Here is a 144179-nt window from a genome sequence, read left to right as displayed (position 1 = left end):
CATTCTTTCTCTCACTCTCCTTTTTCTCCCTCTGTCCCTCTGAATATACCTCTTGCCCATCCTCTAGGTCACCCCCCCCGTCTTTCTTCCCGGACCTCCTGTCCCATGATCCTCTCGTATCCCCTTTTGCCTATCACCTGTCCAGCTCTCGGCTCTATCCGTCCCCCTCCTGTCTTCTCCTATCATTTTGCATCTCTCCCTCCCCCTCCAGCTTTCAAATCCCTTACTCACTCTTCCTTCAGTTAGTCCTGACGAAGGGTCTCGGCCTGAAACGTCGACTGCACCTCTTCCTATAGATGCTGCTTGGCCTGCTGCATTCACCAGCAACTTTGATGTATGTTGCTTGAAAAAGAGTTATGGTTTACCAAGGAAATTAGTGATTTATCAATCACTGTGTATAAAATACAAAAAAAAATCCTGCTTCTGAATTCCCATGAATACATTTCTCCAACCACCTTAAAATTATGCCCTCGTATTAGCCATTTCTGCCCTGTGGAAAAAAGCACTGGCTGTCTATTTTATTTATGTCTCTTACTATCTTATACACCTCTATCAAGAGCTGACCTCCAGGCAGAACATGCTCCACTTAATACCACCTTTCGCCTTCTCTGGGCAAGCTGGTTCTGAATCCACACAGCTAAGTTGCCCTGGATCCAATGTCTCATAAGATTCAAAATGAACATACTGTAGCGGTGTGCTACACACAGCGCTAGAATAACCACACGAGTTGGTGAGTTGGAGGTGCGATGAAAGAGATTTATTCAAACTTCGCGGCCTGCTTTAAAGCCTTCCCGTTCCTGCCCTCCCTGGGCGGGACTACCGTGGGGAATGCCTATTCCCAGACCCTTTCCGCGCGCGGGATTTTCCCCCTGCTGGTGAAGATGGCCTGGCGCCCTTTTTGGGGCCGGCCCTCTGCCTGCACGCGCTGTTGTGAGCCGGTTCGTGTGTGCTAGAAAGTGGGTCGCCACAATACCATTCGTCAAGGTTCCTCTTACTGGTGTATACTAAAGTAAAGTATTTATTAAGGAACCCCTTACTCCTCCAACTCCAGGCACATATTTCCTCTTCTATCCCTGATTGCTCTTACTTTAGTCATTCTCCTGTTCTTCACGTACTTGTTGAACACCTTGGGGTTTTCCTTAATCCCGCTCGCCAAGTCCTTCTCATGGCCCTTCCAGCTCTCCTAAGTCCCTTCTCAAGCTACCTTATAGCTCTCAAGAGCCCTGTTTGATTCTTGCTTTCTGAATCTTAAACGTCTTTTTGTCCTCTTGACTAGATGTTCCACATCTCTTGTCAACCTTGGTTCCTTCACCTTACCATCCTTTCCTTGTCTCAGTGGGAAAAACCTACCCAGAACGCCATGCAAATACTCCTTGAACTATCTCTACATTTCCATTGTGCATTTACCTGAATACATCTGTTCCTAATTTGCACTCCCAAGTTCTTGCCCAATAGCATCATAATTAACCATTTTCCCCAATTAACCATTTTCCATACCGTCTGCTCCTATCCCTGTCCAAGGGCTATAGTCAAGGTCAGAGAGATGTGGTCACTGTCTCCAAAATGCTCACCTGAGAGATCTGTCACCTGATCAGGTTCATTGCCTAGTACTGGATCCAGCATGGTTTTCCTCTAGTCGGCCAGTCACTTTGGCCATCAGAACATGGGGGAGCCATCATGAACCCCCGCATGATCCTTTGATCTCAGTATCTGAGGCTGACCTGTAGGCTGCCTTCAGGAAGGTGAATCCAATGAAAGCATCCAGACCGGACAGGGTACCTGGCCATGTACTAAAAACCTGTGCTGATCAACTGGCTGGTGTGTTCTCTGAGATCTTTAACCTCTTGCCTTGGCAGTGTGTGGTACCCACCTGCTTCTAGCAGGCTTCAATTATACCGGTGCTCAAGAAGAGTGTGTTGTCCTGCCTCAGTGACTATCACACAGTTGCACTTATAGCCACAGTGGTTTGTGATGAAACATGTCTGAGAGGCATCTTGGATCCGCTCTAATTTGAGCAACAGGTCCACGGATGGCTCTTCACTCAACCCTGGAACATCTGGACAGCAAAGATGCATACATCAGGATGCTCTTTATTGATTACAGCTCAGCATTTAATACCATCATTCACTTAAAACTAATCAATAAGCTCCAAGACCTTAGCCTCAATATACAGCATGTAAGTGTAATTGTGAAGAAATCACAGTAGCACCTCTACTTCCTTAGACGTCTGAGGAGATTCAGCATGACATCAAAAGTTTGACTAACTTCAAAAGATGAGTAGAGGATAGTGTATTGACTGACTGCATTATAGCCTGGTACAGAAACACCAATGCTTTGAGCGGGAAATCCTACAAAAGGTAGCGGATTTGGCCTAGTACATCACAGGTAAAGCCCTCCCAACAATTGAGCACATCTGCATGAAACTCTGCCATAGGAAAGCAGCATCCATTATCAGAGATCCTCAACTCTCAGGCCATGCACTTTTCTCACTGCTGCCATCAGGTAGAAGGTGCAGGAGTCTCAGGATTCACAACATCAGGTTCAAGAACAGTTACTACCCCTCAATCATCAGGCTCTTAAACAAAGGGGTTAACTACACTCTCTTGCCCATCCATTGAGATGCTCACACAACCAATGATCTCACTTTACGGACTCTTTATCTTGTTATTTCATGTTCTCATTATTTGTTACTATTTGTTTATACTTGCATTTGCACAGTTTGTTGTCTTCTGAGCTCTAGTTGATCGTTCATTGATCCTGTTATAGTTACTATTTAATAGATTTGGTGAATAAGCCTGTAAGAAAAATTAATCTCAGGGTTGAACATGGTGACATATATGTACTCCGATAATAAATTTCCTTTGACCTTTGTCCACATATTCTGTCAGGAATCCTTTTTGGACAGAGCTAACAAATTTTGTCCCAACTAAACCCTTGAAGTTGAAGTCATCCATGACAACAATCCTGTAATTTTGCACTTTTCCACAATCTGCCTCCCAATCTGCTTCTTAGTGCTCTTGGTATCTCAGTGTCCAGTATTATATAGGAAGGGTGCTGAGGCTTTGGAGAGGGTGCAGAAGAGGTTTACCAGGATGCTGGCTGGTTTAGAGGGCATGTGCTATCACGAGAGGCTCCATAAACTTGGGGTTGTTTCTCTGGAGCACAAGAGGCTGAGGGGAGATCTGATGGAGAATATAAAATTATGAGAAGATTAGATAGAGTGGTCAGAGAGTACCTGTATCCCCGGGTTGAATTGTCTAATACCAGAGGGTATGCATTAAAGGTGAGAAGGCATAAGTTCAAGGGGGATGTGTGGGGTAATATTTTTACTCAGAGAGTCTTGGATGCCTGATATGTGCTACCTGGTATGGCAAACATATTAGAGGCTTTTAAGACACGTTTGATTAGGCAAATGAATATAAGAAAGATAGGAGGATACAGACGTGACGTAGGTAGAAGGGATTAATGCTTGGGTGCTTCTGGTTTGCTTTTTAGCTGGTTCAGCACAACATTGAGGGCTGAATGGCCTGTTTCTGTGCTGTACTGTTCTTTGTTTATTAACCGAACCGCATGAAGTCAGCACAAGTTAATGAAACTTAATTTTATTGAGGATGTAACTGTAGGGTCAGGTAATAGGTGATAGATGACACATATTGTTCATAATAGAAACTGGCCTACGTAATTCACAAACACCATTACTGAGTTGTTGCGTCCACTTTAAGAGACTGTGTCTGACATAATGACTTCAGTGTAAAGCAACTACTTCTGGTTTGTTCGTAATGGAAGTAAAGGGCTGCAGCTTTTGTTAAGCACATAAAATGACTCACATGTTTTATTCGCAAAAATCCTACACTGGTGACCCCGACGCTCTCGGGCGACTCCAGAGTTATTCAACGATATGTCAACAAAGACAGTCGCTTTAGAGCTGATGGAGACTTCGAAGCAGCACACTGCCACGTGGTTTGCATAAGAGTAAGTCCAGTTCCCACTGCGAAAGATCAACATGGACAGTACCAAGATTTTCTACCTTGTAGCATCGTTAAGTAGTTCCACTGCAGCCAGAGTGGTGTATCTACTCGAAGACCAGCCTCCATGTGATAAATATGTCATTTTGAAAACATACCTATTACAGACGTCTGAGCACGTGAAACAGTTGCTTTCCTTGCCCAGCCTAATGGACCACATGCTATCTCTTCCTGGCAACCACCATATTTGTTTTATTTTTAAAAAACTCCATGCAACAAATGCCTGATCAAGTTTGCACTCTCACTAATATACCCGTGAAGGACTATAGGAAGCTTGCTAAAATGGCTGGCAGTCTACACTCAGCCAGGGAGTGGTGCATCATTCCTTCTCCTTTTCATCTCAATAAACCCTGTCGGGAGAGCCTCCAGCAGAGTCATGCTGCTTCTCCGAACCAGACAACGCCAGGTCTATGCTGTTACCACACACGCTTTGGCAGAATGCCAAAAAGTGCTCACTGCCTTGCAGTTTCAATGGTGCCAGTGCATCGGGACATCGGAGCTCTGTGAATACTGTGGGTTCCAGCTGCCAGGGTCTTCTATTGTTAATCATAGTCAATTTCCTGTGTGACATGGGCACTGAAGTGAGTATGCTGCCAGTACCACCCATTGATTATAAGGCAGAAAACGACAGACCCTTGGTGGAGGCTGCCAAAGGCAGGATTTATGGGACACGACCGGTGACACTCTGCTTCGGTGGACTTTGTCATGGAACTTTGTCTCGGCTAGAGTTGCTAGACCTCTGCTCGTTGCAGATTTCTGGTGTGCCAAAGGACTGTTAGTAGATCTTAAGAACTGTCAGCTTGTGGACGCAAAGGACTTTGGGTTGTTACCCTGTAGCCCCAGTAGGTTCCCTTCAAGGATTCTGTCTAGCACATGTACCACCACATTTGCATTTGCATTCACTCACCTGCCGGGCAAATTCCCAAACCTCACCACGCCCATATTTTCCACAACAGTCACAAAGCATGGGGTCCAACACCAACTGGATATGCCATTGCCAGATCTGACTCAGTATTTGGACTGAAATACCCAGTAAGATTTTTCTTCTTAGCCATTTAATTGCTAACTCGCTCCAGCACTTCTGGTCAGTTATTAATCAACCACACTGCTGTGGCTTAGGAGTCATACATAGATTTGACTGGGTGAAGATGGGAGATTTTCTCGCCCAAATGTCAGAAGTGGGTTTTTACAACTATCTGCTACTTCATAGTCACAACTATTAATATTAGCTTTTAAATTTTAATGAACTTTGAGTTGGGATGAGTCAGCACACAAGAGCTAGATAAGACAGCTGATTGAGTGATGCCACAGCAAATCTCTTGCTGAATTCTGATTGTTGACTTCAGGTTGAGAAGGAGAGTGGACGTGCACCAGGCTACATTGGTAGATCAGTGTGGAGAGGACCAGCAGCTTTAAATTCCTTTGTGTTAACATACTGGATGACCTGTTTTGGGCCCTACACATAAATGCAATCGCAAGGAAGGCTCATCTTTATGTTATTAGAAGGTTAAAGAGGTTTGGCACATCACTGAATACTAACAAATGTTGGATTGGGGTACAGAATTGTTATTTTTCTTGTAGACCAATCCAACATTTGTTAGTGTTCGGTGATGTGGTAAACCTCCTTAACCTTCTAACGAAGTAAAGATGTGCCTTCCTTCTGATAGCATTTATGTGTTGGACCCCAAATGGGTCATCCAATATATTATCATGCAGGAATTTAAATCACCTACAGTATATATAGGTAATTGTTCAGTTAAATTTCCAGTAGTTATGATACAGTTACTTCTGTTTTTTTCTATAAACTCCTTAGTTTTCCAAAGCAGATATCACACTGATTGGATTTGTCTATTTCATGGGTTAACTGTTCACACTGAAATTTTCGTTATCGCTAATCTGAGCACAAGATGATCATGACTGTTTTCTCTTTGTCTTTTCCCTTTCTTCTTTCAGTTTCTCTTATTATTTTTCCACTCTTGTAACGTTTAATAAACAGCTGTAAGCAATGATTTACAGAGACAAGTAGACTCAGCCTAAAATATTATGGGTTCATCCCACCACAAGATCAAAGGTATCTACAGGACGCACTGCCTCAACATCAGAGATGCCACCTTGAAGCTACCATTGAGCAGAAGGACAAAAGCCTGAAGTCCCACACTACCAGGGTCAAGAATAGTTACTTCCCTTCAGTTCTTGCACCAATCTGCACAGTGACGTACTTACCTAGATGCTTTTTAAATGCAGTTGTAGCTAATCACTTCCTCTGTCGGCTCATTGCAGACAATTATTGCCCTCTAAAGAATTTGCTTCTCAGATCTTAAAGCTCTCCTCTCTTGTATCTATGCTCTCTAGTTTTGGACTCCTCAACCCTATGAAGATGGCTATGATCATCCTCCTTATCCATATCCCTTATGATAATGAACTTCTGAGGTCACTCCTTGCCTTATAACTCAAGCACACTAATTCAGACACCACTCTCAGATCTCTTCTGCACCCTTCAGCTTGACAATATCTTTCCTATAACATGCTAACCAAAATTACACAATACTCCAAGTGTTGCATCACCAGTAACTTATATAACAGAATAATGTCCCAACACTTAAACTCAGTACCCTGACTGATGATAGCCAGCATGCTAAATGACTTTTTGCCATCCTGTCTACTTGTATGGCCATTTTCAGGAAACGGTCCACTTGTATTCCCAATTCCTCTGTTCCACAATGTTTGCCATGCTCTGACATTCACTGTATAGTCCTCTGCCAAATAGTGTGGCCTTGTGGCATCCACTAGTTACAGGCCTCCATCATCTTCTGCTGCATATCATTGAGCCAATTCTAAATTCACTCACTAGCTCTCCTAAATCCTAAGTGACCTAACCTTCCAGATTAGCCTGTCATGCAGGACTTTGTTATCTTTAGTAAGAAAGTCCATACAGACAAAATCCATCTTTATTAATCCCAGGTTACCTCTTAAAAAAAATTGGATTTGTCAGACAGTATCTCTCACACACAAATCCATTCTATTAGTCTGGTTTTGACTATCCAGTAATGTTAGATCTCTTCATTTACTTGCATACAACTGGTGATCCTGACTTCAATCTGTAAATCCCTGGCCTGTCCTTGCTACCTTTCTTGAATGATGGAAGAACATTAGCCAATGTCCAGTCCCCTGAATTTCACCAGTGGACAAGGATCACCACAATTTCTTCCCAGGCCTCCCATGAGATCCAGGTCTGCGCTTGGTCAGACCCTAAGGATCTGCCAACCTTAATATCCTTCAAGACTGCAAATACCTCCTTCCTTATGATATACATATGATCCAATACCACACTAGTTACATACTACTGTCACAGTCCGGTCCGTGAAATGTTCCGCTTCACGGTCCGGTCCATGGCTCCTTGTTCCGGGGTTTTTGGTTTTCCCCAGTTTCTGTTGTGGGCACATGTTTCTCGTTTTGAGGCTGAGACATAAATACCTCGCCTAACCAGCAATTTCCTGCTGGACTGTCCTGTTCCCCTCCCTGCCTTTTCCCCCCTTGCTTGACTTGCTGCCTGCTCACCTAGCCTGGATACCCTGCCTGTATCGCTGGAGCTAGACTAGAGTCTTGTTAGGTCAAGATAAGGAACTGTCTTTTGTTGTGTGGAATTGTCTCTCTGTGTCCACACCTTTACTAGGTAGGTCTGGCTGTTTGCTGCCATGTTGTGTTGGGATCTGTCTCTTCATGTTCCGTGTTCTGTGTATGAGTCCCGGCCCTATGTCCTGTTCCCAAGGAGGGGTCCCAGCTTTGTGTTCTGTGCTCCTATCTCTTCTAGTCCAAGGTTCCGTGCTCCTGAAGGCCCTTGTCCAGTCCGTGCCTAGTCCAGTCCTATCCGGGTCCTGTCCATGTGCCTTTACCTGTCCTTGGGTCTCGCCCTACCCAGGAGTTCCACACCCAAGCCACATCCAGTCCTGTAGCCCTGTCTTGTCCTCACCTAGTTCTGGAGTCCGAGCCTGAGTCAAGTCCCAGGTTCTGGAATCCTTGCCCAGTCTCTGGCTCGGAGTCCCCTAGGACCAAGACCCCAGACCCCAGACTGCAGGCCTCCAGGCCAAGACCCCCAGCCCGTCTCCAAGCTCAAGCCTCCAGGCCAAGACCCCCAGCCCGTCTCCAAGCTCAAGCCTCCAGGCCAAGACCCCCAGCCCGTCTCCAAGCTCAAGCCTCCAGGCCAAGACCCCCAGCCCGTCTCCAAGCTCAAGCCTCCAGGCCAAGACCCCCAGCCCGTCTCCAAGCTCAAGCCTCCAGGCCAAGACCCCCAGCCCGTCTCTAAAGCTCAAGCCTCCAGGCCAAGACCCCCAGCCTGTCTACTAGCCTCATGACCCCAACCAGTCCTGCAGTCATGTCATGTCCATGCCTGATTCTGGGGCCTGGGCCCGAGGCAAGACCCAGGTTCTGGGTCCTTGTCCAGTCTCTGGCTCGGGGTCCAAGCCCTACTCTGCGTTCTTGTCCCTGCTCCTTGTTTTATCCTGTCATGTCCCTACTCTAGTCAAGTCCTGTTCTTTGCACTTCGGTGTCTGTGTCTTGCATTTGGGTCCATTCCCAGCACCGCTACTGTGACAACTACCCTCATTTCTTTGGCAGTCATTATCTCCTCCTTTGTAAACAGAGAAGAGAGAGACATTAAAGTATCAGCCATCTCCTGCAGCTCCTCTTGTAGGCAACCCTCGTGGTCATGAAAATGACCTAATCTCCCCTGAGTCATTTTTACTGTTAATATAGCTGAAGGGCTTATCTTTAACTCTGCTTGTCAAATCCATCTTGTGCACTATATTTGCCTTCTGAATTTTTCTCTTAAGCCTGCTTTTTGACTTTCTGTATACAAGGGATTTATTTTATGCACAACTGCCTAAAACAATATACACTTCCTCCTTTTTTCTGACTAAAGTCTTGATATCTCTCATCACCCAGGGTTTCCTATCTTGGTATGCCTACCCTTCACCCTACCAGAAAGGTACTGCCCCTGGACACTTGATGTGACCTTTTTAAAAATTTCCCTCTTGCCACTTTGCCTTTAGTCACCCATTTGACCCCAACGATATTAATGATCTGGATGATGCAGTGGTAAATTGGTTTTGGAAGTATGCAGATGATACTAAGATAGGTGGAGTTATGGATAATGAAGTAGGTTTTCATAGCTTGAAGAGAGATTTAGGCCAGTTAGAAGAGTGGGCTGAAAGATGGCAGATGGATTTTAATGCTGATAAATGTGAGGTGCTACATTTTGGTAGGACTAATCAAAATAGGACATACATGGAAAATGGTAGGGCATTGAAGAATGCAGTAGAACAGAGGGATCTAGGAATAATAGTGCATAGTTCCCTGAAGGTAGAATCTCATGTGGATAGGGTGGTGAAGAAGGCTTTTGGTATGCTGGCCTTTATAAATCAGAGCATTGAGTATAGGAGTTGGGATGTAATGTTGAAATTGTATAAGGCATTAGTAAGGCCAAATTTGGAGTACTGTGTACAGTTCTGGTCACTGAATTATAGGAAAGATATTCATAAAATTGAGAGAGTACAGAGAAGATTTACTGGAATGTTGCCTGGGTTTCATCTAAGTTACAGAGAAAGGTTGAACAAGTTGGGTCTTTATTCTTTGGAGTGTAGAAGGTTGAGGGGGGACTTGATAGAGGTATTTAAAATTGAGGGGAATAGATAGAGTTGACGTGGATAGGCATTTTCCATTGACAGTGGGGGAGATTCAAACAAGAAGACATCAGTTGAGAGTTAAAGGGCAAAAGTTTAGGGGTAACTGAGGGGGAGCTTCTTTACTCAGAGAGTGGTAGCTGTATGGGACGAGCTTCCAGCAGAAGTGGTTGAGGCAGGTTTGATGTTGTCATTTAAAGTTAAATTGGATAGATATATGGACAGGAAAGGAATGGAGGGTTATGGGCCGAGCGCAGGTCGGTGGGACTACATGAGAGTATGAGTTTAGCACGGACTAGAAGGGCCGAGGTGGCCTGTTTCCATGCTGTAATTGTTATATGGTTATTACATCCTGCATAATCCCCTTAACATTAGCTCTACTCTAATTCAGGACTTTAACCTGTGAACCTGTTCTATCTTTTTTCTATATCCATTTAAAATCTAATAGAATTTGTGGTGACAGGACCCAAAGTGCTCCCCATATGTCACTTCAGTTACTTGGCCACCCTATTCCTTAAGATAATGTCCACTACTAGAATATTAGAGTTTTTTGGCAGAAGAAATCGTGCCAAATTCCTGTTCACATGATGTGTTGAAATAACTGTCGAGTTTAGATTTGAAAGTCCCTAAGTTGGTACTCTCTACTACACGGCTAGGTGGTTTCTTCCATGTGTCCACAACTTGCTGTGTAAAGGAATGCTTCCTGATGTTAGTCTGAAATCTCCCCTGAACCAGTCTTCAGGTATGGCCCCATGTCCTTAACGATGGATTTATTTTGAAGTAGTAGCTGGCATGCACTTATACTGTTAATGATTTTAAACACTTCTATCATGTCTCCTCTTATTCTATGTCTACTTAGGCTAAAAAGATTTAATTCTTTCAACCTTTCTTCATAGCTCATACCCTGCAGACCTGGAATGAGTCTAGTTGCCCATCCACTGCCTTCACACCCCCCACACAATATGGAGACCAAACTTGTACACAGTATTCGAGGTGTGGCCTCACGTGCATTGCACAGCTTTAGGAGAAGGTCACTTGACTTGGACTCCACCTGGTGCATTATACAGCCCAACATTCAATTAGCCTTCCTAACGGCTTCCGTGCATTGTCTAGATGTTGATAGTGACAAGTCTCACAGGATGCTCAATCTTTCTCATAGTGCACTTCTTAACTCAAAACTCTCCTTCACCATTGTATATTTGTATCTAATATTTCTACTTCCTATATGTAATACTTTACACTTATTTACATTAAATTTTATCTGCCCACATCTGGATTTTGTTTAGATCTAATTGTATTGATTCTGCTGCCTGAATGTTATGGCCCACTCCACTTAATTTTGTGTCATCGGCAAACTTTCTTTTTTAATCTTTTTATTAATATCAAATTCTTAAACATTACAAAGAATTGATAAAGCTATTGGGATTACATTGTTAATAATTAGTATATATAAACAGTTAATACACAGATATTAACCTCCCAAAATCTTAGTGTACAAATATAATAGTATATATTAAAAAAATACAAAAATATTATGGAAAAAGAAAAAGAAAAAAAAATATGCCTTAACAAGAAAGAGGAAAAAACCCTAATCTAAATCAAACTAATCAACCAAACCAAAAAAAAGAAATGGGCTGTTATGTTACATCAGATAAAACCAGAGCCATTAAATTGAATATCAGAAAGATAGTTTGTGCAGATGCGGCAAAGACTTCAGAAGGTAAACTGGAAGGAACTGCTTAGTGGGGTTGGTTTAAAAAGGTAGTACATGCAGTGCAGGAAATATTCATTCCCAAGATCGAGAGAAGCAATAAAATGATAGATTAACTACATGGATGAATAAAGATGTACATTAAAAAGTTACCGAAGAAAAGACAGCTAAATAAGGAATACAAAAAGATAGTAATGATGTTGACCGTAGGGCATATGAAACTGAGAGTTAAGAGGGAAATTCAGATTGCCAAAACACAGGATGAGAGGATATTGTTGATAATGCCCTAGGAAATTTTTTTAATTCTTTAGTAGTAAAAGAAAAGTCATGGAAGAAGTTAAGTGTATTAGGAACAACAGTGCAGTGTTAAATTATGCAGAGAAGAACATAGCCGATACCCTTAACTCATATTTTGCTAAAGTATTCCTCTGTGAAGATGTTAGCAATATGCCAGTAAGTGTAGAGAACAATAAGGTTGTTTTAAGTGACTTGGAGATCTTAGAAAGTGAGGTCCTGCTTCACTATAGACCAGAAAGCTTAATGTATATCACAGGCAAGATAATGGAAATAATAATAAAGAATGAGATGGCAAAGCAGTTGATGAGAACAGGCATGTTGACGCACAGTCAGCATGGGTTCAGAAAGGAGAAATCATATTTTACTAATATGCATTCAACTGGCCTATCTTTCTACTCCTGGAATCACTAACACATCGCACTGGGATTAACTACTCTCAGGCCCCTGCATTTTCTTTCTTACCCAGCTCCTGCAGGATCTCACTCCTGTTCTGCCTACATCATTTGTGCCAATGTGTAAAATGGCCTCTGCACTTCGCCCTCCTCCTCGAGAATTTTCTGCACCCACTCAGGGACATCCTTGATCGTGGCACCTGAGAGGCAAAGTCTCCTGGTGTCTTTTCTGAAGTTATACAATCTCCTGCCTGTCTCCTAACAGTTAAATTTCCTATCATTAGTGCTCTGCTTGCCAGAGTGCCCCTGACCTGGCTGCTGTTTTGCCCTGATAGGGTATTCTCCCTTACCCCCACTCCACCCACAAGCTGTATCTAAAAGGTATACTTATGCTGAAGGGAATGATACCAGGAGAACTTATGTTGACTGCCTACTAACTTTACATAACCCATTTATCTGTACCTTGAGTGTGACCCCTTCAGTAAAATTCAATGAAGCCCTCAACCACCTAGATGATCTTGAGTACATCAAACTGCACCTCCATTTCCTTAACCCGGTCTCTCAGGAACTGAGTTGTTACACTTCCCACAGATGCAATCATCAGGGAGACCATGAGGTCCCTGACTTCCCACGTCTTGCAGGAAGGTTCCACTACCTTACCTACCATCCTGCCTACACCAATTCAAGGACTAAGGATATAGAGACAACAAAATAAAATTTTACTTGCTCTTCTGTCTTTTCTTTTAAAGGGCTGCTAGTACTCTCCACACCCAAGTCACTAACTCTGCCTTTCCACCATGAAGCCTTGGCTTTCCATTCTAACACTGACCACTTCAACAATTAGCCTCTCCATTTGAGGCTAACTGTTAGCAAATCCCATGACTTACCTCTTTTAAACATTCATACCGCTTACTCTAAGTCCCATTGCTTGATGAGTGAAAAGTTGTTTGTTTCCTTTGAATTGGTCAAGTGTATTTTATTTCATTGACTACTATCAATGGCAGATTTCGATACTCACTCCTGATGCAATGATATGGATTATAGCTGCATTAAGCCAGATGTTTTCAAGTTATTTCTTTCTCAGCACATGAGCATTTTGAAAACATTGGCAAAAAAAGATGTAAGTTAAGTAAACAATCCATTTGTGACTGTGTAAATTGGTATATTGAAAAATAGCTAACAGGCTCAGTACTATAATTACATACTTGCTGTTCACACTGCAAGGGCTAGTTCTGTAAAATTTTGTTGTTCTTAAAATTATGGATTACAAGGTTTGTTTGAAATGGAAAACTCCAGCTAGAATCTCCCAAAACTCTAATCAAAATTCAACCCACCTGTCAAAATTATGTTGATAACAATAAATAATGATGTTCAAAAGCAAAAACAGATCTGATACTTTAGATGCACAAATATGTGATAAGCATTTGGCTTTATGTTAAATAAAAGCATCTTGGCTGCAATATTAAAAAATAATTTGTTTTACTCTATGGAGTCCTTCTGTAGCACATATGCACTATGTAAACATATTGCCAAGATTAATCCTAAGAAGTGTAATTGCATGGCATGGAGTGATTTGGTTGACAATCTATCCTTCTACCCTGTAGTTTTTGTTCAGCAACATTCAAGAGGACTGAAGATAGACAAAACTGATTTGTTTGAAAACTATTGCTGCTGAGTCCTGATGCCTTGGGATTAAATTGTTTCAATGCAAACTCATCATACTGACCATGACATCTCTTTTGTTTCGTTTCAGCTTAAAAAGACGTTCTGTTTGAAGAGAAGAATTGTAATGGATGTTCAGAACATAACCAGCAGGGGGTTTATTAGGAGGCATTGCAAAAAAAAAAAATCTAATATAAAGCCAAGTATTGCAGCATGGATAGAAAATTTGCTGTAGGCAAGCAACTACATATTAAACCTAATTGACAGCTGTGTACGTTGAAACAGTACTACAAGAGATGCACTTCAAGGTTTAATACTGGAACCTTTGGTGCACTATGTACGAAATGCCACCTTAGGTATGGAAACTGTTCAAAACTTTGAAATCTTTTCTATGCATGAAATAGTAATTTGTCACATAGAAAAAATGATGCACATAATAATAGAGTGGATAGAAACACTGGGGAAACCTCTTCAGATGTCTTAGAAGAGAAAGACTGGCAAACAAATGATGTCAACTGTGCTCATTTCAGAAAGCAGAATGATAAATAGGTCAAGATCATTAGATGTTTAAAATCAGGGCATAGATAAACAGAAGTGGATAAATATATGATACAGCTTTAATATTACACCTTTTTAGAAAATGATACAAAGTATACTAAAATATATAATACAATAGGATATATATTATTGCAGGATTGGCCAATGTTATCCCATCATTCCCCAGGCATGGACTAACAATAATACAACGTCTTTACTGGAATATTTTGTTTGGACAAGCAAGTCTAAGCTAGAGGAATATGCAAAGATAGTGTAACATGCTCCCTAAGTCCTACAAGAACCAAATAAATTACAGATGAATTCTACAAGATGATTGGCACCAAGTTTGCATCCTGAATGTCTATTTCTGTCGTACACAGATTACAATGGCTGCATTGCATCCCTTCTGCAAAATACACCACAGTTGTCAATCCTGGCCACACCAACAGCTCATTCCAGACATGTAACTTCTACCACCAAGAAGTGTTAATGCAGAGAGGAAGTTGCTAGTGAACACCATAAGACCATAAGTCGTTGGAGCAGAATTAGATCATCTGTCCCATCAAGTCAGCTCCACCATTTCTTCATGGCTGATGCATTTTTCCCCTCATTCCCAACCTCCTGCCTTCTCCCTGTATCACTTCATTCCCTGACCAATCAAGAATCTATCAACCTCTGCATTAAATATACATAAAGACTTGGTCTCCACAGCTGTCTGTGGCAACGAATTCCACAGATTCGCTATTCTCTGGCTAAAGAATATTCCTCCTGATCTCCATTCTAAAAGGACGCCTCGATTCTGAGGCTGTGTTCTCTGGTCCTAGACTGTCCCAACAGAGGAAACATCCTCTCCACATCCACTCTATCAAGACCTTTCGCCACTCGATAGGTTTCAATCAGATCATCCTTCATTCTTCTGAATTCTAGTGAGTACAGGTTGAGAGCCATCAAATACTTCATATGCAAGTCATTCAATCCTGAAATCATTTTTGTGAACCTCCTTTAACCCTTTCCAGTGTCAGCACATCCTTTCTAAGAGGCACAAAAATGCTCACAATACCTCACGTGAGTTTTCACCAGTGCTTTATAAAGCCTCAACATTAAATCCTTGCTTTTACATTCAAGTCCTCTTGAAATGAGTGCTAATATTGCATTTGCCTTCCTCACCCAGATTCAACCTGCGAATTAACCTTTAGGGAGTCCTGCACAAGAACTGCCTTTTCTTTGCCCATCCTCGTAGTCTGTCTAAGTCCATTTGTAGCTGCTCTACTTCCTCAAGACTACCGGACCCTCCACCTATCTTTGTGTTGTCCACAAACTTTGCAACAAAGCCATCAATTCCATTATCCAAGTTGTTGACATATACAATGTAAAGTGAAGCAGTCCCAACATAGACCCCTATGGAATACCACTAGTTTCCGGCAGCCAACCAGTAAAGTCTCTTTACTCCCACTCTTTGCCTCTTGTCAATTAGCCACTGTTTTAATCATGCTAGCATGTTCCTGTAGTACTGTGGGCTCTTAAATGTTAAGCAGCCTTATGGGCAGCACCTTATCAAAGACCTTCTTAAAATCCAAGAACACAACATCAACCAATTCTCCTTTGTCTATTTTGCTTATTATGTCTTCAAAGAATTCCAACAGATTTGTCAGGCAAGATTTTCCCTTGAGGAAACGATGCTGACTACAGCCTATTTATAGAACATAGAACACAGAATAGTACAGCACAGTACAGGCCCTTTGGCCCACAATGTTGTGCCGACCCTCAAACCCTGCCTCCCATATAAGCCCCCACCTTAAATTCCTCCATATACCTGTCTAGTAGTCTCTTAAACTTCACTAGTGTATCTGCCTCCACCACTGACTCAGGCAGTGCATTCCATGCACCAACCACTCTCTGAGTAAAAAACCTTCCTCTAATATCCCCCTTGAACTTCCCACCCCTTACCTTAAAGCCATGTCCTCTTGTATTGAGCAGTGGTGCCCTGGGGAAGAGGTGCTGGCTATCCACTCTATCTATTCCTCTTATTATCTTGCACACCTCTATCATGTCTCCTCTCATCCTCCTTCTCTCCAAAGAGTAAAGCCCTAGCTCCTTTAATCTCTGATCATAATGCGTACATTCTAAACCAGGCAGCATCCTGGTAAATCTTCTCTGTACCCTTTCCAGTGCTTCCACATCCTTCCTATAGTGAGGTGACCAGAACGGGACACAATACTCCAAGTGTGGCCTAACCAGAGTTTTATAGAGCTGCATCATTACATCGCGACTCTTAAACTCTATCCCTCGACTTATGAAAGCTAACACCCCATAAGCTTTCTTAACTACCCTATCCACCTGTGAGGCAACTTTCAGGGATCTGTGGACATGTACCCCGAGATCCCTCTGCTCCTCCACACTACCAAGTATCCTGCCATTTACTTTGTACTCTGCCTTGGAATTTGTCCTTCCAAAGTGTAGCACCTCACACTTCTCCGGGTTGAACTCCATCTGCCACTTCTCAGCCCACTTCTGCATCCTATCAATGTCTCTCTGCAATCTTTGACAATCCTCTACACTATCTACAACACCACCAACCTTTGTGTCGTCTGCAAACTTGCCAACCCACCCTTCTACCCCCACATCCAGGTCGTTAATAAAAATCACGAAAAGTAAAGGTCCCAGAACAGATCCTTGTGGGACACCACTAGTCTCAATCCTCCAATCGGAATGTACTCCCTCCACCACCACCCTCTGCCTTCTGCAGGCAAGCCAATTCTGAATCCACCTGGCCAAACTTCCCTGGATCCCATGCCTTCTAACTTTCTGAATAAGCCTACCATGTGGAACCTTGTCAAATGCCTTACTAAAATCCATATAGATCACATCCACTGCACTACCCTCATCTATATTCCTGGTCACCTCCTCAAAGAACTCTATCAGGCTTGTTAGACACGATCTGCCCTTCACAAAGCCATGTGCCGTCAAGTATCCCAAAACCAAATTCTTAAAAATTGACTCCAACATCTTCACGACCACTGAGGTCAGACAAACTGGCCTATAATTTCCTTTGTTCCTCCTCTCCTCCCTTCTTGAAGAGTGGAGTGACACTTGCAATTTTCCAGTCTTTTGGAACCATTTCAGAATCTAGAGATTCTTGAAAGATCATTACTAATACCTCCACAATCTCTTTCGCCACTTCTTTCGGAACACTGGGGTGTACACTATCTGGTACTGGTGATTTATCTACCTTCAGAATTTTTAATTTCCCAAGAACTTTCTCCCTAGTAATGGCAACTTTGCACACCCCTGATCCCTGACACTCTGGAACTCCCAACATACTGTTAGTGTCTTCCACAGTGAAGACTAATGCAAAATACTTATTCAGTTTGTCCACCATTTCCTTGCTCCCCATTACTACCATTCCAGTAGTCCGATATCCATTCTCACCTCTCTTTTACACTTCGTGTATCTGAAGAAACTTTTGGTATTCTCTTTAATATTATTGGCTAGCTTACTTTTGTATTCTATCTTTTCCTTCTAAATGACTTTTTCAGTTGCCTTCTATTGGTTTTTAAAAATTTTCCAATTTTCTAACTTCCCACTATTTTTTGTTCTATGATATGCCCTCTCTTTGGCTTTTATGTTGGCTTTGTCTTCTCTTGCTAACCACAGTTAGCCACACCTTCACCATGAACTTCCCTTCATATTCTCGCCTGACTTAGGAAGAACATCATTCCTTTCTTGTCATTGGAGTACATCCTGGAACTCCCTGCTCCCTATTCCCTAAGTAATATTTCAGGACACTGCCACCTCTTCAATGGTACTTAGGGATGAACAATAAACACTGGTTTTGCTTGTTAACACACAAAATGCTGGAGGAAGTCAGCAGGTCAGACAGTAACTATGGAAAAGAGTAGTAAGCAGTTGGTGTTTCGGCCCAAGACATTTCTTCAGGACTGAGAAGGAACAGGGAAGGTGCCAAAATTAAAAGGTAGGTGGTGGGCCAAGTGGACAATCTGATGGCATGAATATCAATATTTCCTTCTGGTGAACAAATCCCACCCCCTTTCTCTATTCTCCACTCTGATCTATCACTTCTTCTCACCTGCCTATTACTTCTTCCTGGCTCACCTTCTTTCCTTTCTCCTATTGTCCACTCTCCTTTGCTATCTATCAGATTCTTTCCTCTCTAGCCCTTGACCTTTCCCACCCATCTGGCTTCACCTATCATCTTCCAGCTAGCCTCTTTCCCCTGCTCCACCTTTATTCTGGCATCTTCCCTCTTCCAACTCAGTGCTGAAGAAGCAACTTAGCCCAAAACGTCGACTGTTTACCCTTCTCCATAGTGCTGCCTGAGCTGCTGAGTTCCTCCAGTGCTTTATGTGTGTTGCTTTGGATTTCCAGCACCTATGGACTTTCTCGTGTTTTTGCTGTGGTGCACAAATTAAAAAAGTGAATTAAAAAAGTATGTTTCAGGCAAGATACAAAACATACAATATCGGATTAGCTATATGTTAAAATTAGGGCCTGATATTTCATTCTCTTGTATATGATGGTAGTAAATATCAGACATTGCATTTAACAGACTGTTTACACGGTAAATTTCTGTGCTCAATTGTCTCCATCAGCACACTTAACCATTAAAAGTCCATGACTTTTCTCTTTATATACAATCTTACCATATAAAATTAGTTACTTTATCTGGTATTTTTTCAACTTTTTCATGATTAATCCTTTCACAAATGACACGCGAAAGAGTACGTTAGATAATGTCTCCATAACTGCCAATAATTATTTTCTTCTGTTACCATACTAATGCTCTATTTACTGACAGTTTGTTGTAACTATGGAATAGAGAACTGCAGTGCATCAAAAGTAAGATTGATCAGAGTATAAAAATAAGGTGGATTATCCACTGACAGATGTGTAACAATAATATCATGAATAAAGTAACAATCAGGATTTATCAATGACTAGTTTGAACTGCTATTTTTGATGTCTGTATCATGAGATTTCTCAGATCATACAATAATACTCTAATTGTATTCTGGGCAGAACTGGGTCACTTTGTGCTCCAGCATAAAACAAGATTTAATTTATCTACAAGTTCACTTAGGATAATATTAATTGAGAAACCAAGTTTGATCTCTGGAAAATCATCTTGAAATATCTTGTAACCATCTGAACTGACCTCCTTAATATTTCTTCTGGAACTTCCAACAATACACCAATATTTGTTCTACTTTCAGACATAAAAGTGCAACCAACTAGGGCCTTAAGATAAAACAAGATAACAGTGAGTATTTTTAGAGAAAGAAAGGGATTTGATTACTGACAAATTAAAAAGTGTTAGAAGTGGTCATGTTGAAAAGAAGCTAAATGCGACCCAACACTGATGGGAGGGAGGGATGCAGCTTTGTCAAGCACCATTGCTCTGTCCATTGCAAAAGGCAGGATCTCCCACTAGCTACCCAATTCAATTCAACTTCCCATTCCCATTCTGGCATGATTGTCTATGGCCTCCTCTTCTACCAGGTTGAAGCTAAACTCAGGTTGGAGGAGCAGCACCTCATATTCTGTCTGCTTAGTCTCCAATCTGACAGCATGAACAGGAATTCCTCTCACTTCTGGTAATTTCTCCCACCTCCTTCCTTCTTCCCTTTTCCATTCCCCATTCCCCCTCCTCCTCGCCTGGCCATCACATCCCTCTGGTTGCCTTCCACTTCCCCTTTCTTCCATGATCCACTGTCTTCTATTAGTTTCTTTCTTCTTCAGCCTTTTATCTCTTTCACCTATCCCCTCCCAGCCTCCTACTTCATCCTCCTCTCCTACCCACCTACCTTCCTCTTCACCTGGTCTCACGTATCACCCGCCATGTTGTACTCCTTCCCCTCTCCCCACTTTCTTATTCTGACTTCTGCCTTCTTCCTCTCCTCTGCAGTCCTGATGAAGGAAGGGTCTTAGCCCAAAACGTCAACTGTTTACTTCCATCCATAGATGCTGCCTGACTTAAAGAGTTCCTCCAGCATTTAGGGTACATTGCTCAAGATCTCCAGCATCTTCAGAATCTCTTGTGCATTTGAAAATGCAATGGTAATTTTGAAAAACCTTCCTATTAGAATGATTGGATAGAAGGTGCTGAAATAACGCAAAATGTTATTGAATACCGAGCGAGGCATGCACAGGCAAGAAATAGAATCAGATTTATTATCGCTGGCATGTTTTGTGACAGCAGTACAGTGCAAGATATAAAAATAACTAAATTATAATCAATCAATAAATAATGCAAACATGGAATAGTGAGTTTATGTTAATGAGTTCATGGACTATACAGAAAGCTGATAGCAGAGCAGAAGAAGATATCCCTAAAACTGAGTGCTGGTCTTCAGAATCCTGTATCTCCTCCCTGATGGGGGTAATGAGAAAAGGGCATGTGCTACGTTGCAAGGGTCTTCGATGATGATGTCACCTTGAGGCATGGCCTTGATGGTGGGGAGGCTCGCCGCCATGATGGAGCCGATTGAGTCCACAACCTTCTGCAACCCATTTCCATCCTGCATATTGGAGCCTTCATACCAGGCAGAGATAAAACCAATAAGAATGCTCTCCACTATACCTCTGTAGAAACTTGTTAGGGTCATTGGTGACTTTCTAAATCTCCTCAAGTGTGTGAAGGAGTAGAGTCACTGGCATGCCACCTTCACGATTCATCAATCTCGAGGGCCCAGGATAGATCCTGTGGGTTGTTGACACCCTGGAACTTGGAAGTTCTCACCCTTTCCACCGTTAACCCCTTAGTGAAGACTGATGTGTGTTCTCCTAGCTACCCTTTCCTGAAGTCCACAATCAGTTCACTGGTCTTTCTGATATTGAGTGAAAAGGCGTTGTGGCACTACTCAACCAGCTGATCTATCTCACTCCTGTACACCTTGTGATTACCATCTGATACAGTACTCTTGTCAACAGTCATGGGCAACATTACTTCATGGTAAGTTTTTGCTTCTCAGAATTACTTCTGTCCTGACGTGCCAACAAATGTTATCTTCATTTCCAGTGGCTGCAATTTTTTAAACTTGTTGTTTAGAGTAGAAATGACTATTGCCAAAATTGATAGACCAATACAGTTGTCTAGCAATAAATGACTGACTGTTCCTATTGTGTACCATTTTGTGATTATTTGTATCTTACTTGGAAAGATAATGGATCAAATATGGGCAAATAGTAATTTGGGTGGGCATTTTGGTTGGCAGGGATGTGTTGGGCTGAAGGGCCTGATTCTCTGCTGTATTACTGCAAGACAAGAATTGCTTACATGCAGTGAACAGAATAGAAATGATTTTGATATCCGTTAACATAACAGCATACTATAAATGTTCACATCACAAAGAAAACAAAAATCTAATTTATCCTTAAGCATTTATTTTAAGAACGAGAAGTATTACTTTCATTAAAATATAGATATGTTTAGAATTGACGTTTTTGTGTTAGAAACGCGTTCTTGTAAAGTTACTGATTTCTTGACAGTCGGGTTGGTTTGGGGAATCTACTTTTGCTGTATTTTTCTTTGAAAATCATGAAAAGGAAACGCAAACCTTTAATTAAGGACCGTTTCCCCATTGGTGAGCGGTTGTAACTTTACCACGAAACCTGATTTGGGGAGATTTATTTGTGATATCAATGAAACTTAGAAACAGATATTTATGAACTTTTTCTAAGAAAATGTGGTAGATTCTCCTGCGTACTACTCGTTGGAGTGCGGCTTTGAAAACTCCGACCCACTTGGCATTTTAGACACACTGTGGACATCTGCACCCCTGCCTTCTCCCCGCCTCCTTCACGAAACTCCGCGGAGTTTTCCTGTGTTTCCCTGAAATAGGATGAGGAAAATGGAACGAAATTAAGGATGACACCAAGTCATTTTGATGACAGAGACACCACAACAAGTAGCGAAATGAGATCAAAGAGAAGATCAGTAGAAACAAAATTAAGATAAAGAGAAAGCGAAAAACGATGCATAGAACGAAATGTAAAAGTAAACAAGGTATGAAGCGCCTTCAAGGAATTTTTGCTGTGTTCACATTCCATGATCAATCCACGAATCCATATTGAAAATGACGGGATTGGGTGGGAGGGGGAAAATCCCCTCACTGCCTATAAAGTGTGTAGAGCGTGCTGAGTATAAAGCAGGGTCTGTGAACGCAAGCAGAGTGCAGTTGAACTTTAACGCAAGTTTTCTCTGGCCGGCCGACACAATGATGATGTTTCTAGAAGCCATCGGTTAGTCTGAATATTGCGCGAATTATATCATTGTTGTATCTAGCATGAAAGATACTCGATATCATTGAAGGAATATACGTTGAAAGTGTGAAAGGTCTGATTTAAACAGATTCGGCAATTACCACGACAGATCTTTGTATTCTTCTTAATTTCAGGTTTAACTCCCAGAGTACGAAAAGCTGCGATCCTGATGATTTACATTCAGCTTTCCTGCTTCTCCTTTGGGAGTCCGATTGAAAAATATCATAAAATAGATGTTGGGGTATGCCTGAATATTTCAAAAATGTTACTCGAAGAAGTTAAGGAGAGTCTAATGCACGTGAGTACTACATAATTCCACGGTGCGCGGTTCAAGCTGGGAGTCCGGCGAAATGCAGAGAATCGATCTTTCATAAATCTTTGCGGAGAAGCGCAGGCAGGGCTGGGTCATAAGTGATTCGTCTTTTATCAGAGTTCTGAAATGAGTTCTGTTTTACTTGTGGCTCGTTAGCTTCAATCAAGGGAGAAAGATGCGTAATTTTCTGTTCAATGGCTTCTGTTGTACTTTTGGAAATGTAAACCTGTTGTTCTCTATCAGCCCGATGTGACTGAAGGGTTTAACTGCAGCGACACTGAGATTGTACTGGAAGACATCACAGCGAATCATACCAGCACTCTGTGGGCTTGTACCCCGGAGCAGGTGAGCGAGTACTGTACTGCATAATCTGGCCACGAGATCGTTTAATGGTCAAACCATCCCAAACTCATGTTGTCTCTGTAAATCTGCAGGAGTCCAGTAGATGCAAGGAAAGTGGAAATCGCCTGAACTGCCTCCGATCCAGCCAGGTATAGGAATGCAAATTTTAACTTTCATCTCAGTCGCTGATTTAAATTGCGTCCAATGTAATGCCGCGTACATTTTTACCCACAGTGCTACCAAAACATCTCCGCGGACCTGCGGATTTACCAGGCTAAACTACAGAACTTCACCCATGTCACCAATAACGTGTGCAAGAAGATAGCTGCACTCTTAAAGGTAAACTTAAAAATCCACAAATTTAAGTTTATTTCTTTACAAGAATTGTATGAACTCCGAAACTCCAAGAAAATCCCTGCAAATATTGGAAAGTCGACAACATGCCAAAAAAAATCCAGTCTTTCGTTTAGTAGATTTCTTAAAGTACAGAGAGGGTTCCATTTTCGAATGAAGCTAAAATGAAAGTATGTTGCGAGACGTTGGTATGTTTCAAGACACAGCCCGTCACTACTGAGTCCAGCCCACTTGCAACGCCACCCGGTTATCAATCTAAAAGACGCAGTAAATAATCCCTTTGCTTTAGTTAGTCTGTTTTTCCAGTCTTAACAAGAAAATCAAATCCTCAGCATCTGAACTCATCTAAAGACCACCGCTTCTCCGGCTTCACTCTACAAGACTAATAATAGAATCGTTGTCTTCAAAAGTATGCGCCCGACACTACCACTTCCCCGTGTGTTCTAATTGTGATTGTGCCTTATCTCTCGTAATAAGCTTCTCCAACATACTGTTTTTCTACTTTTTTCTCTGCTTTGACTCAATGAACTATTGTTGGCATATCGCTTGCAATGGTTTCCTTTCCATCCCAAACAATCCTGTACAGAATTGCTTTAGGAATTACCATTGTCCACGTTTTCTGTTAATTTGGTATCACATTCAGTGAATGGCTTCCACGCATACAGTCTTGACACCAGCTCCATCTAGGCATCACATCTCCTCACAACAACATATTCTACCCTCAGTCCTACCAACCATTGTTAGGAATTTAGGCTTGGAATGGTTGCACTATTTTCCACCTAAATTATGACCAACACCATCATCTTCATCCATCACAAAGTTTGTACCTTCACTAAAATACTGGACGGGATGATAATAGTAAGTGAAAACACTGGATGGGATCGACATGATAAAGTTGAAAGTAGGAAGTGTAGCATCTCTGAAAGTAGAAATTATCAGCAGGTCCATTTGAGTTATTTTTCCGCCAGACTGTTAAAAGAAGCATGAAAAACTATTGCTGAGGTTCTGACAGCAATTTTCTAGAACTCCTTAGCTACAGGAGAGATTCCAAATGGTTGGAAAACATTGGTTAGTAACATTGTACTCTAACATTTAATGTTGTTTAAACAGAGAGAAAGGTATAAATAAGCCAGTTAGTTGAATAGTGAGGAAAATTATTACAGCCTATTCTAAGAAATAGTATGTCTTAATTTTCAATGGAAATATGTACTAACATGATTTTATAGGAAGATATTATCTGACATATATGATTGATTCTTTTTTGAGGTAAGCTTGGGGTCAGTAGGGTTGTGCATTCAGTGTCATCTGCATGGTGTTTAGTTTTTGATATGGTCCCACATGGCTGACTAGTTCAAAAAGTCAAAAAAGGGAGTTAAACTGAAAAATAAAATTCATTGTTGGTAGAAAGTAAAGGATAATTTATGTGACTAGAGATCTGTTATCAGTTGGATTCCATAGTCCTCAATCCTGAGTGTCATCTAACATATTCCAATGATTAAGCTTGAAAGGTACGAGACAGGATCAAATTTTGCTAATTGTACAAAATTGGCTGTGGTTGACAATGAGGAGGAAAGCTTTTGATTGCAGTGGGACTTTCATGGTTTGATCAAAGGGAAAGGGAATTTAATCCAGAAAAGTATAAAGTAATGAGAAAGTACCATAGAAAAATGAATATAAATAGATGTAGGAATATTGAATGTTGAAAATAAAGAAGCCCTGGAGTTTTTGTACATTAATCATTAAAGATAATACATCATACCATTAATATGGTTAAAAAGCTATATGATCCACTTTTAGTCAAGGCATTAAACACAATATCAGACTACTAGAACTATAGTCAATACTAGTTATGTCACAGTGTGTGCTGACAGATGAGTGAACTCAGTGCAGAGGAATGGCAGTCTCCCATGTAGAGACAACAACAAAAGTTCATTCATAGAAATTCCAGCAGAACATTGGTGGCTTGACTAGGTGATACTGTGAGATGTATCATTCTCAAACAAGGACCCTACAATAAGTGCGAATCAGGAGCCCACTTTAAGTAATCACTGTAGGTGGGGAAACCCGTGCTAGTCAAAATAATCCTGAAAAGATTAAACAGCACAGGATTTAAAGATTCTGGATAAGACACCAATTAACAAATACAGGTCCACACCCCAAAGGCTCATGATAAGTTAAGCTACAACTTAAACATTAAGTATAGAGTATTAGCGACCATATTACAGGAAAAAAAGATTGCATTATAAGAGGCATAGGGATGATTTATGGAAACCATGCCAAATCTAGAAAATATTGGTTATAAGGAAAAATGACATTATTCAGGCTTGATTTTGTTGGGAAAGTGGAGGCCAAGGAGAGACAATTGAGATGTATAAAATTATGAGGGGCCTGGAAAGAATAAATAAAAAGGATCTATTTCATTGAAAAGAATCAGGGAGCATAGATTTAAAATAATTGGCTGAATGATTATAGGAGAGACAAGAACTTTTTTTTAAATCTGGCGCTGATGTGAGTTCTAAATACTCTGCCTGTACTTGAAGTGTTGTGACCTGACGGGCCTCAGATGAAGGAGGATATATGATATCTGCTACTTTTCAGTCTGACGAGACCATTTGCAAGCTCTACGTTCTGTTTAATTCTGATTTAAGCTTCCGTTCTCTCCAATGCACAGACCACATGGTTTTGTCTCAATAACATGAGTTGTCTCAGCTATCTCTCTGCTGTATGTCTAAGTTATGCTTTTTCTTATATTTTTATCTAATGCTTCATAGTCATATATTGAGCAGATTTGCACTCTCCATTTCCCTTAAACATCAACTTAGACAGTATCATACAGTCCATATTGTGTTCTGAAACTAATTTAGTTTACCCATTTTACTGATCTGCATTATTTAGTTTGCCAATTTCTTTAAATATAAATCTTAAATTAATTTAAATCCCTCATCAAGTTCACTCCTTGCAACATCTGTAACCTCTCCCAGATCCATATCTTCTCCCCCGCAATCTACCATCCCTTTCGATTCAATCTTCCTTGTGCTTCTCATTAAAATTGTTGGGCTTTCCATCAGCCATCTAAGGTTCTGCCTTCTGGAATAATTTCAGTCACCACTCTATAAGTAATTTTACAACCCTTACACGAGTCTGAACATGAACACAAGGTGTCACAGAGCTGAATAATATCAAGACTCAAGCTGCATAAGCTTGTACACATAAAAATGTATTTTTCTACAAAGTTCAATATGCATGAATTATTACTGCTATTACCTTTCTTTGTTTCACATTTGTCTGTGCATTTGCTGATGTCATCGTCTGTCCAGGGAGGCCGCAAGAACTTCCAAAGACTAATAAGTTTAGCCAAGCAGATGAATGCTATAGTTCCATTGCATATACAAGGACATGCCAAATGTAGGTTTTTAAAACAATTATAATAATTTGGACATGAGTTTGGCAGGGTTCAGGAAAGATTATGAAAGTTATAAAAAATCTGCAGATACTAGAAATCTGAAGCAAAAACAAAATGCTGAAAATATTCAATAGGTCAAGCAACATCTGTGGAAAGAGCAACAGAGTTAGCATTTCAGGCCAAATACCCTTTGTTTGAACTGGAAAAGAGAGAAAATCTGTTTCCCAGTTCAAATATAGGGTCTTTTACTTGAAATACCAGCTCTGTTTTTCTTTCCACAGATCTAGGTGTTCCTAGGGTTGTCCTGAGGAAGGATCTTGGCCTGAAATGGTGACTTTTTATTCATTTCTGTAACATAAGTTTCATTCATTCTACCTGACCTGCAGTTCCTCCTGCAGTTTGTGTGTGTTGCTCTGGATTTCCAGCACCTGTAGAATCTCTTGTGTTCAGAATTATTTTTTAATCAGTAAAGTTTGAAAGTTTTTCGTATGTGGAGTTCATATAACTTCTAAAATATTGTTTGCTTCATTCCTTTGATCTATTACAGTTCACATCTTTTCAGACTTCTGACCAACCTCATTCTCCTCTTTAATCCTGTATCTATTTTCTATTTTATTTTATATGAGTTTAGTCGTTTAATTTCCTAATACACCTGAATTTGCCAATCATTGGGTTTTGGCAAGTTCAGTTTAATTAAAGATATAAATATGAATTTATTATTATGTACAGTACAACTTGAATTTTGTTGATTTCTGACTATTGGATTTGCTAAAAGCAAAACACTCAGCTAATTTTCTTTTCAGATTTACTTTGTTTACTTAAATATGCTGATCTACTCCTAATCAATTAACTATTTATGATACAAAATCAGTTTCCCAATTGTAGTATATTTTTCCATAGGCTCTTAATTCAGATTCCACCTACGAAGATGTTTATCTTGAAGGTGGTTCAACAACAGATGAAGAAGAAAAAGATGTCATTGATTTTCCCCAGAGGATGGCTTTGTGCAAAGTCCTACAGGCCTTCAAATTGCGTACTATCACATTCAACAGAGTGATGAACTATCTACACCAAACTGAAGAGTAGCTGCGAAAAAATATATAAATTTTCCATCCAGTAGAACCATTGTGTTCCCTTAACTTTTCTTTTGTACTATTTATATCAGATATTTACTGAATGCTCCACGGAGCAATTTATTTATTTAAATATTTATTTATTATTTATATTTTTGAGGAATAATTGTTATAATATATTAAGCAATCTCCATGTCTGCTTACATAGAAAGGAGATTCACATTTTAAAATATGTTTTTTCTGATAATTTATAGCTATTAAATAAATTTATCATTGGATTATTTTACATTTGTCATGATCACTTATCTCTGATGCATTTTAAAAGAAACATGCAACCCCTTTTTATTAGACATCATTTTGAGGATTTTTTTCAAATTTCTGTCCGATTTCTGCCTTTCATAATTTTGCATTACTGTCAGGTCCTCCTTGGCCTTCTCCACTCCAAGAAAAACAAATCGCACAAACTGAACTCACTGTGCCAGTCAACATCCTGACAAGTCTCCTTTGAACTCTCCACAGTGCAATTACATCTTCCCTATCAGTGTGGCAACCAAAACTGCACACAATGTTACTACTGTGACCTGACTAATATTTTATAAATGTGCACCATAACCTTCCTGCTCTTATGTTTGCTATTTAGTTAATGAGAACATATATCTGAAATGTTCTCTTTGCTATCTTATCTACCTGTGCTGCTACCTTCAGCAACATTTAGATCTACATACCAAGGATTCTCTGTTACTCAATATTCCCTAGGGGACCTCCCATTTATCATATACATATATATCTTACCCTTATCAGTCCTTTAAAATGTGTTGTGCTGCATTTCATTGCACTGCCATTGTACTGCTAATTAATATGATCCTGTGACATAAGATTATTCACTTCTTTATTGTAAAAACCACAAATATTTGAGTCATCTTTGAACTTTTGCCCTACATTCATACTAGCACATAAATACAAGTACCAGTACCAGTCACTGTAGCATACCACCAGCCACAGGCTTCAAATCATTGGAACATCTCTCTACTATCACAATTCACCTCCTATTCCCACGTCATTTTTGGATCCAATTTGCCAAATTGCCTAGGACTTCAGTCCTCCGGAACAGTACAGTTCTAATCTAAACAAGATGCTCCATACTAAACTGAAAAATCAACCAACTACAGACATTGGAAATCCCTAAATAAAACAGAAAATTCTGGAAACATTCAGCAGATCAGCCAGTGTTTGTAGAAAGAGACCTTTCATTCCAAAAATACCGTCTGACCTGCTTATTGCTTCCAGCGCTTTGTTGTTTTGTCTCTTACCTAAATTTTAAGCATTTTGTTAGTATACAGTCATAGCAAAGCATTATTTAATAAAGAGAAGCGATACATGTAGCAATGTGAAGAGGCTGGGTTCTTTCAAGCTCAGGAGAAAGAAACTGCATCAGAAGCCACTGGAGGTATTTTCCCTCTCTTCAATACTCACATACTGACTACTGAAAGGTTATCCATTGCCTTCTGTTAGCCCAGGGGTCCCCAACCTCTTTTGTGCCACGGACCGGTTTATTACTGACAATATTCTTGCGGACCGGCCGACCGGGGGTGGGGGATCGGGGGTAGGGTTGCCAACAGACAAGAGTAGCAGTCAAATACGTTGCATTTACCCCGAGAAAGACTACCATGACCATGAAGCCTTGCGCGGGCACGAGTGCGCATGCGTGTACCTGCTGATTTTTTTCTACAAATCGTTTTGGCGATTCTGTTCGGGGGGGGGTGTTAATCACAACCGGAATATAGGTGATAAGTGGCTAATACACTCAATTTCGTTTCTAAAAGGGTTTATCTAACAAATTTAATATTAAACACACATTTTCCTCGCATGAATATAGTGATAAGTCAATTATAAGTCACTTATAAGTCCATAGCATCATAATATTTTAAGTAATGTTTGGATATTAACACACAGCACATATTTTCCCCATATGAACATATAAAATCATTGCAACACACCAATATCGCCAAATCAGTGGGAGTCCTGGGCTTGTTTTCCTGCAACAAGATGGTCCTATCGAAGGGTGATGGGAGACAGCGGTACTCGAAGGGGGTTCCTTATGTCCAGTCTATTCCGCAATTTAGTTTTCGTTGCATTCATTGCAGAGATATGTTGGAAATGGAAGCAACATTTTTGGTGCTTTCATGGGTATCTCAGGATATTTAGCCTTGACTTTGATCCAGACTGCCGGCAGAGATGTTATGTCAAACATACTTTTCAGCCCGCCATCATTTGCAAGCTGGAGTTGATATTCTTCCCGCGCTGACATGGATGACGTGTGCGTAATGACCTCGCGTGCGTTCAAGCTCAACAGTGGGCGTGACAGGGAATGAGGAAAGGTGCAGCTGACTCATATCGTTTCCTCACGGCCCAGTAGCACATGCTTTGCGGCTCGGTACTGGTCTGTGGCCCAGTGGTTGGAGACCGCTGTGTTTGCCGTTATGGAAGATTGTTGGCTAAAACAAACAGCTGAAGGAACTCAGAAGAACAGACAGGCATCTGTGGAGGCAAAGAGATGGTTGCTATTTTGGCCTCAAGAATCTACATCAGGAGTATTCAATATTTTGGGTCAATGTGTTGTATTAAACTTTGTAAAAAGTTGGATGAATATCTGAACAGTTCATAGCGACAATTTAACTCTTTGTGAGCTCACAGAATGCAGCATGTCTGTACAAGGTAAATACTGTAGGTTTGTTAATGTATAATATTTCTTTTTAGCACATGGTTTCTTTCTTAGTCTCAGGCACCATTAACACAAGGATGTCTATTAGTCACTTTGAGAGCTAGGTTGATGGATTCTTTCTTAGTGTCTGTCAAATCAGCTTGATGGATTATTTTTTGGATTTGGGCTTATCACTTATATGTAATACTAATGTTCTCTTACAGCTAAAGGAATGTTATGTCCAAAACACTGGTGGACTGATGGATAAGGAGAGACTGTTAAAGTGTCTAATTGATTTATAAGGGTATGTTGAACAGTGTTAAAGGACAGGAATTGTTTGAAAGGAAAAAACCAAGCTAAGTTAATAGCATGAGAACAAAAAGATCAAACTGTCTGCCTGTCTTTGTCTCTCTATGCTTGTGGAAGTCATATTCACTGGTGTGCCTTTCTCTCGGTTCTTTGTACTTTGCCTAAGCTGGGAATCACTGTTGGTGCCTAGGACCCAGGGGTGGCTTCACTGGTGAGTCGGAATACAGAGTTCCTCGGACAGTAGGAATAATCAAGTGGTGATTAAGAACCATGAGCCCGGAAACCTTTGTGACTTACTACGCAGTGTTTTGTGTGGATTATTTGTGCTTTCCAGCTTTATGATAATAAATTAGGTTTAAGTTTCATCTCCTGGACTCTTGAATAGTTTGGGTCTGATCAACCCAGCCCATTATAGTCAAGAATATCTCCCTGTCTCTACAGATGCTGCCTGACCTGTTAACTTCCCCTAGCAGTTTGCTCTTTTGCTCCAGATCTCAGCAGTCTGGTGTCTCCTAAAAATTGTTATGCCCAGTTTGAAATAATGTCTTGGAATTTGTGAACGCTCAGTACTGACCTTGATTAAAACCTACAAATATATATTTTTTAAACAAACTTTCCAGTGAAAACCTGGACAAAATGCCAAGAGGATTGTTTTCTGGAAGCATGGCTTTTGACAACGTGTCATGCAGGTGCGAAAGTGGGGCAGTCGACTAACTCTTGGGCTGTCAACTAACTCCATCCAGAAGGACAGTGGGGAAACACTAGAAACATAGAAACATAGAAAGCCTACCGCACAATACAGGCCCTTCAGCCCACAAAGCTGTGCCAAACATGTCCTTACCTTAGAACTACGTAGGCTTACCCATAGCCCTCTATTTCTCTAAGATCCATATACCTATCCAGGAGTCTCGTAAAAGACCCTATCGTTTCCACCTCCTCCACCGCCGCCGGCAGCCCATTCCACACACTCACCACTCTCTGCGTAAAAAATTTACCCCTGACATCTCCTCTGTATCTACTTCCAAGCACCTTAAAACTATACCCTCTTGTGCTAGCCATTTTGGCCCTGGGAAAAAGCCTCTGTCTATCTACATGATCAATGCCTCTCATTATCTTGTACACCTCTATCAGGTCACCTCTCATCCTCTGTCGCTCCAAGGAGAAAAGGCCAAATTCACTGAACCTATTTTCATAAGGCATGCACCCCAATCCGGGCAACATCCTTGTAAATCTCCTCTGCACACTTTCTATGGCTTTCACATCCTTCCTGTAGTGAGGCGACCAGAACTGCGCACAGTACTCCAAGTGGGGTCTGACCAGGGTCCTATAAAGCTGCAACATTACCTCTTGGCTCTTAAACTCAATCCCACGGTTCATGAAGGCCAATGCGCCGTATGCCTTCTTAACCACAGAGTCAACCTGCGTAGCGGCTTTGAGTGTCCTATGGACTCTGATCTTCCACACTGCAAAGAGTCTTACCGTTAATGTTATATTCTGCCATCATATTTAACCAACCAAAATGAACCACCTCACACTTAACTGAGTTGAACTCCATCTACCACTTCTCAGCCCAGTTTTGCATCCTTTTGATGTCCCGCTGTAACCTCTGACAGCCCTCCACACTATCCACAACATCCCAACCTTTGTGTCATCAGCAGATTTACTAACCCATCATTGCATTTCCTCATCCAGGTCCTTTATAAAAATCATGAACAGTAGGTGTCCCAGAACAGATCCCTGAGGCACACCACTAGTCACTGACCTCCATGCAGAATATGACCCATCTACAACCACTCTTTGCCTTCTGTGGGCAAGCCAATTCTGGATCCACAAAGCAATGTCCCCTTGGATCCCATGCCTCCTTACTTCCTCAATAAGCCTGGCATGGGGTACCTTATCAAATGCTTTGCCGAAATTCATATACATTACATCTACTGCTCTACCTTCATCAATGTGTTTAGTCACATCCTCAAAAAATTCAATCAGGCTCGTAAGGCATGACCTACCTTTGACAAAGCCATGCTGACTATTCCTAATCACATCATGCCTCTCCAAATGTTCATAAATCCTGTCTCTCAGGATCTTCTCCATCAGCTTACCAACCACTGAAGTAAGACTCACTGGTCTATAATTTCCTGGGCTATCTCTCCTCCTTTTCTTAAATAAGGGAACAACATCTGCAATGCTCCAATCCTCTGGAACCTCTCCTGTCCTCATTGATAACACAAAGATCATCGCTAGAGGCTCAGCAATCTCCTCCCTCGCTTCCCACCATAGCCTGAGGTACATCCCATCTGGTTCCGGTGACTTTTCCAACTTAATGCTTTCCAAATCTCCAGCACATCCTCTTCCTTAATATCTACATGCTCCAGCTTTTCAGTCTGCTGCAAATCATCCCTACAATTGCCAAGATCCTTTTCCATAGTGAATACTTAAGTAAAGTATTCATTAAGTACCTTAGCTATCTCCTCCGGTTCCATACACACTTTTCCACTGTCACACTTAATTGGTCCTATTCTCTCATGTCCTATCCTCTTGCTTTCCACATACTTGTAGAATGCCTTGGGGTTTTCCTTAATCCTTTCTGCCAAGGCCTTCTCATGGCCCCTTCTGGCTCTCCTAATTTCATTCTTAAGCTCCTTCCTGCTAGCTTTATAATCTTCTAGATCTCTATCATTCCCTGGTTTTTGGAACCATTCGTAAGCTCTTCTTTTCTTCTTGACTAAATTTACAACAGCCTTTGTACACCACAGTTCCTGTACCCTACCATCCTTTCCCTGTCTCATTGGAAAGTACCTATGCAGAACCCCACACAAATATCCCCTGAACACTTGCCACATTTCTTCCATACATTTCCCTGAGAACACCTGTTTCTAATTTATGCTTCCGAGTTCCTGCCTGATAGCCTCATATTTCCCCTTACTCCAATTAAACATTTCTCTGACTTGTCTGTTCCTATCCCTCTCCAATGCTATGGTAAAGGAGATAGAATTATGATCACTATCTCCAAAATGCTCTCCTACTGAGAGACCTGACACCTGACCAGGTTCATTTCCCAATATCAGATCAAGTACAGCCTCTCCTCTTGTAGGCTTTTCTACATATTGTGTCAAGAAGCCTTCCTGAACACACCTAACAAACTCCACCCCATCTAAACCCCTCATTCTAAGGAGATGCCAATCTATATTTGGGAAATTAAAATCTCCCACTACAACAACCCTATTATTGTTACACCTTTGCAGAATCTGTCTCCCTATCTTTTCCTCAATGTCCCTGTTACTATTGGGTGGTCTATAAAAAACACCCAGTAGAGTTATTGACCCCTTGCTATTCCTAACTTCCACCCACAGAGACTCCGTAGACAACCTGTCCATGACTTCCTTCTTTTCTGCAGCTGTGACACTATCTCTGATCAATAGTGCCACACCTCCACCTCTTTTGCCTCCCTCCATGTCCCTTCTGAAATATCTAAAGCCTGGCACTTGAAGTAGCCATTCCTGCCCCTACACCATTCAAGTCTCTGTAATGACTACAGCATCATAGCTCCAAGTGCTGATTCACGCTCTAAGCTCATCCACTTTGTTCATAATAGATGTTTAAAATAGACACATTGTCACTGGAGACCTGCTCCAAAATGTCAGGCACAATTGTTCTGGGAGGAACAAATTACTTGTGCAGCAACTCTCTTTCATCATTTCAACATCAATCATGACCAGTTCTTGAAAAGAACTTCAGGAATTCTAATTTGACCATGTCTGCTTGGTAATATTGTATTCACTGTCAAGAACAGCATTTATAATTGATCCCTGCCTACATTGCAGTGGTGATTATAGGTTGCCTTTGTGAATCACTGTAATACTTCTGATATCCCAAGATTGCTACTAGATTCACAAAGGAATGATGGCAAATACCATTAGTTTCACTGAAATTTCTTCTTCAAAATCAAGGGCAACAGTTTCATTTACACATCATTCTGTCAGCTCAAGTTGCATCACCGTTGAGTAAGTTTACTATGAAAAACCTGTAGAATTACAGCATTATGTAATGATGCAGCACTGAAGGTGGATTTATCCACTATCTTTGAAAGAGCCGTTTAGTTATCCCACAGGCTGTCCCTATCACCATAGACCTATAAAAAGAATCCTTCAACCCTTACCCAATTCTTTTTTGAAAGGTACTACAGAATCTTCCTTTTCATCCGCCCCCCCCAAGCAGAGCTTTCCACATCAACACAACTCACTGATTTCAGAAGTCATGTTCCCTTTCCCCCTTTTGCAATCAACTTGTTAATTGTTTTCTGTTTACTAATACATTTGTCACCAAAAACAGTTTGTTCTTATTTAGCCCATTAAAGACATTCAAGATTATCTTTAAACATATCAATACAGTTAACACCCTAAGCAGATTGTTTTATTTCATTTGATTGAACAGTCTTAGGTCACAGTTAAAAAAAGTTTGTCTAATCTAGAACATTAGTGCCATTCTATTTACAGTATGTACCATTAGATGAATTAAATTTTCCCATTTGATTGATTGCGATGCTCCAGAATTAAATTAAGTCTCCTTAAAGATAGATATTTTTAGTGCAGATTCCAGTACAGAAGAGAGACTAATTATAAGTTGGTCATAACCTACATTGCAAAGGATTGAAATTTAAAATGTTGCTTTCTTTTTATTTCTTAAAAGGTAACACAGGAAAGCAAGCAGCTTTAAGAGCTGCAATAGTATTGTCAAATAGTTACGTATAGTTCTATATATATATATATATATATATATACACACACTGTATATACTAATTTTTATTTGCATATAAAATTACAATAACTAATAATGCAGCAAAATACCAAAATGCTAACTTTCATATTTAAATTATCAGAATTATTTGCTATTCCAGTAACAGCTTGCTGAGAAACTCCCCAGTGCAAGAAGAGTACTTCCGTAATATTTAGAAACAACTGATTAACAAAGGATTGAAGACTAGAAATCCACTGAAGTTAAAAAAAGGCATCGATTCCTTTGCAAGTTATAATGTATGATTTTTGATATTGTGGATGCAGTGGAAACTAAAAATAGTTTAGCCTAAACACTCGACAGCTCTCAGCACAACTGTGTGGTAGGCAAAACCGAGATGAGAAAACAGCATCATAAGTCCAATCTAAATATTCATTTTAGAGCTATTTCAATAAAATTGAAAGTTTTCATAATCATGATCAAAAACTGTCATTTGCATTGCTGATAATTGCAAGCAAGAAATTAAAAGTCCTATGAGAAACAAGAACTATTTCATCAACATATAACAATGTACAGAGAAGCAAGATTTATTTACTTTGTTAAATCTAGAATGTCTAGTGTTTATATGATGTTCAGTAAAATATAGATTTACTCCATATTAATTTACTCTGGAATCTAGAGCATAAAAGTATAAACTCTGTCACAGATTTACTTTCACGGACTTAACGAAGGAGCTGTCCTTTTTACATAATCATGCAAAAGTTTAAAAATGTACCATCTATTTCTGAACTTCAAAGATTTCTTTAAGTTGATTCTATTTTCATTCTATCATTCTACCTACAGCCTCTCAAAACCCTTGCAGGGCATGACTACCCATCACTTGCCAAAATTCAGCTTCTGAACCAAATGTCAATCTTCTTCTGATTTAAACCCCTGTGCGTGCTACAAATTTGTAATAAGAGCAGAGAACACTGGAAACATTTAGCAGCTCAGGCACCCACCAGGTGACTGTAAAAAAACAGTGATCATTTCAGAGCTCTGACCTCTCATTCAAATTGCATATCATTAGAGATAGTTTTATTGTTGGTTGGAAAGAAAGAGCAAAAAGTGCAAAAGACCAGTTGATGATATGTAAATAATGTATGATGTTAATATGAATATTTAAATTTGGATGCTAAAAGCAATGAAATATAACCTAAGAGAAATGAAACATTTAAGAGAAGTTTGCATAGGTGCATGGATGGTAGGGATATGGAGGACTATGGTCAATGGGAGTATGCAGTTTTAATGGTGCAGCATGGACCACATGGGCTCTGGGGCCTGTTTCTGTGCTGTACTTTTTCTGTGAGTATGACTATCTGAACTCTATCGAATGTGGAAAGGACTCGATAGAGCGGAAGTGGAGAGGATATTTCCTGTGGTGGGGGAGTCTAGGATGAGAGGGCACAGCCTCAAAATAGAGGGACATTCATTTAGAATGGTGATGGGGAGGCATTTCTTTAGCCAGAGAGTGATGAGTCTGTGGAATACATTGCCACAAGTGCCTGTGAAGGTCCAGTCATTGGTCATATTTAAGGTGGAGGGTGATAGGGTCTTGATTAGACAGGGCATGAAGGGTTATGAGGAGAAAGGAGAAGAACAGGGCTGAGGGGGAAATGGATCAGTCATGATGAAATGGTGGAGAAGACATGTTAGGGCAAATGGCCTAATTCTGCTCCTATATCTTATGCTCTTATGGTCTTGAAATGCAAAAGATACAAGGCAGGCCTGGAGTGCAACAACGGTGCAAAAAATATATTGGATTATCTGTAAGGCCGGGAACAATGTAACATCTAATAGCAGATTTCATAACTTTATTGCAGAAATAGAAGGGTGATTTTTATTTAGGAACAAGTATATTTGATGTGTATATATGGCAAGGCTAAAAAGTCACCTAGGCCTGAGTTACGTCTATTTGAAAGCAGAATACACAGGGAATTGGGCAAAAAAGAACATAGAGTCATGAGCAACTTCTCTCCCCTCTCCCCAATCCCTAATAATAAATAAACACATTCAAAATGTCCATTTTGGAGTGAATATGGATAATGTGCAACCATATAAAATATCTCTTCAAAGTAAAATCAAATTTAAACTCCTTTGCTTTCACTGCATTGGGGGAAAAAAGCCTTTTGTTTAGATAACTAAATTAAGGAATGGGAAAAAATGTCCAAAATGCCAGCTTTTGCCCTTGCAGAGCTAGCAATCGGATCATCTGGTGAAGATTAAGAGAGTACTAGACAGGTATATGGAGGAATTTAAGGTGGGGGCTTATATGGGAGGCAGGGTTTGAGGGTTGGCACAACATTGTGGGCCGAAGGGCCTGTACTGTGCTGTACTATTCCATATTCTATGTTCTATCAATATGGATCAGTTGGTAACTTTAGGAGACAGCTAAGAGAAAGAAACAGAATTAAAGTTTCTCTCAATGCAGATATTATTAGACTTACAATTTTCCAAGCGTTGACACAATTAACTCAAGAAATGATAATAGAATGACAAGCATGACTAAGCATATTGTAGTTTAACTTAGGTCAAATGATTTCATTCACTCCATGGCCACAAGGGAGAGGAACAGCAGAAAATTCTTGAAAATCCTTCACACTTGCTCATTTCTATGCAGAGTGCATTTCACTGTGAAGTATTTTATAAAGTCAGATTGAACAGTTTTCGAAACTTCCTATTTACTTATACCCGCTCTTTTTAAACTCTAAACAGCTGATCAGAGAATTCCTTTCAAAAATAACCTATTACATACGTGATAAATATATATTTGTAAAATTAAGGGAAATCCCACAGAAAATTAACAAGGCTGCATAGTTTTCAAGCACAATTTTGTAAAATTCCACAGACAGTATTTATCCCTCAATCACTGATTTATGGATCATGTATCTTCTTGGCTAACACTTCATGCTTCCACACAGGAATAAAATACAGAAGACATTGTATTCACTCAATAGATCAGACAACATATGCAGAAATGGAAACAAGTTAATCATTCAGGTCAACATCCTTCACCAACTGCTGCTGTTCCCACAAATTCTGCCGGACTTGCTGAGTGATTCCAGCATTTTTTCCTTTTTCTTATCGCAGTATTTTCAGCATCTGCAGTTTAGAATATTTGACCAATCCTTTACCAGTTCTGGTGTGTGACCTTAATGATAACCTGCAAATATTAGGGTGTCAGACATCAATGATCTGAGTTTCAGTTGTTTGCTGCAGTTACAATTACAATATGCTGCTGGCAATGCGAAATAAAATCTTCAGCCAAGGCACATTTCATATTAATGACCTAAACTTGGCGGTGCAAGGCACAGTTCCTACATCTACAGATGACACAAAATTTGGCAGAAGTTTCAGCTGTAAGAAGGATGGTGATACATTCCAGTATATAAAGACTGGTGGAATGGGCAAATGCAAGGTAGAAGAAGTTTAATGCAGAAAAATGCAAGATGATGCAATTGGTAGGATGAATAAAAGACAATGTAGAATTAGGTATACTGTGTTAAAAGGAGTGCAGAAGCATTGAAATCTGGGAATATGTGTGCACAAACCATAAAGTTAGCAGGGCAGCTTGAAAAAAGACATACAAAGTTTGGTCTTTACCTGCAGAGGAATAGAGTACAAAAGCAATGGGTTATCAGACACGTGTCTAGTCTCAACTGGAGTATTGTTTTCAATTTTGGTCACTGCATTGCAGGAATAAAGTGAGGGTGTTGCCATTGGAAGGACTAATGAGGATAGTTCCTGAATTTATGAGAATAGTTGCACTTATGTGGAAAGATTAGAGAGGCTGTAGTGGTTTTCTTTAGATGGGAGGACTAGGAGTGAAATTTGATAGAAGTCTGTAACAAGAGGTCTGGAATGTGTGGATACTAGAATGCTGTTTCCTTTGCTAGGCAGAGAAGTGGCAGTCATAGTTTTAGGAAGAAGAGGATTGGGAATGCTTTCTGTTACAGCATCTGGAATGTACTATCCACATTTGGTGGAGACAGGTTCCACTGTGGCCTTCAAGGAAGAATTTAATAAATACATGAAGAAAAACTTGCAAGAGTATAAAACGAAGAGCCAGGTCAGCAAGTAATTCTGGTAGAGAGCAGATACAGACACCATACACCAAATGTTCTCCTGTGTTGTAAGCAATCTGTGAATATTCCTGATGTAAAAAAGATCTATTTCAAGAGAATAGCATAGGTAAGGACCTGAAAACCAATCACAACCATGAGAGGTTAGCAATTTTTGATTGGGGCCACTCCAGTGGACAAATATTCTGGCTCAATTACCAGGATCAAAAGAAGCTTCCCACAGACCATTTGTGGCAGTGACAACTTTTAAAATCTGAGTTAGTGAGCACCCAAAATTTAAGGATAATCACTATATTGAAGGCAAGGATTGCTAACTCTTCTCAACATGGCTGCTTGCAGGAATTGACTGAACACTTCTGCAGGCAGCAAGATGATAAATCAGAGGGCCAATAAATTGGTAAACTGGTATATTGTTTCATTATTCTTGATATGGTCAAGAACTTGTCTCACATACCATTCACACAGATCAAATCATTACACTGTGCAAGCAAGAAAAAAATCTGCAGATGCTGGAAACCCATGCAAAATGCTGGAGGAACTCAGCAGGCCAGGCAGCATCTATGGAAGAAAGTCCTGCCGAAGGATTTTGGCCCGAAAAGTCGACTGTACTTTTTTCCATAGATGCTGGCAGACCTGCTGAGATCCTCCAGCATTTTGTGTGTGTTGCTCATTGCAGTGTGCATTGAGGAGAACAAGATAAAACAATAAAAGTGCAGAATGGTGTTACAGTACAGAGAAAGTACAATACCAGTGGACAGCAAGGTACAAGGTCATAACAAGGTAGATTGTCAGGTCTGTCTTATCATACTAGGAGCTATTCAGTAGTCTTACAACACTGGGGTAGAAGCTATCCTTGAGTCTGGTGATATGTTTTTTGTTTGATGGGAGGAGAAAAAGAGAGAACGTCCAGGGTTGGTGAGATTTTTGATTATGTTGGCTACTATACCATGGCGTGAGAAGTTTGTAAAGAGGTTATTTTCCATGCTGTGTTAAGTGATGTCCACAACTCTCCGCAGTTCCTTGCAGTCATGGGCAGAGTAGTTGCCATACCAAGCATCTTCACACAATGCCTTCAATGCCGAATTAATAAAAATGATGAAAAAGGACAGGGCAAATATCTTTATGCTCCTGAGGAAGTGGAAGCACTGGTGAGCTTTCCTGGCCATGGTATTAAAATTGTTAGGCCAGGAGAAGCTATTGGTGACGTTCACTCCAAGGAACTTGAAAATTTCAACGCACTTGATCTCAGCACCTCTACTGAAAACAGAAACATGCACACCAGCCCCTCCCCCAAAGTCAATGGGAACCTTTTTTGTTTTGATGACGTTGAGGGAGGGAAAGGTTATTTCCGGGACACTACTTTGCTAGGTTATCAATCTCCTTCCTGTTCTCTGACTCCCAATTATTTGAGCAATGGTCCATAACAGTGGTATCATCTGCAAACTTGTAGATGGAATTTGTGCAGAATTTGGTCATACAGTCATGAGCGTACAGGGAGCAGAGTAAGTTAGAGCAGTGTGTTTAGAATAATCATGGTGAAGGTGTTGCTGCTGCAGGTTTTCGCAGATAAAATGATGTGGGACATTTTATGTTTAAGAAAAACTGTAACAACGCATTTATTGCGCTCCAAAAAACTAAACATAAAGTGTGGTAAAAGTCCTTTACATAATTACATCATCACGTCACACCAGCCTCTTAAAGTGAACCCCCAACTCAACGGCAGAGGTTGTGAATTATATATGTTTCCACCAATTACATTACCCTATACAGACACCCCCCCCCCACCCCCCAGAATTCACTAAAACTGGCATTGTGGGCCTGTGCGGAGCTTGGAAAAGCCACCCGGCTCGGGGCCTGTGTTCCATGGGTGAAGGAAGAGAAGGTGCCTTTGGTTTGTCCAGAGGTGTGTTGACATGCTCACGGTCATGTCGTGACGGCAGGTCTGAGATAGCAGAACCCTCTGCTGGTGGGCCAGGTTAGGGCGATCTATCAAAACACATTTAGGTTTACCCCTTCTTAACTATGAGAAAAGTCTTTTGTCTCCATCCAAAACATGGAACCGGGGGCTTTGTAAGGGGATGTTGGTGTGCATCATGGTGGATGAAAACAAACGAGGTGGGATGCAGGTCATCAGAAACCCGAGTAAGCTGTATGCCATGATGGGAAGTAGGAATTGGGGAAAAGGAATTGAATTTACTGAGGAGGGTAGAACACAACTGAGACGCCGACTAGGTGGTCGTGGCGTTGGGAATAAAATCACCCGGTGCCCATATAACAACTCAGATGCGGTGGACTGCAGGTCCTCTTTTAGAGCCGTTCTGAGCCCCAGCAGGACTCACAGGAGACGATCATGCCAACACTCAGCCGTCAGGGAAGCCCTCAGAGCAGCCTTTAAGGAACAGTCAAACCACTCACATAGGCCATTGGACTGTGGGTGATACGCTGTGGTATGATGTAGCCTAATGCCAAGGTTCTGGGCTATCACAGCCCAGAGGACTGATATGAACTGGGGATCGTGATCAGAGGAAATTTCAGATAGGGTGCCAAACCGTGAAACCCAGGTGTTGATGAACACGTGAGCCATGTCTGTGGCCATCGTTGATACTAGAGGGCCATCTGGTGGTGCAGTCCACCATGGTAAGAGGAGCATGAAACCACAGAAGGGGGAAATGGACCAGTAAGGTCCATATTGACATGATCAGACCTTTGCTCATAGGGACTTCAAAAGGTGCCTATGGGACCTGAACATAACAGTTAATTTTTGCCCACTGGCACCCCACACAGGCAGCACTCCAATTACGCACATCCTTTCTGAGGTGTGGCCGAACAAACTTTAGTGCAATCAGTTTCTGTGAAGCCTTCTGGCCCAGATGAGCGAGGACATATATGGAGTTTAAAACAGTCCACTTCCAGTTTATGGGCGCTATGGGACAAGGACGACAGGTTGAGACATCGCACAGGAGAGAAACCCCACCTTCCCCGAACTTATGAGGGGTGATTGATAAGTTGATGGCCTAAGGTAGAAGGAATCAATTTTAGAAAACCTAGCACATTTATTTTTCAACATAGTCCTCTCTTACATTTTACACACTTAGTTCAGCAGTCATGGAGCATACGGATCTTGGACCTCCAGAAAGTGCCCACAGCCAGGGCTGATTGATAAGTCAGAGGCCTAAGGTAGAAGGAGATGAGTTATACAGCTCTCGTTACGAGCACACACAGTTCAGCTCTTTGAGTGATTATGCAGAAAGTTTGAAGTTAATAACTTGAAATTAATCATAGCAGGAGTGATTGAAAAGTCCGTGGCCTAAGGTAGAAGGAGATGAGTTATTAAATTCAAACTTTCTGCATAATCACTCAAAGAGCTGAACTGTGTGTGCTCGTAACGAGAGCTGTATAATTCATCTCCTTCTACCTTCGGCCTCTGACTTATCAATCAGCCCTGCTGTGGGCACTTTCTGGAGGTCCAAGATCCGTATGCTCCATGACTGCTGAACTAAGTGTGTAAAATGTAAGAGAGGACTATGTTGAAAAATAAATGTGCTAGGTTTTCTAAAATTGATTCCTTCTACCTTTAGGCCACGAACTTATCAATTACCCCTTGTAATATCAGCCATCTGCAAGCCTGTGACTGCTGTTCAGTAAGTCTGGACTTCTGGGTCAGCAGCTTGGTCGGCTGCCATGCGGGCATAGTCAACCCCTATGTGTACGGCCTCAACAGCTGGCAATGAGAGGCAATCAGCCACGGCATTATTTTTCCCCTTGATGTCAGTTGTGGGCTCTGATATGTAAGCCAGGTGGCATTGCTACCATGCAGACCAGGGGTCTGATATTTTGACCATCACGTATACGAGGGGTTTGTGGTCAACGAATGCTGTGAAATTCTAGAAGAAAACGAAAATGGCGGCAACCAGATAGAGACCGAAAAGCTCACGGTTAAACTTCTGGGGAGACGGAGCTGCCGGCTGAAGAAGGCAAGCAGCCGCCATTCGCCTCTGACCAGCTGCTCGTGCACAGCACCCACTGCATAGTCTGAAGCATCCGTGGTAAGGGCAGTGGGTGCAGCGGGGACTGAGTGCACCCGGGAGTGGGTGCAGCGGGGAGTGGGTGCACCAGGAGTGGGTGCATCAGGGAGTGAGTGCACCAGGACTGGGTGCATCAGGAAGTGAGTGCACCAGGAGTGGGTGCATCAGGGAGTGAGTGCACCAGGAGTGAGTGCATCGGGGAGTGAGAGCACCAGGAGTGGGTGCATCGGGGACTGAGTGCACCCGGGAGTGGGTGCACCCGGGAGTGGGTGCAGTGCGGAGTGGGTGCACCAGGACTGGGTGCATCGGGGAGTGGGTGCACCAGGAGTGGGTGCATCGGGGAGTGGGTGCACCAGGACTGGGTGCATCGGGGAGTGGGTGCACCAGGACTGGGTGCATCTGGGAGTGGGTGCACCAGGACTGGGTGCATCGGGGAGTGGGTGCACCAGGACTGGGTGCATCGGGGAGTGGGTGCACCAGGAGTGGGTGCATCGGGGAGTGGGTGCACCAGGACTGGGTGCATCGGGGAGTGGGTGCACCAGGACTGGGTGCATCGGGGAGTGGGTGCACCAGGACTGGGTGCATCGGGGAGTGGGTGCACCAGGAGTGGGTGCATCGGGGAGTGGGTGCACCAGGACTGGGTGCATCGGGGAGTGAGTGCACCAGGACTGGGTGCATCGGGGAGTGGGTGCACCAGGACTGGGTGCATCGGGCAGTGGGTGCACCAGGACTGGGTGCATCAGGGAGTGAGTGCACCAGGAGTGAGAGCACCAGGAGTGGGTGCATCGGGGAGTGAGTGCACCAGGAGTGGGTGCATCGGGGAGTGAGTGCACCAGGACTGGGTGCATCGGGGAGTGAGAGCACCAGGACTGGGTGCATTGGGGAGTGAGTGCACCAGGAGTGGGTGCATCGGGGAGTGAGTGCACCAGGACTGGGTGCATCGGGGAGTGGGTGCACCAGGACTGGGTGCATCGGGGAGTGAGTGCACCAGGAGTGGGTGCATCGGGCAGTGGGTGCACCAGGACTGGGTGCATCAGGGAGTGAGTGCACCAGGAGTGAGAGCACCAGGAGTGGGTGCATCGGGGAGTGAGTGCACCAGGAGTGGGTGCATCGGGGAGTGAGTGCACCAGGACTGGGTGCATCGGGGAGTGAGAGCACCAGGACTGGGTGCATCGGGGAGTGAGTGCGCCAGGAGTGGGTGCATCGGGGAGTGAGTGCACCAGGACTGGGTGCATCGGGGAGTGGGTGCACCAGGACTGGGTGCATCGGGGAGTGAGTGCACCAGGAGTGGGTGCATCGGGGAGTGGGTGCACCAGGACTGGGTGCATCGGGGAGTGAGTGCACCAGGACTGAGTGCATCGGGGAGTGAGTGCACCAGGAGTGGGTGCATCGGGGAGTGAGAGCACCAGGAGTGGGTGCATCGGGGAGTGAGAGCACCAGGAGTGGGTGCATCGGGGAGTGAGAGCACCAGGAGTGGGTGCATCGGGGAGTGAGTGCACTAGGAGGGTCACATTGGAAAGAGCTGATTTGGTAACATCAAATGCCCTGGTCATGTCCGCTGACTGGTCAAGCACTTGATAAGGGGTATTTCCTTTAAGCGCACTATACAGGGGGAGCATGGGTTCAGCAGCTCATGGAAAGAAGTGGTGATAGAAGGTCACTAAAAACTCCTGTAGTTTTTTAGTAGTACAGGGTGGTGAGAAATCCATAACAGCGGCTGCTTTTGATGGCGGGCGGGGGGGGGGGGTGGATTTCGGATCTTGACAACCCAAACTGGCATTTAGCAGGGTGAATAATCAATCGCTGTTGGTTTCAGTGCTTGAAGAGTGCGCAGAGATGAATACGCGTTTGGGTTTGGATGCGCTGGCGATAAATATGTTATCCACGTAAACAAAACGAAAATCTAAGTCTTTTAATACCAAGTCCATCAGCCATTGGAAAGTCTGTGCTGCATTGTTTAGCTCAAGCAGCATGTACAAAAACTCAAAAATGCCAAATGGGGTTAACACAGCCGATTTGGCAATGTCTTCCGAGCACACAGACACCTCATGGTAGACCCTAACTACATTGACTTTGGTAATAAAAAACACTTTCCGGCTAAACATGCCAAAACTTCTTGGATGTGCGGGACGGGGTAAAGATTGGGGATGATGGCCTCATTAAGGCATCGGTAATTGCCACATGTGCGGCAACCTCCATTGGACTTAGGGACCATATGGAGGGGTGACGCCGGCGTACATTTCTGAGCCTTTCCATGCTGGCAAACTCAGCCTTTGCGGTTGCCGGCTTTTCTGGTTCCAGTCTACGTGCGCGGGCACCAACAGGTGGGCCAGTTGTGGGGACGTGGTGCTCAACCTTTCTCGCCCTAAAGGATGAATGGAGATCTCGCCGATAACGCTGGGAAGGATCTGGGAGTCGCATTGTTTAATTTGGTAGCAACTTAATTATCCATGAATTGAGCGGTATGCCTAAATATATGGCACGCTGATCTTAAAGTGAAGCACACAATTCACTTTAAATGGTTTCGTAAAATACATAGGAATCCACATTTACGTGCATGGAACTTCTTAACCTTTTCGGCGCCTTTCCCCGAAGCACCAATAAATCAAGAGAAATCTACATTCTGAAGTTGCCATCTGATACCGTAACACTGTCGGTTTCGCCTCGTCTGATTTTGACTCGTGCAGTTATTCCCAAATGTAGATTCGAAACAGGCTTCGCATTTGAAAACTCGAGCAATTTCGGACGGGGGAATTCCCCGTATGCTCTTTGTAACGAAATGATCAAAACTATTTTACAGAGTTTCCTGAAGATAAGAGAAGAGGATCTTTTGCCAGGGGTCGGGAAATATCATAAACGAGTCGTGGAAAAGGAGGAAATTGAATCGAATGATGCCATAGCTCGTGCTGTTGAAGTTCAGTTTCTGTGCCAGTAAACAAAATTCGCCGAGAAACGGGGGATTTGCAACTCAGTAAAACCCAAAAGGGCGAAAACTACCATCTCTAAATTCGCAAAGGCACTTTCAGTCTGAGCCGATGGAAAATCTCAGGGCGACCCGGCCTTCCGTGGACACGGACTCTATTCATGGAAAGCTGGAAGTCTCTGGCGTCGGGCTAATGGTTCCACCGCCCATTCCGACTCCAGCGTCTGTAGAAAGACAACAACAGTGCCGAACCTTCGGAAACCCCACGCAACAAACTCCTTTCACACTGCTGTTCTTATGGTAAAGGTGTTGAACCTTCATCATTTTGATCAAATCCATCTTTCTCTCTTTCATTTCCATAGCCACGTTTAAGCGTGCGCTGAATTCCAAAGGTCGTAGAAGCATATTTCCTAGCATATATGGCTACTGGGGACGAGTTGCGCAAAGCTGCAAGTACCCCCCCCCCCACTTATCCTCGCTTATTATCCCCAGGATGGTGAAAATCCAGGACCTTGACAAAGAAAATCATGATTTCCAACACCGGTTTTCAGTGAACTTTACAATTGGACGAAGTTACCTCATTAGAACTGCCCGGTGTTGAAGTAGGTTACTCGCTTCCAGTATCTGCTGATTCTCTAAGTAGTAATTAATATGAAGGTGTATGTGCCAGGCTGCACTCTTTGAACTCCGTTTAACTTAACATTTCTGATATAACTATAGAGGATTAGCCACCCATTTCGACTTGACTTCTCGTTCCCATTCTGACATGTCTGTCTATGTCCTCCTCTACAGCCATGAAGAGGCCAAAGTCAGGTTGGAGAACCAAAACCTTACATTTTGTCCCGTGGCATGAAATCAATCCCACCCCTCACCTCATCTTTCTTTTTCCATTCCTTATTCTGGTTACCCTTTCACCCCCTTTCTTCACCTCACCTGCCTATCACCTCACTCTGGTGTCCCTCCTCCTTCCCTTTCTCCCATAGTCCACTGAACTCTCCTTTCAGATTTTTTTCTTTTTTTAAGCCCTTTACCTTTTCCACCTATCACCTCCCAGCTTCTCAGTTCACCCCCTCCCCCTCAGCTGGCTTTGCCTATTACTTGCCAGCTTGTATTTCTTCTCCTCACCCCCTTCCCTATTCTGGCTTCTGCTCCCTTCTTTTCCAGTCCTGATTAAGGGGCTCAGCCTAAAACTTTGACTATTTATCCCTCTTCATAATTGCTCCCTGACTTGTTGAGTTCCTTCAGCATTTTGTGTGTGTTGCTCAGGATTTTCAGCATCCAAAGAGTCTCTTGATGAATGCCAGCTTGAAAATGTCTTGCTTTAGTTTACAAGTGAAACATTACATCAAAAAAGACCTTTTATAAGTCCACCTACCAGTAAAACTTGCGTCACTGTCCAAAAAAATCTTTATTATTAGAGAATGCGACAAGAAAGAAGTTGTTTTGAACACCCAGTACAGTTTTTTGGGGAAATACAAGATGACATCTATCAAGGAAATATTTCAGAACGCACTAAAGTAGTTCCACGAAAGCACTTCTCAAATGTCATCAGAAGAGACAAACCGTGCACATTAATATTGAAGTTATAACTGGAACATACACATTTATCATGGAATTTCTAATTGAATTCATTCTTTGATCATGCAATTTTCTTATAAGTAAAACAATAGTTGTGAATAGATAACATAGTTTGTATCACAGTTATGTTTGCATGTGAGACACAGGTTTCGATATGTGACTGTCTTGACAGCCCCAGTATGTTAGATGATACTGTAAGGAACAGGAGGAGGAGGAGGCTGTTTGCCTTTTGATTATGTTCCAATCTCATCAACATTAGAACTAATTTCTTCCTTAGAGCCATTTTCAACATTATCACCATTGATTCAAAGTACATTTATTATCACAGTATGTATAAATTATATAAGCTTGAGATTCATCTGCTTACTGGCAGCCACAAAGCAAGAAACATGAAAGAACCAATTAAAAAGGCTAACACCCAACAGAGAGACAGAGAAAACATAAATCATGCAAACAATTAAAGCAAGCAACAGCATTCCAAACCAAACTGAGTCCATAGAACATAGAATAGTACAGCACAGTACAGGCCCTTCAGCCCACAATGTTGGGCCGACTCTCAAACCCTGCCTCCCATATAACCCCCCCCACCTTAAATTCCTCCATGTACCTGTCTAGTAGTCTTTTAAATTTCACTAGTGTATCTGCCTCCACCACTGACTCAGGCAGTGCATTCCACGCACCAACCACTCTCTGAGTAAAAAACCTTCCTGTAATATCCCCCTTGAACTTCCCACCCCTTACCTTAAAGCCATGTCCTCTTGTATTGAGCAGGTGGTGCCCTGGGGAAGAGGCACTGGCTATCCACTCTATCTATTCCTCTTAATATCTTGTACACCTCTATCATGTCTCCTCTCATCCTCCTTCTCTCCAAAGAGTAAATCCGTAGCTCCCTTAATCTCTGATCATAATCCATACACTCTAAACCAGGCAACATCCTGGTAAATCTCCTCAGTACCCTTTCCAATGCTTCCACATCCTTCCTATAATGAGGCGACCAGATCTGGACACAGTACTCCAAGTATGGCCTAACCAGAGTTTTATAGAGCTGCATCATTACCTCGCGACTCTTAAACTCTATCCCTCGACCTATGAAAGCTAACACCGCATAAGCTTTCTTAACTACCCTGTCTACCTGTGAGGCAACTTTCAGGGATCTGTGGACATGTACCCCCAGAGCCCTCTATTCCTCCACACTACCAAGTAACCTGCCATTTACTTTGTACTCTGCCTTGGAGTTTGTCCTTCCAAAGTGTACCACCTCACACTTGTCCGGGTTGAACTCCATCTGCCACTTCTCGGCCCACTTCTGCATCCTATCAATGTGTCTCTTCAATCTTCGACAATCCTCTACACTATCCAAAACACCACCAACCTTCGTGTCATCTGCAAACTTGCCAATCCATCCTTCTACCCCCACATCCAGGTTGTTAATAAAAATCATGAAAAGTAGAGGTCCCAGAACCAATCCTTGTGGGCCACCACTAGTCACAACTCTCCAATCCGAATGTACTTCCTCCACCATGACCCTCTGCCTTCTGCAGGCAAGCCAATTCTGAATCCACCTGGCCAAACTTCCCTGGATCCCATGCCTTCTGACTTTCTGAATCAGGCTACCTTGTGGAACCTTGTCAAATGCCTTACTAAAATCCATGTAGATCACATGCACTGCACTACCCTCATCTATCTGCCTGGTCACCTCCTCAAAGAACTCTATCAGACTTGTTAGACATGATCTGCCCTTCACAAAGCCACGCTGACTGTGATTCTCTAAATGCCCATAGACCCTATCTCTAAGAATCTTTTCCAACAGCTTTCCCACCACAGACACAAAGCTCACTGGTCTATAATTACCAGGACTATCCCTATTACATTTTTTGAAGAAGGGGACAACATTTGCCTCCCTCCAATTCCCGTGGACAACAAGGACATAAAGATCCCAGCAAGAGGCTCAGCAAACTTTTCCCTTGCCTCGTGGAGCAGCCTGGGGAATATTCCATCAGGCCCCGGGGACTTACCCATCCTAATGTATTTTAACAACTCCAACACCTCCTCTCCCTTAATATCAACATGCTCCAGAACATCAACCTCACTCATATTGTCCTCACCATCATCAAGTTCCCTCTCATTGGTGAATACTGAAGAGAAGTATTCCTTGAGGAACTCGCTCACTTCCACAGCCTCCAGGCACATCTTCCCACCTTTATCTCTAATCAGTCCTACCTTCACTCCTGTCATCCTTTTGTTCTTCACACAATTGAAGAATGCCTTGGTGTTTTCCCTTACCCTACTCGCCAAGGCCTTCTCATGCCCCCTTCTTGCTCTTCTCAGCCCCTTCTTAAGCTCTTTTCTTGCTGCCCTATATTCCTCAATAGACCCATCTGATCCTTGCTTCCTAAACCTCATGTATGCTGCCTTCTTCCACCTGACTAGATTTTCCACCTCACTTGTCATCCATGGTTCCTTCACCCTACCATTCTTTATCTTCCTCACCGGGACAAATTTATCCCTAACATCCTGCAAGAGATCCCTAAACATCGACCACATGTCCATAGTACATTTCCCTGCAAAAACATCATCCCAATTGACACCCGCAAGTTCTAGCCTTATCGCCTCATAATTTGCCCTTCCCCAATTAAAAATTTTCCTGTCCTCTCTGATTCTATCCTTTTCCATGATAATGCTAAAGGCCAGGGAGCGGTGGTCACTGTCCCCCAGATGCTCACCCACTGAGAGATCTGTGACCTGACCCGGTTCATTACCTAGTACTAGATCTAGTATGGCATTCCCCCCAGTCAGCCTGTCAACATACTGTGACAGGAATCCATCCTGGATACACTTAACAAACTCTGCCCCATCTGAACCCTTGGAACTAGACCCGGAGCCTGGAGCAGCTGGAGTCGGCCCTCAGCTTCAGTCTCAGTTCATCGCACAGTGGGGCAAATTGCCTCAAAGTGCAGAGCAATCACAGCAGTCTCACAGCCTCATTGCCCCAGAAAGAGGAGTGAATGTCATGGAAGAGTGAGCGGAATCAACCCAACGCCCGCCTCAATCTGTCTGGGCCAATGTTTAAATTGTCCGGACACTGGGTCATCTCCCCCACTAGGACCTGGGGCTTGCCACAAAGACGTGCTCTGGGCCTGTACCCTGCTGGCCACGTCGATCTTTCCAGATCAGCTCAGCGCTTTGATCAATTGAACTTTGCACCCGGTTTAGGTGGCAGGGTCTAAACCTCCACCGCACCAACTCCTCTATGACTCGCTTGCTCTAACTCCATCTCGAACTCTGACTCTGTCTTGGACATGCCACGCTCTAACTTGGCATTGTGCCCATACAACTCAAACCTCGAGTCAGCCTTGCCTTTGCTCTCCTCTTCATTGTTTACAGTGATAGTTTACCACAGAAAAAGTGTTATTAATAAAGTATTTAGTCATAGTTCTTGCATTATTAACCACAATTAAGCTTCGCTCAACTTCAGAAGCACCACCTTAAACCAGAAAGTCCCCCTCGCTATCAGGAAACCTATTGAATGATGTCACTGACTGTGCCCACACAGCCTTTGCAGGAAAGAATTCCAAAGTTTCTCCAATGTCTGAGTAAAAAAATCTTTCCTCATCTCTTTCCTAAGAAGCATAAATTTTATTCTGCTTCTTTGCAATAACCTCCTTAGAGGAAACATCATATCATCACATCAGGTCTTTTAACATTTTTGTACTTTTCTGTAAGATCTCTTATTCTTCTTCGAGATAGAATATTCTTATTCTCTTTTCCCTCTTTAAGGATTCTACTCAATCCTCCCTCATTTAGCCAACCCACTATCCCTGGAATCAGATGGCTGAATCTTTGCTGCATTCTACCTAGGGGACAAGTATATCCCTTCTCCGTTAAAGAGACCAAACTGTACACAGTATTGCAGGTGTTGCTTCACCAAGGGCCCACACAGTTGTAGTAAGACCTTTTCCTGCAATCAAAGTCCTCTTGTTACAAAAGTTAGCATATTACTTTTGATTCAAATCACTTGTTACACCTTCAGTGACCTGTGTGCAAGCATACCAAGATCTCTTTGAACATCTTCTCCGATCAATTTCTCGGCATTTAACAAATACTCTGCTTGTCTGCCATGTCTACTATAATGGAACCTTCCATGTTATATTCCATTCGCTATGTTCTCTCCTGCTCACTCAGATTGCACCTATTCTGCCTACGCCTCTTTACACTCTCTGCCATACTGGCAATCCAGCCTAGTTTAGTGTCAGCGACACACTTAGAAATACAATATTTGATCTTCTCAGTCAAAACATTACTGCAGATTGTGAATGGCTGGTTTGCAACCAGCAACGGTGTGCCCATGACATGGAAACAATCTGCCCTCCATCCCTGTCTTCACCAACATCCAAACTACCAGTCTTTAATGCCACATCCCCTTCACCCTGACCACAGCACTGGCCGAGTTGGGCCTGTGAGCACCACATAGTCCCACACCTCTGACACCACAGCCACTTACCATGATCTGAGAAACATTGCCAGATAGCATGTTTTTTCCCCCCAAGGCCTATCACTATGGTAATTTCCCATGTAATCCAATATCTGAGACAACTACTGATGACTTTTGAACATTGTCTTTGTCACAAAGGGGGGCATTGAGAACAGACCCAAGTGCAAGACACAGATACTGAAGTACTAGGAACAGGACTTGACTAGAGTAGGGACGTGACAGGATACAGACAAGGAGCAAGGACAAGAATGCAGACTTGGGCTAGGATATGGACCAGACTGGGAAGGCAGGACCAGGACTAGGAACCATGAACTAGGATCCTAGGATTGGACTCGGAGCCAGAGACTGGACAAGGACCCAGAACCTGGGTCTTGCCTTGGACCCTGGAACTAGTCAAGGACATGACATGGCTACAGAACTGGATGAGGCTGGGGTCTTAAGGCTTGACGCTGAAGGCTGGAAGCTGGGGTCTTGGAATGCGGAGGCTGATAACGCAGAGGCTGGAGCTCAGAGGCAGACTGGGAACTGTACATCAACATAGAGCCGGGACTTATCCTTTGAAAAGCCGGGACTCACCTTAACACGACACTAACACGAGACTGGATAGTACATAGACATAGAGCCAGGACTTATCCTTAGACAAGCTGGGACTCAACTTTACCTCCACACCAAGGTGGGACAGGTCCATCCGTCGGGTAACGGCAGAACAGCCTGACTTACCCAACAGAGGCAAAGACAAGACAAGATAGTTCCCCCACAAGGCAACGGCAGAACGGCCTGACTTACCCCACGGAGGCAAGGACAAGAAGAGACAAACACCGAAGAACGACAGTTCCATCTCTGCACCAGGGTTGCTCCAAGTCGCAGTTACGGCCAGCAACCTCGGCTGGCTATGGAAACAGCCGTATCTCTACCTAGCTCGGAATGGCTGACAGCCACTCTGCTGGCCCAGGAAACGGCCAAATCCATACCACAAAGACAGCTCTGACTACTGACAGCAAGGCTTCATGAGGGGATGGTTCCCCAACACGGCCTAAAGATGGCAAGTGGCCACTCTAGCCTTCCACCGGCAGGTTTCTCCCAGGGGATCTTGGCAAGACAAACCAGCAGCCCACACTCAACCCCAAGGCTACTTATATTCCTAGCCTCAAGATGGGAATCAGGTGCCTATGATTAACCCAACTGAAAGAAGGGACAGCCGGAAGACCCAGAGTCCTGAGACCACGGACCGGACCGTGAACCGGAATACGGACTTCATGGACCAGACCATGACAATCTTATTGTGCATTGGAATGTCCTCACTAACTTCCTGTTGTAGTTGTATCTCGTTCTATGATTTACAGTATAAAAAAACCCATCCACATCCCCCAAATATCAAAATGTTTTTCAGACTGTCGCTAAAGAACTTAACTTTGTTAACTTTTTCCCATGCACTATAGAAAATTATATACTGTTTCACCTCCTATTATATCATTCTCATTCCTTCTCTCCCTCTTTAATAATACAGTATTTCTTTTAATATAATATTTAATGATTTCTACCATTCACGTCTCCGGGCTTGCTAAACTTTTCAGCAATGTAATTATTTTAACGTAATGCTGGCTTTGATTTCTCACAAATCATTAAAGTTAGATAATTTTCCTATTTTCTTATCCTTGGAATAATAGTACAAAACTATTTTTAAGATGTAAAATTTTCATCCGTCATGTGTGAACAATGCAAATTAATAAAGTTCCTGTGGAAGCACTAGTGTATAGAATGAAGAGACATACATCACTTAAATCCAGCATGTTGCCAAACTGATAATTTATTGTGCAATCATAAACTCCACTCTGACTCACTTGTCCGTTTTTTAGTAATTATTTTCTGTCAACAACTTCAGAAATTGTCTGTGTTGAAGTACTTAGAACTGATGGATGTCGTGAAGTAAACTTTGGGGTCAATTTACATGTATATGTATCAGGTGTGCATTATTTGTATTGTTATGAGGGGGGAGTACCTTGGCATTTGCCTATATTTGCCAGAGATTTCATCTGAAGCACAATATTAGACCTCCATAAGATATAGGAGAAGAATTAGGCCATTTGGCCCATCTAGTCTGCTCTGCCATTTCATCATGGCTGATCCAATTTTCCTCTCCGCCCCAATCTCTTGCCTTCTCCCTGTATCCCTTCACGCCCTGACTCATCAAGAATCTGTCAATCTTTGCCTTAAATATACACAGCAACTTGCCCTCCACAGTTGCCTGTGGCAAAGAATTCCACAGATTAATCACTCTCTGGCTAAATAAACTCCTCCTTGTCTCTGTTCTAAAAGGACATCCCTCTATTCTGAGGCCCTGTCCTCTAGTCTTAGACTCTCCCACCATAGGAAACATTCTCTCCACATCCACTCTGTCAAGACCTTTCACCATTCAGATTTCAGTGAGGTCACCCGTCACTTGCTGCAGCGTAGCACATCACACACACCAATCTTCCGTCCGTGGACTCACTTTACACCACACGCTGTCGAAGCAGTGCTGCCAGGATAATCAAGACACGACCCACCCAGCCAACACACTTTTCGTCCCTCTTCCCTCCGGGAGAAGGCTCAGGAGCTTGAAGACTCGTACGGCCATATTTGGGAACAGCTTCTTTCCAACTGTGATAAGACTGCTGAACGGATCCTGACCCGGATCTGGACCATACCCTCCAAATATCCGGACCTGCCTCTCGGTTTTTTTGCACTACCTAACTTTCCATTTTTCTATTTTCTATTTATGATTTATAATAAATTTTTAATATTTACTAATTTTACTACTTTAAATATTTTTAATATTTAATATTTGTAAGAAAGGAAGTGGGAAGCGCAGAATCAAATATCGCTGTGATGATTGTACGTTCTAGTACCAATTGTTTGGTGACAATTAAGTATAAAGTATAAAGTATGTACAGCTTCTAAAACAGTGATTTTAAGTTGACCTGCGCACTTTCAGACAAAAGAAATGTTTATCATTTTTTTGCTGCAGTTTTTTTAACATTTATTACTTTGTGTGATGATGTTCCAGAGTTATTTTTTATTTCTCTTTTTTATTGATCCTAAGTATTCATAAGTCTTTTAAACAATCTTTAAGAGTTCTGCTTCAAACTGTTCTACTTTTCAGTGTTTGGGCTAAGAAAGTGTGTTTATGATGATTCATCATTATGGTAAATCAGGTATTCAGGAATGGAAGGCACTTGTGTTACACTCTATGGATGTTTCTGTCAGACTCCTTCACAGGGACATTGAGGATAAGGATGTGTTCCACAGACACTAACAGAAGCACATCTCCTTACCAACGCCCCCTGTGCTGGGCTATCCCTTGGCATCTCATGAAATTTACTCATTATAGTCTCAAAGTCTGGAAACAGGCCCTTCAGCTGAGCTGATCCATGCTAACCACAGCATCTTCCCTGCCATTCCCAGTTGTTCATGTTTGGCCCATAACCTTCCCCTCTCTTCCAAGTACCTATCCAAATGCCTCTTAAATGTTGTAATTGTACCCACCTTGAAATACTTACTGCCCTCAGGGAAAAGAAGTTACCTCTCAGGTCTCTTAATTCATTCCGCTCTTGCAGCTGTTCCCTCTTCTTTTGAACTCCCCAATCTTGGCAATCAGACCTATCCATTCCCTTAATCATACCCCTCATGATTTTCTAAATTTCTGTGAGGTCACATACCATTCACCCATGTTCCAAGGAATAAAGAACCAGCATGGTCTCATCCTATAACTAAGGCCCCTATCTGAGGCAGCATTTTTGTAAGTTTCCTCTGCAATCTCTCTAATTTGACAATGGCATTCCCCTAATTATATGACCATAACTGTCCACACTAATCCAAGTGTAGTCTCACTAATAGCTGCAACATAATGTCCCTACTCCTAAACACAGCACCCTGACTGATGAAGGCCAGCACGCTAAATGTCTTCTTCACCACCCATGTCTACTTGGAGGAACTCAGCAGGTGAGGCAGCATCTATGGAAAAGAGTACAGTTGACAATTCAAGCCGATTCCTCCAGCATTTTGTGTGTGTTGCTCAGATTTCCAGCATCTGCAGATTTTCTCTTGTTTATGTTTACTTGTATGGCCACTTTCAGTGGACTGTGTACTTGTACTGTTCCACAACACATGTCTGTGCCCTGCCATTCACTGTATGGGTCCTACCCTGGTCTGAATGTCCAAGCTGCATCACTTCGCACTTATCTCAGTTGAAAGCCATTTGCCACTTCTCAGTTCACCTCCATAACTGATCAAGATCTCTTTGTAATTCATTATAGTCTGCTTCACTATCAACAACCACCAGAGTTTCTGCAGATGCTGAAAATCTTGAGCGGCACACACACGAATTGCTGGAGGAGTTGAATAACTCAGGCAGCATTTATGGAGGGAAATAAATTGTTGGAAGTTTTGGGCTGTGATCCTTCATCATGACTGGAAAATAAGGGGGCAGAAGCCTGAGTAGGGAGGGTGAGGGAGAAGGACGACAAGCTAGCAGATGATAGGTGAGACCAGGTGAAGGACAAGGTGGTTGGGTGTGGGGTGAAATAAGAAGATGGGGGAGGGGTGTGATGGGTGGAATCTGATAGGAGAGGACAGTAGACCGTGGAAGAAAATGAAGGGAGCCAAGGGAACTTTGCTAATGGCTAACAATGAAGAAGATAACTCTACAATGCTCCCTGCAATTAACCTCCCATAGGGCTCAGGGGTGCACTTCAATAGGTTTCAACAGGTATGTTTAATGTCATAAAAATATATAAAATATACATCCTGAAATTCTTTTTCTTTGCAAACATCTGCAAAAACAGAGGAGTGCCCCAAAGAATGAATAAGTAAAATGTTTGAACCCCAAAGCCCCCCGCAGCTCCCCCTCCCACACACAAGCAGCAGCAAAGCAATGATCCCCCCTCCACCAGCAAAAAGCATAGGCGCCCCCACGAGCACTCAAGCATGCAACAAAGCATCAATAAAGACACAGCCTTGCAGTACCCCAAAGACTACTCGTTCACCCAGTAATTCAACATACCACAGGCTCTCTCTCTCCCCCCTTAATAAGGGAAAATGAGGTGTCCCCATTTCACAGCGAGAGGGGAGACTTAACCAAACAACTTGCTGATCTATGGTGTTAAAAGCTTGGTCAGGGTCCGGGGATTTGCCTAGTTTAATACAATTCAAAGCCACACATGTCTCCTGTAATACGCACATGTTCCAAGACCTCACTTGTTATTACCCACAACCTTTTGGCATCCATGATAATCTCCTCAGTGAACACTGAGGAGAAATAGGCATTTTAAATCTCCCTTATCCCCTGCTGCTCTACACATAGGCAGCCCTGACGATTTTAAGAGGACATGGTCTCTCCCTCGCGTTCTTTTACTGTTAATATTACTTAAGCACCTCTTGGGATTATCTTTAACCCTGCCCGCCAAGTTCCCCTCATTTGTACCCGGCTGCCTAGTAGTAGTATACGCTTCCTTCTTTGGCATGATCAGAGTCTCCATATCTCTCATCAGCCAGGGTTCTCCGAATTTTGTCTGTCACCCTTCACACTAACTGGAGTATGTTGCCTCTGGACTGTTAATATGACAATTTTAAAAGCCTTCTACTTGCCAAATGCTCCTTTGCCTTTAAATAGAGTCACCCAGTCGACCCCAGCTAGATCCCACCTAATGCCCTCAAAGTTGGTCCGGCTGCAGTTTAGGACTTTATCTTCAGAGTTGCAATGAAGTCACCAGCGCTGCAAGTCAGGGAAATGTCCTGAGAATTTCCCCCGTGACAAACACAGATGGAATAGATTCAAAAACAATGCAGCACAAGCAACCAGTCTGCGCAGAGGGCCACTACTTATGAGGAAATCTTCCTTCCAGGTTAGACACACCCTGTGCAAGCAGCATGCATCACAATTCTGTGAAGAGTGGCTTATGTTTGAGGTGGGTCAGAAAGTAGTGAACTTAGGGAACTTATAGTTCAATCCCCATTCTCCAGATCTGAGCACGTTAAATGCAGATGCTTCAATGCAGGACAAAGAGTGTGCCACATTCTTAAGACACAAGAGAGTCTGTAGATGCTGGAAATCTGGAATGAAGTGCACAAAATACTGGAGGAACTCAGCTATCAGACAGCATCTATAAAGGAAAATGACAGACTTCTGCCCTTTTCCTTTCAAGTCCTGATGAACGGTCTTGGGCCAACCTGTTGACCGTTTCTTCCCCTCCACAGATGCTGCCTAACCAGCCGAGTTCCTTCTTCATTTTTTGGGCGTTGTGCCACACTATTGGAGATATTGCCATTTATTTGTCTCCAATGACCATTTCCCATTGTGTTAATAACAGAACATTTATTATATTCTGCATTATAGGACCATCAAATGACTTGACCACTCATCTTCTTTGTAGGTCCTTGCTGCGGGTAAATTTGTAACTGAGTTATGTGTAACTATCTCAGTGAAGCAATATTATTCTGTCTGGTTTACCTTTACAGGCTTTGCCTATAAAGAAAGCAGAATTCATGCTTGCCTAGAAGTTGCACTCTTCTGGATCCTCTAAACATGAACAAACTCAGCATTAAAATTATGTAATTTTCAGACTGTAGGTAATGTAGCTTTCCTTTAATGGCACCAATGAAGTGTTTTCAATTGTTGGACCAGATATTCCAGCAATCTCCTTGGATTTCATTCTCTCAATGCCACAGAATTATGTCATAGATAATACAGATTTTAAAATCCAGGAGACTCCCTCATTGCCTGCAACACATAATGCAGCTACACTTCTATGTCCATCACAGTCGAAGAGTGATCTATTACTGTACGTCACCTTCCCTGCTTCAAGTAACTCTTCTTTTCACTGTTTGGTCTAAAAAATGTGTTTATGAAGATTCATCATTATAGTAAATCATGACAGCAAAAAATGATGAAATCCTTCAGACAGGATTTACTATTTATCTTGGAAACATTGACTCCATCTGTACCTGGAGACATCTGAAAATTCCTCCATTTTTTAGGACTTGTACTCCTGATATCAACATCTAATGCAGCACATTTTAATTAGCCAACCGTCTGACAGGTAGTCTTTATTGTTTTTTAGATTCAGTAGCATCATGACAATTAACCAGGCTGACAGGTGACACAGAGGTAAGCGGAAGTGTGTTTTCTAAAGGAGGATTTTGAAAGTGATCCCTAAAACACATTATGGGGTACTAAGAGTCAATCCTGAGAAAGAACTTGGTACAAGAAACTACAAATGCTGGAAGTCTGAATCCAGTATCTGCTCCGATGAAAAGAGTGTGCATGTAGCACTTTTAACACATCTTCCTTTTTCATTTCCTGAGACTACTTCCCATCTTAATTGATAGCTCTCAAGCATGTCTCCTTCATTTCCCATATTTATCCTCTCACTACTCCCAGCTAGAATATCAGCATCACTGAGCCCCTCCTGGCACTTACCACTGCAACCATGCTAAATCATCTCCACCCCTCTCCATCATTCAGGGTTCAAAACAGCCCTTCCAGGTGAGGTAGCATTTCAGTGTAAATCTATCGGGGTAGTTTAATGTATTTGGTGTTCCTAGTGCAGCCTCGTCTACTTCAGTGAGACCCATCATGTATTGGAGGGCCACATTTCTTTGTCTAGAACAGTTTAAACAACATTTGTAACATACTTTCCTCTGGTGTGTGTCTCATCTTTCCCTTTGTTCCACAGTCCACTGCCCGCTTCTATCAAATTCTTTCTTCAGTCTTTTACCTCTTCCAGCTTCTTACTTCAATACCTCGCCCCCCCCCCATCAATTGCATCCAACCATCACCTGCAAGATTGTACTCCCTCCCCTCTCTCACCTTCTTATTCTGGCTTCTGCCCCACTTCATTTCCAGTCCTGAAGGGTCTCAGAACAAAAGGTTGACTGTTTATTCGCCTCCATTGATGCTGCCTGACTTACTGAGTACCATCATCATTCTAATTTCTGCCCGATAAAAAAAAAAGTTAGAGACTGTCTGGGTGATAATGGCCTGATGTTCAATGGGGTGGTCATAGTAGTTAAAGTATTAAAAACCTTAACAAATTTGGTCTTGACCTTTGTCTCCATAAATGCTGCTACACCCTACTCAGCTCTTACAGAAGTTTATTTTTTGGTCCAGACTACAGCATCTGCAATTTCTTGTGTCTCTAGATTTTAAGAGATATTGTTTGCACTGTTCTAGACATTAGGTCGAAATAGTTATGTAGTACTCACTATACAGTACTCACTAAAAAGTTAAAACTAAAATATATACTGCAAGTTGTTGTAGGGATTGAACTAAGTATCTATTGTATCCACCTTTTGATTTCATAGTACTTGTCTCCTGCTATAGTTACTCACTTTGAGTATACACCATCCACGCAGTATTTAACTCTTGCCATGCCAATGATTCAAATGCATCTGTTTAAGTGAGAAATCATTTTTTAATCTGATTATAAAATGTCTGACTCTTATAAAACAGTTTTTTAAACTTAGATTTTTAAAAATAAGATGATGACTTCAATTACAATATGTTAATATCCATTACATTTTTCCAGCCAATCACATCAGGTCCCTCTATACATTTGCTACCATTTTCTTTGTAATAATTTATATAATGGCAGTGGATTGATGTACAAAAATCTATATACATTTATGTACAAATGAGTATGTTTTTTAAAAGAAAAAAAAGCTTGTACATTATTGAAGAATATTTTCATACCACATTTTTGTAACCAGCTTTACAGTTTGAAGATCTACAATAACAATCTCTTAAATTTTCTGCCTTTTTATAAAATAGAACTTTTTAGAAAATCGGAAAGTGAATACGTTGCCAATTGGGCCTAAATGTGACTCTAAGTGTGCTAGACTCTTAACTGCACTTTGAAATCTCTTTGCAACCATTTGGTTGCATTGGAACTGCAACAAATTATCTATAATGTTCAAAACCAATTGGATCACTGGGCATTACCAATGTAAACACAGTGGTGGGCAGTGAGACAACCAAAATGAAGGGAAAATCCAGTTAACCTCATCCTCACAAATTTGGCTACTTTACAATACTGGAAGAAACCATTGTTACCCCCATCTTTAAAGAGCCAAACCCAGTCTTCATCAAATTCACGTAATGTTATCGCTACGTAATGGAATACATTTCTAAAGAGCTAGCAGAATAAAACGGGTCTTCCATTAGGTGCTGTAGATCTTCAACATCAAATAAATTGAATTCCACCACAATCTGCTACTTAATGACCTGCAGATCCTTCATGCCCAGTGTCCAAACCTGGTTCAGTGAGAAGTGTTGAAGAACACGCGAGAAGCAACACCAGCTGCACATAAAATTTGGTACTTGGTGAAGCTGCAACGAAGGACTAAATATATTCTGTACAGTAAAAGCAGTATCCTATTGACGGAGTTAAGCTATCTCATATCTAAAAGAATAAGGTCAAAGCTCTGCGGTTCCATCATCATAATCCATGACCAGTGAAGGAAAATATATCAACTGACCATCAAAATTATCGGAAATGATGGGGTGCCCAATTTTGAGTGCAAAAGATGAGGTGAAACATTTGGGAGATGTACAATCTGTCTTGGTCTTTTTTGGAAGTTCTCTCCATCATTGAGGATAGTCTTCGGTCATTACGAGTCAATCCACGTGTAATGAAAACAGCTTCATTTCAAAAGCTGTAACCCAACAAGATTGTATTTGTAGTGCTGAAGGTCCTGAGGTTCTGGATCTCACTGCACCCAAAGTTAAGTTGCACTGGCATCTCTATTCATAAAGGTAGTTCTGCAGTGAGATCCATAGATAATAGCTGTCATTAAAATGGCAATCACCTACCTCCCCAGTGGAACTACCATTGTCAGATCCATCATCATTAATGGATAATACTGACTGAAATCTTAACTGTATCAGCCTCATGAGCAGATACTCTCTGCATTACTTTTCTTGAGCAGAGTAAGTAGAGTGATGGGATGATGTCCACTTGTCTGAATGAGTGCAATTACAATAATATTCAAGTATTTTAATGGCATTCAGGCCAAAGTAGTCCACCTGATTGATATTAGTCCACCATGTTAGATATTCAGTCCCTCAGTTGGACTGGTTCACTGGAACACCGTAACTGGAGTTGCACCATCCAATGGACAAAAGCAAATATTCAACAGAGCTTCTCAACATCTGTTCCTACAATCTAGACAGAGAACGTACTATTGTTTTGGGACCAGCACCATCCTTACATCTTCTCCATGTCAGTCACTGAGGTTACTTGGATTCATTTAGCATATATTCATCATTGCTGGTGAAATTCCTGCTACTCCAAACAAAAGAGACTACATAGATGTAGTGGTTTAACAAGCTAATTTGCCAACAATTTCTTGAAGACAATTAGGGACAGAAAATAACTTTTAGTCTTTTCAGCAAAATCCACATTCCATACAGGTCTTTAAAGAATTGTGCTGGGAGCAATTTTAATGGAGATTACGTAATGAATCCTAAAGGATTTGCCTCTTCTCATTGGATTCTTCTAAGATTCTCTCCTCAATTACAAAAATCTGTTGAAAGACAGAAAATCTCAATCAAAATGTAGGTTATTACAAGATTATGACTAAGGATTTAAGAGGCACTGCAAAGTCAACCAGTGGCTTAAGCTATTTGATGGACTTTCAAATATTTCAAACAGAATGGCTCACAACCTTATAGTTTGGATTGAAGTCAGTAAAATGTTCAAAAAAATAGAATAATTACTCTATTGACCAAAGGTTAAATTTTCCTCCAATGGCTATGGACTTCTGGCAGGGTTTACACAGCCACTTGCTGTTACATTGGCAGGAGACAAATGACCTGGTGAAATGGCATCACTGCTCGAAAGAAGATTGATTTGATTTGCTGCAAATGATGAATTTCACTGCAACAAATATAGGTGATCATTAATCTTTACTAGTTTCTTAAAGTTATTTTGGGAAATTTGGATAATTCCCATGGGAATGGTCCTTTCAGGAATTAAATATACAGTGGAAAATTGCAGCGTACAGCAAAATCTTTTGTTAATTTGAATATAGATGGTTTTACATTAGAATTAATTTACTCTGTTACTGCAGTTTAAAAAATCCTTTAACTCAAATATCAAAGTTATAAAATGATGCAAGTTTATTAGCGAACAGTAGTTTTGCTTTAGTCAAATTGATGATCTAGGTGTGACATTTCCTAATTCTCAACTCAAGCCAATTGCAAATCAGGAATCATAAGATCACCCATGAAGCAATTCAACCAGGTCATGTTTTGGGTTTTTTAAAATTTTGCATGAAATATTCTTCAATATATTTGTGTGATAATTTAGTGCCATTTATTAATATGATAATGATGTTTTGTTCATCATAAAGATAAGCATTTTTATCAACAGTACACAATTAACTGGAAGTGATGTATAAAAACTATACAGAGCATTTTCCTCATTTGGTTTATTGGATATTAAGAAACAATAGTTAGTTAGGATTTAAAATAAGTTTACAAAAGCTTTCAAATCATGCCAGTCACGTACCTAAGAGTTCTATGTTAATTTTCAGAGCCTCTTAAAAAATAATCTCAGATGAGTGAGTGTATTTAACTTTGTGATTAAATTGAATTGTAAGCAGGGTCATTGTGTGAGTGGGGCCAATTTACAACAAAATACATTTTAAATTAGCACAAATCATCACTTATATGAGAATTACTCTCATTGTAATCAGTGGTTAAAATTTTGTGACATTTCAAGCTGATTTCAAAGATATTCATCAAAATGAATGCAGGCAAGCTGACACTCCCTGCATATACAATATTGCCCATTACAGTCAGTTCATATTCTATGCTTTTGAACACACCTTTTATTGACTTCAATCATCATTTCAGACTACAATTCAAAACAGCTATAAGATTTGTGACAAATATGACTATATGATATATATGTACAGTATCTAAAATACATCTTATGGAAATGTTTGTTTGATGATGAAATTCAATAAAAAATAAATTACAAAAAAAAAAGGCTGCTGCAGAAATACAGTCTAAGCAACCTCATCAAAGTTGCTGGTGAATGCAGCAGGCCAGGCAGCACCTCTAGGAAGAGGTACAATCGACGTTTCATCAGGACTAACTGAAGGAAGAGCTAGTAAGAGATTTGAAAGTGGGAGGGGGAGGGGGAGATCCAAAATGATAGGAGAAGACAGGAGGGGGAGGGATGGAGCCAAGAGCTGGACAGGTGATAGGCAAAAGGGATACGAGAGGATCATGGGACAGGAGGTCCGGGAAGAAAGATGGGGGGGGGGGGACCCAGAGGATGGGCAAGGGGTATATTCAGAGGAACAGAGGGAGAAAAAGGAGAGTGAGAGAAAGAATGTGTGCATAAAAATAAGTAACAGATGGGGTACGAGGGGCATTAGCGGAAGTTAGAGAAGTCAATGTTCATGCCATCAGGTTGGAGGCTACTCAGACGGAATATAAGGTGTTGTTCCTCCAACCTGAGTGTGGCTTCATCTTTACAGTAGAGGAGGCCGTGGATAGACGTATCAGAATGGGAATGGGACGCGGAATTAAAATGTGTGGCCACTGGGAGATCTTGCTTTCTCTGGTGGACAGAGCGTAGGTGTTCAGCGAAACGGTCTCCCAGTCCGCGTCGGGTCTCACCAATATATAGAAGGTCACATCGGGAGCACCGGACGCAGTTTATCACCCCAGCCGACTCACAGGTGAAGTGTTGCCTCACCTAGAAGGACTGTCTGGGGCCCTGAATGGTGGTAAGGTTGGAAGTGTAAGGGCATGTGTAGCACTTGTTCCGCTTACAAGGATAAGTGCCGGGAGGGAGATCGGTGGGGGGGGGGGGGAAGGCAACCTGTTGTTCTGGATTTGTACCTGCTGTGTTGAATAGAGGATGGCCACCAGTCACTTTCCTACACATTATCATCCTGTCACATTGCATTGGAACTCCAATACTATTGCTGCTCTGCAGATGTTTTCCGTTCTATCAAATGAAGTGTTTATTTTCTCCATTTATTCCTTAATGAAACTTTTCACTGTTATTCTTTCCACTGCTGATCTATTATTATAGCAACCCACCAATATTACATAGCTTGAGTAATTGCATTAAGTATTTCTGGATTTTGAAAGGATTATTTAAAGAGGCACCAAATCAGAAGTGCTTTCTTTCATGTAATTAACTGTTGATTTAAAAAAAAAATTCCTCGAAGGGGTAGTGAATTACAGAGATAATCAATGCATAGAACAATTTATTCTTATTTTCCTATGTAATCCAGATCACCAAAGTGCCTTGTAACATTATGTTTTAGGTCTATGATCACTAGTGGCCTAGAATGGAATTCTTTCTGTGGATAAAAATTGCAAGGCTGAATCATTTAATGTAACAACAGCATGGATATTGGTTAAACCTTGCTGGCTCTGGCTATAACAACTACAAATACAATCAATAAAATACAAACATATTGTATAAGGTTACAATCCAGTAGTTTATGCTTATTGCAATAGGTAGAAAATGGAGAAAGAAGGGCTTTTCTGTGACTGAAAAGATTACCTTACCCGTGGAGATAGTGAACGAATGCAGGGAAGTTAATGAATAGTTTGGAGTTGGGAGGGTGATGCCAGTGTTGTAGTTGAAGGGGAGAGGTGTGAAATATAAGTGGTGAAGTGTTGAAGATTTTAGCAACTCTGAGAATGGAAACCTGGTTGAAACATGCCACAGTCTTTTAAAGAAGAAAAAGTGAGGAAATTACAAAAGCAGTGATCATTGTTTTTCAGTGAGCTGAACAACAGGAGAGGTGCCAATGGACTGGAAGAATGTCAATTTTTAAACCATAATGTTAAAAGAGAGGAAAGCATAAATGAGTAACTAGAAGGAAAACAATTTAGCTGCACCGTTGAGCATACTTTTAGAGTCAATTCTAAGGAATAATCTAAACTTCATTTAAAATCAGGGGCAGTCAATGTGAACTTGTTAAGGAACATTTATGTGCGGCATAATTGATTGGTGGCTCTATGATGCAATTGTTACAGCTGCTGCCACAAACTTCAATGCTCTTGAGCTCAATCCCGATCATAAGTACTGTCTCTATGAAATTTGTATGTTTACTTTGTTATTGTGTGGGTTTCGTCTGGGTGCTTCGGTTTCCCTTGTCATACCAAAGATGTGCTGGTAAGTGGACTGAGACACGATGGGCTGAATAGTTTCTTTTTCTGCAGATCGATAAAGAGTTTTTTGCCCCACTTCTGCCTGCAATCAGCTGTTCCAATAGAGATTTGTTCTGCAAACTGAGCGTGGAACTTACTGAATGATAGATATATACTTTATTGATCCTGAAGAGCCACCTAACAGTAGTAGTGAGGTCGGAGATGGTACTAAACAGGAAATTAGAAATGCGTGCAATAAAGGAACAGCAGTTATAATGGGTGACTTCAATCTACATGTAGATTGGGTGAACCAAATTGGTAAAGGTGCTGAGGAAGAGGATTTCTTGGAATGAATGCGGGATGGTTTTTTGAACCAACATGTCGAGGAACCAACTAGAGAGCAGGCTATTCTGGACTGGGTATTGAGCAATGAGGAAGGGTTAATTAGCGATCTTGTCGTGAGAGGCTCCTTGGGTAAGAGTGACCATAATATGGTGGAATTCTTCATTAAGATGGAGAGTGACATAGTTAATTCAGAAACAAAGGTTCTGAACTTAAAGAGGGGTAACTTTGAAGGTATGAGACGTGAATTAGCTAAGATAGACTGGCAAATGACACTTAAAGGATTGACGGTGGATATGCAATGGCAAGCATTTAAAGGTTGCATGGATGAACTACAACAATTGTTCATCCCAGTTTGGCAAAAAAATAAATCAAGGAAGGTAGTGCACCCATGGCTAACAAGAGAAATTAGGGATAGTATCAATTCCAAAGAAGAAGCATACAAATTAGCCAGAGAAAGTGGCTCACCTGAGGACTGGGAGAAATTCAGAGTTCAGCAGAGGAGGACAAAGGGCTTAATTAGGAAGGGGAAAAAGGATTATGAGAGAAAACTGGCAGGGAACATAAAAACGGACTGTAAAAGCTTTTATAGATATGTAAAAAGGAAAAGACTGGTAAAGACAAATGTAGGTCCCCTGCAGACAGAAACAGGTGAATTGATTATGGGGAGCAAGGACATGGCAGACCAATTGAATAATTACTTTGGTTCTGTCTTCAATAAGGAGGACATAAATAATCTTCCAGAAATAGTAGGGGACAGAGGGTCCAGTGAGATGGAGGAACTGAGCGAAATACATGTTAGTAGGGAAGTGGTGTTAGGTAAATTGAAGGGATTGAAGGCAGATAAATCCCCAGGGCCAGATGGTCTGCATCCTAGAGTGCTTAAGGAAGTAGCCCAAGAAATAGTGGATGCATTAGTGATAATTTTTCAAAACTCATTAGATTCTGGACTAGTTCCTGAGGATTGGAGGGTGGTTCCACTTTTTAAAAAAGGAGGGAGAGAGAAACCGGGGAATTATAGACCGGTTAGCCTAACGTCGGTGGTGGGGAAACTGCTGGAGTCAGTTATCAAGTATGTGAGAACAGCACATTTGGAAAGCGGTGAAATGATCGGACAAAGTCAGCATGGATTTGTGAAAGGAAAATCATGTCTGACGAATCTCAGAATTTTTTGAGGATGTAACTAGTAGAGTGGATAGGGGAGAACCAGTGGATGTGGCATATTTGGATTTTCAAAAGGCTTTTGACAAGGTCCCACACAGGAGATTAGTGTGCAAACTTAAAGCACACGGTATTGGGGGTAAGGTATTGGTGTGGGTGGAGAATTGGTTAGCAGACAGGAAGCAAAGAGTGGGAAGAAACGGGACCTTTTCAGAATGGCAGGCGTGACTAGTGGGACCCCAGTTGTTTACAATATATATTAATGACTTGGATGAGGGAATTAAATGCAGCATCTCCAAGTTTGCGGATGACATGAAGCTGGGTGGCAGTGTTAGCTGTGAGGAGGATGCTAAGAGGATGCAGGGTGACTTGGATAGGGTGGGTGAGTGGGCAAATTCATGGCAGATGCAATTTAATGTGGATAAATGTGAAGTTATCCACTTTGGTGGCAAAAATAGGAAAACAGATTATTATCTGAATGGTGGCCGATTAGGAAAAGGGGAGGTGCAACGAGACCTGGGTGTCATTATACACCAGTCATTGAAAGTGGGCATGCAGGTACAGCAGGCGGTGAAAAAGGCGAATGGTATGCTGGCATTTATAGCGAGAGGATTCGAGTACAGGAGCAGGGAGGTACTACTGCAGTTGTACAAGGCCTTGGTGAGACCACACCTGGAGTATTGTGTGCAGTTTTGGTCCCCCAATCTGAGGAAAGACATCCTTGCCATAGAGGGAGTACAAAGAAGGTTCACCAGATTGATTCCTGGGATGGCAGGACTTTCATATGAAGAAAGACTGGATGAACTGGGCTTGTACTCGTTGGAATTTAGAAGATTGAGGGGGGATCTGATTGAAACGTATAAGATCCTAAAGGGATTGGACAGGCTAGATGCAGGAAGATTGTTGCCGATGTTGGGGAAGTCCAGAACGAGGGGCCACAGTTTGAGGATAGAGGGGAAGCTTTTTAGGACCGAGATTAGGAAGAACTTCTTCACACAGAGAGTGGTGAATCTGTGGAATTCTCTGCCACAGGAAACAGTTGAGGCCAGTTCATTGGCTATATTTAAGAGGGAGTTAGATATGGCCCTTGTGGCTACAGGGGTCAGGGGGTATGGAGGGAAGGCTGGGGTGGGGTTCTGAGTTGGAGGATCAGCCATGATCATAATAAATGGCGGTGCAGGCTCGAAGGGCCGAATGGCCTACTCCTGCACCTATTTTCTATGTTTCTATGTTTCTATTACAGTGTCAGAGCAGCATGACAAGTGCAGAGATATACAAATTTTAGAAGAGTAGTAAGAAAGAATAAAAAATAAGTTACCTCAAACAGTCTAACAGGAGTGGGGTCATCACTTCCTCGGCTGAAGGTTGACTCATTATAGAGCCTAATGGCCGAGGGGAAGAATGACCTCATATAGCGCTCTTTGGAGCAGTGCATTTGTCTTAGTCTATTACTATTACTGGGTGGAGATGAATTTGTCACTATATTCCAATCAATATATATATAGAGCCCAAAGACAGAGCTCACTTCTGCTGGGTGTTCTCAACAATATGGTAGGGAATCTCCTCCATCTCCTTTGTCAGGATAATTTAAATTGTAAATTGGTTGATTACTGTCACCTGTACCAAGTTCCAGTGACAACCTATTGTTCTTGCATGCCATCCATACAGATCACAAATACAAGGGAAAACAAGGAAGACATTCACAATAAGGTTTCACAGTTACAGAGAAAGTGCTGTGCAGGCAGACAATAAGGTCAAAGGTCAAAAAGGGAGATTCTGAGGTAATGAATTCATCTTATACTAGGGGGCTGCTCCATCATTTTTCAACAGTGCAATCTCTGTCTCAAAAGAATAGGGTATCTATGCCTGTGGATTAGGAGGCAAAAGAGTAGATAAAAAAAATCCCTTAGATTTAAAAAATTTAATTTTACGATTTTGGTTTTAAATTAATTAACATATGTTCATGGTCTTGAAAATGATCAAAAAATTCACCTTTCAATGATGATCTAAGAGTAAGGAGGGCCAAAGTGATTAGATATTCTTACCTGGCTCAGGAAAAGGAATAAATCTAATACAAAAAAGGGCTGCTTCACAGATTCAGTGTCCTTGTTTCATCCTGACATCTAACACCATCTGTATGGAAGATGCATCTTTTCCTGCTACTCCTGTTTCAACCTGACATCTAACACTGTCTGTGTGGAGAATGGAAGTTTTCCTGCTACACTTGTTTCATCCTGACGTCTAATACCGTCTGTATGCAGCATGCATCTTTTCCTGCGACTCTTGTTTCATCCTGACCTCCAACACGGTCTGTATGGAGGATGCTTTTTGTCCTGTTACTCCTGTTTCATCCTCACCTCTGACACCGTCTGTATGGAGGATGCATCTTTCGCTGCTACTCTTCTTTCATCCTGACCCTGAACACCATCTGTACGCAGGATGCATCTTTTTCTGTTACTCTTGTTTCATCATGACCTCTAACACCGTCTGGATAGAGGATGCATCATTTCCTGCTTCTCCTGTTTCATCCTGACCCATAACACCGTCCGTATGCATGATGCAACTTTTCCTGCTGTGCTTGTTTCATCCTGACGTGTAATACCTTCTGACTGCAGGATGCGTATTTCCCTGCTATTCTTGTTACATCCTGACGTCTAATACCGTCTGTATGCAGCATGCATCTTTTCCTGCTACTCTTGTTACATCCTGACCCCTGACACCATCTGTATGGAAGATGCATCTTTTACAGCAGCTCTTGCTTCATCATGACCTGTAACACTCTCTATGGAGGATGCATCTTTTCCTGCTACTCTTGTTTTTTCCTGACCTCTAAGACCGTCTGTATGGACAATGCTTCTTTTCCTGCGGCTCTTGGTTAATCGTGACGTTCAACACAGTCTGTATGGATGAGGCATCTTTTCCTGATACTCCTGTTTCATCCTGACCTCTAGTATCGGCTGTATAGAGAATGCATGGTTTCCTGCTACTCTTGTTTAATCCTGATCTCTAACACTGTCTGTATCAAGGATGCATCTTTTCCTGCTCCTCCTGTTTGATCCTGATATCTAACACTGTCTCTATGGAGGATGCATCCTTTCCTGCTACTCTTGTTTCATCCTGACCTCTTACACCGTCTGTATGGAGGATTGAAAAACGCAAACACGAGGAAATCTGCAGGTGCTGGAATTTCAAGCAACACACATAAAAATTGCTGGTGAACGCAGCAAGCCAGGCAACATCTATAGGAAGAGGTACAGTCCACGTTTTGGGCCGAGACCCTTCGTCAGGACTAACTGAAAGAAGAGATGGCAAGAGATTTGAAATTGGGAGGGGGAGAGGGAGATCTGAAATGATAGGAGAAGACAGGAGGGGGAGGGATGGAGCCAAGAGCTGGACAGGTGATTGGCAAAAGAGATATGAGTGGATCATGGGACAGGAGGCCTAGGGAGAAAGAAAAGGGTGAGGGGGGGAGCCCAGAGGATGGGCAAGGAGTATAGTGAGAGGGGCAGAGGGAGAAAAAGGAGAGAGAGAGAAAAAAATAAATAAGTAAATAACGGATAGGGTACGAGGGGGAGGTGGGGTATTAGCGGAAGTTTGAGAAGTCAATGTTCATGCCATCAGGTTGGAGGCTACCCAGACGGAATATAAGGTGTTGTTCCTCCAACCTGAGTGTGGCTTCATCTTTACAGTAGAGGAGGCCGTGGATAGACATATCAGAATGGGAATGGGACGTGGAATTAAAATGTACGGCCACTGGGAGATCCTGCTTTCTCTGGCGGACAGAGTGTAGGTGTTCAGCGAAACAGTCTCCCAGCCTGCGTTGGGTCTCGCCAATATACAGAAGGCCACATCGGGAGCACCGGACACAGTATATCACCCCAACCGACTCACAGGTGAAGTGTCGCCTCACCTGGAAGGACTGTCTGGGGCCCTGAATGGTGGTAAGGGAGGAAGTGTAAGGGCATGTGTAGCACTTGTTCCGCTTACAAGGATAAGTGCCGGGAGGGAGATCGATGGGAAGGGATGGGGGGGACGAATGGACAAGGGAGTCGCGTAGGGAGAGACCCCTGCGTAAAGCGGGGGGGGGGAGAGGGAAAGATGTGCTTAGTGGTGGGGTCCCATTGGAAGTGGCAGAAGTTACGGAGAATTATATGTTGGACCTGGAGGCTGGTGGAGTGGTAGGTGAGGACCAGGGGAACCCTATTCCTAGTGGGTGGCGGGTGGATGGGGTGAGAGCAGATGTGCGTGAAATGGGGGAGATGCGTTTGAGAGCAGAGTTGATGGTGGAAGAAGGGTAGCCCCTTTCTTTAAAAAAGGAAGACATCTCTTTCATCCTGGAATGAAAAGCCTCATCCTGAGAGCATATGCGGCGGAGACGTAGGAATTGCGAGAAGGGGATGGCATTTTTGCAAGAGACAGGGTGAGAACAGGAATAGTCCAGATAGCTGTGAGAGTCAGTAGGCTTATAGTAGACATCAGTAGATAAGCTGTCTCCAGAGATACAGACAGAAAGATCAAGAAGGGGGAGGGAGGTGTCAGAAATGGACCAGGTAAACTTGAAGGCAGGGTGAAATTTGGAGGCAAAGTTAATGAAGGCAACGAGCTCAGTATGCGTGCAGGAAGCAGCGCCAATGCAGTCGTCGATGTAGCGAAGGAAAAGTGGGGGACAGATACCAGAATAGGTTCGGAACATAGATTGTTCCACAAAGCCAACAAGAAGGCAGGCATAGCTGGGACCCATACGGGTGCCCACGGCTACACCTTTAGTTTGGAGGAAGTGGGAGGAGCCAAAGGGGAAATTATTGAGAGTAAGGACTAATTCCGCTAGACGGAGCAGAGTGGTGGTAGAGGGGAACTGATTAGGTCTGGAATCCAAAAAGAAGCAGAGAGCTTTGAGACCTTCCTGTTGGGGGATGGAAGTATATAGGGACTGGACATCCATGGTGAAAATAAAGCAGTGGGGGCCAGGGAACTTAAAATCATCGAAAAAATTCAGAGCGTGAGAAGTGTCACGAACATAGGTAGGAAGGGATTGAACAAGGGGGGATAAAGTTGTGTCGAGGTATGCAGAAATGAGTTTGGTGGCAGGAGCAAGTTGAGTCAATGTGTCTACCTGGACAGGCAGGTTTGTGGATCTTGGGTAGGAGGTAGAAATGGGAAGTGCGAGGTGTGGGAACTATAAGGTTGGTAGCAGTGGATGGGAGATCCCCTGAGTGCATGAAATTGGTGATGGTGTGGGAGACAATGGCCTGGTGCTCCTTAGTGGGGTCATGATCGAGGGGTAAATAAGACGAGGTATCCGCGAGTTGTCGCTGTGCCTCGGCATGGTAGAGGTCAGTACGCCAGACTACAACAGCACCCCCCTTATCGGCGGGTTTTAAAAGTAAGGTTAGGATTATTGCAGAGGGAGTGGAGAGCAGAGCGTTCGGAAGTAGTGAGGTTGGAATGGGAACAAGGTGCGGTGAAGTCGAGACGGTTGATGTCCCATCGGCAGTTAGCAATAAAGAGATCCAGAGCAGGCAGAAGACCAGAGCGGGGTGTCCATGAAGAGGAGGAAGGTTGAAGACAGGAGAAGGGGTCATCGGTGGGAGTGTCCTTGCCAAAGAAGTAGGTTTGAAGACGGAGCCGGCGGAAGAAGAGTTCAGCGTCACGGCGAACTCAGAACTCCTTGAGGTGTTGGCGAAGGGGGACAAAGATGAGGCCCTTACTGAGGACAGAGCGCTCTGCCTCAGAGAGTGGATGGTCGGAGGGGATGGTAAAGATCCGGCACGGATGAGAACTATGAGAGCTGGCATCGGAGGGGGAGGGAGGCTGGTGGTGTCAGTGGAGGGGGGAGGGTTGGGGTGAGAAGAAGAAGGAGCCTCTGAGAGCCCAGGAGTAGATGATGGAACGTCAGGGAGATGGGGTTGCAGAGTGGTGGTGGGGGAAGGGGAGACTGGAGTCACAATAGCAGCATGAGAAGACCCGGCCTGGAGTTCAAGGCTGGAATCTCTTCTTTCAGTTAGTCCTGATGAAGAGTCTCGGCCCGAAACGTCGACTGTACCTCTTCTTATAGATGCTGCCTGGCCTGCTGTATGGAGGATGCATCTTTTCCTGCTACTCTCGTTTAATCCTGACCTCTGACACCGTCTGTACGGAGGATGCATCTTTTCTTGCTACTCTCGTTTAATCCTGACCTCTGACACCGTCTGTACAGAGGATGCATCTTTTCCTGCTACTCTTGGTTTCTACAGAGTGTTTCACTTTCCTCCCACACCCGAAGGTTTTGTAGTAGGTTAACTGGCCACTGTAAATTGCCCCCCTTGAGTTTTTGAGAATTGATGCAAAGGTGGGGATAATAAACTCAGAATAGTGCAATTAATAGTGTAAAGCGGTGTTTGACAGTCAGCATGCACTTGGTGGGTTGAAACGCCCTTTTTCAGGGTGTATGACCCTTTGATTTGGCCCTTCACACTGATACCTGCTCAGTGGAGTTAACTATTCCAATTAAAAGAGGGATACCATCTGTGTACTTAATAAGATTATAAATAAAAATCTATTCTATGATCCCTAAATGCATTGCTTTTGTGTTGAAACATAGGAAATTTTAAAAAAGGGGAAGAAAAACTCCAATTTTCCTTGCTGTCATTTCTTAAGATCACTAATTGACAGTCAGAATAATTCCTCTTATATAATAACATTATATTATATTTCAAGGAATTCACAAAAGTACACATTCACACGTACCTTCCAGAACATTCCGGGCTTCATATGAAATATCAGCATCGAAGAGTTTATTATGGAGATTGGATGGAGTTGCATTGTTCAGTTCTTTATTCTTCCATATTTGCAACATGCTAAATTTCTGCATTGTAGGGTTTTCATGTTCTTCTCTAATTTTTGAAATATCCTGGTATTCCAGATCAAGATATCTTATGGCAATAACTTGCCAGTTACTCCCCAGTTTTTCAGCCAACTGCATTAACTGCTTATCCGTCATGTTGTTATTCTTTTTGCAGGTTAGTCCATCTGCTATTAAAAAAAAAGGCAGATAGAAATGAAATGGCAATGAGCAAGTTGTTTGCAAAACTTTAATAAACACGAGTTTCATCATAATCACACATCATGTAACTGGGGGCCTTACTGTTGGCCTTTCACTTTAGGATTAGTGTAGATTAGATTTTTATTCATGGCCATACAGTGGAGAAACTAACAAACATGTAATCGCATTGGACTACTGTTATTAAATGCTGCACAATATGCTAAGATGTTTTACATACTGATATAGACACATGGATTGGGAAAAAAGGGATTTTTCTCAGTATTACAGGTATTGTCTCTCGCGCTCTGGCTACTCACAGACAATACAAATGACCTTGACGAGGGAACCAAATGTCGTACAGGTGCCCCCCACTTTTTGAACTTTCGCTTTACAAAACCTCGCTGTTACGAACGACCTACATTAGTTACCTGTTTTCGCTAACAGAAGGTGTTTTCACTGTTACAAGAAAAGGCAGCGCGTGCCCCGAGCAGCCAAGCTCCTCCCCCAGAACTGCATTCTAGCCGGCATTGCTTAAACACATGCCTGTGAGCATCCTTTAGCAAGGTGAGTTCTAAGGTATCGGCAACGCCTAGAAGAGCTCGTAAGGGTGTTACACTTAGCGTAAAACTAGACGTAAAACTTAGCTGATGCAACTGGAAGAGAAAAGGATAACAATCGAAACCGAATGCAGTAGCAAACAGATCGAAAGTGAATGAACTGAATGTGAAGCAACTGCGTGAGATTTTCGCTGCAATTGACAATAATCATTGCAGAAAAGTACGACTTTAATTTTGAAAGGGTATGTAGCTTTAGGACATATTTGCAGGATGGTTTGAGTGCTTACAAAGAACTGTATGACAGAAAAATGTGCGAGGGTCAGCAGTCAAGCATACTGTCATTTTTCAAGCCTTCCACATCAACCACAGCAGACGACGAACCTCGACCTTCGACATCGAGGCAGGCAGATGTAGAAAAAGATGACCTGCCTGCCCTGATGGAAACAGATGATGATGAGATGTCACCCCAGTGTCCCACCACCCCAACCCCCGGGCCGCGGACCGATACATTGTCGCGGAGAATGCAGGGGTAGCCAGGACACACCCAACACATCTTTAAGAAAAAAGCTGAAATAAACAAGTTAATTAATTAGGTGCCCAGATCACAGGCGAAACAATCAGCAATCGCCTCTGATCTGGGCCGACAACTACGTGCTGGGCGGCACCTAATTAATTAGCTTGTTTATTTTGGCTTTCTTCTTAAAGATGTGCTGGGTGCATCCCAGCTACTGCTGTACCCCTGCCTTCTCCACGGATCGGTATCAGTTCGCTGCCTAGAGGCTGGGAGCCACTGCACCACCCCAACCTCCGACGACTCAGCCTAACACACCATCATCAGTGTGCTTGGCGCTGTCTTCCCAATTTCGATAAGTGATACTACACTGTACATACACTATTTCTACTTTATATAGGCTGTGTATTTTTATGCGTTATTTGGTACGATTTGGCAGCTTCATAGCTTAAAGGTTACTGGAGAGTGATTTTGCTGAGAGCGCTTGCTCTGTGTTTCTGCCGAGAGTGCTTGCGTGAGATTTTCGCTATGGAGAACAGTGCGGCAATGATTGTAGAAAAGCACTTCTACATTATATAGACTGTGTATTTATCATATCATTCCTGCTTTTACTCTATGTTACTGTTATCTTAGGTTTTATGTGTTATTTGGCATGATTTGGTAGGTTATTTTTTGTGTCTGCGAACATTCACAAATTTTTCCCATATAAATAAATGGTAATTGCTTCTTCACTTTATGACATTTCGGCTTACGAAGCATTTCATAGGAACGCTCTACCTTCAGATGGCGGGGGAAACCTGTATTCCCAAGTTTGCTTATGATGTGAATAGGGAGGACGATGTAATGAGGCTTTATGGGGATATAGAGAAGTTGAGTGAGTGGGCAAGAACATGGCATTTGATTTGTAATGGGAAAATGTGAAGTTTTCCACTTTGGTGGATAAAAATAGAGAGAGTGTGAGTATTTTTTTAAATGAGAGAATGGGTAATGTTGATGGTCATAGGTCACTGAAAGCCAGCATGAAGATACAGTATGTTTCCTTTATTACAAGGCGATTTGCACGAGTGCAGACAGCTTACTGCAACTATATCCAGCGTTGAGGAAACTTCATCTCGAGTTCTGAGTACAGTTTTGGACACCTTACTGTAACGATATATTTGCTATTGAGAAAGTGTAGTGAAGATTCATTAGATTAATTCCTGGGAAGGAGGATTTGCCATATGAGGAGAGATGCATCAGATAAAAAAATGTGGTGCTGAGTAAGAGAGGCTATGTGTCAGTAAGTCTTTGCTAAATACTATGCTTTGAAATTTCATCCCACCTTTTGAGGATATGAAATTAAAGATAACCAGCTCCATTCAAATTCATTATATACACAAAGAGAGGGCAAAAGATGTGCAATATTAATCTCATCACTTTGTCAACTCACATAAAGCACTACCAAGCAAAGACATTGAAAATGGTTGTAAAACATCCACGAAAGTACTGTCTGTGTTTATCATCATGCTAGGTGCACTGATGATTTGAGAAGGTAAATTCAGTAATCAATAACTCAATATCAGGAGTTTTTTTCTTCCTCCAGTTTACTACTGCAGTACATATAATGTTTAACTTCTGATCATATTTTAATTCCAGTGACTTACGAAGTACAATACCAATATCATCCCATCGTGGTTTTTTGACATGGTTATCTTCCACAAAGATTTCAGTGCTTGATTTTCGTCTCCTGTTTTCTGAAGGACAAAACAGAAATAATTATTTTGTACAAGTTTGATTGGCAATTTAGTTTCCAAAGAACAAGGAAATCCACAGCACCTTCACCATTATCCAAAGTTCTAAGGTGTTTCAAAGACCATTATCAAAAAAAATTAATATTAACTCCAGATTATTCATCTCACTGGAACCCACAGTTTTGGTATTGTTTATAAATAATTCCTTTAAGACCATAAGACATAGGAGCAGAATTGGGGTATTTGGCTCATTGAACCTGCTCCACAATTCCATCATGGCTGATTCATTTTTCCTTCCAGCCCCGATCTCCTGCCTTCTCCCCGTATTCCTTCATGCCCTGACCAATCACCCAGAAGTAAATACCCAAAAGTCATTTCTCTGCATTGGTTATAGAACACACACTTTTCCCTACCAGTCCATTGCTCTTCTGAAGTAACTTAGTTTTAATCCACACTTCTTCTCTACCATGTACCACTGTCCATGCAAAATCTACCAATGCAAGTTGACTGACCACAATTTAATATGAGAGCCTCAGCACAGGATTTGATTTTAAACTTCTCTGTATTCTGTTTATTGACTCATTTCTACCTCAGTAAAGAGTACAGTTGTCTATTTACAACTTCATCCTTAATAATTTTAGTTCTGTTTTATGTCAGTCATTCTCCTCTGTTAGAAACCCTTAACAAGTTTATTTGCAGTTGCTCTGCCTAGTTGCACGTTTTGTTCAACTCAGTCTCTAATTGCCCCTTGTATTATAACTTACTTTGGTGTTAGACAGAGATAACAACAGAATATTCAACTTTCAGATGGAATATCCTGTGCAATTTACACCAACTCCAACAAGATTTACATTGTGGTCAAGTGGGAACAGAGGGAAAATTGGCTTAGAGAACAAGCAATTAGGGTTGTAAATGCTAGAATTGCATGGATGGATTGTCAGGACCACTTGGGCCCAATGGTACCATCTTGACTGCCTCCTTTCTGCCTTCTCCCCTTCCTTTTCCAGCCTTGCAGATTCTTCCAACATAACTGGCAGCCATAATTGCGTACTGTATTCACAATGGCAAAATTTGTAAGGAAACCGAAGACAACAGCAAATCTTGTTACCTGTTCCATTGGGTACAATAGTAGAATCGTTTTCTCTTGCTCTCATTTATGCTACTACATTTCATGCCCCACATTATTCATTGTATGCTTGAGCGTGGGAGTGACGGCATTATATCTAGCCCAGAGTCTAACCTGCTCTTGCTTAAGATGCATTTCCCAGCAGAGTGCGATTACAGTGGGGAAGAAACTAGACTGGTGTGTATGCAGCACCATTGTCACAGGATTAATTTTAGGCAAAGCCTCAACTTAAGAATTCTTCCCTCTAAACCGACTGGAGACCTCTATTAGGATTGTGTCTTGTCAATAATACTATACAATAATCCATTTTCAGCCTTTTCTTTCTGGAGATGAACATCGTTTTGTGCACTAAAACCAATGTATTCCACAGTACACTGCCGTAGTAAAAACATACGTTTAACATCTCTTTGTTTGTCTTGTTCATTCTGCTTATGGTTTGCCCAGTCACCTGAAGAAACACAAAGATATTCATCTGATTAATAAGGAAAAGCTCTATGCATGCAATCTGAATGAATTAGCAAGTGTAAAAAAGCCACAAAATCAATGTTAAGTACAATGCAAACAAATAATATATATTATTACAACTTAATTCAATGTAAATATAAAAGAGAACTCAAAGGGAATGGATCTGGATTGTGCGGTAGAATCTCAACTAGGTTGAGATTCAGAGTTGAAAAGAGTAAAAAATATAGATAAATCAAATAATTCTGAAATAATACTGTGACATGAGATTGGCCTGAGATAAAAGATTGGATGAAAATTGAATGATTAAAGACGATTGGAATTCTTAGAAAGAATGACTTGAATTGGGAGAGGAAGCACCAAGTTGAATTGGCTTGAGTAGAACAAATTGAAGTTGGAGATTATTGAACATATTGACAGGTTGAGTCTGTGGTGAGGACTAAAATATAGAAGCAAGGATGTAATGTTGAGACTTTATAAAGCACTGGTGAGGCCTCTCTTGGAGTATTCTGTGCAGTTTTGGGCCCCTTATCTTAGAAAGGATGTGCTAAGACTGGAGAGAGTCAAAGGAGGTTCACGAAAATGATTCCCGGATTGAATGGTTTGTCATATGAAGAGCGTTTGATGAAACTGGCTAGTATTCCCTGGAATTTAGAAGAATGAAACCTCTCAAATAGTGAAAGGCCTTGATAAAGTGGAAGTGGAGAGGATGTTCCCTATGGTGGGAGTGTCTAAGACCAGAAAACACTGTGTCAGTATAGAGGTGAGTCCTTTTAGAATGAAGGTGAGGAGGAATCACATTAGCCAGAGAGTGGTGAATCTGTGAAATTCTCTGCCACAGGTGCTGTGGAGGCCAAGTCTTTATGTATATTTAAGACAGAGGTTGATAGATTCTTGATTGATCAGGGCATGAGGGGATACAGGGAGAAGGTTGGAGATTGGGGTTGAGGGGAAAATTGATCAGCCATGATGAAATGGTGAAGCAGATGCAAGAGTCAAAGGCGATTGCTAAGTGTCAGATGCTGGAACATAGAAGATGTGTGATATAGTAATAACAATCAAGAAGTCAAAGTTTCAGGTTCGGGGACTGTTTGGTGAATTTCTTATTCAGGTAAATTCTGTGAAATTATTTGGAGAACTGGCAAGTAGTCGTGCAGTTGCTTGTTAACATTCAACTTCAATGAAAAGGAAAACACCTATCGTTGAATTTAATCTGCTCATAAATTAGCTGCAAGATGCTTTTCATGCCTCTCTGAACTCGCATCCAAATACCTCAAATCCATTTTGATCCACTTTGGTTCACTCCTTTCTTACCTACATATGCAACACTTCACATCCTCTCCATCACTTCAGTCATTTTCAGTTCCCTGGCCCGAAGCACCTTACTTTCACTATGGATGTCCAATCCTTATGTGCTTCCATCAGAAAGGCCCTAAAGATCTCCTCTTCTACCTGGACAACAGAGCTAACCTGTTTCCCTCCATCACCTGTCACCTGCTAGCATGTTCCCCTATCCTTCATTGTCCCCCACCTTCTTATTCTTGTTTCTATCTCCTTCCTTGCCAGTCTAATGAACGGTCTTGGCTCAAAGTGTCTTCATAGCTGATGAAGGGTCTCAGTCCGAAACATCAACTGTGCACATTTCCCTCCATTGGTGCTGCATGACTTGACTGCATAGATGGTGCATGACTTGACTGCATTGGTGCTGCATGACTTGACTGCATAGATGCTGCATGACTTGACTGCATTTGGTGCTGCATGACTTGACTGCATAGATGCTGCACGAATTGACTGCATTGGTGCTACATGACTTGACTGCATTGGTGCTGCATGACTTGACTGCATTGGTGCTGCATGACTTGCTGAATCCTCCAGCACGTTGTGTGTGTTGCTCAAGAATTCAAGAATCTCTTGTGTGTGAAACAAACGAGCTTGGTTCACAATTAAAATATCCAGAACAAGAGAAAATCTGCAGAGGTTGGAAATCTAAGCAACACATACAAAATGCTGGAGGAACTCCGCAGGTCAGGCAAAATCTATGGAACAGAGTATAATAGATGTTTCAGGCCGAGAACCTTTATCAGGACCCTGATGAAGTGTCTTGGCCTGAAACACCACTATACTCTTTTCCATAGATGCTGCCTGATCTGCTGAGTTCCTCCAGCAATTTTGTGTATGTTGCTAAAATATCTAGAGGTACATTTACATTTGGTAGACACTTACACTCCCGCAATTTTGAGGTCCATATCACTTCATCTGTCTCTTTGTCCACTAACTTCAGCTGAAGATCTTCTCGTTGTTCTAAATATACTTCAAAGTAACTTTTACATTTAAAAGATGTCATATCCATGAATTCAATCTCCTAAAGAAATAAAAGATAATACTTTAACTAATTGAAAAAAAAATTGTAAAGTTTAATGGACAAGTAGCACGTGTACACGGACACATAACTTTTCCAAGCTGCATTGCCCTCTTTACCTAGAGTTAAGACTAATATTTTCCTACCAAAGTGCAAATATATTCTGAACATACAGGCATAATATTATCACAAAGGATGCAATAGAAAACTAAGGAGAGTTTGGAATTTGTATGAAATTGCTGTATCTTCAATGCTAAGGATAAATGGGAAGGAAATTAATTCTTCACCTCTCTATTGCTTGACAAACCTTAATAAAACCACACTGCATAGAATAGAAGGGGTATACACTATTCCCCTTGCCCATCCTCTGGGTTCCCCCCCTCCCCCTTTTCCTTCTCCCGAACCTCCTGTCCCATGATCCTCTCATATCCCTTTTGCCAATCACCTGTCCAGCTCTTGGCTCCATCTCTCCCCCTCCTGTCTTCTCCTATCATTTTGGATCTCCCCCTCCTCCTCCCACTTTCAAATCTCTTACTAGCTCTTCTTTCAGTTAATCCTGACGAAGGGTCTCGGCCCGAAACGTCGACTGTACCTCTTCCTAGAGATGCTGCCTGGCCTGCTGCGTTCACCAGCAACTTTTATGTGTGCTGCATAGAATAGTGTCATTTTATTTTAATGAGGGGAAAACACTTTTCCTGAACTTCTAAGTCTCCTTCCATAATCAACAATTAAAATATTTCAGGCATGCTCCAGGCATAAGAATGCTTCCAATCGGAAGATTAAGGGTGAAAATTTGTGCACTACTGCAAGATTTATAAACCTGAAGCAGCTCAGAGGCCTGGGCATCATCATATTTGTTCCTACTACAACTAAATAAGCAGGAGTATCCTAGTAATCATCTGCAAGGTGAAGAATAGTTGTATCTTTGCTGTAACAGGGTAAGTGGTACAGAAGGTAGTCAGTCAGATGTCCAGAAGGTTGCAAGCTTACAGAACAAGTGCTTTAGTAAGAATAACTGGGACTGGCAAGGTAACATCTCACATACTGTACAGAAACTGTCCTAATCCCTAGCCACTGGCAGAGAAGAAATTAGGAGCACATGCAGCTTCAATCTATTTTCATTAACTTTGTGCTTGGATAATGGATTGTGACTTAATTTGAGGTTATTCTGCACCAGTTTTGAATCCATGAAAAAGTACCTACTGGAATATTAAAGTGAATTAAACAGTGGTTTCTTTTTTATTCTTCTTTTCTCAAGTTTCTCAGTCAATTTCCAACTAAAAGGCACTGGGCCCAATCAAGTGGATTGACAGCTGGTGGGCCTGCTGGGTTTACTGGCTACCAGATACTTGTGACTCAGTCCCTCTTTGGTTTCTGGGCATGTTCCACCAAAGGTGGAGCTCCAAGAGCCAGAGGTCAGATGCTGGAGAATCTGACCTTCTGCTCCTGCTGCTAAACTCACTATTAATCCCCACAGCAAAGCACTGATATGATCTGGACACACTTCATATCTGGCTCTCCAGCTGTACAAGATATCAGGTGTATTAACGGCAGACACTTTCAAACGAATGGAGTTACCAACCCTGTGGCTAAAGGCAAGTGCAGGGAAGTTTGTGAATGATTTTATCTTTTACAAACTATTTTAAAATTTATTTTTAAAAAGTTCAGTAAAATCTACTCAAATAACTTTTAAATAGAAACATATAAAATTATGAAAAGGATAGATAAGATAGAGGCAGGAAAGATGTTTCCACTGGTAGGTGAGACTAGAACTAGAGGACATAGCCTCAAGATTCAGGGGAGAAGATTTAGGATGGAGATGAGGAGAAACTGCTTTTTCCAGAGAGTGGTGAATCTGTGGAATTCTCTGCCCAATGAAGCAGTGGAGGCTACCTGAGTAAATATATTTAAGACGAGGTTGGATAGATTTTTGCATAGTACTGGAATTAAGCATTATGGGGAAAAGGCAGGTAGGTGGAGATGAGTCCATGGTCAGATCAGCCATGATCTTACTGAATGGTGGAGCAGGCTTGACAGGCCTTGATGGCCTGCTCCTGCTCCTACTTCTTATGTTCTTATGTTTTTAAATATCTCCTTAGTTACAAACATTCCAAAACAGCAATGGACATTTCAGAGTGGGGGTCTCTGTAATATACTTCATTTTATTTAGCGATTCAGCTTGGAACAGGCCCTTTCAGCCTAACAAACTGCATCGCCCAGTAACCCATCCACTTAATCACAGGACAATTTACAATGACCAATTAACCTACCAGCTGGTGTGCCCTTGGACTGTGGGAGGAAACTGGAGCACCCAAAGGAAACCCACGTATTCTTGGAAAGGAGGTACAAACCTTACGGACATCGTTGGAAATGAACTCCGAACTCCAACACCCCAAGTTGTAATACTGTCCTGCTAACCTACGCTACCGTGCCTCCGTTTGGGGACACTCTGCCATGCAAGAAGATTCTTGAATGTTGGGGGCACAGGGGTAGACTTCATTCTGTGCATCTTCCATATCCAGAAAAGGCAAGTCTGGGTTGGAAATGCATCAAGGCTGGTGAGCCAAAGCAGTGATCTCTGATTCAGTGTCTCACTACATGAAACAGTTTCTTATGAAGGTGGCTCTATCTTGATAAAAAGGGCAAACCAATGATCCTGGATTGCTGTTACTCTTTGTTCATGAAAGTTGGCCTTGTAGCTGATTTGCAGCTACCCTAAGGGATAGTATTTGCTCTTAGCAATTCAATAGCTTGTTAGGACATTTGATGAAAATAAAGAGTGAACCAAGGAGTTAAATAGAATTGAAGAGAGTCTGAGTTGAAAAAGCTAGGCTTGTTGCATATAGCCAAAGGTCCTTTAAGATATCGCAACAGCTTTAAATGGCAATTCTTAATCTGATGTTGGCCAGAAAGAACTAAAATCTACAAATCAGCAAACAGGAAAGAGGCAAGGGCAGTGGAAACAGACTACGAAAAAGTATTTGTTCTTGCCAAGTGGTCGCAGAAATGGAGGTGGCCATTTTGTGAGACTTTTCTTGTGAACTTCATTTTGTGAATTATTTGGTGAACTGGCTCTGGCTCAGGGATAACTTAATTAAAGCAACTGAACATGGACACAATGAGTTTATTCTGATGATCTGCTAAATCTGAGACCATTTTCAGATAAGAAACTCTCTATAATGTAAAATCACAGGCTTGTAGAAAGAACAGCCAGTGATCTGGTTGCATGAGGCCGGTATTTAGCTGAACTGGTTGAACTGGTTTGAACTAGTATGAGTTAGAGAGAACAAAATAAGTTACCTGTGGCACAAGTCAAGGGGAAAGAGCCATAAAGCAACACTTGGGCCTTGGGCCAGATCCAATGAGAAGCTAATGCAGGTCAGTCAGATGAGCTTGAGCCAACAAAATTGAAAAATCATAGATTGATGTGATAACAAAATATTTTCTGCACCCTCTACAGAAGATATATCATTAAACTGAATGTGATGACCAGAAAAGCATGCAGTTCTCAAGCTATAGACTTCCAAATTCCAGCAAAACATCTCTGCTATTGATTTCTACACCTTGCATGTCATATGGGCAATTCTAATCACCTACATACACCAGCATCGCTCAATATCCTCACATAACCTTATATTTTGTAACTGTTCAGATGTATTGATTAAATATCATTTACTATTTTCTACTTAAAAGGACAATATTTAAATTTTCCTGTAGTCTCATTAGTTCCTCTTGCCTGTCAAACATTCGGCTATTTTTTGTATCATCTGCAACTGATTTTGGATCCAATTTACTACTCTCCTGTGAATCCTTCAACTTATTGGGACCTTGTCCAGAGCCTTTTCAAAATTAACACAAACAATACTAAATGAATTGCCCTCGTTGACTGTTCTTATCACTTCCTCAAAAAAATGGTCACAGTAATCAAACATAATCTTCCCATAACAAATCCATGCTGACTGCCCCTGATTAATCTGTGCCTTGCCAAATGAAATTCTATTTTCCCCTCCTGAATTAATTCCAATAATTTGCACAGCAGGCAAGTTCTGTTATTCTCCTTACAAGACATGGTCCAATATCAGCAGTCCTTCAATCATTTAACAACACACCTACAGCCATAGAGCATTGAAGAATTATAATCTGAGTCATTACAATTCCCTCCCTCACATCTTTTGACAATCTGGGATAAATTTCAATAAAGACCTGTTTATTTTAAGGATGCTACTTAGAATAGTTCTGCTTTTGCTGTGTTTATCCAACCAGTATTGCATACTCATTCTCCTTAACTATATCATGAGGCTGTGATGATGGCTGCCCAGTAATCATTAAGAACTGTTCCCACATTCTTTGTCTCCACATATTGGTTATCTTGCTGTCGCTGATGGGCCCTACTCTTTCATTTTGCTCTTGCTTTGACTGATTTATATTACTATAAAATCCCGTTACGCTACAACTTTACCTCATTGTTCCCTGTTCTCATGGTTGTGACAACGTAGCTCAGCAGGGTGCAATCTTTGCAGGTAGTTCTCGAAGGAACATATACAAGTTACAGGGGAAAATGCGACTGGATGTTCCAATGATGTGGTGAGAGGCAATGTGAGAATATTCCCAGGAGATCAGAATCTGGTCAGGCACAGATGTCTTCTTCATGTAGTGGAGCCAAGGAAACCCTACAGATACTCAGCCAGGCACTCCTGGTAGTAATATTTCTGTACTGATAAGAATATGGCATTTGAATGCTTGCACTTTGGGAATGTAGATGGAAAATCAGATGAAGAATCACTTCTTAAATATCAAGTTTGTAGACCTTCGCGATAGACCAGTAAGCAGTGAACTGAGAGATGCAGTATGAATACGCAGCAGCAGCCTTGAAAGAACCAGAGGTTGAAAAGCTGAGGATGCCCTGTGTTGGGTGGCACTGGATTTTAATCATCTGTTACAAACTACGCCTGAAATATACTTCCATTGAAGCCAATGGGTGACCACTCCACCGTGTCTAATTTCACCGTCCCATAGTTTGGCTAATGGGGTAAAAAGTATTTCAATTGAACGTACATCGTTTCCTTGTATCAGCAGTTATAATTCTCGCCTTTAGTGTCTTTCAAATAATTTAGTATAAACACAAATCACAATTGTCTACATTAAGGAGATAATTATAGCTCACATATTGGCAGCAATGGTGAGGGGGAGATTGGATCCAAAAAGAAATTATTTTTGTTCTGCATGTAACAAGCCTTGGAAAATTGATGTCTTCACTCAAAGGCTAAGAACAAAGTGGAATTTTAAACATGTAAACACTGTATAATGGAAGGGTGAAATAGAATAAGCAAGCTATCTAAACCAACATATGAACAATTTCACTAAAATGAATATACACAAGGGACTTTTAATACAGAATCTGAACAAAAGTGTGCAATTATGTGCTTTCAAAAATAAAATCCTTCTGCAAATGCAATCCTGGTTATGAACAGCACATTAAATCTAATTGTAGGGCAATATAAATATATGGTTTATAACCAAAACAATCGTGTTTGATCTTTGCCTATTACAGTTCGAAATGATAAACATCTGATTTACAAAATGTTGCTAAACCATCCCAAATTAGTTATAACTCAGGTGACACAGATTTCTCTGCATCAATAGTTGATGGCCCAGCACACGAGCAAATAATTTAGGTCAATGCTTCAGTTCAATGGTGAAGGAGTATTCTCAAGTCCCTTCTACATTTTCATTTGGACGTTAAAAATTTCATGGCAATATTCTTGGTGTTCCAGCCAGTATAATTCCTTAATCAACAAGTCCATAAATGTACAGTTATCTCACTGCTGTTTGAGGCACTTTTTTTTTACCCCTTTACCATTACTTGTTGCATTTTGCGATATCTCAACAATGACCACACTTTAAATTTCACACAAATAGCTTTGGGCATGAAGGCATCATATTAATGAAAATTCCTGCGTTCGTCTCTCCCTCTAAGATGGAATATTTCTTAAGCTATAACAAAAACAATTAACAGAATGATACGCCTACAACCACTGAAAATACTTAAGAGCAGCCTTATTTTAAATATTGTTTTTCCTGTTTTCCACTATCAGTATTTTTGGTTGTTAGCTTTAATAAGATTTTTTTGGGGACAATAAAATTAACATAGTTTCAATATAATATTCTAGATCATAACTCTGGAGAAGAGAACTATGCTGAAAGGTTGTGTTCAGCTTGTTGGTATAATGTAAATGAATAATACATATATTTATTGGGGTGTCCAGGGAGCTGGAGCACCACTGGTGAAGGGGCTTGTTGTGTCCATTCTGGGACAGCTCATTCAACTTTGGACCCCACCAGACACTCAGCTCTCATCTGTGGCTCCAGTAGCTGCTAGCATGCAGCAGCAGCCACTTCGACAGGGTGGCCTCATACCCCGGTGAGATAGGGACATGCCTACCCTAGCAAGTGAAGTCAACTCCGGTGCACTGGGCGGAGGAGATCAACAGGGAGATCCAAAAGGCCAGGAGGGAGGTTCTCTAACACTTTGTGGTGAGCAAAGGGCATGACAAGGCACAGAAGTCAGGGGCATTAACTGCAACCAAGGAAGACCCCGGTTGTGTCAACTGTTTGTACCAATGGACCTGGACTTCCAAGGTCAAGAGAGTGGAAATGATCCAGTGCAATGGCTTTTCCACTTTAAAAACCCTTCCTGCGCAGGTCTCCTGACAGCCAACCAACAGATGCATATACTGTACTATATATAGATATGGAAGCCTGCATGCAAATCATTTGGAAAAAGGGTCTATAATCATTCACTACAATGTACCTCAGGAATTATCTCAGCATGCGGTTCACCCAAGAGTCGATATGTTTTGCCATTGGTCAGCTTTTTGCAGCAAGCTGAGGGTTTATCAATTCTTACTGATTTTTGTTTTGCATGTTTCTCTGCCTTGATGATATCCTGAAAATGAACAAGAATTCATACTTTTTAAATTACTTTATATTTCCATCAATGACTAATTAATAGTTTCATTCATTTACGACTGAAATGTTATTGTATCTTAACAGAAATTAGATCTTACCAAAAACACACAACTTGTAAAGATGATATTAGTGAACAGGGTTAGAATTGTTCATACCTTAATTACTGAATCATTGTTTGCTGCCATATACACATGAAACAGTAGGGATTGGTGGTCATTAATGATTTTGTAGATCAGCACAACACCGTGATGTTGAATATCCAGGGAAGTGGTCTGAAATATTGGTCCCACAGGTGACAGAGAACTCACATTCCACTGAACGTGTGTTGTTGAATGATCAGTAATCGGCTCTATTTCAGCCTTCTGGTCCTTTATGTGTAGAATTTTAAATTTTAAGTCAGGTAAGTGATCTGTTAAAAAAGGGATAAAAATATAAAAAGGTAAAACATGTTATAGATCAATCTGAGTACAATGGTCCTAATAAAGCATCATAATCCCACTCTCACTCATTTAGGAGAAGCATACTTCCCAGAAAATAAAGGACTGAAAATTTGAGGCCATCAAGCTTTGCCAATGTATCATTAAGTTTAGGGCTTATACAGAAGAATCATAAAAATTTCGAAGAATGAAGATAGCAATATTGTTTTCAAATTCTAACACTCAGATTTTGGGGCATACGATTTAAAATTTTTGCAATCCTTGCAACTCTAATAAGTCATAGAACAGACTATAATCAAGTTCATGGATGTATGTATCATTGCTGTTTTCTGCCATCCAAAATTATTGACATTGTAAAGTGAGCTTATTGTGCCACCTAGTGGAGTATAATGTGAAGTTCAGCAGCAAAGTTTGAAAACAGCAGTTTCAGAAAATGCCACAATTAATCAGCACAACAAAAAAATGCTCTTACTTGCTAAGCAGAGGGAATGAGGGAAATAAATGCTTTTTATTAATGTTGGATCACTCTTCACTTCAAACAGTGGGCCACAAAGTTTCCAGTTGTCTTTCAGAAATGTGTCGTATTTGTACCAGGACAGAATTGAGTAAACAATGTCAACTTTTTCTGTCACTTCAAATACCAGGCCAGTGGTAACACACTGATAGGTTCCTTCATGGTCCAATTTTAAACTGTATTTGTAACAAAAGATAAAGAAATATTAATTAAAATTGGCTTCTGGCAAACATTCTGTGCTATGTATCCAAGATTTGAGAAACATACTTACCAGAAACGTTCCTCTGAGATTAGTCTTGGTGTTACTTGTTCAAAGTTTTGATTCTGTAGAGAAACAATTATTATTAGAATTGGTTACAACACATCAGAGAGGTACTAATTCATATTACAATTTTACTTTTGCCTTATTGGTTCTTGTCTTTTAAAGATATTGTATATTAGAACTTAAAAAAATAAATAAGTTTCTCACCGTTTGACTGTCACAACTTGGACATGATGGCTTGATATATAAGTCTATGAGAAAAAAGATTTAGTCTTTAACAATAATTGTTTCTAAAGATTTGACATTAGAATATATAATGACATTTAGTTTTAACTGTTACTTCACATTACCATGGTCATGATCTCCGGCAGAAATGCACTGGTCCACATAACTTCCCCTTGTAAACCGATCTCGCTCGTCACTTTGACAGACCTAATTTTAATCTGAGTGTGTCTAGGGTATTAAATCTTAAACCAAACAGAAAGCTATTCATAAATCAAAATTATTTTACAAAGAACACCATCTCTGAGTGGATCTGTTTGGCACACTCACAGATGTAGATAAATCGGCTAACCTTGTCAAATGTGCATGGCCTGGCACTCTTGACATAATTCGCGTGAGATGCCACAAGCATTGCAGTCTTGTAGACAGGAAGCAACAGGCACTGAAGGCAGCTGAGCAGAGTAGCTTCCTTGCTAGGAGATAGGAGCATGGTGGAAAAGCTACAGGGCATGGTCCATATGGTATTAAATCCTGTTGATAATAGTCATCTCTTTAACACATCTTCTAAATGGGTTGTGTGTAACTTAAACTATTAATTCCACACCCTTTCCTGTTTGTTGTATTCTTTCGCAGCTTTTTCCTCCCTTGACTGCTCTATGACAACAGAGTGTTAAAAAGATGCTATTTTTGAACTGGAGGTATCTAGCAAGCTAGTCTGGAAAGGAACTAAAACAGAAAGTAGAGATCTTACAAAATAGCATATCCCTGGGGATCGCAGGATAAATTTTTCAGGGAACACCTTTGAATGGAAGGTTATACCAGTGAAACTTGAAATTAATTTACCCTTCTGATGTACATCAGATATGGCAACACTTCCGTGGTTATGCTCAGGTTATTGCTTCTTCAAATAAATTACTATTAGACTATTATCTTAGCCACCTGCAAGCTGGTGGAAGGCAAATGCAATGTTAGCATTCACTTTGAGAGGACTAGAACATGAAAGCAAATAACTAATGCTATGGCTTTATAAGGTGTTGGTCAGAACATATTTGGAGTTTTATGAGCAGTTTTGAGCCCTATATCTAAGAAAGGATGTGCTGGCATTAGTGAAGGTCCAGCGGAGAGTTATGAGGATGATCACAAGGATGAAAGGTTTAACATATGAGGAGCATTTGATGGCTTTTGTTCTATATTCACTGGCGTTTAGAAGGATCAAGGGGATCACCTTGGAACTTAACAAATATTGAAAGTCTTGGATGGAATGAACATGAACAGGATGTTTTTATTAGTGGGAGAATCTAGAACCAGAGGGTACAGCCTCTGAATAAAAAGACATTCCTTTAGAACAGAGCTGAGAAGGAATCTCTTTAGCCAGAGGGTGGTGAATCTGTGGAATTTAATGCCACAGATGTTTGTAGAGGCCAAATCATGAGGTGTATTTAAATCAAAGGTTGATTGGTTCTTGATTTGTAAGAATGTTAAAGATTACATGGAGAAGACAGGAGAATGTGGTTGAGAGGGATAATAAATCAGCCATGATCAAATGCTGGAACAAGAGTTAATGGGACATACAGCCTAATTCTGCCCATCTGTCTTATGTTAAGTTCTTACCGAACCCAACAAAGCACCCTCTCAAATTCAAAGCCCTTGTGCATTTTTATTAAGTTTGCAGTTGTGGTTATGAATTAAGATTTGGACTTGAATTTAACACATGGTACAAGGTACACATGATAAAAACATATACAGTTAACAAAAGGGAAAGGACATACTTTATCACCTTTCCAGGTAGTTTTCCCCAACAGCTGTAGTCTTAGCTATTTCTCCTGAAGGCACTTACAGCCAATAAAATTGAAAATACTTCTTGATAATTATACCTGATCATTGTGAAAGCAAATATTATGTTTTAATCAATGTTTACTTTGTCCCTGTAGATAATCACCGAAACTCATTCTCAATAAAAATTAACATTTAGGATAAGGGATGGGAAAATATGTGGAACGAGACCTAATTATTAAGAAGAAATAAAACAGCTGTTACTATCCAAAGACATGGAGAAAAATTGGATGGAAAGTAACTTAAGTCTTTCACTTGATATTATGAAGTGTTGGAGAATCAACTATGAGAGCCTAGCCATTACTTTCAAAATCTGCATTCTCCCTTTTAGTGAAATAAATTATGTGAAAATAAATGTATGTGTGCTGAATATAAAACAGAAAATAGATCTGCTTGCGATGTAACAGTCCTAGCACTAATCATCAGCAATAACAGTTTTCCAAAGAGAGTTTTATGAACATTCAGGCCTTGTAAATTAATCATTAAATTAAATTGACCTGGGTCTGACTTTACAGTTGTTGTATCTTCAGTGCTGCAGTCCCCTGTAAAATAGAATAAAATAATTAATACAGCGGTGTTCCCATGAAGAAAATAAGATCAAAGCTTTGAACACCATAGGTTCCCAGTCTGGTCTCTAAAGTTATGTCTTCATTTCTGGGCAAGAATTTTGTCTTCCCTTTGTACTGTTTCTCTGGACCCAAACCTGTCCCAGTAAGATCATCAGCAGTTCTGTGCCCTAAACTCATCCTGGCTCGAGGAAAACAAGCTCTGGTCAATGCTCATTCAGGCTCCTCGTGCCCATGATGACCTCCCGTCTTTGATGGGCTGGCTCCAGACTGCATGGCACCATCTGCCTTACAGCACAGGCCATGGCAGAGATCCCAATCATCCGAGTGGCAGCAGAGGTTAGGACTCTAAGTTCCTGCACTGCCATGTACACATGGTATTTAAAGACGGCAGCTCATGTATCTTGAGTTACTCAGATCTCACAGGTCCTCAACGGTGTTGACTGTTAGCAGAGTACTGGAGGGAGGGCAGGGACTGGGTTTCAATGGAGGAAGGTCCACTCTGTTTCCTCAGCTTGCCAAAGCCTAACAGAGAAGCCCCGACCAATTTGAAGCTGAAAGTAAGACTCTCCTGGTTCTCCACCAGCTCTTGTGGAACATGAAGGAATTTTCCCCATGCCTTGGGCCATCACATGGATCGACTCTGACGGGCCATACACTTTCCAAATGTTTCAGAGTTCCAGAAAACCAAAAACAACCTATGCTGTGCCCTTTGAGTTTGGATGAAGGGTCTTTGACTTGAAACATTAAACTAGTCTCCTGGACCGAACACGCTGATTATCTCCAGGATTTTTTGTTTTAGTTTTAAATGCCCTCTGTACTGGGGCCACCCGACCCCTCTGTATCAACACTGCTGTCTGGACTCATCCTCTGTGGACCTGAGGCTGTGCTTTCCCTTCTTCTCCTGTTGAACTGCAGTCCGCCGAGGCCAACTGTTCCCACTCATGAAACACGTATCCTATGACAGCAGGGAGAATGCTTGTAGGGTACTGAAGTCGCTTCTTTCAATAAATATTGACATCTGCGTGTGTTTGAAACAAGTGCTGCTCTTGGATCCCATCAAACATGGTAAAACTAAAGAGCATGTTCAGGAAGTGCAAGAGAAACCCTGTTAACAATCCATAAAACTCTCAACAGCGTAGTAATAAAAACAGTTTAACAACATAACTATAATAAAAACAGTTTAACAACATAACTATAAACCTTCTGCTTGACATGCTAGAACATGTCATGCCTATTTAAGGTAGGTGAATTCAGAGCTGAAGCCAAGAAAATCAAGAAGTTTCAATATCAATCACTGTGTAAACTTACTTTATACAATCAACAATACCTTAAGTGGAAAAAAAATCAAGAATTTAAACTGAAAAGCAAGTAGGGAGTAGCCCAGTGATTTTCAAACCTTTGCACGCAGAGTCCTCTGCAGCAATTCTACCCTTATATTCCATAAATTCCAAAAAAAAAGTTAAAATTTGAGCATTCAACACAATCATTCCCTCCAGGCTTGACAAGAAGCTAACAGACTTCAGCCTTCACCCTGCCTTGTGCAGCTGGATCCTGGACTTCCTGTCAGATTGCTGGCAGGTGGTAAGAGTGGACTCCCTCACCTCTGCCCCTCTGACCTTCAACACATGTGCCCCTCAGGGCTGTGTACTAAGCCTCCTCCTTTACTCCCTTTATACTCATGACTGTGTCACCACCCACAGCTCCAATCAGCTAATTAAATTTGCTGACGACACTACACTGATCTTAAATAATAATGAGGCAGCCTGTAGAAAACAAGTCATCACCCGAACACAGTGGTGTCAAGAAAACAACCTCTCCCTCAATGTTGCAAAAACAAAGGAGCTGGTTGTGGACTACAGGAGGAATGGAGACAAGCTAACCCCTATTGACATCAATGGATCTGGGGTTGAGGGGGCGAACGGCTTTAAGTTCCTCAGTATAAACATCACCGAGGATCTCACGTGGTCTGTACATGCCAGCTGTGTAGTGAAAAATGCACAACAGCACCTCTTTCACCTCAGACGGTTGAAGCAGTTTGGTATGGCCCCCCAAATCCTTTCTATAGGGGCACAATTGGGAGCATCCTGACAGGCTGCATCACTGCCTGGTATGGGAGCTGTACTTCCTTCAATCGCAGGACTCCGCAGAGAGTGGTGCAGACAGCCCAGCACATCTATAGATGTGAACTTATCATGATTCAGGACATTTACAAAGACAAGTATGTAAAGAGGGCCCGAAGGATCATTGGGGACCTGAGTCACCCCAACCACAAACTGTTCCAGCTGCTACCATCCAGGAAACGGTACCACAGCATCAAAGCCAGGAACAACAGGCTCTGGGACAGCTTCTTCCACCAGACCATCAGACTGATTAACTCATTCTGATACAACTGTATTTCTATGTTATATTTACAATCCTTTTGTACATAGTATTTATTATAAATTACTATCTGTTGCACATTGCACATTTAGATGGAGACATAATGTAAAGATTTTCACTCCTCATGTATATGAAGGATGTAAGTAATAAAGTCAATTCAATTTAATTCAGGTCAATATATTTAACTGATAAGTGTTTACCATCAGCCAAAGTACTTGGGGGTCGAATAAGTGAAAGTCAAAATAAAGTGCAGAAGCTGTGAATCTAGATTAATAAGAGAAAATATTGTAAATACACATACAGCATATCAGAGAAATAGAGAGCATATTTCAGGTTGGAGACCCTTTATCAGAACAGAAAAGGAGACAAAAGAATCTTGGAAGGGTAGCGGTTGTTGTCTTTGGTGATGATTGAAACGGAAGTGTCATGGGGGATAAACTGCAAACTAGATCGTCTGGTTATTGAATGAGAGCAGTTTAAGGGTGAGACCACAGATAAAAAAATGTGGACAAAAGAACGAAGGTTGCAAAAAAGCAAAGCAGAGTATGCCCAGCATGTGGGGCTGATCACGTCCTCCACTCCCAGACAGGAATGACAAAAAAGGAGAAAAATAAGCAGCACCAACATCACAGATGGATGACAGATACAGAGCTAAATATCAAGTTATTTAAAGTTGTACAATTGAATATTGAGTGCAGAAGGCTGCAACGTACCCAGACAGAATTGAGATGCCATACCATCGAGTCACAGCTTCACTTTAAGAGGCCGGTCCGAAGTGATGACATTATTACGTAAAGATTTTAACACGTCTTGTGTTTAGGTTTTGGATTTAATAAAATGTGTTACAGGTTTAATTGAACATAAAACACCTTACTTTGTTTTATTTGAGAAAACCTACAGTAATACCCTGGTTTAAGACCATGCTTTATTTTAATTTAATACAGTTCTGGTGTTGGGCCTTTTATTTTCGCAGATCTCCTTAAAATGCAATTCTATACTTTTAAAAAAGTGTTCCTTTAATTACATTATACAGTACACTTAATTATATACAGTTTCACTTGAGTATTTAATTTTTGCTGTTCAATCGATTATAAGTTAAGCTTGTTGAACTAGCCAATACAATTTGTCTTGTGAACATTTTGGCCAATAAGATGTCCCAGGAAAAAAATGGGCAACGGATAGAAAAGGCAAGTAGATGGAGTTGAGTTTACGGACAGATCAGCCATGATCTTATTGAATGGTGGGGCAGGCTCGACGGGCCGGATGGCCTACTCTCCTGTTTCTTATGTTCTTATGTTCTAAAGCATGCACTGGGCTTTGCTGTGCGACTCAAGAGGCCACAGGCAAATACAATAGATCAGAGTGAGAGATGGATGGGCACACCAGTGAGCTCAGGGCCATGTCTGGTGCTCCACAAAATGAAGACCAAATCTGCATTTAATTCTTCAGTGTATGGGAGACCATACTGTGAACAGCAAATGCAGCATACAAGATTGGTATATTTGCAAGTTAATCACAGAGGAGCAGGTTTGAACATCACAAAGGGAATGATCCCTTCAAAATGCTGGATACTGAAAGGGGAAGAGAGAGGATTCTCTTTAAGGGTGGTAGAAGTTGCACAGAACGGTCTGCTGAACGTAGAGGGTTGGTGTGTTAGAAAGTAAACATTTCAAAGAAAAATCTCATCATTAGAACAAATGCCTTCTTTATTTCTGAACTGCAGCTTCACTTCTACTATTATTAACAAAGCTGTGGACCATATTTCATCCATTTGCCAAGACAATACCCTCAACCCCTTTCTTCCAAAACAGAAGAGTTCTTCTGGTTCTTGGCTTCCATCCCATTAGCTTTCACATTCAACAAATCATTCTTTGGAATTTCCACCAATTTCATTGAGAAGTTCTTCTTTCCTCCTCTTTTTCATTTCATAGAGGCCATTCATTTCCAGGTCAACTCTTCCATTTCCAAACACAGCACCTCTGTTCTCAGGGAACCTTGTCAAGCACAGGGACATAGAACAGTACTGCACATGAACAACCCCTTAGGCTCACCATGCCTGTACCAATCATGATGCTAGTTTAACTAATCCTAGAAACATTTTGTTATCATATCAGCTGCTAACATCTCTCTTGGCAAGGTGCAACAGCCACCTACCACTCTGTGTAAAAAAGAGACTACCTTACACATCTTCAAACATGTCCCTTCTTATTTTAAAGCTATGCCCTTCAGTATTTGACATTGCTACCTTGACCCCGTACCCTATCTGTTCGTCTTATAAATTTTACATTCTTTTATCAGCTTGCCTCTCAACTTCCGATGTGCCAGAGAAAACAGTCCAAGTTCACCCACTCTCTCCTTGTAGCTGATACAACATCCCAGTGAACCCCTTCTGCATCCTCTCCAAAGCCTTCACAACCTTTTCTACAGTGCTGTAATAGAACCACACACAGTACTCCTATTTCTGGAACCTCATCTATGGCTAAAGATCTCCCTAAAAGCCCTAGCAATTCCCTCACTATCCTGGAATAGACTCCAAAGGGTTCTGGGGACCCAATGCCTTCACTGTGCTTCAAGACACCCGTGCCTCCTCCTCCTTGATGACGACATGCTCTAGAACATTAGGAAACCTCAATGATCTCATCACTGTTGTGTTTTACAACTCCAGAAATTAATGGAAAGAAAAAGACAGGAGCCTAGGGCAATTTTCCACTTACTTTCTCTTCAGTGAGGTGTGCACATGTGATGTGGTGGCATAATGACGTATGCTATTCACATCCATCTTACATATAACCCATAATGAATTATGCAAACAAAGAATGCTTAACCAAATATATTTACAATATTACTCAAATATTGAATAGACTACACTCCTCCTTGTTTAGCTGTAAACTCCAACTTAATATAGAATGCATCTCAACTATATAATACGTGGTGTTACTATATAATGCAACTACTATATAGACATCCACAGCACAGAAGGTTTTAAATTGTCCTATTCAGGCCTAATGATTTCATCGCTGTGGGGGATTTCTTCCTCCTGACAGGGGAGTCACTCTGATTGGCAGGTGACACTTGTGGCTGTGAAACAATCTCAGCTCTTGGGGCCTGCCCCATGGTGTTTGCAGGTGTTGACTCTGGGGCCGCAGGAAGTGGTTCTGTCAGCTCTAACTATTGACTCTGCTCTCCTCAACTGATTGATGTGTTGTCTCCAGGTGACATCAGACACAATCTCCACTGTGTAAAAGAGTGATTCAGTTCTGACCTTAATCTTTCCAGATACCCACTTTTGATCACCTCTGTAATCCCTCACCAGGACTGCTTGTCCAGGAGTGAAACATTGAACTTCATTGTTAGAGGAGCCCTCAGTTTGTCTCAGCTGTTTGTCCTGCATACTCCTTCCGAGATTGGGTTTGAGAAGATCTAAGTGTGAGCACAAGAGACAACCCAGGAACAGCATAGCTGGTGAGTTGTTCGTTGTAGAATGTGTTACATTGCAGTTTACAAAAGAGGAAGTTGGCAAATTTCTGATACTGTGTCAGTGTAGTATGCTCTGCTGACATTGCTCACAGTGCATTCTTTAGACTCTGGACAAACCTTTCCATCAAGCCATTTGTAGCAGGGTGGTACGGTGCAGATGTAATATGTCTTATTCTATTCATTTTCAGGAATGACTGTAACTGTTCCAAAACAAACTGTGACACATTGTCAATGTCTAGGTTTTCTGGAACACCAGTCCTTGTGAAGAGTCTTCTCAACACATCAACAGTGTGCAAGGCTGTTGTGGAAGCTATTGTGAACACTTTGTAGCTGTATCCATCATTGCCAAGAAATTCATGCCCATGAAAGGTCTGGCAAAATCCATATGAATACCCTGCCAGGGCAATGCAGACCATTCCCAGGGATGGAGTGGTGTTGCTCTTGGTATCTTCTGGACGTGCTGCCATCCCAAACAGTGCATGGCAAGCTGCTTGACCCCAGGCCGCCAGACAAAGCTTCAAGGCAGTGCTTTCATTTTGACCACGTCTAGATGACTGGTATGTAGCCCCTCCTGCACTTTAGCTTTCAGCTGGGATGGTACAGCTCTCAATCCCCACATACAGCAAAACCCGTCAAGGGCAAGGTCATCCTGACGCTGGTAAAAATGGGCCAACTGGAATTTCTGCTGCACATTCCAGCCGTTTTGTGTTGCCATGAAGATGTGAGACAGTGTGGGGTCTTTTCTGGTTTCCCTTTCGATCATCTCTATGTTATAGGGAGGCTTTTGATTTAATTAGGGAGAATAAATCAGGAGTGTCCTCTTCTGTAAATTTTTCAGCTATTCCCTTTTCCAAGGATAAATCCAGCAATCCCTCAGCATTTCCATGATTAGTTGTCCTCTTGAAATCAATCTTGTAATTGTGTCCACCAAGAAACAGAACCCATCTCTGCATTAGTGCTGCTGTTGTTAGTGGAACACCCTTCTGTGGATTGGAAATGAACCCTACTGGTTGATGACAGTAATTAGGGTAAACTCTCTGCCATACAGGTACTGGATAAAATGTTTTACAACCTAAACTAGACCTTTCTGTCAATCTGTGTGCAATTTTTCTCTGCAGAGGTAAAGCAATATGATACAAAGGCTATGGGACGTTCACTCCACCATTCATAATATATGACAGAACTGTATCTATACCATACGGCAAGACGTCACAGACAAGATTCACAAAACAATCCAGACCTCAATGTGTGAGTAAAGTGTCTGATGTCACCATTTCTTCTGCTTCTTGCAAAGCCACCTTACACTAATTTGTCCATTGCCATTTCCAAGTAGTAGTAAAGAATTCAAGAGTTGAAGCTCAGTAGCCGGATTTGGCAGGAACCTGTTACAGTAATTGACAAATCCTGACAAGAACTGTAACTGTGACACATCCTTTGGCCCTGGGATACTCACCACTGCTTGAATTTTCTCAGCACATTTGTGTAATCATGGTGCATCAGTGATGTGACCATAGAAGGTGATGTTTGGTTTAAAGAATTCACATTTGCTGCATCATATTCTGAGCCTATAATCTTCTAATCTTTTTAACACTCTTGAGAGTTTAGAGATGTTCCTTGTCATCCTTACTTTATACTTTATTGTCGCCAAACAATTGATATTAGAACGTACAATCATCACAGCGATATTTGATTCTGCGCTTCCCGCTCCCTGGATTACAAATCGATAGTAAATATTAAAAATTTAAATTATAAATCATAAATAGAAAATAGAAAAATGGAAAGTAAGGTAGTGCAAAAAAATCAAGATGCAGGTCTGGATATTTGGAGTATATACCAGTAACAATGATATCATCCAGATTACAGTGAGTGCCCAGATAAACTTGCAGCACCTGGTCCATACTTTCTGCCAGAGTGCAGGTGCAGATGCAACTCCAAAAATAAGCCTATTATAGTGAAAAGGTCCTTTCTGAGTACTTATGTTGAGAAACACATTAGACTCTTCTTGCATCTCCAGCTTAATTTCTACCTTTGAAGTCTCTCTTTCCCCTTTTCAGGGTGAATGGGGTTCTGTTGGAGACTGTGACTTTGAGTTACACTCTGACTTCAGTTCTTTGCATTGGTACAACCTGCTCCTGGAAGCTCACGACAAGCCGCTATTCAAAATCCCAAGGACGCGGCCAAGAAGACGAGTGTGCCTTCAGGATTCTCAGGCTTCACAGTTCTGGGGATGAGCCGTTTCTAAGCTGGTGCCACTGACTGAAGTGTTGCAGGAGAAAACAGAAAATCGGGAACGGTGTCAGGGGCTCTGTACTTGGTGAGTTGCACGTGCCACACTCTCTCATTGGTGGTGAAGAGTTGGTTGCCAATTCTCGAGTCGGAGAACTCAGAAAAAAGTGATGTGACATCCTTTACCATCATAAATCAGCAAGTTATTTCATTATGTCTCCCCCCTCACTGTGAAAAGGGACACTTCTCTGTCCCTTTATTGGGGAGGGAGAGAGGGGGGGAGAGGGAGAGGGAGGGGGAGAGAGAGGAGAGAGGGAGGGGGAGAGCGCGAGCGTGCGTGCCTGTGGTATGTCAAATTGTCGGGTGAACGATTTGTTTTGGTGTACAGCAGATCACAGTCTCCCTTGGGGGCTTTGCTATTGCTTACTCGGTGGGTGGAGGATGCTGATGTTTTTTTTACCAAAGTAAGTGGGAGTAAGTTAGGGGAGGGGAGGGTTGTTGCTTTGCTGATGCTTGTACATGGCAGGGGGGAGTGGGGGCTCTGTGGTTTTAACGTTTTTTACTGTCATTCATTCTTTAGGGTGTTCTTCTGTTTTTGTAGATGTCTGCAAAGAACAAGAATTTCAGGATGTATATTGTATACGTTCCCTGATATTAAATGGAAATATTTATCTAATGTAGACAGCCCTCAGCTAAGTCCACTTTGCTGAAGTGTTTCCCCTCAAAAGGGCTTGCAAAGATATCCTCTATCCTGGACAGAAGGTACTGATCTACATTCAGTACTAAGTTGACGATGACCTTAAAATCACCAGATCCTGACAGACCCATCCTCCTTGGCCACGGGAACCACTGGCATTGCCCATAGGTTCCATTCAACATTGGAAAGAATTCCTTCTGCCTCCATGCGATCTAGCTCACTGGTTACTTAGCACTGATAAAGGAACCAGATGGGCTTTGTAAAACTTGGGTGTGGTGTTTTCAGTTTAGCACTATTTTACCCTTGATGTGTTTAATTTTTCCAATGCCATCTTTGAGCACTGCTGTGGCATCATCCAGTACCTTGTTTAATTCACTTTCAGTTGACTCTATTGTTGCAGATGTGGCATGCAAATGGTGGATGGAACTCCAACCATGTTGTAGTTGTCTCAGCCAATCACAGCCCCACAATACTCTCCCTCCTGCCACATACAAGCCCAATGTGGCTGGTTGGTTGTCGCATTTCACTGTTACGATTGTTATTCCCATAGGAGTTATCTTTCCTCCAGTATAAGTTCTTAGTTGGATATCTGCAGGCTTCTGTCCAGTATCTTTGAAATGCGTTCAAACTCATTTTGCGGAATGACTGAAACAGCTGGGCCAGTGTGCAATTACATTTTAATTAATTTGCTGTTCACTTCTAATGTAAGCCATATTGATGATCACTTGACAGTTTTCACAAATAAATCTCGAGGCTACACAGTCCTGTGTCATTCTTATCATAATCAGACGTTTTATCAACAGCATGCACATTAGTGCTCTTTTTGAAAATGGAACTTGACTTTTTATCTTTTTCTCTTCCATGTTTAGTCCATGTGTCAGCCTGATGTGCTCTTCGCGTGTGACCTCCTTTGTTGCATTTTCTGCAATTTTTGCCTTTAAACCTGCATTGGTCTGGTATATAGAGCCCTGACACGACAATAACGCAATATGTTCAGTCAGGCAGGTTTCTGTTTAGATGTTACAATATTGCTGATGCTCACTTTCATTCCATACTGCAACTCAATTGCATTTCTGACTGTTTCCATTAATGAAGTGATTTCAACTGCTCTTTTAAATGTGAGTTGTACTTTAGTTATGAGCCATTTTGAATGCTTTCTTAGAACATTCCACTAACTAAATGATCCCTCAGTGCAACATTAAGTCCATCACTGAACTAACAATGCTTGGACAGCTTCTTCAATTCAACCACGTAAACCTAAATGGAATCCCTTTCTCTTTGATGCTGCTTATGAAACCTAAAGCATTCTGCAATCAAGAATGGTTTTGGTTTTAAGTGTTCCTGCAATATGTTCATGATATCAACAAAGTTCATTTCAGCTGGTTTTGTTGCAGCAGTTAAACTGCTAAGCAAACTATGCTTTTCCACACACTGTGCTCCGTAACACTGGCACTCTTTACTCATTTTTTTTCATTTGTTTAAAAGTACTGCTCAATTCATTCAGTATACATCATCCTGTTATCTGTTGTGCAACTGAATGAGTCTATCTTTCCAATGTAGCCAGCCATTTCAGCCTTTTTAAAAAGTTGATTTATCATCACCTGGTATTCAGTTTATGAACTCATGAATTTCACACCTTCTCCGCCTTTTTTTAGCTTGACCATCTCTCTCCTCTTCCAAAGGAAAAAAAATATCGGCACTTCAACAATTAGGTAGTTGTCTTGGGTTATTTTAAAGCCCCTCCTCACACTGTTATGTTTTGTAACTCCAGAAATGAATCGAAAGAAAAACACAGGAACCAGCATACTTGTCTTCTTACTTTATCTTTCATAAGGCACTCACATATGACATGGTGGCATAATGACATATGTCATTCACGTACTTTTACATGTAACCCATAATGAATTACGTAAACAAACAAAAATGCATAATCAAAGTTCAAAGCAAATTTTATTATCTAAGTCCATATATGTCAGTTTCCTATGGGCATACTATTCAAACCTATAGAATAGTAACTATTACAGGATCAATGAAAGACCAACCTGAGTGCAGAAGACAAACTGTGCAAGTGCAAATATAAATAAATAGCAATAAATAATGAGAACATGAGATAAAGAGTCCTTAAAATGAGATCATTGGTTTTAGTAACATCTCAATGGATGGGTTAGTGAGTCTAGTTACACATTTTTGTTCAAGAGCTTGATGGGTGAGGGGTAGTAACTGATCTTGAACCTTATGGTATAAGTCCTGAGGCTCTTGTACCTTCTACCTGATGACAGCAGGAGAAAAGAACATGGCCTGGGTGATGAGGATCTCTGATGATCAATACTACTTTCCTACAGCAGCATTTCATGTAGATGTGCTCAATGGTTGAGAGGGCTTTACCTGTGATGGACTGGTGGAGCTTACTGATTAGATTTGAGGGGATGATGCTATTGAATGCTGAGCTGTAGTCGATAAATAACATCCTGATATATGCAACTTTGCTGTCCAGATGTTGCAGGACTGAGTGAATCCACTAACTTGTAGGATTTTCCATTCAAGAACATTGGTGATTCCATACCAGGCCATGATGCAGTCCAGTCAATAAATGCTCCACTGCACATCCATAGAATTTTTTCCAAAGTTTTAGATGTCATGCTGAATCTCTACAAACTCCTAAGGAAGCAGAGGCACTGCTGTACTTTCTTCACAATTGCATTTACATGCTGGGTGAAGGACAGGTCCTCTGAAATAATAACACCCAGGAATTTAAAATCGCTAACCCTCTCCACCTCTGATGAGGACTGGCTCATGGACCTCTGGTTTTCCTCTCCTGAAATCTACAATCAGTTCCTTGGTCTTGCGGATATTGAGCGAGAGGTTGTTATTATGACATCCCTCAGCCAAATTTTCAGCCTCCTTCTTGTATGCTGATTCATCACCACCTTTCATTCAGCCCCCAACAGTGGTGTTATCAGCAAACTTGAATATGGTAATGAAATTGTGCTTTGCCACACACTTTAAAGTGAGTAGAGCAGGGGGCTAAGCACACAGCCTTGTGGTGAACTTGTGCTGATGGAGATGTTGTTGCCAACCAAAACTGACTGGGATCTGTTTACAAGTGAGGAAATCAAGGATCCAATTGCACAAGGAGGTATTGAGGTCAAGGTCTTGGAGTTTATTGATTAGTTTTGAAGGGATGATGCTATTGAATGCTGAGCTGCAGTCAATAAATAACATCCTGATGTATGCAACTTTGCTGTCCAGATGTTGCAGGATTGAGTGAAGAGTCAATGCAATGGCATCTGCTGTGGACATGTTGCTCCAAGTTCCTGCCTGATAGCTTCATATTTCGCCTTACTCTAATTAAAGGCTTCTCTAACTCGTCTGCTCCTATCCCTCTCCAATGCTATCATAAAAGAGATAGAATTGTGATATCTATCTCCAAAATGCTCTCCCACTGAGAGACCTGACAGCTGACCAGGTTCATTTCCCAATGCCAGATCAAGTACAGCCTCTCTTCTTGTAGGCTTATCTACATATTGTGTCAGAAAACCTTCCTAAACCCACATAACAAACTCCACTCAATCTAAACCCCTTGCTCTAAGGAGATGCCAATCAATATTGGGGAAATTAAAACCTCCCATCACGACAACCCTGTTATTATTGCATCGTTCCAGAATTTGTCTCCCTATCTGCTCCTTGATATCCCTGTTACTACTGGGTGGTCTATAGAAAACACCCAGTAGAGTTATTGACCCCTTCCTGTTTCTAACTTCCATCCACAGAGACTCAGTAGACAATCCCTCCATGACTTCCTCCTTTTCTGCAGCCATGATACTATCTCTGATTAGCAGTGCCACACCCCCATCTCTTTTGCCTGCCTCCCTGTCCTTTCTGAAACATCTAAAGCCTGGCACTGTAAGTAGCTATTCCTGCCCCTGAGCCATCCAAGTCTCTGTAATGGCCACAACATCATAGCTCCAAGTACTGATCCATGCTCTAAGCTCATCCACTTTGTTCATGATTCTTGTCCTTTCACCTCTTTCATACCCTCTATCCAGAAATCCCAAATGGTCTTCCCAGTTGAACAAATAAGTCAACTCTACTTCTTCCAATCTTGGGTCCTGCATTTGGCGTTCACAATGTGGTCTTCTCTTCGTTGATGAAATGAAATGCACACTGGGTCATTTCCTTGTAGGACATCTGTGTTAAATCGACATGGATAACCCAGAGCTTCCTATCCTCATCTCAATCCCACTGTCTGGGTAGCCTCCAACCTGATGGCATGAACATCGACTTCTCTAACTACCGCTAATGCCCCACCTCCCCTTTGTACCCCATCCGTTATTTATTTTTATACACACATTCTTTCTCTCACTCTCCTTTTTCTCCCTCTGTCCCTCTGACTATACCCTTTGCCCATCCTCTGGTTCCCCCCCCCCCGCCCCTTGTCTTTCTCCCCGGACCTCCTGTCCCATGATCCTGTCATATCCCCTTTGCCAATCACCTGCCCAGCTCTTGGCTCCATCCCTCCCCCTCCTGTCTTCTCCTATCATTTTGGATCTCCCCCTCCTCCTCACACTTTCAAATCTCTTACTAGCTCTTCTTTCAGTTAGTCCTGACGAAGGGTTTCGGCCCGAAACATCGACTGTACCTCTTCCTAGAGATGCTGCCTGGCCTGCTGCGTTCACCAGCAACTTTGATGTGCGTTGCTTGAATTTCCAGCATCTGCAGAATTCCTGTTGGTTGCGTTTTCATCCCACTGTGGCTGATTTGCCTGTGCCCTCCTGAATGCCACAGCAAGACACAAAGAAAGCACAAGGACCACACTCATATCTGTCAGGACACATTGCTGCCTTTTGGATTCAATATTGAATTCTGCAGCTTCAAGTTACTTAATTTCTCACGTCAACTATCATCAGCTATCCATCTGTAATACAAGCCCAGTTTGATTCTTTCCAACCTTTTTTTTTTAAAATCACTCTGCAGGAATATAGGACATACTTAGCCTGTCCTGTCGGGCACATCCTCCTGCTCTGCATTTCACAACTACATTCTTTTGTCTGTGTTTTCACTCATTGGCTAGATAACATAGTTTACAGTTTATCTCCATGTCACCCTGGTTTCAGCTACCAGAAGAGACAGCAACCTCCGCCCTTCCTGTAGCTTTACGAATGTCTTTTGTTTCCTTTTGATCAATGGTCTCTGACTTGAAACTTTGATTCTATTTACAGCTTTTGTTCTGGCTGTTAAGTAATTGTTGTAAACATTTTAAATGTAGGTAAATGGAAAAGAAGCAACACATATAAATACTGGATGAACTCAGCAGGTCAAGCAGCATCTATGGAAATGAATAAGCAGTCGACGTTTCAGGGCAAGAACCTTCTTCAAGACTGGAAAGGAAGGGGGAAGATGTCACAATAAAAAGGTGGAGGGGGTGAGGAGGAAAGCTAGAAGGAGATAAATGAAGCCAGGTGGGTGGGAAAGATAAAGGGTTGGGAATCTGATAGGAGAGGAGAGTGGACTATATGAGAAAAGGAAGGAGGAGGGGACCCAGGAGGAGATGATGGGCAGATGAGAAGAGATAAGAGGCCAGAAAGGGGAGTAGAAGAGCAGAGGAGGAGGGAAGGATTTTTGTAACTGGAAGGAGAAACCAATATTCATGCCGTCAGGTTGAAAGGTACCCAAACAGAATACAAGGTGTTGTTCCTTCACCCTGAGGGTGGCCTCATCATGACACAAAATGTCAGAACGGGAATGCAAGTTGGAATAAAAATGATTGGCTACCGGTAATCCCGCTTTTGGCGGGTGGAGCAGAGGAGCTTGACGAAGCGCGCCCCCAATTTAAGACGGATCTCATCAATGTAGAGGAGGCGGCATCGGGAGCACTGGACAACACAGATGACCCCAGCAGATTCACAGGTGAAGTACTGCCTCAACTGTTTGGGGCACTGAATGGAGATGGAGGAGGAGGTGTAGCACTTTGGCCCAGATAAGTGCCTGGAAGGAAATTAGAGGGCAGGGACGAATGAACAAGGGAATTGCGGTGGGAGTGATCCCTGTAGAAAGCAGAGTGGGGGCAGAGGGAAGTAACAATATGTTTGGTCGTAAGCTCCCTTTGGAGATGGCAGCAGTTGTGGGGAATGATATTTTGGATGTGGATGCTCATAGGGTGGTATGTAAGGATAAGAGGAACTCTCACTGTTGAGGTGGTGGAATGATGGGGTGAGTGCAGATGGGAACGGAAAAGAATCTTCAAATGCTGCAAATATTTACTAAAACATGGAATGTTGTGGTTTAATGCAACGTGTGTTTACAGATAATTTTATTTCTTATAAACTACCATTAAATTCCAGTCAGCAAAACATATAATTACCTGGATCTGCCTTTAACAAGTGAGGGACTTCTGTGCCTTGATCTGTGTAAAAACATTATCAGAAAGGCTAATTTTAGTAATGTATTCATTAAAATATGTCAGCAACTAACTCCAGTAGATATGTTATTCTCCTGGATTTCAGCTTCTAACAAGTTCACTTAATGCAATATTGTTTCATGAGCCATAGTTAACTCTGTCTTTAATGTTTATGTTCCTTACACCAAGTCTTCTGTTTGTAAACTACTTTGTATATACATTTGTTTTTCAAACAGCAATAGTAACGCAAAGAGTAGCTAATTACTTAGAAAGTGATTACAATCTCAATATTAACATGGAGATTGAATTGTGTGTGTTGGTAATCTCCATTTGCTATTATAATTCATTGGAAGATCACCAGACGTCTCCGGGACTGAACAATCAGAGCAACACACACAAAATGCTGGAGGAACTCAGCGGGTCAGGCAGCGCCTATGGAGAGGAAAAAACGGGTAGTGTTTCAGACTCAGACCCTTCAACAGTTCTGGAGAGAAAGAGGGCAGAAGCCAGAATAAAAGACTGGGGAGAGGGAACGAGATGAGCTGGCAGATGATAGGTGAATCTGGATGAGGGGGAAGATGAATAGAAGGGGGAGTAGGGTGGGTAGCAGGTCTGATGTGAAAAGCTGGGAGGTGAACGTAGTTGCTGCCTGATCTGCTTAGTACCTCCATCATTTTGTGTGTTTTGGTCTGGATTTCCAGCATTTGCAGAATCCCTTGTATTTATTAACATTCACACAGCTTAAAAACGCAAACATGAGGAATCCCGCAGATGCTGGAAATTCAAGCAACACACATCAAAGTTGCTGGTGAACGCAGCAGGCCAGGCAGCATCTCTAGGAAGAGGTACGGTTGATGTTTCGGGCCGAGACCCTTCGTCAGGACTAACTGAAGGAAGAGCTAGTAAGAGATTTGAAAGTGGGAGGGGGAGGAGAGATCCAAAATGATAGGAGAAGACAGGAGGGGGAGGGATGGAGCCAAGAGCTGGACAGGTGATTGGCAAAAGGAATATGAGAGGATCACGGGACAGGAGGCCCAGGGAGAAGGAAAAGGGGGGAGGGGGGAAAACCCAGAGGATGGGCAAGGTGTATAGTCAGAGGGACAGAGGGAGAAAAAGGAGAGAGAGAGAAAGAATGTGTGTACATAAATAAATAACGGATGGGGTACGAGGGGGAGGTGGGGCATTAGCGGAAGTTAGAGAAGTCAATGTTCATGCCATCAGGTTGGAGGCTACCCAGACGGAATATAAGGTGTTGTTCCTCCAACCTGAGTGTGCCTTCGTCTTTACAGTAGAGGAGGCCATGGACAGACATATCAGAATGGGAATGGGATGTGGAATTAAAATGTGTGGCCACTGGGAGATCCTGCTTTCTCTGGCGGACAGAGCGTAGGTGTTCAGCAAAACGATCTCCCAGTCTGCGTCGGGTCTCGCCAATATATAGAAGGCCACATTGGGAGCACCGGACACAGTATATCACCCAGCCGACTCACAGGTGAAGTGTCGCCTCACCTGGAAGGACTGTCTGGGGCCCTGAATGGTGGTAAGGGAGGAAGTGTAAGGGCATGTGTAGCACTTGTTCCGCTTACAAGGATAAGTGCCAGGAGGGAGATCAGTGGGGAGGGATGGGGGGGACGAATGGACAAGGGAGTCGCGTAGGGAGCGAACCCTGCAGAAAGCAGAGAGAAGGTGGGGGAGGGAAAGATGTGCTTAGTGGTGGGATCCCGTTGGAGGTGACAGAAGTTACAGAGAATAATATGTTGGACCCGGAGGCTGGTGGGGTGGTAGGTGAGGACCAGGGGAACCCTATTCCTAGTGGGGTGGCAGGAGGATGGAGTGAGAGCAGATCTGCGTGAAATGGGGGAGATGCGTTTGAGAGCAGAGTTGATGGTGGAAGAAGGGAAACCCCTTTCTTTAAAAAAAGGACATCTCCCTTGTCCTGGAATGAAAAGCCTCATCCTGAGCCCCCACCACTTTATTTTCACCATGGATGTCCAGTCCCTATATACTTCCATTCCCCCATCAGGAAGGTCTCAAAGCTCTCCGCTTCTTTTTGGATTCCAGACCTAATCAGTTCCCCTCTACCACCACTCTGCTCCGTCGAGCGGAATTAGTCCTTACTCTTACTAATTTCTCCTTTGGCTCCTCCCACTTCCTCCAAACTAAAGGTGTAGCTATGGGCACCCGTATGGGTCCTAGCTATGCCTGCCTTTTTGTTGGCTTTGTGGACCAATCTATGTTCCGTGCCTATTCTGGTATCTGTTCCCCACTTTTCCTTCTCTACATCGACGACTGCATTGGCGCTGCTTCCTGCACGCATGCTGAGCTCGTTGACTTCATTAACTTTGCCTCCAACTTTCACTCTGCCCTCAAGTTTACCTGGTCCATTTCCGACACCTCCCTCACCTTTCTAGATCTTTCTGTCTCTATCTCTGGAGAGAGCTTATCTACTGATGTCTACTATAAGTCTACTGACTCTCACAGCTATCTGGACTATTCCTCTTCTCACCCTGTCTCTTGCAAAAATGCCATCCCCTTCTCGCAATTTCTCCGTCTCCGCCGCATCTGCTCTCAGGATGAGGCTTTTCATTCCAGGATGAGGGAGATGTCCTCCTTTTTTAAAGAAAGGGGCTTCCCTTCCTCCACCATCAACTCTTCTCTCAAACGCATCTCCCCCATTTCACGCACATCTGCTCTCACTCCATCCACCCGCCACCCCACTAGGAATAGGGTTCCCCTGGTCCTCACCTACCACCCTACCAGCCTCCTGGTCCAACATATTATTCTCCATAACTTCCGCCACCTCCAACAGGATCCCACCACTAAGCACATTTTTCCCTCCCCCCGCCTCTGCTTTCCGCAGGGATCGCTCCCTACGCGACTCCCTTGTCCATTCGTCCCCCCATCCCTCCCCACTGATCTCCCTCCTGGCACTTATCCTTGTAAGTGGAACAACTGCTACACATGCCCTTACACTTCCTCCCTTACCACCATTCAGGGCCCCAAACAGTCCTTCCAGGTGAGGCATCACTTCACCTGTGAGTCGGCTGGGGTGATATACTGCGTCCGATGCTCCCGATGTGGCCTTCTATATATTGGCAAGACCCGACGCAGACTGGGAGACCGCTTTGCTGAACACCTATGCTCTGTCCGCCAGAGAAAGCAGGATCTCCCAGTGGCCACACGTTTTAATTCCACATCCCATTCCCATTCTGATATGTCTATCTACGGCCTCCTCTACTGTAAAGATGAAGCCACACTCAGGTTGGAGGAACACCACCTTATATTCTGTCTGGGTAGTCTGCAACCTGATGGCATGAACATTGACTTCTCTAACTTCCGCTAATGCCCCACCTCCCACTCATACCCCATCCGTTATTTATTTATATACACACATTCTTTCTTCTTCTCTCCTTTTTCTCCCTCGGACTATACCCCTTGCCCATCCTCTGGGTTCTCCCCCCCCCTTTTCCTTTTCCCTGGGCCTCCTGTCCCATGATCCTCTCATATCCCTTTTGCCAGTCAACTGTCCAGCTCTTGGCTCCATCCCTCCCCCTCCTATCATTTTGGATCTCCCCCTCCCCCTCCCACTTTCAAATCTCTTACTAGCTCTTCCTTCAGTTAGTCCTGACGAAGGGTCTCGGCCCGAAACGTCAACTGTACCTCTTCCTAGAGATGCTGCCTGGCCTGCTGCGTTCACCAGCAACTTTGATGTGTGTTGCTTCACTGAGCTTATTGCAGTTCTCGAAAGTTTCTCTGGCAGCTCCCACTAATCTACAACTGAACAACAACAATTTATTTTGTGTTTTCATGTAAAATCCGCAATATACCAGTTACTGAAACTAACCCAGCACAGCAGAGTGGCCAACATAAAAAAATGAAAAACGTACACTTGTACCACACTGCGTCACAGCTCCAAAGAGGGCTGAAGATGCCTTGTGTCACACGTACAACCTTGAAAGGCTGATACTATAGCTGCAGATAGTTACTGTACAACAAAGAAGAGTGACGTAACGATCCAGAGGTTAATCCAGGTGGTCGTGGAGGAGTTTGCTGTGTACAAACCAACCGCCAGAATCCCTGTTTCAATGGTAACGATACTCAAAAGGAATCTGTACTTTTGAAGCACCCTTTATTATCGTCCCTTTATTAAAGCAGTCACTAATTATGTCATCATTCAGTAATTAGATACTTCATTGTGCTATTTTAGCATTAACAATCAATACATAGAATATTCAGTAAATCAAAGAGAGATGGATTAGAATAAAGAGCAATACATTCAAGCATAATTAAATATTAGTAGTTTTAAAAATATTTTTATCCATAAAAGTAATACATCAAATTATTGAACAATGCATAAATAGTTACCTGAATCTGCTTCAGAAGTGTCTGAATCTTCATATTTTCATTCAAATTTATTGAGATTTTCGGTGAATTTGAAAAAAAAATGTATTATTATAAACTGTAACATTAAAGTCAAAAGGAGCATGTCTTCAAATTGAAACCTGGCATCATTTTATAATTACGTAAATCTTTTATTGCTTGGATAAAGCTAATATAGTTAAATAATTCCAGTCATACTTAGAAACAGTTGGTTGTTATGCTAAAGTCTATTGAAGTTCTGTTAGTATCATAAAACAAATGTTAAAGACTAGTCTATTTTAATGTTATCTAATCAGATCTTTATACTGAAATAAATGCATCCTGCTTTATATGTGAACTATCACTGCCCAATAACCTGAATGTTGATAAGTATAACTACTGTATAGAACAAAGCAAATGGTTCGACTTAATATGCACTTTTATCTGATTTGTGTCATGAAACATTAATCACTTATTATATCATAAAAACATTTTATTTTGCGTACCAGAATGTTCAATACCCTGAACGTTGATAAGTACGTGAAACAATGAAGATGTTTCAACTTACCAGAGTCTGTCTTTTCAGATCCTGTACAACTATCATCATCAGATCCTGTGAATGGAAAATAGGGAAGCGATTAAACTTCTTTTCTGCTCAAGGACACAAAATGCTGAATGAAATGCTATTTGAATAAAAGCAGCAGGGAGTGCTTATGTCAACCAGTATAAAAGGCCAATTGTTAGGAGGATTTAATTTCGTAGTTTAATTACATAGATAAGTAGGAGATCTCTCTTAATATCAACCAGGAAATCCAATAGAGCTATGCTGTTGCTATAGTAAGAAAGTTCTTTGGGAATAGCCATAAATAGGAAGATTATTCCTCCCGGATAACCATATCTGCACCAGGTGCACGGAGCTGTAGCTCCTCAGAGAATGTGTTAAGAACTGGAGCTGCAGCTTGATGACCTTCAACTCAGATGAGAAACTGAGGAGGTGATAGATAGGAGCTACAGGGAGGCAGTCACAGGAGGCAGGAAGCAGGTACCCGGGTAACTGATAGGGGAGGGAACGGAAAGGGGCAGCCAGCCCTGTGGCCGTTCCCCTCAATAACTATACCATTTCGGATACTGTTGGGGGTGAGGAACACCTACCAGGGGTAACCGCAGGAACCAGGTCTCTGGCGTTATGGCTCAGAAGGAAATTGGAGGAAAGAGGACTGCAGCAGTGAGTGGGGATTCCATAGTTAGAGTACACATGGCATTTTTTGGATGCGATAAGAGACACCCGGATGGTATGTTTTCTTTGCAGCTGCCAGGGTCAGGGATGTCTCAGATCGGGTCCAGGTGGTCTAAAGCAGGGGTCCCCAACCCTTTTTGCACCGCGGACCAGTTTAGTATTGACAATATTCTTGCGGACCAGCTGACCGGGGTGGGGTGGGGGTTGTTCAGGTAGGGTTGAACTCACCTCAACATGTCTTTTACAGTTAGGGTTGCCAACTTTCTTACTCCCAAATAAGGGACAAAAGTAGTAGTCAAATCCCGGGACACTTTACCCCAGGAAAGACTACTATGACCATGAAGCCTTGCGTGGGCACCTGTGTACGCATGTGTGACTGCGCATGTGATGTGCGCATGCACGTACATGCCGATTTTTCCCCAACAAATCGGTTTTGCCTTTATCTTCCCGACTATACTGTACATACATTATTTCTACTTTATATAGACTGTGTATTTATCATATCATTCCTGCTTTTACAATATGTTAGGTTTATTTTCGGTTTTATGTATTATTTGGTAGGTTATTTTCTGGGTCTGGGAACGCTCAAACATTTTTCCCATATAAATTAATGGTAATCGCTTCTTCACTTCACGCCATTTCAGCACGAAAGGTTTCATAGGAACGCTCTACCTTAGCGGGGGAAATACGGGACAAGGGCAGTCCCTCATGGGACAAATGAATTTAGCCCAATATACGGGATGTCCCAGCAAATACGGGACAGTTGGCAACCCTATATTCAAGTTCAACAGTGCGTGACAGGGAATGAGGAAAGGTGCAGCTGACTCATATCGTTTCCTCATGGCCCGGCAGCACATGCTTTGCGGCCTGGTACTGGTCCACGGCCTGGTGGTTGTGGACCGCTGTTCTAAAGGGAGATGGTGAGCAGCCAGAGGTCTTTGTACATATTGGCACCAATGACTTAGGTTGGAAAAGGGAGGAGATCCTGAAGAGAGAATATAGGGAGTTGGGTAGAAAGCTGAAAAGCAGGACCTCCAGGGTAGTAATCTCTGGATTGCTGTCTGTGCCACACATCAGTGAGGGAAAGAATAGGAACATTTGACAGATAAATGTGTGGCAGGGGGCACGGTTTCAGGATCTCTTCTGGGGAATGCATGATCAGACGAGTTACATCTGATTCTGAGGGGGACCAAAAGCCTTGTGGGCAGGTTTGCTGGAAGTGTTGGGGCGGGTTTAAACTAATTTGGCAGGGGGATGGGAAACAGAGTGATAGGGCTGAGGACGGGAAGTTGGTATACAAGCAGAGACAGTATGTAATGAGACTGTCAGGAAGAACGGGCAGATGATAGGGAAAATTGCAGACAATGGGATGAGTTGCAGTGTAACGGGGACAAATTGAAAAAAGTGATGAATACAGGATTGAAGGTGTTATATTTGAACGCACATAATATACAGATTAAGATACAGTCCCCAAAAGCTTCTTGCCACATCCCTTTCCTCATATCCTCCCGACCACTTACAATGTCCATTGGTCTAATCCCCAGCCCAAATCAGCTGACATCTACCAGATCCCTCCTCCCCCAACATATCATTTACAATTATGAGCAGCATAGAGAGATAGCAGGCAACCTTATCCTATAGCAGATATGTCTAAAGCCAGAGGGGAATGGCTTGAGGATAAGAAGTTTAGAGAGGACCTGTCGAAGGATTTCTTTTTATCCGGAGCTGTTTGCATTTTGGAATGTACTCTTTGAGAGAGTGGTAGAGGCAGCTATTCTCACAACTTTTAATAAGTATCTAGAGGAGTGCATGAAGCATCACGCAGAGAAAGCCAGCATGGTCAGCATTGTTAATGGCAACTTTATGGCCACATGATGCTAAGATCCCAGTTGCTTTGGAAATTCACAGCAAGGCCAACGTCCTTAGCAACTCACTGGGATGACCATCTCACACGTCTTATTTGGTGTACTAGAATTTGTAGGCGAGTGTTTACCTCTATGTGGAATGAGTAGGAAGAGATAGTATTCATCTGAAGACGGAAAGAGTGTGAGAAACGAACACCACTGACCTGACTCTGAGTGTTCAACAGCATCTGGATTTTCTTCTGTGTAATGAACAGAAAGCAACATTGGTAGGTGATACAGCAAAAGCAGTTAGCAGAATATGCAGTGACTGGCTACGTATGGTGCCCTGACACATTCCTGCAAATGAGGCTATGAACCATCGGAAGCAAATTGCATGCTCTCCCTGCTAGCTAGGACAAACATCACAGTTTGTAAGTAATGCTGATTGCTCTGTGCAATTATTTTTGAAATATATCTAATATAATCCTACCTCCTGTAAGCAGCAGCTCAAATGATTCCATACTTAATTCCTTCTGATCTTCAAAAAACTTCACTAATCTTTGTCAGTCCTAGTCTCACCACCCACCTCAGTCACCTTGAAATTTGCCAGTGGACCTTTCAAAATGTTTGCTCACTCTCAAACAAAGTCATTGCTCACCATAACTTTACAATGATGATTGATTATTACTGGAACTGACTCTGATTGAAATCTACTGATAATGGTAAATCTTGTTCCTTCTTGAAATCTTCCACCAAAGTTAATATAGCCACAGAACACATCTTGATTTGTCTCCTCAGTCATCTAAATTGCTTTTCTAACCATATATCATTATTTCAGCCCTCTCAGCTCCCTTAATATTCTCTTTAACTAGCCCCTTACTTGAATTAAATCTAAACATCCACCTCCTTTCTTTCCAGTCTCCAGAATCTGTACCTGCAATCCCTTAAGTCTGCATTTGCTTCCTTACCGCCTGTAAAGGCATTACTATTCCCGGTCTGTAATGCTTCCTATCTTCTTCATTACCAACCATCACCCTAAACTAGGAATGTATTCTCAACTGTCACAGGCAAACTTGGAAGCTCAGAGTTTGTAGGCTTCTTTGTAATAAGCAACAATGCTTCGATATATGCACAACTGCTTGTATTGCACTCCCGAAATGAAACAACTTTGCAAGCTCTAAACCTCAGCTTATGCCTTCCTACTGCTCAGTATGCACAAGCTTGTTTAGTCTATTGTCTTCACTTCCTGCTCCCCTTATGGAACCTCAGTCCTATCCTTCTTCAACCTCCCCTTCTTTTCCAAAGCACTCAAATTATCATAATCAAATGTCTGCAGTAGTGCATTATCTCTCTCATTCCCTTTGACCTCTCTGCAGCCTTTGGAACAGCTAATACACTTGTTACCATGACTTTCTTTTGTTGTTCAGCTTCTTGAAATAGGACTTGTCTGGTTTGATTCTCGTTCATTTGACCACTGTCTGATTTTACAAACCCCTTCCAGAAAAACTAATTATTTACTTTTGGTCCTCATATACTGATGTGTATTTGCAACCTATCTTGGCACTTAATTAGATAGTGCATATATCATGACTTGATGCTTCACGCTCTGAACGTGTCTTTATTTCTGATTCTTGCTTCCATGCTCCCTCACATCACGAGTTGTTCTGTCCCCGAGTGATGACTCATCACTGTGCTTGATAATTGTCAAACAACATTAACTGACCTTACCACTTCAATACATGACTTTCCCACGCTGCCTTTAGCTAACAACATCCATGGACATGGAGCCAGAATCCAAATGCATACCAGTGATATGATTCACAGCTCTCTCTCTCTCTCTCCACATTGAGACCATTCCACAAGCATAGTGCTGTCAAACTACTAATTTACCATCCAGTCTTAAATTAGCCTCAGTTTTCTTCAGTTACATGTTGGGAACATCGAAGCTAACTTATTTGGGTGTACCTGAACCACTTCCCCAGAAAATACTTCAACAATGGTAAGTGAAACAACAAATCAAATTAGCTACAGCTTAGTTTTCATTGCTCAGCATCAAATGTGGGCCAGGATTTAGGTCAGGGCTTCCCAACTTTTTGTTATGCATGGACCTCTATCATTAACTGAGGGGTCCATGGACTCCAGGTTGGGAACCCCTAATTTAGATGAACTGCAAGCCATGCAGCAAGGTACAATTTTACATTGGTCGTCCAAGGTGCCAATTTCAACTATCACAGATTATATTTCTTCACATGCTATCATGAAGTTTAAGAAAGATAACACAAAAATAATAGATTCCATGTATTCAAAAAACACTCTGCAAGACAAGGATTCATACCAATTATGAGATTGCTGTGATCTTTTTTTCAAGCATGTGACAGAAGAATAGTTTTCATGAAAAATACTGCTTCTGATTTGTAGTGACATATTATGCAAGGTCTCAACCTGCTGCAGCCTTACAAGGCCCCAGCAAACAGAGTACGTTCCAGTACACAAAGTTAAAATATTAGTAATATAATGAAATTACCTTTTGCATCCCTTAGAGGAGCTTTCTCTTCACTGAAAGAAAATTTTAAAAAGTTATAGATCAGTTATGGCCTGTGTGGCTACGGTTTGGATTTAGTGTTCGATACACGTCTGCAAATAGTGAAACAGTTGTGGGTTTACTTTCAAAACTGAAGTAATACCAGAAAGAAACTAAGAAGCTAAGACAGCAGCAAATTGGAAGTCTTATGATTAATGTTGGAAACACTCAACAGGGAAGAGAAACAAATTTTACAGGTTTATGTTAAAAACCCTCAGAAATGTACCATGTTAGTACACTGCATTTTCAAAGAACACAAGCATGCAAACTTCTCAATCTTGCAGCTCCCCAACCACTTCAATCTTCCAACTAAAACCTGTGATACTAACATCAGTAACCAATATCAGTACAGGTCGACCTTCACTAATCCAACTACCTGTAATCCGGTTCCTTCAATAATCTGGCACTGATTATGCTCAATGTGATCCTTCTGTAATTCAGCATTTTCACTAATCCAGCACTCCTCAGGTCCCAATGGTGCCGGATTAGTGAAGGTCAACCTGTATTTAATATGCAGTATCTATTCAGCAAATTGCTGTTGCGTTAAGTTAACTTACTAAAGAATCAGCAACTGTGACTCCAAATAAGACTGAATATGTGACTCCATTTATCTAACAGCCAAAGTAAACAGCAACAAATTGGTGTCATTTTCAAAAGCAATTGTAGAAATTGGCACAAAAAATAATAATTTACTCTTGAGGAAACACTGGCATCTGAAAACATGTAGCTATTCAAAAATTTTCAACGTTAAATTACAATAATTTATCTTTAATAATTACACAGCATCAGGCGATGTAAATGACAAATTGAATTTACATGCTTTTCACTGCTTCTCAACAATAACTGCAAACCATGATCCTCCCTTGATAAAATGCAAAATTCAATTGTGATTTTGTGCACCTTATGCCAGGATCCCCAAACTTTTTTGCACCGCGGACCGGTTTAATATTGACAATATTCTTATGGACTAGCCGACCGGAGGGGGGTGGGGCACGGTAGGGTTGCCAACTTTCTCACTGTGTTTACCCCAAGAAAGACTACCATGACCATGAAGCCTTGCGCAGGCACCCGTGTGCACATGCGTGTACGTGCTGATCTTTTTCTACAAATTGGTTTTGGCAATTCTGTTCAGTGAAACTACACTGTATATACATTATTTCTACTTTATATAGGCTGTGTATTTATCATATCATTCCTGCTTTTACTACATGTTACTGTTATTTTAGGTTTGACGTGTTATTTGGTATAATTTGGTAGGTTATTTTTTGGGTCTGGGAACGCTCAAAAGTTTTTCCCATATAAATTAATGGTAATTGCTTCCTCACTTTACGCCATTTTTGCACAAAAGGTTTCATGAACGCTCTACCTTAGTGGGGGAAATACGGGACAAGGGCGGTCCCACATGGGACAAACCAATTTAGCCCAATATACAGGATGTCCCGGCTAATACAGGACAGTTGGCAACCCTGGGGGGGGGGGGGTTGTTTATCACGACCGGAATATAGGTGATAAGTCAACCATAAGTCACTTATAAGTGGCTAATACACTCAATTTCGTTTCTAAAAAGGTTTATCTGACAAATTTAATATTAAACACACAGCGCGTATTTTCCTCACATGAATATAGTGATGAGTCAGTGATAAGTCAATTATAAGTCACTTATAAGTCAATAGCATCATAATATTTTAAGTAACGTTTGTATATTAAACACACAGCGTAATTTTCCTCGTATGAACATACAGGGGTCCTCCACCATCGGAAGGTAGAGCGTTCCTATGAAACAGTTCGTAAGCTGGAATGTCGTAAAGCGAAGAAGCAATTACCATTTATTTATATGGGAAAAATTTGTGAGTGTTCGCAGACCCAGAAATGACCTAGCAAATCATGCCAAATAATACATAAAACCTAAAATAACAGTAACATATAGTAAAAGCAGGAATGATATGATAAATACACAGCCTATATAAAGTAGAAATACTTTTCCACAATCATTGCCGCACTGTTCTCCGTAGTGAAAATCTCACACAAGCGCCGTCAGCGAAAACACTCTCCAGTACCCTTTAAGCTATGAAGTTGCCAAATCATACCAAATAACACGTAAAAATACACAGCCTATATAAAGTAAAAATTTATGTACAGTGTAGTATCACTTACTGGAATTGGGACAGTGCCGAGCACACTGATGATGGTGTGTTAGGCTGAGTCGTCGGAGGTTGGGGTAGTGCAGTGGCCCCCGCCCCCCGGGCAGTGAACTGATACCGATCCGCAGAGAATGTAGGGGTACAGCGGTAGCAGGGACGCACTCAGCACATCTTTAAGTAAAAAGCTGAAACAAACAACCTAATTAATTAGCTTGTTTATTTTGGCTTTTTTTCTTAAAGATGTGCTGGGTGCCTCCCGGCTACCGCTGCATTCTCCGTGAATCGGTATCTGTCCGCGGCCCGGGGGTTGGGGTGGTGGGACACTGAGGTGTCATCTTGTCATCTGTTTCCATGAGAGCAGGCAGGTCATCATCTTCTATGACCGCCCGCCTCGATGCTGAAGGTCGATGTTCGTCGTCTGCTGTGGCTGATGTGGAAGGCTTGCTTGACTGCTTAGCCTCGCGCATTTTTCTATCATACAGTTCTTTGTAAGCACTCAAACCATCCTGCAAATATGCCCTAACCTGACGTACCCTTTCAAAATTAAAGTCATACTTCATCATTGCAACGAAAATCTCACGCAGTTGCTTCACGTTCAGTTCCTGGACGACTTCACTTTCCGTCCGTTCGCTACTGCATTCAGTTTCGATTGTTATCCTTTCCTTTTCCAATTGCATCAGCTCTTCATCTATCAGTTCTTGGTCATGGGATGCCAAAACCTCTTCAACATCATCTTCATCAACTTCCACGAGCCAAACTCATGTTGTCCTTACTTCGTTCACCACCATTGAAACGCTTAATTATATCTAGTTTTATGTTAAGTGTAACACCCTTACGAGCTCCTTCAGGCTTTTCCGATACCTTAGAACTCATCTTGCAAACAGATGCTCACAGGCACGTGTTTAAGCAATGCCGGCCAGAATGCCGTTCCGAATCTGGGGGAGGAGTGGCTGCTTGGGGCACGCACTGCCTTTTATTGCACGCTGCCTTTTTTCGTAACAGTGAAAACACCTCCTGTTAGCGAAAACAGGGAACTAATGTAGGTCTTTCATAACAGTGAGGTTTCATAAAGCAAATGTTCAAAAAGTGGGGGACACCTGTATAAAATCATTGCAACACACCAATATCGCTGAATCAGTAGGAGCCCTGGGCTTGTTTCCCTGCAACAAGACGGTCCCATCGAGGGGTGGTGAGAGACAGTGATACTTGAAGGGGGTTCCTTATGTCCAGTCTATTCCACAATTTAGTTTTCTTTGTATTCAATGCAGAAAACCCCACCGCAGAGATATGTTGGAAATGGAAGCAACGTTTTTAGTGCTTTCGTGGCTATCTCAGGATACTTAGCCTTGATTTTGATCCAGAATACCAGCAGAGATGTTAGGTCAAACATACTTTTCAGCCCACCGTCATTTGCAAGCTCGAGGAGTTGATCTTCTTCCCGCGCTGACGTGGATGACAAATGCGTAATGACCTCGCGTGTGTTCAAGTTCAACAGTGCGTGACAGGGAATGAGGAAAGGTGCAGCTGACTCATATCGTTTCATATCGCCAAATCATATTGTTTCCTTGCGGCCCAGTAGCACATGCTTTGCGGCCCGATACAGGTCCGCAGCCTGGTGGTTGGGGACCACTGTCTTATGCTATGCTCCAAATACTCATTAATAAGTCGAATCATTTGGCATTATTGTAAAGCCCATGACTGCTTTGCTAATAAGATCCTAGTCATTTGAAATGTACAGAATATGAACCAGTCTACTAATCCCTCAATGCCACAAATAAACTGCTGGAGGAACTTTGTGGGTTTAGCACCATCCTTGTGAGGAAAGGAATTATTGATGTTTCAGGGCAAACCCCTGCATCACATCTGAGGATTGAGGGGCAAAATGGCCAGAAGAGGAATTGCAAGAATGAATCTTCGGTAACTGGTGGAGTGAAGAGGGGTGAAAGATGAAAGGCAGTGAGTATCAGATAGGAGAGGGGAACAGGAGTAGAGTTGGGAGGCATTGAAGGTTGAGTGATGATTGAGGTAAACAGAGAGATAAAAAGGAAGAAAAATAAACAAAAAGCATTAAAATGGGAGATTATAAAGTTTTAAAATTGGAGATTCTGTACTTGTATTAAAATTGGGTACAGGATGATGGCAATGTGAGTGTGTGTGTTTGTGTCCTCCATCACCCATGGTGCCAACAAACAGCGCTTCCTCTCCACTCTTGCCAGTCCTTCCTTCCTCTGTTCCCTCACACCTATATGCCACTCCCTCCTTCACAGCCACCACTACCTCCAGCCAATTGCCCACCCTACCTTACATACCTTGACATCAGGGATGCAATTTTCAATTACAAATCAATGCACCGTGTAATGATTTGGTCAGTTTGAACAGTCTGCAAGACAAACTTTTCACTATACCTTAATTGTTGTGACAATAATACCAAGTCCAATTCCGAAGGATGAATGCATAAGCCGACACTTTACAAATTGGCGTATAAAAACTATTAAGAAAGGACCTCATGGGAAGCACACAAACCCAGACTTTGGCCAGTGCTGGTGACCAAGCAGCATCTTGAAGCTTTGGCTTCACTGGTGAGCAGCGCAGGCAAGCATGGGCATAAGAAGGAATACTTATCAAACCAACGAGTAACCAACACCAATAGGGAGGAAACTGTGCAACTTTAGACACCCCTGGACAAGTAACTTGGGTGAAGATTGACAGGACTCGAACACAGTGAAACGGATTTTATGTTGGAGTCACAGGATGTTCCTCAGATGCTAGAAATCTTAAGCAATTCACACCAAGTGCTGGAGGAACTCAGCAGGTCAGACAGCACCTATGGAGGGAAAGAAACAGTTGACATTTTGGGTCAAGGCCCTTTGTCAGGACTGGAAAGAAGGGGACAAAAGCCACAGTGAAAAGGTGGGGGAAGAGGAGGAGTACAAACGGGTATCAATGAGTCCTGGTACATTGAACAGGGTACAAAAAACAGGGCAGATAAGATCTGCGGAAGGGAGTGACTATAGTTAACTAAAAATATGTGGCATCAACTGCATGGACTTCCTCACCCTGTATTATTCATAGTAGTAGTCTAGGTCAGCAAAACTTTACTTTCTCTGATTTTTTTCCCAGGATAGCAAATGGTTCACAGGTCAGTTAATTTACAGCTTACAGAGGGGTCCGAAGCATAGCCCAAATGATGAGTACTTTTGATTCCTTTCCTACTTAACATTAATCGCTGTTTATATAACCTACCAAAGTGGAAGAATATCATCCCAATGTGATAGACAGAACATTGGCAGCATGCCAAAACAGGAGGACCAATGCTAGGAAATACACACAGTTGCTACAGAGTTTCTCAGGCAGAAGTTAACACAGGGAAGAAGTTTAAGAATGGCAGAGAAGAAACTTGGCCAAATCAATATACGTAACAGTGTATCTAAAAAAGGAAAGTTGGAAATGTGGAGTTTGGAGCCTTGGTAACTTAAGCAACAGCCATCTATCATGGCAAAAGGAATTAGGATTGGTAGAAATACACCATACTGGGACAGCCTAGAGATAGAGGAGCTAGAAATTTAAATATAAAATTGAGTCTTTTGCAATTGAAGCACAGGTATAGCAGAAACAATGTAGATCAGTAAGCACTGGTGATGAGTGTGTGAGACCTGGTGATGTTTTAAAATGAAGAGCAGATTTTTGGATGATGTCAAGTTTGTGAAGGGTTGAAAAGTTAGACAAACATGTTTGAAGCCAGAATAATGTCAGACTACTAAACTGTACACACTTGGGGGAAAAAAAAACTAACGTATGTCCTTCATCAAGAATGCTGAAAATGTTAAAAATTAAATTGTAAAAAGTCTAAAAAAAGGGACGACTTTGCATGTGCAAACAGGCCCAAAGTTATTGGCAGTATGTCCTGATTCCCCCATGTGCACAGTGATAGATGAAGCTCCACAGTGTGCATCGGTAAGAATCAGTCCTCTAGTGTTTCATTAGGAGTCAGCACTTAACATGTCATACTGTTGGCAACAAAACAAAATAAAAGCCTGCCATATATATAGCCAAAAGTAAAGCCAAATCAGATTAAACTATGTTTCAACTGTGCAATGTTCCATCACAATCCTCTTTAAGCTTTGCCAATAACCAGAAAGGCTCTGAGGGGTCAAGTGTGAGCAACACCTTGGAGATTATCATGCTTCTGCACTACATTTGCCACTATATTGTATTATGGTGCCATGGTAGCACAGTGGATAACATGATGCTATTACAGCTCATGGCGTTCCGGAAATCGTAGTTCAATTCTGGTGCCATCTGTCAGGAGTTTGTATGCTCATTTCCGTCATCATGTTGGTTTCCTCTGGCTGCTCCCACGGTCCAAAGATGCACCAGTTCATAGGTTAATTAGTCATTGTAAATTGTCCTGTGATTAGGCTAGGATTAAATAGATGGGTAGATGGGTTGCTGGGTGGCATGGCTTTTTGGGCCAGAAAGGTCTGTTCTGTGCTATGTTTCTAAATAAAATTTAATTTTTTTTGCTGAGGTGGTGGTACAGTCCAACCTCTAGTCATTAATTACACTGGGACATCATCAAGGATTAAACACAGCTTCTACTGTTCAACGTTGAAAGCAGAGAGCAGGGCTTACTCTCAATAAAGGTGGTACTAGCTGACTTTTTGTAGCATACAAGTTAACCTACTATCTGCCAGCCCAAGTCTGAATGCCATTCAGATCTTGGAGCAGCTGGCACAAACTACTGAAGAAGAATTGAAAATAAGGCTGGAGGTGAAGAACATACAAGAGTGAAGAAATGCCCACACATATGGCCTTAAGTTGATTTGAAGCTCAATAAGCAGCAGGTGAATCAGCCAGGTGATGTAAGGTTCCTGCAGTGATACCCTGGAGTTGTGATAACTGGCCTCTAAGAACTACAACTATATTTGTTAATTAGGTATGCAAATTGAATTTAATTCTGCTTCACCTTGAAACTTACCGGAGGAAGATTATACATGCACACCTATTCTCAACTTTGCTGCATAGGTGGTTTAATTTCTCATTAAAGCACTTGGAAGCATTACGGCCTACAGCCTGGGCTCCACTGATGTCTTACTTAATGTTATTGCTCCATGGCATAAAAATGGTTGGGAATCACTGGCACTCTGATTGAAGGGAAGGGGATGTTTATGGAGCCTCTACTTCCTGTAGTTACATGGCTCTCCACCACTATGCCTGATTCTATATGATACAGAAATGATCTATTGGATGCTACCAATAAATTAATGGAGAAAGCTGTACTTCAGCTAATTGTTGATTAACTCTTGTTCCTCATCCCATCCCGACTAAATAAACACATTTTTTTAAATAGAAAAAATATTCTCACCACCCACAGAGGTTGGTAGCTCATGGTTACCACTGAATCAGCAAAAATTACAGTTACCAGAACTTTTGGTTTAAGATGGTGCTACTGAAGGTGTGCAACAGCTTAATGTTAGGTGGAAAGGCAAGGTGCTCAACTAAAAACATTACTAATAACACCTTTTCTTAAGAAAATTATGGTAAATTATCACAAACGATGAAGAAGCAAGTGGAGGTGAAGCTGATTTGAAGGATGGGCCATGAGGGTGCATTGCAAAACCAAAGTGCAACATCTTCAAGATGGGGCCGCAGACGGAGTTGGTATCACTGTCGGAATTGGAGTTGGAGTGGATGATTTGGAACAGAGTTGACGTGGAAGAGTTTTGATGCCCATCCACCTAACCCTGGTGAGAGGCTGGATCATTCCAAATGCCGAGCCGATTTGGAGAGATGGAGATGGAAGTGGCCCAAGTGTATCGCTATGCCGGGGTCCAGGTCCTGGAGCAAAGCACTACCTGGTGCTTGGACAACTTAAACACTGGTGCAGATCAACTTGAATGCCCGAGTGCTGGGACCGGAGGTGAAGGTCGGGCTGATTGCGCTCGCTCTCGTGTGATGTTCATTCACCTCTCAGCGGCGAACTGCTCTGGTTGCTGTGGTGCTGAGACCGAGACCTGGGCCTACACTGGCTGCACTGGGGAACAGATCTAAGCACTCAATCTGGTTCAGAATGTGGACACTTGCTTCTAGTGTTTGCATGATTGTGTTTTTTTCTTTCTCTTTCTCTGTGCAGTGGTCTTGGTCTTTCTTTTTGGTAACTGGGTGCTTGGTCTTTCTTATTTTGTGGCTGCCAGTAAGCAGAAATATCTCAAGCTGTATCATTTATACATTTTTTATAATAAATGTTCTTTGAATATGTGGTTGCAGTAGTTATATCATAAGTGCACAAGAGAAGTTCAGTAAAATTCTTACAATAACAATTATTATGTTTTACGTAGATATTTTTAAAAATATCTATACATGTTAAAATGCTTATTGTGAAACAGGCTCTTTAGGTAAATCAGGATGGTCACATTGCTCAATGATGATCAGAAACTGAGACAGGACTAAGTCAAGGGGTTGCAGATAGCGGTATCCTGCAGTTCTACTTTACAAAGGGATGTGTACTTTGGGCAACAAGATTTATTCTAAGTCAGCAAAGTGGCAGCCTTTTTAAAAATATTCATCAATGTGACGTAGGCATCACTGACAATGCTGGCTATTGTTGGTGCAGAATCATAGAATAATTACAAGACAGGAGGAAGGCATCCAGCAAGGTGACTTCCTACAGTCTCTTTGCAAAAGCCATCCACCCAGCTCCATTTTTTCTGTTCTCTCCACTGCTCAGTAAAATTTTCCTCTTTCAGATTTATCCAGATCCTTTTCAAGTGCTACAATTAAAGTTATCTATTCCTAATTGTCCCTGAGCTGAGGAGACTGTTAACAGTCAAACCCCTCTTCAATTTAGTGAGCTGCAATTTGGTGCTCATAATGTGGTGTCCATTAAACTAAGGTAGGTCTTACACAGTGAATTGTAGGGCACTGAGGAGTATGGAAGAACAAAGAGATCTGAGAATACAGGTCCATAACTCACCGGAAGTGGAGTCACAGGTAGCTTGGGTTGTAATAAAACTTTTAGTCTTCATAAATCAAAATATTTACGATTTTGAGATGGGATGTTATGTTGAACTTGTATGAGATGTTGGTGGGACCTAATTTTAAGTGTTGTGTGCAGTTTTGTTCATCTACCCACAGGAAAGATGTAAATCAGGCTGAAAGAGTAGAGAGAAAAATTACAAGGATGTTGCCAGGACTGGAAGACCTGGGTTATAAGGAAAGATTGAATAGATTAAAACTTTATTCCTTGGAGTGTAGAAGATTGAGGGAGATTTGACAGAGGTATATAAAACTATAAAGGGTATAGGTAGGGTAAATGCAAGTAGGTTTTATCCACTGAGGTTGAGTGGGACTAGAACTAAAGCACATGGGTTAAGGGTGAAAGGTGATAAGTTCAAGGGGTTCATGAGTGGAATCTTCTTCATTTGAGCTCCCAGCGCAAGTGGTGCATGCAAGCTCGATTTCAATGTTTACGAGAAGTTTGGATAGGTACATGGATAGCAGGGGTGTGGTGGGCTATCGTCATATGCAGGTCAATGGAATAAGCAGTTTAAATGGTTTGGCATGGATTAAATGGGCCAAATGGCCTGTCTTGTGCTGTACTTTTCTATAACTATCTCTGTTCCAAAGGGACATCCTTGCATTCTAAGGCTTTGTCCTCCAGCCCTAGACTCCCCCACTATAAGAATCGTCCTCTCAGCGTCCACTCTACCTAGTTGTTTCAATATTTATTGAGATTCCACCCCCCCCACCCCACCCATTCTTCTAAACTTCAGTGAATATAGGCCCAGCACCGTCAAATGCTTCAGGAGTAAACCCTGAGGAAAAATTGGAGCTAGAGTCCCTAAGATGGTCCTACATTGAGTTCAACGATGAGTGGCAACTCGTGTGATGTCACTGGTACCAAACTGTGTCAATGTATTGAGTCCTGTCAAAGGGTCCCGGCCCAAATCATCGACTGAACTTTTTTTCCATAGATGCTGCCTGGCCTGCTGAGTTCCTGCAGCATTTTGGATGTGTTGCTCATTGTCTGACAGTCGTTCCTTTGGATTCATTTGTTGCACAGAGAGGGGGAGCCAGCTGCATTGATAACAGCCTGCTCTCCATATTGTGCTGCCCTCACTTGTGCAATGGCTTGCATATCACATAAATAGCTAGGATGCAACATCCGTGCTCAACCTCGATCAACAGAGTGCCTCCATGTATCTTTCCTTTAATACCATGGGATCCATCTTGTTTAGCAGCTTCATGCTAAAGGTCTTCTGAAAATCCAATTCAAGAAAATCCACTGATGGTCTATCCTACCTGTTATTTCCTCAAAGAATTTCAACAGATTTAACAGGCAAAATTTCCCCTTGAGAAAAGCAAGCTGGCTTTGGCCTATTTGATCATGTGCCTCCAAGTACTCTGACACCTCATGCTTAATAATGGGCTTCATTATTCATCTTCCCAACCACTGGTCAGGCTAACTGGCCTACAATTTTCTTTCTTCTGTCTCCCTCCCTCCTTAAAGAGTGGAGTGACATTTGCAATTTTCCAGTCCTCTGGAATAATACCAGAATCTAATGATTCTTGACAGATCATAAATAATGCCTTCACAGTCTCTTCAGCTACCTCTTTCAGAACCCTGGTGTGTGGTCCACCTGGTCAAGGTGACTTATCTGCCTTCCGACCTTTCAGCTTCCCAAGCACCTTCTCTTTAGGAATATCAATAATGACACTCACTTCTTCCCCTTGGCACTCCTGAATTTCTGTCAGAGTTAAATCTGACACAAAATACTTAGCAAGTTTGTCTGCTGTTTCTTTGTCCCCAATCCAGCAGTCTAATATCCTCTTTCATCTCTTTCACTCTTTATATATCTGAAAAACTATCCTCTTATATTATTGGCTAGCCTACCTTCATGCTTCAGCAAAGATATTGAGAGTCAGACATTCATAATGAGAGATTGCCTGCATATGTATCAATAGTATAATGAAGAAGCCACTCTGAAGTAAGTAATCGGTAATAAGGTTAATTTAGTTGTATGTCATCCTAATTAGTTAATACTCTAATTTAGTTAGTCTGTGACATGACAGTCTTATTATATGTCTGTGCTGTTAACTGTGAACAGCACCAGTTGTATTTCAAAGCCGGTGTGAGCACTGTTTAAATCCAATGGACTTAATAATTTTTCCATCAATCAAAGCTTCTCTTATCCAGGAAATGAAGAGTAGAGAGACTTGTTCTAGGATTTGGAAATAACAGTCTATAGCATGATGAGTAAAATGATAGCCTGCATAATCCTGACATGATATTTATTGCAATTTTTTTCAGCAGATAATTAATGCAGACCCACATTGTTTGAGCAGCTAAATGCAGGAGCCATTGCCAACTTATTTTGGCATTGTAAGAGCTTCTCGCCATCTGGAGAAGCAACTTAATCTGATACAGCTAAGAATCCACACAGGAAAAACAGCCCACTCAAAAGCAGTGATCCACTTCAAGCAAATGTGTAACACCTTTAGCATGGCTATATACCCAAAGTATTTCACCAAAATAAAGTTGACAAAAATTGTGTAACAGACACATACTTTACTTTATACTTTATTGTCACCAAACAATTGGTACTAGAACATACAATCATCACAGCGATATTTGATTCTGCACTTCACACTCCCTGGATTACAAATATTAAATATTAAAAATAGTTAAAATTAGTAAATATTAAAAATTTAAATTATAAATAGAAAATAGAAAAATGGGAAGTAAGGTAGCGCAAAAAAAAAACGAGAGGCAGGTCCGGATATTTGGAGGGTACGGCCCAGATCCCAGTCAGGATCCGTTCAGCAGTCTTATCACAGTTGGAAAGAAGCTGTTCCCAAATATGGCTGTACGAGTCTTCAAGCTCCTGAACCTTCTCCTGGAGGGAACAGGGACGAAAAGTGTGTTGGCTGGGTGGATCGTGTCCTTGATTATCCTGGCAGCACTGCTCCGACAGTGTGCAGTGTAAAGTGAGTCCACTGACGGAAGATTGGTTTGTGTGATGTGCTGCGCTGTGTTCACGATCTTCTGCAGCTTCTTTTGGTCTTGGACAGGACAACTTCCATACCAGGTTGTGATACACATAATACTGCAGGAACTCAGCAAGTAAGGCAGCATCTACGGAGAGGAATAGAGTCGATGTTTCAGGCAGGGACTCTATATCAGGACTAGAAAGGCAAGGGGAAGAAGCCAGAATATCCTCACTTGGGATCCAGCACCAAACTGATTTTCCCAATTTACCTGCATATTAAAATCTACCAGTCGTAACATTTCTCTTATCACATACCTTTTCTATCCCCTGCTCTAATTTGTATCTCATGTTCTGGCTACTGTTTGGAGGCCTGTATGCAAATCCCATCTTGGTCTTTTTAACCTTCTTATCCTATCCACAAGGATTCTACATCTTTCGATTCTCTATCACCTCGTTCTAAGGATTTGATTTTATTTTTCACCAACAGAGTCATCCTCTGCCTACCTGCCTGTCCTTTCAATACAAGTTGTATCCTTGGATGCTAAGGTGCCAACTATGATCTTCTTTCAGCCGCGAAACAGTGATGCCCACAACGTCATAGCTGCCAATCTCTAACTGAACATTTTTAAAGGATTTTACTTGGTGATGTGAATTTCAGGACTTACGAACTTTGACAACTGAAGACATGGCAACAATGGAAGGGCTAAAAAAAAAATAAAGATTCGAAAGAGACCATACAGAATAGAATCCAGACTTTCTGGGAGGATCTCAGATGCTGGCATCTAGATTGCAATCAAAACAAATTATTGTCATTGTGACAGAAGGTGCTAATGGGAATGAGAATTCAGAAAGATTCTCAAGTAACAAATAAGGGTAGAGGAACCAGGCACCAACTTGCCTCCAATTCTGGTTAATTGCTGATAGACTGCTGACAACCAAGATAAGTGCCTAGCTGATTTTTTTGTGTGCTAAAAAAAGCAGTTTTAAAGAAACATATACTATGAACAAGGAAGTTACTGAAATACTAACTTCCATCTCTGCAGTTTCCATTACTTACTGTACATTTAACAATTGTTTTTATGTTGGTTCATGTCTTATATTAAGAACATATGTCAATAACAGAAAAAGAACATCTGGTATGTAGAGTCAATCTCATACAATTTTTGTTCAGCTCTTGCAACAACATGACTGCCATCCACCCTCTCCACCCCCCATATCCATATTCTTCAGCCAAGAAACACCATCTCATGGGAGATGCAAAAAGGCAGCCGGAAAGGAAACTTACATTATTCTCTGATTCCCCACAGGCAATCACACAATTTCTAAAAATAACACAAGTGTGTGGTAAATACTTACATCAATGTGGTACCCACATTTAATACAGGCAACTCTGACCAAAATTAAGAATGGATCCTTTTCTAATATCCAATATAAAATGAGTTGGCAATTCTGTAAAATGCACATTTTCTGATGACAACCCATTTATTTGTTGATATAACTTAGTCATATTCTTTGGATTTCTTTAAACTATATCAATTAGTTTATCTGTGCTTATCCTTCCCACTATTTGAAAGTCTTCAATCAAATCTTCTTAACACCTACAACTTTTCAGCTCAGGAGCTCCACTTGTTCGTTACATGTCATGGGAAGCTCCACTTGTTATCAAAGACTGCACTGGCACTACTTCCTGCACCCCTACTGAGCTTGTCAATTTCATCAACTTTCACCCTGCCCTCAAACTTACTTGATCCATATCAGACACCTCCGTCTACTTTCTTGATCTTTTTGTCTCTGTCTCACACTGGTATGTTTATACTGACTCTCACAGCTACTTTGACTAACTTTCTTCACTTGTAAAAACACACACATCAAAGTTGCTGGTGAACGCAGCAGGCCAGGCAGCATCTCTAGGGAGAGGTGCAGTCGACGTTTCAGGCCGAGACCCTTCATCAGGACGAAGGGTCTCGGCTTGAAACATCGACTGCACCTCTTCCTAGAGATGCTGCCTGGCCTGCTGCGTTCACCAGCAACTTTGATGTGTGTTGCTCGAATTTCCAGCATCTGCAGAATTCCTGTTCTCTTGTAAAAATGCGATTCCCTTTTATTAGTTCCTCTGTTTCCATCACATCTGTTCTAGAACATCTGAGATGACCTCCTTCTTCAAAGAATGGCGTTTCCCTTCCAATACCATAGATGCTGCCCTCAACTGCACCTTCTCCATTTCCAACACATCCATTCTCACCCCATAACAGGGATAGGGCTCCCCTGTCCATATCTACTACCACACAAACTTCTGTGTCCTGTCACATCATATTCTGTAACTTTTACCATCTTCAGTGGAATCTGCCACTAAGCAAATCTTCCCACCACCCTCTCCCACTAGGCTTTTTGTAGGGATTGTTCTCTACATGACTTCCTTGTCCATTTGTGTTTCCCCACTTATCTCCCTCCTCCACTTAGCCCTGCAAGTGGGACAAGCATTACACCCACCCCTGCACCTCCTCCTTCACCACCAATCAGGGTCTCTACATGTCTTTCCAGATTAGTTCACCTGAAAGTCTGTCAGGGTCATCTACTGTATCCAGTGCAGCCTCCCAACATAGACTGGGGGACCACTTCCTCAAGTACCTTCGCTCCCCTTACAACGTCGAGATTTCCTGGTGACCGCCCATTTCAATTTGACTTCCCATTCCTATTCTGACATGTTGGTCCTCACTGTCAGGATGAAGCCGTTCTCAGGTTGGAGAGTAACACCTCATATTATGTCTGGATAGCCTCCAACCTGATGGCATGAACATTGATCTTCCTAACTTCCAGCAATTTCTCCCCCTCTATTTCTCTCTTTTCCATTCTCCATTCCAGCTCCCTTCTAACCCCTTTTCTTCTCTTCACTTGCCTATCACCTCCAACTGGTGCCTCTCCTCCTTACCTTTCCCCCATGATCCACAGTCGTATCCCATCAGATTCCTTCTTCTTCAGCCCTTTACCTCCATCCATCTATTAGCTTCTAACTTTATCTCCTCTCTCCCAAACACCCACCTGTCCCTTCACCTATTACCTTCTAACTTGTACTCCTCCTCCTCACCTTCTCATTTAGGCTTCCCCCCTTTCTTTTTCCGTCTTAATGAAGGGTCTTGGCCCGAAATACCTACTGTTCATTCCTCTTGATAGATGCTGCCTGACCTGCAATAGAGCTCCCTGTAGGTGTGCTCAATGGTGAGGAGGGCTTTACCTGTGATGGTCTGGGCTGAGTCCACTATTTTTTGTAGGAGTTTCCATTTAAGGGCACTGGTGTTTCCATACCAGGCCATGATGCAACCAGTCAGTATACTCTTCAATGTACATCCATAGAAGTTTGTCAGAGTTTTAGATGACACGCCTAATGTTCTCAAACTTCTAAAGAAGTAGAGGCTTTGCTGTGCCTTCTTTGTAATAGCATTGGAGCTGTGCTTGGCCTCACAGCCATAAGTGTAAAGTGAATGGAGCAGGGGGCTAATCACAGAGACTTATGGTGTAGCTATGCTGATGCCTGATTGGGGAGATGTTGTTGCCTGATTGGGGAGATGTTGTTGCCAATCTGAACTGACTCAGGTCTGCATATGAGGAAATTAAAGATCCAATTGCACAAGAAGATATCAAGGTCTAGGTCTTGCAGTTTATTGATCAGTTTGCAACCCATAAAATCAAGTGGAAACACCAAGTAATTGCCTAAGGCCACATCCCTGGGATCCATTTTTCTATTATCTTGCTAATCTTTAATGCTAATGATGCTGGACAAGTGCCATTTTCCAGCTTGGTATTTTCATTGTAAGCTCAACTGATTGGTTAAAAGTCTTACTCATTAGTATATCATATTTTTGAAGGCATAATTTTATTTCTATTACTGTAACATGTGATATAATTTCTTATAATTACAAGTACAGAATCAACCACAATAAAAAAAATGGGCAAATGGAAAACTCAATACCCTAGTGCAAAAATATCCAAAACATGGGTCATGGACTCAATACAGTAGCTCCTTGGGTTATTTTACCTTTGAGTGCAGAGTGGTCTTCCATGAATACAACTGACCTAGCTGCGATTCAGCTTATTTGTAAACTAAGATTTGCCTTTGGTTGTTCTTTTGTTATTTACGGACTATGAGAATGAAAAGAAACAGTTCTACAACCTGATGACTCCCACCCTCTACAGCAGTGCTAGAAAGTTTGTGAACCCTGTAGAATTTTCTCTATTTCTGCATTAATATGGTCTAAAATGTGACCAGATCTTCACACAATTCCTGAAACTAAATAAAGAGAACCCAATTCAATAAAAAACACAAAAAAACATTATACTTGTTCATTTACTTATTGAGAAAAATTATCCAATACTACATGTATTTGTTGGAAAAAGTATGTGAACCCCTGGGATAATGCCTTCTACAAAAGCTATTTGGAGTCAAGTGTTCCTATCAGTGAGATGGGATTGGAGGTGTAGGTTGTAGAGGTATATAAATAAAACACAAAGTCAGGTACTGACAGAGTCTGCTCTTCTCAAGAAAGATCTGTTTATATGCACTACGCCTCAATCAAAACAACTTTGAGGACCTTAGAAGAATTGTAGAGGTGCATGAAGCTGGGAAATGCTACAAAAGCATTTCTAAAGACCTGAGTGTTCATCAGTCCACAGTAAGAGACATTGTCTACAAATGGAGGAACTCAGTACTGTTGCTACTTTCTCTAGGAGTGGGCATCCTGCATAGATCACTCCAACAGCACAATGTGCAATGCTGAAGCAGGTGAAAATGAACTAAGGGTAACAACAGAAGCTCTAGAACATGCTAAAGTCTCTGTTCATGTATCCACTCTGAGAAGATCAATGATCAACAATGGTGCTCATGGAAGGCCACCACAGAGGAAACCACTGCTCTCCAAAAAAGTATTGCTGCATGTTTCAAGTTTGCAAAAGAACACCTGAATGTTCCACAACACTTCTGGGACAACGTCCTATGGACAGATGAGACAAAAGATGAACTTTTTGGCAGAAATGCACATTGGTATATTTGGGGGGAAAAAGGGCACTGCACACCAACATCAAAACCTCATCCCAACTGTGAAGCATGGTTGAAGGAGCATCATGGTTTGGAGCTGCTTTGATGCCTCAGGGCCTAGATAGCTTGCAATAGTTGAGGGAACAATGAATTCAAAATTGTATCAACACAGTCTACAGGAAAATGTCAGAGTAGCAGTCTATCACCTGAAGCTTAATAGAAGTTGGATAATGCAACAAGACAATGATCTGAAAGACAACAGTAAATCAACAACAGAATGGTGAAAAAGAAGAAAATTTGTGTTTTAGAATGGCTGAGTCAAAGTCCTGACCTTAATCCTATAGAAATGTTGTGGAAGGACCTGAACCAAGTAATTCATGCAAGGAAACGCACCAACATCCCAGAGGTGAAGCAGTGTTGTAAGGAGGAATGGCCTAAAATTTCTCCAAGCCGATGTGTAGGACTGATCAACAGTTATCGGGAACATTTGGTTGAAGTTACTGCTGTACAAGGGAGTCACACCAGTTACTGAAAGCAAAGGTTCACATACGAGGGGTGATTGATATGTTCATGGCCTAAGGTAGGAGGAGTCAATCTTAGAAAACCTAGCACATTTATTTTTCAACATAGCCCCTCCTACATTTACAGACTTAGTCCAGTGGTCGTGGAGCGTACGGATCTTGGACCTCCAGAAAGTGTCCACAGGATGGGTGATTGATAAGTTCGTGGCCCAAGGTAGAAGGAGATGAGTTATACAGCTCTGTTACATGCACATGCAAGTCAACTCAGTGATTATGCAGAAAGTTTGAAGTTAATAACTCATCTCCTTCTACCTTAGGGCACGAACTTATCAATCACCCCTGTTGAGTTATTAATTTCAAACTTTCTGCATAGTCACTCAGAGTTGACCTGCATGTGCACGTAACGAGAGTTGTATACCTCATTTCCTTCTACCCTAGGCCATGAACTTATCAATCACCCCTGCTGTGGACACTTTCTGGAGTTCAAAGATCCGTATGCTCTACGACCGCTGGACTAAGTGTGTAAGTGTATGAGGAGACTTATCATAGGGTGGGCGTTGATGAGCAGACCCAAAAGCAAGACACAGACATTGAAGTACTGGGAACTGGACTGGACTAGAGTTAGGGACAGGACTGGACACAGACTAGGAGCTGGGACAGGAAGATAGACTGGGCTAGGACTCTGGCAAGGAAAGCAGGATCAGGACAAGGAACTGGGAACTTGGAGCCTGGGCTTGGACTCCGAGTCAGAGACTGGACAAGGACCCAGAACCTGCATCTTGACTCTGGCTCAGACCCCAGAACCAGGTGAGGACATGACATGGCTACAGGGCTGGACGCAGGCTTGGGTTCTTCGAGGCTTGGGTCGGTTAGGCCCTTGACTATGGAGCCAGGACTCCTTAGAGCACAGGGCCAGGACCGTTCCTAGGACGCAGGGCCAGGATGCTTACTAGGATGCGGGACCGGGATGACTGCCGAGGTAAACCACCGAGGAAACTGTCAGGAGTTCAGACGGAGAGGGGAAGGGAACAGTCTAGCCTCAGGGTAACGGCAAAGTCAGCCTGGCTTACCCCACGGAGGCAAGGACTTGAAGGGACAGATCCCACCATAAGGTAACAGCAAAGAGAGCCCGACTTACCCCACAGAGGCAAGGGACAGGTCCAACCACAGGGTAACAGCAAAGACAGCCTGACTTACCCCACGGAGGCAAGGACAGAAAGGGAGCTCAATCCAGGGTGGCTCCAAGTCTCAGGGCTGCCAGCAACCATGGCTGGCTACAGAAACAGCTGAATCCCTATCTAGTTCAGACTGGCAGACAGCCACTCAGCTGGCCCCTGAGACAGCCATACCACAATGACTACTCCAACTAGAGACAACTAGGCTCCATGAAGCTGTGGTCCTCCAACCAGGCCTAAAGATCACAAATGGCTGCTCTGACCTTCCACCAGCAGGTTGCTCCAAGGGGATACTGACAAGGCAAACCAGCACCCACACTCACTCCCAGGGCCACTTATATTCCCAGCCCCAAGACGAGCATCAGGTGCCTATGATTAAGCCCAACTGAAACAAGGGACAGCCGGAAGACCCAGAGTCTGTAGTCCATGGACCGGACCATGAACCGGAACGTGGATTTCACAGACCGGACCATGTCAGGACTATGTTGAAAAATGAAGGTGCTAGGTTTTATGAAATTTAACTCTTTCTACCTTAAGCCACGAATTTAACAATTACCCTTCATACTTTTTCCAATAAATACATGTAATATTGGATCATTTTTCTCAATAAATAAATGAATACATATAATATTTTTGTGTTATTTATTTAATTGGGCTTTTTTGTAATTTATTTTTTATTGAAGTTCATCATCAAACAAACATTTCCATAAGATGTATTTCAGATATTGTACATATATATCATATAGTCATATATGCCACAAATCTCCACATAATATTTATCTGAGGTATACACTTATAGAAAAGAGAGGAAAGAAAGAACAAGCAAAAGGAGAAAACTATGTACAAGTAGGGGAGTGATCTTATCTAGTTGTAGGACCTATGTGAAGATCTGATCACATTTTAGGTCATATTTATGCAGAAATAGAGAAAATTCTACAGGGTTCACAACTTCCTAGCACCACTGTATTTTGCAAGAAAAAACACACGTGGTAGTTAGTTTAGAGGTAGTTTTTCTTACAAGTACGCCACTAGCCGGTGTAAACTTGTCTGTGTATTGTTAATTTCTGCTGTAATCTATTAGTCATTTGTATAGTAGAATATTATTCCCCGTGATCATGTGACGCAGATCTTCAACGGCTGCGGATATTGATAAGAGTACTGAACAAACAACTTCAAAGAGAGGAACTTGTAAGAAATATATGCTTTCTATTGAAATTTCGCAACTACTAAGCATTTCTGCGTCTGTTACAGCGTGGACATTTGTTTCCACAGAATCCAGGAACAGTGGTCGCGTCCCTCCCCTCAACTTGAGGCAAACACGAGTTCCCGTTCGTGCACAGGTGAGGCGCTTCGGTACTGCCCACCTGGTCCTTCGGTCCCATATACCCCCCCCCCCCCCGTTTCCATGAAACTATACACAGCGCCCATCCCGCAGGTTTCGCAGAGGTAGCTGGCCCGATATGTTTGCTTTCCGAGTTCGTGCATCAAACCTACATGTGCGATGTTTTAGAGCTGCTTTAAATATGAAGATAATTATTTGCTGTCGCTGATATTGCAGCTTTAACATCAGCTCTTTGTTCTCTAAACATGGCGCCAAGGATAGTACCGTACTCAAAGCACGATTCGCTTAATCTCCCAAACAATAACAGACCCAGCTCTCGCAGCTGCAGGAAGTCACCCAAACCAAAATATAAAGAACAGAGGCCTGCAGTGTTCTAAAATATCCAGATTAGAAAAAAAAATTTCTGTTCTTAATCAAAATATTACAGAAATCAATCGAGCTACAGTAACTGGGAAAAACAGTTATACTGGACGCCTTTATTGATCAATATGACACGCGCTCTCAAACACATGCACATGTATTTTATACATAAAGCTAATTTTACACTGACCTGGCTTGCATTTCTTCAACTGAGAAATCTGCAACCATCTCTATCCATTGAATGCGTCAAGTTTACTGGGTACTTAAGGTTTTAAAAGTCAGTGGCGGGAAGAAGACGGAACTTCCCCCCCCCCCTTTCCCCCGAGTGCCAGAGGGGTGTGGAAAAGTGATAAAAGCCTGTGAGGACCATTCTCGAATGAACAGGAAGCAACAATAATAAAAGCAGAACTATGACGACAAGGTGGCTCGTATTTCAGGGATATAAGTGCAGCCAGTGTAGATCCTGTTCTCTGTTGGGAGTTAGCATTACGATAAACAATATTAAAACTATATTAGTCGGATGCCGTTTTGATTCCTTTCATCAAAAATGAGACGTCAGCTTTTATTTTCATCGCAAGTGCAAAGAAACCGAGTACTTCAGCGAGAATTAGCTTCACAGTTTTTTTCACGACGATAGTCTCTTTCTGCAATAAACAACTTTTGAGAACAGTAATTAATTTCAAGGTGTGTCTAGGAGCACCGGCTTTTGAACTATTTGAATTGAAGCTCCAATAGAATACTTAAAGGAGAAGGTGACTTGCAGCATCGTCCAGGACTCAGTCATTACTGTTCAGAGGTAGAGGAAAGATACTTTTAAAAAGCAGTGATAATGGTATCAAGATAATGTAAGGTTCAACATGCACATCAATAATTACATCAAATCCAGTTCACGCAAATGGAAATGAATAAACAGTCGACGTTTAGGGCGGAGAGCCTTCATCAGGACTCAAAAGTAAGGGGGGAGGCCCCAGAAAGCTGGTGAGGAGAGGGGAATAAGGCTAGTTAAATGGTGATAGGTGAGGCCAATGGGTGGTAAAGATAAAGAGCTGGTGAAGGAGGAATCTGATAGGAGAGGAGAGTGGACCATAGGAGAAAAGGAAGAAGGAGAGGACCCAGGAAGAAGTGATAGGGAGGTGAGAAGAAGTAAAAGGTTAGGGTAGGGAATAAAAGAAGAGGGGAGGCAGAGTGAAAAATATTTTTGCTGGAAGGAGAAATCAATATTCATGCCATCAGGTTGGAGGCTACCCAGATGGAATATAAGGTGTTGCTCCTCCACCATCATATTGGCACAAGAGGACCGACATATGGGAATGGGAATTTGAATTAAAATGTTTGGCCACCAGGATGTTCTGCTTTTGGAGGCTGGAACAGAGGTACTTGATGAAGTGGTCCCCCAGTTTACGACAGGTCTTACCAATGCAGAGGAGGCCACTTTGGGAGCACCAGACACAATAGACAACCCCAGCAGATTTGCAGGTGAAGTGTTGCCTGGAAGGACCTTTTAGAGCCCTGAATGGAGATGAGGGAGGAAGTGAATTGGTGAGTGCAGAACTTAGGGATAAGTGCCTGGCGGGAGATTAGTGGGCAGGGACTAATGGACCTTTTCCATTTTTGATGAAGGGCCAGCAATCTGAAATATTAACTCCATTCCTCTGTCCACCAATGCTGCCTCACCTGCTATGTACTTAAAACATTTTATGCTTTTTTGGGGGGATTTTGGTTAGCTGAATTACATGCAATATGCCATCTTGCCATCACATTGTTTCAGATTCTTAAATCTAAAAATATTAACAGGAGATAGTAAATTGGAGAGCTGCAATGTCTGATTCTCAGAAACCTAGATAAATCTCAAAGTAATAAATGTAAGATTCTTGTGTTGATATTTCGTTGATTCAGTGTACACATATAATGACAAGGAAAGGAAACAACAAAGTTCAATTTTGCAGTCACCTGCACATTCTACACTGAAGAAAGTCATCGTTGTTGAAGCCCATCAGGATGCAATCTTCACTTTATATTTTGCGTGGAACATTGACTTTTGTTTCAATATCTTTCAAGACTTTACAAAAGTCTTTACAAAAGACTTTACACAGACTTTACAAAACATCTGTCCAGCTCAACATGTCTCAGACAATTGTTTCATATTTTCTATGACATGGAGGGAGGCAAATTGGCCTATCAAAAGTACAGGTTGTTGGTTCTCAGAGGTATCTCATCAATCCCATTCTCCCACTTATTTTCCTGTCGTCTGCTCTCTCTCCTGTGCCCATCAGCTCCAGTCTGAATCTCTTGCTATCCAACTGCACAAGATATAATTTACAGAGGCTAGTCAACTAATCAGACCCCAAATTTGGGCCACCGGTACCATCGGGGGAAATAATTCTTATAGTGATTTTTGGCAAGGTATACACCCTTAGTGCTGGAAAATATGTGATACCAGTGCAGCGGTGGTAGCTTTGTGTGTAGAACTCTACCAAAAATAGTGACAGATCTCTATGGGATGAAGAGACTGGTCATGAGTTGCAAGGTATCACAGGCGCACAGATGGTGAGGCAGTGGAGGAGCTTCCTGACCAAAGTCAATAACAAAAATAGTCTCGTTAGCTTCATAGTCCATGAATGGAGGAAGGCGGAGTACAGAGCAAAGCTACAGAAGATTCTGTATGCAACTGTGAATGACAAATGTTACAGAATCACATCTCAAGACAGTGAGGAGGTGTCAGCTCTTCAGTGTTAACAAGAAGAAGCAGATGGCCGCCTACTTCTCCATGCTGCCTATGCCACAAGAGAGGGATACCAATCTGTAGTGATCTGCTCAGAAGACACAGACGTCTTTATCATGTCTTTAGCATTTTGTGACAAGATTGAGGCCCCATTGTTCCAGGAGTGTGGCACTAGAACCCGTACAAGGCTTGTAGACATCAGGAAGATTGCTGCCACTGTTGGCAATAAGTTTTATAGGACTCTCATCGGGTTGCACGCATATACAGGATGTGACACTGTAAGCGCTTTTGCAGGCAAAGGGAAGACAAGTGCCCTGAAACTTCTGACTGGCAACAGGGAAACTCAGGACACATTCTTAGAGTTGGGTCAGGAATGGGACCTCTCCCCAGAACTGATGGACAAACTGGAGGCACTTACATATCTCCTATATGCCCCACAAGCATCGACCACCAAGGTCAATGAGCTCAGGTATCACCTTTTCTGTGCCAAAAAGGTGAAATCGAAAGTCATCAACTCCCACCATACAAGGACTGCCTAACAAAATATGCACAACAAGCCAACTACCAGGCTGGTATATAGAGAAGATGTCTGGAGAAGGACCCACAAGTGCCAAGCCCTGTTGGCAGAGGATGGAAGATGGAGAGAGAAGAGGAAGCTGAACAGTTGGTGGTGCACTGGATGGAAGGCCAGCCAGCACTCGATGCCATCCTGGATCTACTGGCCTGTAACTGTCCAAAAAAAATGTTCACTCCCAAGATGTATGTGTGTTGCAAATGGCCTCAGGTGTACTGACATGTGTAGACTGGCAGACTGTGAGAACCAGGCTTCCACCTCAGAGAGTGTGGAAAGTTCAGATGAAGATATGGAAGACGTGGAAGACTTGGAAAATTATTATAATTATTAATAGGTTATGAAAGTATGGAAAACAAAGTATGGAAAGCAGTTTTTGATTAAGTATATTCATTTTACAACCAAATGGGGCCTAGGTTATGGCCGTGTGGAGCCCCACATTTGAATTATTGTACTGTAATTCTATAAGCTATGACAAAAGCTTAAGATTGTTTTGATTTGATACAACAATATGGAAAATATCATGACATTGATAAAACTCCAGAAATCTCTCCAAATGAGGCTTTTACCTTTCGGGGGGGGGGAACATTTTCTGCTGTACTGATGTTAATATGGAATATATACAAAAAGTGATTACTTATTTGAGTGCCTGAATAAATTCTCCACAAATCCATGTGATTATATGTGCCCTAGGGTTTTTATTGACTTTTCCAAAATAAACAACAGACAAATATTTTTCTAAAAATGAAATGATTCACTCTGCTGAAATTGGGCACTGTACTGCGAGTGCCACCAATGACATAGTTTTCAGTGTAGAATTTTATAACAACATTTGATGAAAAGTGCTTGAACTCAGCTATCATTGTGACAAGATTCAATGTTGAGAGATCACTGATACCACAAGGTTGAATATATATATTGTACTTTACATCGGCCACTTTTCAGAAATGTTTTTACCTCCTTTCAAACAAATGATGCTATCTTATTTACTGTGTATGCCTTGTTCCCACATCCTTCACTCATCAATTCAGTCTAATCTTGGAATCATACAGCACAGAAATGAGCCCTTTGCCCTACCATCACCATGGCAAAGATTTTTACAATCTATGCTAAATATTGATTTAGTTTCTGCATCATCTCTGGAAATGAATTTCACAGACACATAATTTTCTGTACAATGCTGTTCCACCAAAAATTTCTACTCAGTACGATGAAATTTCTTCCTCGTGTGAACCTCAGAGAGTAAACAGTATACATGGCAATAATAAATACACATGAACCTTCCTGTCATCTAATCTCATGAAAGCAAATAACTACCAAAAATCTTTCTTCATTCTTGTACTTCCTCAACATTAAATGATTTTGTAAACACAATATTGCTTCTATTGAGTAGGAAAATACAAAAGTCTCTTGAGCACAAGTGACCTGCTACAAGTAGCAATAACCAGATAATTAGCTTTATGATGATACTGAATATGGAAAATACATTGAATCATTTCCCAGTGTTACAAGGAGTGACTGGGGGTGAACCCAAGTGCAGGACACAGGCACGGAGATGCGGTTGAGAGGTGCTTGCACAGTCGCAAATGTGGAACAGATAACCAGGAGGAATCTTAGACACGGAGCTCTGATATAGAGTCTTGACACAGAGACGGGGTTTTCATGGAATAACTTGAAACTAGAGCTGAACTTAGAACTAACGGTTCTAAGCGGTTGGAAAATGAAGTTATAACACGGGAATAGACCAACGAACTGGTGACTCGTGGTTGTGACGCCAGAGTTCTTATCCTGTAGTCTCTGATGGAAACCAGGTGTGCCGTAATTAAGTGAACTAGCAGCAATTGAGAATCTAATGACTGGAATTAAAGCATAATCAAGAAGATAGGAGCGAGATGGGGGACAGCCAGACGGGACCATGAAAGTATCCTCCTTCAATGGGAGTCTCCAGG

The 144179-nt window shown here is 41.9% G+C and overlaps 2 protein-coding genes across 3 annotated transcripts; one reads left to right on the top strand and one right to left on the bottom strand.

Moving 5' to 3' along the window:
- Positions 1–22532: 22532 nt before the first annotated feature.
- zmp:0000001127 (interleukin-12 subunit alpha) lies at positions 22533–28080 on the top strand. The gene is made up of 6 exons (XM_063047295.1): positions 22533–22561; positions 22717–22880; positions 23139–23240; positions 23330–23386; positions 23472–23576; positions 27895–28080. Exons 1-6 carry the CDS (start codon positions 22537–22539, stop codon positions 28078–28080), a joined length of 639 nt encoding a protein of 212 aa, XP_062903365.1. The 5' UTR covers positions 22533–22536.
- A 33321-nt stretch (positions 28081–61401) lies between these two features.
- On the bottom strand, positions 61402–139353 carry si:dkeyp-97b10.3 (NACHT, LRR and PYD domains-containing protein 1b allele 2). 2 transcript variants are annotated; one of them, XM_063044899.1, is made up of 17 exons: positions 139128–139353; positions 118324–118355; positions 116024–116059; positions 113287–113331; positions 112725–112751; positions 108324–108365; positions 93112–93156; positions 90767–90810; positions 90569–90621; positions 90256–90473; positions 89502–89755; positions 89189–89323; positions 82242–82380; positions 79951–80004; positions 78344–78433; positions 75338–75622; positions 61402–63507 (listed from the first exon to the last, which is right to left on the bottom strand). In XM_063044899.1, exons 1-17 carry the CDS (start codon positions 139163–139165, stop codon positions 63494–63496), a joined length of 1551 nt encoding a protein of 516 aa, XP_062900969.1. In that variant the 5' UTR covers positions 139166–139353; the 3' UTR covers positions 61402–63493. The 2 variants fall into 2 exon arrangements, with proteins under 2 accessions (XP_062900969.1, XP_062900970.1); XM_063044900.1 differs by having other exon boundaries at positions 75338–75619.
- Between the last annotated feature and the right edge of the window lie 4826 nt (positions 139354–144179).

The sequence above is a fragment of the Mobula hypostoma genome, chromosome 4 (genome assembly GCF_963921235.1).
Source record: "Mobula hypostoma chromosome 4, sMobHyp1.1, whole genome shotgun sequence".
NCBI classification, from domain to species: domain Eukaryota; kingdom Metazoa; phylum Chordata; class Chondrichthyes; order Myliobatiformes; family Myliobatidae; genus Mobula; species Mobula hypostoma.
The sequence above is the reverse complement of the archived record's forward strand: the minus strand, read 5'-3'. Positions and strand labels throughout refer to the sequence as shown.

Bases quoted from the DNA above. Each gene is read 5' to 3' on its own strand.
- zmp:0000001127 (XM_063047295.1), top strand. From the start codon at position 22,537: ATGATGATGTTTCTAGAAGCCATCG. The intron at 22,881-23,138 runs GTGAGTACTACA...GTTCTCTATCAG, and splicing joins TTAAGGAGAGTCTAATGCAC to CCCGATGTGACTGAAGGGTT. The intron at 23,387-23,471 runs GTATAGGAATGC...TTTTACCCACAG, and splicing joins ACTGCCTCCGATCCAGCCAG to TGCTACCAAAACATCTCCGC.
- si:dkeyp-97b10.3 (XM_063044899.1), bottom strand. From the start codon at position 139,165: ATGGTTGCAGATTTCTCAGTTGAAGAAATGCAAGCCAG. The intron at 113,332-116,023 runs GTCAGTGGTGTT...TTCCATTCACAG, and splicing joins TGTTGAACACTCAGAGTCAG to GATCTGATGATGATAGTTGT. The intron at 90,622-90,766 runs GTGAGAAACTTA...GTTTCTCTACAG, and splicing joins CAAGTTGTGACAGTCAAACG to AATCAAAACTTTGAACAAGT.